The sequence below is a fragment of the Grammomys surdaster genome, unplaced genomic scaffold (genome assembly GCF_004785775.1).
Source record: "Grammomys surdaster isolate TR1022 unplaced genomic scaffold, NIH_TR_1.0 126219, whole genome shotgun sequence".
NCBI lineage: Eukaryota > Metazoa > Chordata > Mammalia > Rodentia > Muridae > Grammomys > Grammomys surdaster.
The window spans coordinates 5,964,873-6,108,699 of record NW_021621022.1 but is presented as its reverse complement, the minus strand read 5'-3'; the positions used below and the strand labels follow the sequence as shown (position 1 = coordinate 6,108,699).

Here is a 143,827-nt window from a genome sequence, read left to right as displayed (position 1 = left end):
CTTTACCTCTCCAGCCTCTATTTTGGGTTTTGTAAATAGGGTCTCATGTATCCCAGGCTGGCCTCAAACTTACAATGGAGCTAAAAATGACCTTGAACTCCTGATCCGCTTCTCCTCCCTCCTGACTGCTGTGATTATCAGCATGCACCACCATTCCCGGCTTCTGGATTTATTTTAGCCGCATGAGTTCACAGGAACAGTGTGAAGTAAAATGACATGAGTCACAAAAGCCTTTTTGGAGGAGAAATCCCAGAATACCGGCACTAACAGGGGAAATAAAAAACCTCAAAAACATGCAACTATGCCAGCTGGGGACAACTACACATGTCTGTAATCCCCAGCACACAGGATGTTGAAGCAGGAAGATCAGAAGTTCATGTCCAGCTTCGACTAAATAGTGACTCTGAGGCCATCCTGAGCTACACAAACCCCCCATCTTAAAGAGGGGGAAAAGACAAATATTAAAGGAGGTGAGGCTTTTCAGCAATATTTTCCCCAAATTTCAGTTAGTATGTATGTGAAATGAGCCTCTATAATTCCCACAAAGGAACCTCGAATTACATGTAGAATATAAAACTTTGCTTACAAAGGCTGAAATAAACATTTCTGAAGTTCTTGAAGAGGACCTGTTCTTTCCATCCACTACCCAGGATTGAATTCAAGTCATGTGGCATGGCAGCAAACACCCTCACCTACTGAGCTGTCTCACTGGCCCCTTGTTTGGCACATCACTGCCACTGGGCATTTCAGAGCATCTACTTTGCTGTTCGAACCTTTCCTCCCATGTAAATAAAATCCCCCTGGTTCGTTTACCCTTTGAACGACCTCTTCCGTTCTGGCCTTGTAGGGGCAAGACAAAAGCCTGTGGTTATACACACTGGCAATCTCAGTACCTAGGAGGCAAGGCGGCAAAGGATAGAGAGTGTGAGAGCAGCCTGGGCTACATAGTAATAGCAAGTTCAAAGGCAGCCCGAGTTATGAGGTAACATCTAAGAAATGAAAGATAAAGCCGGGCGGTGGTGGCGCACGCCTTTAATCCCAGCACTTGGGAGGCAGAGGCAGGCGGATTTCTGAGTTCGAGGCCAGCCTGGTCTACAGAGTGAGTTCCAGGACAGCCAAGGCTACACAGAGAAACCCTGTCTCAAAAAACAAAAAAAAAAAAAACAAAAAAAAAAAAAGAAAGAAATGAAAGATAAAAAAAAAAAAACCAAGAGGTCCAGAAGGATGACTCATTGAGTCAGGACACCTGTTGCCAAACCTGACAACCTGACTCTAAATGCCTGGGACCCACCTGGCAGAAGGGAGAGAGCTGCCTTCTACAAGTCACCCTCTGACCACTGTGTGCATGCATAGACGTGTGCACACACACACACACACACACACACACGTGTACACATACACACCCACACATACATGCACACACTCACACATCCAAAATAAATTGTGTGTGTGTATGTATGTATGTGTGTAATGTAACAAAAGATTAAAATAAGAACAACTGTGGTGTGTTCTAGTGGTAAAATCTTGCCTACTGTGTGTGAAACCCTGAGTTCAATCCCTAGCATGAAAAAAAAATTATTCAAAAGGCAACCAGAGCCTCAAACTAAATTTATCGAAAATCTTATTTAGTGTATAGTATGACTTTCAAAATAATTTTATGCCCATACTATTAATCTTTAGAATGACAAAGTAATCATGAGATTTTTTTCTTTTTTTTTGAAACAGGGTTTCTCTGTGTAGCCCTGGCTGTCCTGGAACTCACTCTGTAGACCAGGCTGGCCTCGAACTTAGAAATCCGCCTGCCTCTGCCTCCCAAGTGCTAGGACTAAAGGCGTGCGCCGCCACTGCCTGGCTTAGAATGACAAAGTAATCATGAGATTTTCATAATTAATCTATCAATAGGGCATTGGATTTTTAAAAATAAAATAAATAAAAGCCAAGTTTTTTAAATATTGTGAAAAATTCCAGGCACTAGCAAAATATTATAATGGACCCTTATTTTCCTTCTCATATTATTTTATCTAGTTCAAGGTACCTTGCCATACATGGAAATACACAGATTCTATTTTTGTTTTCCTTGTCTCTCTCTGTTCATTCTTGTTGTTTCTTTCAGGACTGGGGACTGAACCCTGGGCCTCATTCAAGCTAGGAGAAGCACTCTACAACTGAGGTGCGGCCTAATTGACTTTTTTTTTAGTCTTTTTAAATTTCTACCTTTCCATCTTTGTAGCAGAAGTCTGGCTCCATAGCCTCCTAAATGCAAAGGCCATTGACTGAGGAGTTTCTCCTTCCCTTATCTGAGTCACCCTCCTCCCCCCACTCCCCGCCCCACTTCCCCCCACACCCCCCACCGAGTCAGGGTCGGCTGGCAGAGCAGATGAGAAATCAATGCCAGATTGCTGTGATGCTGCTGGCCCACAAGGTACATCCTAGCATGCCAACCTCCGGGCCAGCTCTAGTCCGCTCTCAGCCAGCCCTGCCACCTCCCCCACACACGTTCACTCCTCTGAGCTGTCTCACTGGGCCATCCTAAGTGCATTACATATATTTTTTCATGTAATCCTACTAAGTGCCAGGCAGCTGCCCACACTTGGTCTCACCTGGGAGAGATCTATCCTTAAAAGGCTCCCACTTCCCTGCCTAAGCTGGGGGGAGGGGGGAATGTAAGCTTGCCTCCCATCTCGAGGCAAGCGATGAATCAGCACAAAAGGAAATTGTCCTTGCCCAAGCTCTTCTGATCCCCTGGGCTGGGTGTGTGTGGTATCGAGTGAGCGATGGGAAGGGAGTTGGTATCTTCTCTGGAACCACTCTGAGAGATGAATGCCATGCACGCTGACTAGCCTGTGAGGTTAGAACTGTTGACACACACCTTGCCAATTCGAATTGTCTCAACCTGTAGGGAAAGCTCAGGTACTTCCAGATAATCAACAGGGCAAATAAGGAAACTGCCCATGCCTAGGTGGCTTCAAATACACAAGGTCAGAGGAGTGTCTAACTGTGATACTCAGCGCACACTTGAGTGACAGACCAGCTCCTGGAAAAGCTGAAACACTGATCTCAACTGAAGTGGCGTTCAGGGAAGAGCTTTAAATACCTCAGAAGCCCTAACTACCAGGATGTACAAAGAGTTATCTGTGGCAGGACCCCAAACTATCACGCTAAACCCACTGCAGTTGTCTCAACTCTAGCAGAGGTGCTGCTCTTAAGTAGCAGGATTCTAACCTCCGCAGACCCTCTGTCTTCTCCACCCTCAAAAAAGAAGCACGAAACACGTTGGGCTCTTCCCTTTCTAAGTCCAGCCGATGAGCCACAGACCTCACTCTCCCCTTCCCTTCCATCGCTTTCTTGAGAATAATAAGAAGAAAGCTAATGGATAAATCAGTACTCTAAAATAGCCAGCCCGTGGGAATCCCAGAGGGGTGTGTGTGTGTGTGTGTGTGTGTGTGTGCATGTACACGTGCATATACACGAGTTATATTGCCATTAGGTGAGGCAAAAGACTCTGTCTTTGGTGGGTAGAGAACGGGAAAACATTCAGCCTGCTCTTGATGTTTCCCAGCTTTGCAGAAAAAAAAAAAAAAAATCCATGCAACCAAAAGTGAAGAGCGAGACTGAGGATGCGAAGGCAGTGGGGGAGGAGTGAGAGAGCCGAGCTCTCAGCACTGAATTAAAAAGGGATGAGGGCGCAGTTAAGAGGGAGGCTGAAAGGGAGCCAAGAAATAAAAATATGCTGGGGATTTTAAACTGGGTGTAGCCACAGCTGGGTAAAGCCTACTCTTCCACTCAGACTGGCTTTTCACTTTGGCCTGCTCTTCCCCTCCCCCACACCCAGACCCATTCTGAATTCTTTCGAGGCTCCCATCCCTTCCACCCCCTCTTCCTTGGCAGAGAAATTATATAGGAGCCAGGGAGGAAGTGACACATGCTCCTGCTTGAATGGAACAGGCCTCTTCAGCAGCCACTTGGCTTCCTCGGCAATACTGCCGCGGCAGCTAGGATCCTAGTACAAGACGCCTCGGGCTGAGCTCTGGTGTCCAGCAGGCCTTGGCGAGCTCCACGCTAGGCTTAGGGTACGCTGCACGGTTCAAGTTCCCCTCAAGAGCACCTTTCAGTCGGCCATCAAATTCAGAGTGTATATCACAGAAGTCTTGAGTTAGCCTGGCTTCTTCCATATGTGTATCCACTTCCTCCTTTTTTCTTTTTCTTCTTTCTTTCTTTCTTTCTTTCTTTCTTTCTTTCTTTCTTTCTTCCTTTCTCTCTTTCTGTCTCTCTCTCCCTCTCTCCCTCTCTTTCTTTCTTTCTTTCTTTCTGATGTAAGTGTATCTGGCGGTGGGGGTGGGGTGGGGGGGTCTCAGAGAGGCCAAAAGAGGGTATCAAATCTCCTGGAGCTGGAGTTACAGGCCTCTCCGAGCTGCCTGACTCAGGTTCTGGGAGCTGAACTCTAGGAAGCAGCACACACTCTTAGGTGCTGAGCCATTGTGATGGCCCACCTCAACAATTTGCATAAGACACCAAAGATACACAAATGCCAGGGCCAGCTAGAGAAGGACTGAGACACCTTTCTTAGGGTTTTTTTTTTTAACCTTTTAAGATTTACTGTTTCTATTTTACATGTATGAGTGTTTCGCCTGCATGTATATTTGTGTACCACGTGCATGCCTGGTACCTGCAGAGGTTGGAAGAGGACATTGGAACCTCTGGAACTGGAGACACAGGTGGTTTTTGGCTGCCATGTGGGTCCTGTGCAAAAGCAACAAGTGCTCTTAACCACTCTCTTCCCTGCCCCCCCCTAATTAATTTTAATGCTGTATGTTATATGTCCTTCCATGACACCAAATGCAAAAATGGTTCCAGTCTGGCTCTTCATTGGTAGCTCTCAGAGTCACTAGGTGTGATACTAACAAGGTAATGAAACAGTAAAATAAGGAGAAAGGTTCAAAACACCATACTCAGCCCCTAACAGGCCTCTAGAACTCCAGACTTCCTCAGCCGCCCTGCCCTCCCTCTAGCCTGCCTATGGCAGGTATCTGCACTGTTACGGATGAAGTTTGAATTGTAACTATGTTTCTATATGGTCTTCCACTGGAATAGAAGCATGTTGTTTTTTTTTTGTTTAGGTTTGTTGTGATTGTTTTATTTTGATATTTTTGAGGCAGTGTTTTACTCTGTAACTCAACTTGCCTGGAATTCACTATGTAGCTTAGGCCAGCCTAAAATTTATGACACTCTTCCTCTAAAATGCTGAAGTTACAGATGTGAGCCGTCATATACTTGACAACCAAAGTTCCATCCCTGATCCCACATGGTGGAAGGAGAGAGCCAATTCCTACAAGATGTCCTTTAACCTCCACATGTGTGACATGTATACACACAGGCATGTTGTGTATGTATGCATTTAAAATATTAAAATATTAGGAACAACAAGCCCAAATGTATACTTAGTAAAATTAGTAGGAAGTAGTGGTTAACATTACTTTTTTTACATTACTTCCTTCCTTCCTCACTTCCTTCCTTCCTTCTCTCTGAGACATCAGTGTCCTGTGGTCTAAGCTAGCCTCAAATTTGTTATACAGATCTGAGGCTAGCCTTGAAATCTTGATTCTTCTGGCTCTATCACCCAGGTGCTAAGATCACAGTTGTGGGTCACTACGCCTATTGTTTTTCTTGTTTTTTTTAAATATAAAGTCTTACTATATATAGCCCAAACTTTCCTTAAGCCTACAATTCTCCTGACTCAGTTTCCTTCCCCCTCCTTTTTCTTCTCCTCCTCCTCTTTGGGACAGGATTTCCCTGTGCAGCCCAAGTACTTGCTCTGTATACCAGGCTGGCCTTGAATTTCGATTATAGATTAAATACTCTCCTGTGCTGGGATGAAAGGAGTGGCTGGTACACCTTATTTTCAGTCTCTTGTTTTTTAAAATTAGTTATTAAACTGGCTTTTACATTTATTTAGTATATGAAGATGGGTGCGCAATTATTTATTTGCTTACTTACTTATTTAGCATATGACTATGGAGGTGGGGCTGCCCTGGGAGGCTAGAGGAGCAGCTGCAGGAGCCAGTTGTTTCTTTCCACCTTGTAGGCTCCAGGGATCAAGCTCAGGTTTTCAGACCTGACAGTGGGTGTCTTTTCCAGCTGACCCAGCTCACTGGGCCCGCCTTTAAATTTTGACTCACACACGTTAATCAAACATATTGATGAGACAAAAGGTGAATTTTGAAACATCCACACCTTGCATGATGATCAGATCAGAATGGCTGGCATATCAGGCAGCTTTACCGTTTATTAGTTCTTCACAACGAGAACAAAACAAGAATTTTAGCTGCTTTTAAATATGCAATATGAAGGCTGTAGAGATGGTTCGGCGGTTAAGAGCAATGACTGCTCTTCCAGAGGTATTCAATTCAATTCCCAGCATCTACAAGGTAGCTTTCAACCATCTGTAATGGGATCTGATGCCCTCTTCTGCTGTGTCTAAAGACAGCTACAGTGTACTCACATACATAAAATAAACAAATCTTTTTTAAAAATAAAATAAATATGCAATATATTATTGATAAAGCTGTTTTTTACAACTGTATTATATATAATGTACATAATACACATTATATATTAGATTTATAATATATGTGTTTATGTGTGTGTGTGTATGTGTGCGTGTGTGTGTGTGTGTGTGTGTGTGTGTGTGTGTGTTCTTGTGTTGAGAAACAAAGACTTGAGAATCTGGCAGAAAGAGAACACTGATTAGAAAAGATGCATTTCCAAGGGAGGAAGGAGGCCAGAGCAGAGAGAAAGTTAAGCATCTCCAACAGTCATGCTGCACAGATGGGGTTTTTACACCATGTGGCTGGATCTCTGGGGGTCATTTGCATAGTGCAGACCCTTTGGCTTATGCACACAGTGCTGGCTTTTCTAGGCATGCTTTATTACATTTAGTTCTACATACAATTTCATATGTACATAATGCCTCATTGGCACCTTAAATGTCCACCCAGGAAGGGATACTTTTAGAATCACAATAAGCCATAGGTCACCACCAGACACTGGGGTGCCTCTGTGTCTGTGTCTAGGGCTAGATTTAGTCAGACTCAGGCAGGGCTGGGTTTTTCAGTCTTCCTCTTCGCCATCTGTTTTATTTGTATACTAACTTTTAATTTGATTACAGATTTATTTATTTTCTTCTACTTACATATATGTGTGTGTAGTGTTTTGCTTACATATGTGTATTGAAGCACGTGCATGCCTTGTGAACTTAGAGGCACAAATGTCAGTCAGATCTGGTGGAATTGAGCTACACATGGTTGTGAGATAAGATGTGGGTACTGAAAATTGAACCCAGGTTCTCTGCAGGAACAAAACAAAACACCTCTTTTCTTTTTCTTTTTTTTTTTTTTTTTTTGGAGGAGGGTGGTTAGTTTAATACGGGATTTCTCTTGAATCCCTGGCTGTCCTAGAACTCACTCTGTAGATAAAGGTGGCAGCAAACTTAGAGGTCTGCCTGCCTCTGCTGGCATTAAAGGCTTGCGGCACCACCGGCAACTACAAATACTCTTGACCTCTAATCCATCTCTCTAGCCTCCTAATTTTTCATTTTAATTTCTTGCATATGTATGTGTGTATTGTGTACATATGCATGCACATGTATGTCTTTTTGCTCTCACATGTGAATGCAGATGCACATCTGAGTGTGTAAGGGTGGTGTGGAAAATCTTTCTCAATTGCTCTCTCTGCCTTTCTTTTTTTTTAAGATAGGCTCTTTTTGCTCAACATAGCTCAATGTTTTGGCTAGTCTGGGGATTCTGTCTCCTCCTCCTCCTGCTAGCTGGCATTACAGAAGGCCCAACATACACACACACACACACACACACACACGCCTGCACACATGCATACACACATGCTTGTGCACATGTGTATACACAGTCACATACACATGCCTGCACATATGCATACACATGCACACACATGCACACATACACACGCTGGCTTATACACAGGTTCTGGAGATCTGAACTCTGGTTCTGACACTTGTACGGTAAGCAGCTGACTTGCTGAGCCATCTCCTCAGTCCTCATGCGTTTCTCAAGTCTTACTTCTCATACTCTATTCTCCCTGAAAGTCTCCTGCTTCACCTTAGGGTCAAAATAAGAGCCTTGTTATAGTCCTGTTTAATTTCCCTCTGACTTTGTGAGCCAAGCAACTTCTTAGGAGGCAGATACCACAAATAAAAATAAGTTGTTCCAGATAATACCATGTCATCTGTAAACTCAGGCACCTTCAGCTGGCTATTCGCAACTGGGGGGACCTGAGTGACACTGCACCTGGACACCAGTGCATGTGCCGTGAAATGAAGAAGCCAGAAGGGGATGGAACTCATTTTCATTCATGGATGCTTTTTTACTTTGGTGACAAGAGTTAGCATATGTTGGAGTTCACCAGCTAAGTTAAAAAAAAAAATGTATTAACCGGTTGGGATTCTTCGACATTACTACAGTGAGATTTTAATGGTTTCGTATAGCCCAGGCTGGCCTCAAACTTGTAATATAACCAAGGCTGGCTTTTTTTTTTTTTTTTTTTTTTTTTTTCGAGACAGGGTTTCTCTGTGTAGTCCTGGCTGTCCTGGAACTCACTCTGTAGACCAGGCTGGCCTCGAACTCAGAAATCTGCCTGCCTCTGCCTCCCAAGTGCTGGGATTAAAGGCGTGTGCCACCACTGCCCAGCTAAGGCCTTTAACTATCAATCTTTCTGCTTCTGCCTCCCAAGGGCTGAGATTGCAGTCATGTGCCCCCATATCTGATGTCCCCACACCTGGCTTAATGTACCTCTTAGAGCAAGGTCTCTTTTAGCCCCTGGGGCCAGCCCATTAGTTCTCTTTGATCTTGAAACAAGCTAATTAGATGACAAGTGGTCACTTCTCTTCCGTAAATACTTACTCTATCTCTTCTAGGTCGCTGTTTTGAACTTCACCTTTTACATGACCCAGGGGTCTAGAGTGGAGGAGAGTAGCAGTTCCGTTCTGAACTGGATCAGTAGGGCCCCCTCCCTACTCAATCATTAATCAGAGCCTCCACTAATAAGCCAAAAAAAAAGAGCCAGGAAGTGCTCAATGGAGAACTTGAAGGTGGTCTAGCATTTTCTAGCAAGAGATTCAAGAAGGACTCAAAATGAGTACACAAGTGTGAAGTCTGTGAGCCTATATGTCACCAAACACATGGATGTCAGCCAAGCCCTCTACTGTCCGCGTAGAGACTGGCCAAGGATGGTGTGATCACTGAGGCTTTATACCAGTGTATTCAGCTATCCTTTGTTCTCTCTCTCTCTCTCTCTCTCTCTCTCTCTCTCTCTTTCTCTCTCTCTCTAACTCTCTCTCTCTGTGTGTGTGTGTGTGTGTGTGTGTGTGTGTGTGTGTGTGTGTGTGACAGAATCTCATGTACTCCAGAGTCTGGCCTTGAACTTGATGCCTTGGAACTTCTAAATCTTCTGCCTTCACCTCCCAGTACTGGGATTACAGACATGAGCCACCACAGTTTAGGCTGTTCTAGGGATTGAACCCAAAGCCTTAGGTGTGCTATGCTAAGCAAACACTCTACCAACTGAACTATATCTTCAGACTCTTCAATTGCCCCCCCCAACCTTTGATGGAAAATATTGTAGTTTTAACATTGTCATTGAACATCCACAAAACTGTGATGTTTCATAGCACAGCAGTTTAAATAAACTGACAGCTTTGGAACATGTCTGACATGGTCAGAAAATATCTAAGCCACTTGAGACAGTGGGGTGCTACATGTCCGTCTTTCTATCCCCTGTGCTGTATTCAGGTTATTACGTAGCTTGTGGTGCTAATACAGTCAGACAAAATGTGAAGGGTATATCCTTCCACCCTGCTCCAACAGGATCCTAGAGGGAACTCCAGTAAGTCACTAGCAAAGCAAATAGTGCCCTTCCACCGAAGAAGGTTCTGATTTAATCACTGAGTGCTGAAATGCAAAGCCACAGCTGAGCCTTCTATCTGATTTTAGGAACTTGAGTAACATGATGGCAGTATCAGTTATTGTGAATAATAGAGAATCTATTTTTCTGAAAGGGCAAGACACTTATCCCCCAAAAAACAAAGTCCTTGGAGATAAGAACTTTACAACAAGCTGGGCCTGGTAGCCCAAACTCACAGACCCAACACTCGCAAGGCAACAGAAAGAACACCACCAGTTTGAGGCCCTGCGTGGTCTACATAGAGAGTCCCAACCTAGCCAGTGATACACATATGGAGGCCCTGTTTCAAAACCCACAAAACAAAGACCAACCAAAGGAGGAAGACCATGCTTAACATGGAGCTCCTAACGCACTAGTGAGGGCCAGATAGACATATTGCCCCACAGTTCTTTCAGGCTTCTACTGAGAGACTCAGTCCAGTCACAAAGGTGACTGGCTCTTTAGACAGCCAGAGGAACCTACCTGTCACCTTCAGGGTATGAAGTGAGAGTATCGAAATGGATTATCTGGGAGTAAGTGAGCTTTTCTCTGCTCTTGGTGAACTTAAGTCAGGAGCTGGGATGCAGGATGACTGATGGCCACCAAAGCTACTCCAAGCCAGTGGCTACACTTGTCACATTGAAGCATGAAGACACTCAGATGTAAATAGAATTCTCTGAGGGGTTTTCTATGCCCCTGTCACTCCCAAATAATTGCAGAGTGTTTCTACACCCATTTTCTAGTGTTTCTAGCCCATATTCGCTCCTGAATAAAGACACCGGGATCTGTTATTTTTTATTAATAAGCTGCAAGTACTAATAGCTGGGCAGATTCTGATCTATTCTAATCCGACTAGTAGGCTGCTACTACCCAGCCAAATGTTTCATTACTTGCCATTGGAGTCTTGCCCTGGTTTTATGTGGTCCATGTGTACCCTCATGACAACTTTCTAATCATGACCTCATGGCAAATCTTCCTGGTCTCACCCTGTGATCCTTCTCCATACTCCCTCTTCTCCTCTGGGACCCCCTGACTAGGACTGGAAGCCACACCATGTCTCTTCTGCCCAGCCAATTGGCTGATCAGCTCTTATATTAACCAATTCAGAGGTAATGGAAAACAATTTTTATACAACATTTTGACTGAAGATGCTTAATCATGCCATTGTCTAGACTGCAACCAGATGTCTGGGCATAGAAATCAGCATCTGAATACACAGTGCACAAAACCATCCTTCAACACTCAGACAAAGAGTGAGCAGCAGATTTTTATTCCTAACCACCATGTTGCCCTGCCCAGTCTTCGTTTGTTTGAGACAGGGTTTCTCTGTATAGACCTGGCTGGCCTGGAAATGACTCTGTAGACCACGGTGGCCTTGAATTCAGAGATCTGCCTGCCTCTGCATCCTGAGTGCTGGGATTAAAGGTGTGCATTCCCCAAGCTTCTCACCCTTGTGAGGTTGATCTTTTTTTTTTTTTTGCTTTTGAAGTATCTGGGAGAACTGGTGAGAAATGCATGTGCCAATAATAAATGTTCTCTGTGCCCAACAAGATAGGTGATGTTAGGTTACTCATCCAGTGAGGGGGTGGTCACATGCCATGTGTATGTGACTAGTTCATGATGCACTCTTACTTCCTCCAAGGAACAAACTCCTGTCTCAGTATTGCTTCTCTTCAAAAACATGCCTGGGGGGACGGTAAGAAGATGCCTCAGTGGGTAAAGACGCCTGCTGCCAAGCCTCAGAACCTGCCTGAGTTCAATGCCAGGACACACAGGATGGAAGAAGAAAAAAATTGTCCTCTGACCTTCACATACTCAAAGTGACATGTGTACAACCATATCCCCATTAAATAAATAACCAAATGGATAAGTAAATAAAATATAATTTTAAAACCTGTCTAGGGATGTGAGGGTGAGGGAGTCCAGGAGTAGCTGTTGTTGGGTTGTAGGAATCAACATACATTATATACTTGTATAACATTCTCAAAAGATAAAGAAACATAGTATGGCTGTTCTAAGGGAGAATGTGAGATCTCAGCAACAGGTTTTAGTGAGCTGAAACCTCTATGAGAGAAAGAATAAAGGCAAAGTGGCCTTGCACCTGATCCCTGGTTCCCCCACCTTGTGACTGTCACTCTCACACATCCAGCTGTTTCTGTCGTCCTGAATTTCTGTTCTGCTGGTAACCGGCATGAGGATGAAAAATGATACTCTGTGACATTGTCTTCGAGACATTCATCACCCTTTGGCCAGCTTGCCACCTCTTCTCTGGGTGCTTAGTTGAGGATGAACCCTGGCATCGGAATGCCCGGGTTTGGACCCTAACTCTAACGCTCATTAGCTGACAGCACTTGCTTGTAACATAGGGGTACTGGTGCATCTGCCCTGAGTTGTTGAGAGGCATAAATGAGTTAATGCAAATCTAGACCACGGGAAGATTATAGCAGATGATACCTTTCCACCACCTAATGACAGTGGGGCCTCCGCAACATCCACTAACCAGTTCATTACTCAGCTGGAAGTTGTACAGTCTCATAATCCCAGCACTCAGGAGGCTGAGGCAGGAGGATCGCTGAGAGTAGAATATGAGAACAGACTGGGCTATGTAGTGAGTTCTACGCCAGCCTGCACTAAAGAGTGAGACCCTGTCCCAAACAAATGAACACAAGACATTCCTCTCTTGTTTGCAGTGATGTTGGTGCAAGATCACTTCTTTGTGTCCCGTTGTATAAAAGTATAGCTCAAGGCCAGAGACATGGCTCAGAGGGAAAATGCTTGCTGTACAAGCCTCACGACCTGAGTTTTATCCCTGGAACCTCCATACATGTGTTGTGACATATATGTGCCTGCATTCACAAACACACATTGTACTCATACTAATAAATGAAATTAAACTTCATAAAGCTCAGCAATACAGTTGTCCATAGTATGTAATATTTGATAATGTTTATAAAGCACTATGTAACTGGTCTATGCATTTGTTATATTTTTATCTGTTTCATTAAAAAAGATAGATGGGGGGCTGCAGAGATGACTCAGAGGTTAAGAGCACTTATTGTTCTCGCAGAGGCCCTGGGTTATTTCCAGCACCCATATAGCGGCTCACAGCCATATGCAACTCCAGTTCCAGAGATCAAACAGCCAAAAACATGGTGTACAATACATATGTGCAGGCAAGACAGTCATACACATAAAGTAAAATGAATAAATTTTTTAAAATGAATTATTTTAAAAAATTTAAATGACAATAAAATAGTACAACATGATCTAGCAGCCATGTTTAGTATATCATCATGTGTGTGTGCATGGGTGTGTGTATGAGAGAGAAGGAGAGAGACAGAGACAGAAACAGATAGAGAGATAGAGACAGAGAGATGCAGAGGGGATGGAAGCAAGGACTTCACACACACTAATCTTTCCCACTGAGCTGTATCGTCAGTTGCCGAGGTCAGCCCTGAACCTATTCTGTAGCCTAGGCAGCCTTTGAATTTATGATCCTCCTTATCAGTATCCCAAGTGGCTGGGATTGCAGGCCTGCACCACCATATCTGGAGGTTCAATCTCTGATTGTACCTAGTCATTTGGTTGATCAATACCCTCCAGGCTTGATTTGTGCACAGAAGCACCTAACACTGCCCTTCTCAGACAGTTTCCCATCATTAAGTCACACTCAATTGTACCTGTGTAGGGTTCAGCCCAGTGTCTGACACCATCAGTGAGCGCAAGGCAGATATGACTGCTGTTAAAGTGACTGCCATCATTGTTCCCTCCGAAAACACTTACTCATCAAGTCTCAGAACAGACACCATCGATGCTGACAGATGTCACATCTATAGACAGAAGGGCCTTCTCATCAAACCACAACAGCTCATTGCAAGTGGCACTTATTGTGATTCACCTTTCCACTCTGTGACCAAAATTTCGGACAGAAACAATCTATGGGAGGAAAGACTTACTTTGGCTCACAGTTTCACTGGGATTCCAGTCCATCGTGGTGGGTAGGCAACACCAGCACTCAGGGCACAACAGATGTTTATGTGGAACTAGAGGAAGTGGCCTACTCTCTCCAGCCAGGCCCGAGCTCCCAAAGTTTCCAAAAACTCCTAAAAGCACCACAGCTGGGTGAATTAGCATATGCCTTTAATCCCTGCAGGAGAATCTCTATGAGTTCCAAGCCAGCCAGGGCTATGCAGTAAAATATTGTCTCCGAAACAAAATAAAATAACAAAAAACAAATAGCACCATGAACTGGAGACCAGACATTTAAAACAGAAGTTTACAGGGTACATTTGTGATTCAAAAGACAAGAATACTTTTAGTTGTGAGATCTGATTTCCAGGGACGTAAAGGACCAGTACTGTAAGGATACTGAGTTGTCAAATAAGACATCTCATACCTCTCTTACCAATAAGTCAAGGATCCCCAAAACTTTGGGTTATAAACATGGACTTACCTTCAAAACTTAGATGCATACCAGTTTGCTTGGAACAGACCATAGACATATACACACACACATACAAACACACACACACACACTTTGTATGTAATATATTTCACTGACCTCGTTTTAAGATTCCCCTTCTGTAGACATGAGAAAAATTAGAAAAAGGAAGTTCTGGAACAGAGCTTCTTTCCAAAATTCTTTGAGGCTTGTCTCCATGGTGACAGTTTCAAATGCCAAGTTCCAGGGCCACGTCTTCGTTTGATGAACCTTGGGATCCAATTATTTCTCATTATTATTTTTAACTTCTCCTCTTGCAGTGCTTCTGTCTTGGCCTGTATTCTAGAATCACACGGAGATTTAAAAAAAAAAAAAACAAACTCTCAAGGCCCAAACCACACCCTGATTAAGGAAATCCAAATTGCTGGAGAGTGACAGCAAGGCACCCTTATCATCTCAAGCCAACCTTTGCATTTCAAGCTCCCCAAATGATTCACACACCCTCTGTGTGTATTCTCCTCTCATTGCTGAGGCCACTGTCTGACAAGGGAGGGAGGGTTTGCCTTTGGCTCATGGTTTGAAAGGGCACAGTCAGTGAGGAAAGTTTGGAAGGGTCCATGTGAGAGCATGGGGTGAGATTACTACTATCTCAGAAGACCAGAAACAGAGACCCCAGAAAGCAGAAACAGGGAAGGGTTACTTCTAACCTCTAACCCCATCTCTATGACCCTATACCTGCCAGCTAGGTCTCTGCATTAATTACTTGTTTCATTACTGGGGCAAAACACTTGACAAAAGCAGTTTAAGGACGAGTCTGGAGCTGGAGACAGGTGTGGCGTAGAGGTTAAGAGCACTTACTGCTTTTGCAAAGGACCTGGGTGTGGTTCTGAGCACCCACATAGCGGCTCACGACTACCAGTAACTTCAGTTCTAGGAGACCTGATGCTTCTTCTGTCCTCCACAGGTTCCTGAATGTACGTGGTATATATCTGTGCGTGTGTGTGTGTGTGTGTGTGTGTGTGTGTGTGTGTGTGTATGTGTGTGTGTGTGCACTCACACGTGTAAAATAAATATTTAAAAAAACAATGAAGAAGGAATTTATTTTTTCTCACTACAACTCATCAGAGTAAAGAAATCATGAGCTCAGGGACTTGGTGTGCCTGGTCACATTGCCTCGGTGGTGATCAGAAGAGTGAGAGGCTGATGCTGGTGCTCAGATCACCCTTCCTTTTTATTCAGTTGGGGGGCCTCAGCCCATAGAGTGGGAAAACCCACACTTAGAGTGGATCTTCCTACCTTAATAAATCTTCATAGACATCCCTGGAGACTTGTTTCCGTAGTGTTCTAAATTTCATTAAGTTGCCAATAAAGCTTAACTGTCACAATTCCATATCCAAAAGTTTCTACAATCTTCCAAAATGACCCCACTAGCCAAGGTCCAAGTGTTCAAACACATGAGCCTGTGTGGGACATTATACACTTAAATGTAATGCTCTCCATCATAAGGGAGTAATGCCGTCAGGCTGGAGAGATGGATGGTTCAGCAGCTATACACTCTCACGGAGGACCCGAGTCTGGTTCTTATTACCCATCTCTCTCAGCTCACAACTGCCTGTAACTCTAATTCCAAAGAAACGGATGTCTCTTTTGCTGACTAACTTTATGTCAACTTGACACAGGCTAGAATAATCTGAAAACCAATTAAGAACCCCAATTGAGAACCCCAATTGAGAAAATGCCTCCATAAGATCAGGCTGTAGGCAAGCCTATAGCATTTTCTTAATTAGTGACACTGATGTGGGAAGCAAAGCCTATTGTGGTTATGCGTACCCCTGGGATGGTGGTCCTGGTCTCTATGAGAAAGCAGGCTGAGCACAAGCCATGAGGAGCAAACCAGTGAGTAGCATCCCTCCATAGCCTCTACACCAGCTCCTACCTCCAGGTTCCTTCTCTGTGTGAGTTCCTGTCCTGACTTCATTCAGTGATGGACTATGATGTAGAAGCATAAGACAAATAAACCCTTTCTTCCTCAAGTTGCTTTTGGTAGTGGTGTTTCATCACAGCAATAAAAACCCTAATTAGGACAACTCTGGACTCTGTAGGCACTTGCACTCTGTGAGTTCAAGGTCAGCCTGGGCTACCTGGTGAGTTGTAGGACAGCTAGGGCTGCATAGAAAGACAGTGTGAAAAGAAACAATGAATGAATGAATGAATGAATAGTTCTTGGTTGTTTGGCTGATACTGTAGGCTCTTGGCTTATTTTCTTTCACTCTTACATGACTCAGGACCTTAGATACATTCTTCTTTCAGACACGTTGTCTTGACTTTTATGAGTCTCCCGGGGCAAAACACAGTTTCCCCTGAATATCTTGCTTGAGACCCAGAAGCCAGCAGGGACAAAGAAGGAAGGCCTATGTGGGTGGGCGCTGGGCCTGAGGGTAATCTTACGTTTGGAAAGAGTTCTGCCAGGGACTGTAAGTGGGACTTCACAGCATCCTCACGTGACTTTCCAAAGAAGTCACTTGTTACTTTGTAGGGGCTTTGAACTTTGACATAAGTGGAGGAGGTTAGTGGCGGAGGAGGTGCTTCAAATAGCGTCTGTAGGGTGTGCCTTGTCTCTTCTTGCTGAAAGCAATTTGAAGCTTCGCTTTTGTGACGATAGTTTTTTGCCTTCCAAATGAGAAGTTATTAAGCTCAATTTTTTTTTATTGCAGTGCTACCAACATAACCTACCACAGCAGAGTTTTTTGTCTTGTTTTTGTTTTTTTATTTTTACTTTTTGCTGGTCTACTAAATGTAGGCTGTATTTGCTTCCTTAAACTTTCAATTTTTCTCTAACGTCATTTTTAAATGTTCGTAGATACATTTATCATCTCCCCTCCCCAGCTCCCCACACATTGCTGAGTTTCTCCTAAAGACAAGAAGTGAGGTAAAGCCATACCAGGTCATATTTGTAGCCTATAAATGAGTTTACATGTTTTATCCATAAGGACTTTGGAGGGGGTACAGGTTGAGACAGGGCTTCTCTGTATATCTGTGGAGCCTTGGCTGTCCTGGAACTTGATCTGTAGGCCACTCTGGTCTCAAAACGGAGATTGGCCTGTGTCTACCTTCCCGGAACTGAGGTTAACGACATGAGCCACCACCACTGGCACTCAAGTTTTTTTGTTTTGTTTTGTTTTTTTATCCTGACAGTTTTTGATTGATTGCTTTCTTCTTGGCAGTCTTAGAGATTGGATTTCGGGCCTTGCGCATTGCTAGGCAAGTGTAGTACCACAGATCTCTATGCACAGTTCTTTTATTTATTAACTCACATATCTGTTTATTGTTTGTGCTTGAGATGGGGTTTCTGGGAACCCAAGTTAACCTTAAATTCTCTATGTAGCTAAAGTTGAAGATGACCTTGAACTTCTTACCCTCCTGACTCTACCTCCAGAGCACTGGGACTATGGGTGTGTGCCAGTACATGGAATGTATGTGATAGAAACGGGACCCAGGGTTTTATGAAGGCTAGGTGAGCATTCTTTCTCTTTTCTTTCCTTTTCTTTTTTTGTTTTTGTTTGTTTGTTTGTTTGTTTGTTTTCGAGACAGGGTTTCTCTGTGTAGCCCTGGCTGTCCTGGAACTCACTCTGTAGACCAGGCTAGCCTCAAACTCTCGAACTCAGAAATCCGCCTGCCTCTGCCTCCCAAGTGCTGGGATTAAAGGCGTGGCCACCACCGCCCGGCTAGGTGAGCAGTGAGCATTCTTTATCACCAGTCCTGTTTTGTTTTTTTTTTCTGTTTTGAGATAGGGTCCTGCTAAATTTCCCCGTAATCTTGTATAAATAATTTTTATTTATTGTATATGTTTATGTGTATGTGCACATAAGGGAAGATGCTCATATTTGAGGATGGTGAGTGGATAACTTGAGGGTGTTGGTTTTTCTCTTCACTGTGTAGGTTCTGGGGCGATTAGGACTCAAGCCGCCAACCTTGGCAGTTTAAGCACCCTAATCCACTGAGCCATTTTGCTGGCCCTCCCCTACCCGAGTTAGTATTTTCAAAATGTGTTTGAGCTTGTCTCTCTTATAAGTGCTCTGGATCGGAACGGAATACAGCAAAAAACACTTGAGAAGCACACACCTTGGTGGAATAGTAAAGGGAGTTTTCACTGAGTGGGCGGAGAGCATAAGCCTGTCCTTGCCCCCAGCCTTTCCTCTAACAAGCTGGCTAACCTCAGGCAAGCTATCTCCACTAAGCAAAGAATGCCTTCATCCCTTCAAAGCCTAGTGTGCCCCTTCACTTTGGGAAGATCTTTAAGATAACATTCCTGACAAAGTTAAGAAGCCGGCCAAAACAGAATCTGCTACTTGGTTTTGCTAATGCCGTCCAGAAGAATTTGATGATCCCTGGACCCTTATGGTAAACAAACACACAGAAAACAGAAGTAAGCAGACTTCACCCCCTTCAAATTCTCAGAAAGTAGAGAAAGACTCTCCCTCTCCCCTCCCCCCCATGCACCCTGAGCCAGTGCTCAGGGCTCAGTATTGGACCTGGCTTTGCCTTCAGAAGCCCTATTGTTGAGACTTGGCTTTGTGAAGTTGTAATCAGAGTCCAGGAGCTCTGGGTGCCTGTCACCACAAAGGCCAAGAAGGAGAGAGGGAGAGAGAGAGAGAGAGAGAGAGAGAGAGAGAGAGAGAGAGAGAGAGAGAGAACTGAGACTTTAAAGTTGTACTCGGAAAGCCAATGATCTCAATTAGTATCCTACAAACCCCCCAAAGTATCTTTCATCTCCTCTCCAGACAGCAAGCTTTATAGGACATGAGGGTGAGGTGGGGACAAAGAGAGTCAAACATTGTGAAACTCAGTCTTGCCCCTCTGATTAGGTGCTGGTCAACGGTGTTTCTGAGACTCTGTGATGTCTATGTCTCCCTGGTTCTCATCCCTTGAATTCTAGAACGCTGCTCTCATTCTGTGTAGATCTCAGCTTGGCTGCTTCTTAAAATGGTGAGTCAAATTTGTTTCTGCTGGTATCTGTATAAACTGACAACATGACCGCTCCATGCTATGATTAAGGGGAAGGTTTTTAGCAGAGAAAGTAGTAGACTGAGCATGGGCTGGGAGACGGTATCTGGCCATGAGAGAAGCAGGGGCAGGGTGTACTGGGGGGAAGGGGAGGGAAGGAACTAACATATCCAAAATAGTAGCGGTCTAAAGAGGGCTAGGGGTAAGCTGGAAGCAGTTTTAGGAGAGGGGAAGAGGTGAGCAAAGCAAGGACTCTGAAGTGTGTAATAGGTACACGTGATACTAAGGGAGCCCGGAGGCCAGCAGGCACTTTGTTTAGTTTGCTAACAGGCACAGCAGATAGCTATTTGTCTCTTCTAAAAGTAAGAATTTGTAAAAGCAGGGCAGTGGTGGTGCACTGCCTTTAATCCCAGCACTTGGGAGGCAGAGGCGGGCAGATTTCTGAGTTTGAGGCCAGCCTGGTCTACAGAGTGAATTCCAGGACAGCCAGGTCTTTACAGACAAACCCTGTCTAGAAAAACAAACAACAAACAAACAAGGAATTTGTAGCAATGGAATTTCCTATGGGTATGACAGTATCAACCTTGTAATACTCTGGGCCTCATGGATTGGGAAGGAGTTAATGCAGAACAGACTATTAGTAGCATGTGCATGGTAAGTTAGCATTGACATATATGTACAGATTCTGCCATATGATGTGGAGTACAGTTGTGTCTTTATAATAAAGAGTGCAAAATGTCCCCATGTATCCCTTCTATTCCCCACAAAAGTCTGAGTCAATACTAGTGGCTATTTTCTGTTTGGATAAATGAAAAATAAACTGTTTATCCCTCTAAAGGGACTAGAAGTCCCAAGGATATGGTAACCCAGGATGTAACCATCAGTGTTTGAAAGCTCTTGTTTGTTTTTCTTTTTATTTATTTATTTTTTTGTTTTTGTTTTTTTCAAGACAGGGTTTCTCTGTGTAGCCCTGGCTGTCCTGGAACTCACTCTGTAGACCAGGCTAGCCTCGAACTCTTGAACTCAGAAATCCTCCTGCCTCTGCCTCCCAAGTGCTGGGATTAAAGGCGTGCACCACCACCGCCCGGCTAGGGTCTTGTTTGTTTTTAAACATTTGGAAAACTTTGTTTTTATTTGTGTGCATTTGTATGTGCCTGCACGAGTTTGTGTGTACCCCATGTGAATAGGTACCTTCAGAGGTCAGGTGTTCTTGGATCCTTAGAACTGTGCTTACAGGTGGATGTGAGCTGCCCAATATGGGTGCTGGGAACCAAACTTGGGTCCTCTGCAAAATCAGCAAGTGCTCTTAACTACTGAGCCAGTTTTCAGCTCCTTGTTTTGTTTTGCTTTTTTGAGAAAGAGACTCATATAGCTCAGGTTGGTTTCATAGTTGCTAGGTAACCATGGATGACTTTGAACTACTGATTCTCCTGCCTCTACCTCCCAAGTCTTGCCTAAGATTCTGATATGCACCATTACACAGGCTCTTGGTTTGTTTGTTTGTTTGTTTTGGGGTTTTTGTTTTTGTTTGTTTTGTTAGACAGTTTTTCTTTTCTTTTTCTTTTCTTTTTTTTTTTGGTTTTTCAAGACAGGGTTTCTCTGTGTAGCTCTGGCTGTTCTAGAACTCAGCCTGTAGACCAGGCTGGCCTCAAACTCAGAAATCCACCTGTCCTAGACAGTTTTTCTGTATACCCCTGTTTGTCTTAGAACTCACTCTGTAGTCAGGGCTGGCCTCGAACTCAAAGAACCACTTACCTCTGCCTCCTAACCTGGTTTACTCAGGATTATATATGGTGCTGAGGATAGAACCCAGGGCTTTGTGCATGCTTGGCAAGCACTCTACCAACTGAGACGCATCTCCAGCCAGATTCCTGGGGTTTTGAGTCCTTAAGACACATGTGCCACTATAAGTCAGTTGGAAAAAAGTCAACCAAGAACATATCAGAGGCTCCAGCATTTAGATTAAATGCCCCAGGGCTCGAATTCGAGGAGATAAGATCTTAGGGCTCACGGAAGTATTGCTTTGTCAGTGCTTCTCCATCAACCTTAATGGGACTGTGAAGGATAAGACAGAATCTCCAGCCGTGGAATTTAGGAAGAGCTGATTGCTTGTATAGAAGCTATAGAATGCCCCAAGCTAGATTTGAGTGAAAACAGACCTCACACAGTGAATGTCCAAAAAGAGGTCAAACACACGAACAATAGTTAAGTAAATCCCATGATGCTTTATAAAATACCGGAGCAGAACTGCCTTCTGGGGAAGATGGAGCTGGGGAAGATGGGGAAGGACTGTCTAGCAGATGGAAGTAAGAAGCAGTGGCCTTGCCGGGCGGTGGTGGCGCACGCCTTTAATCCCAGCACTCGGGAGGCAGAGGCAGGCGGATTTCTGAGTTCGAGGCCAGCCTGGTCTACAGAGTGAGTTCCAGGACAGCCCGGGCTATACAGAGAAACCCTGTCTCGAAAAACCAAAAACCAAAAAAAAAAAAAAAAAAAAGAAGCAGTGGCCTCCAGCATGTTCAGATTGTTCCTTAAGAGATAATCTTTGCTAGGAAGCACAGCTGTCTTCATGCTAGTTAGTGAGTTTTTCCTGTGTACACATGTCCCACACTTATGTTTTGTCATCACAGTAAGAAAAAGGCTCCCAACTGAAATATAGGTCTATTTTAGTAAATATTCTACAAGAGGACTTCTGAGCTCAATATGTAGAAAGTGACCATCACAATTGGAAGGTCAACATAAATATTAGGACTACAGGAATAGGCCTTTTAAAGATGTTAAAGATAATCCTACCGTTTTAACAATATATGTTATTTTAACGAGGGAGGGAGGGAGGGAGGGAGGGAGGGAGAGAGAGAGAGAGAGAGAGAGAGAGAGAGAGAGAGAGCGAGAGCCATGCGAATGCAGGTGCCCTTGGAAGCCAGAAGTGTTCTCTGACTCTCTGAGTCCCCTGGGACAGGAGTTACAGGTGGTTGTAAGTCACGTGATGTGGGTGCTGAACTCACATGTGGGTTATAGAGCTCAAGTCCTCTGTAAGGGCTGTATACATCCTAAACCACAGAGTTATTGCTCCAGCTCTGAAATTCTCTTTTTAAGAATTGTTTTGGAACCTGGGTGATGGTAAGTTCCAGGACAGCCAGGGCCACACAGAGAAACTCTATCTCAAAAAACCAAGAGAGAGAGAGAGAGAGAGAGAGAGAGAGAGAGAGAGAGGAAGAAGGGAGAAGAAAAAGAAGAAGAAGAAGAAGAAGAAGAAGAAGAAGAAGAAGAAGAGAAGAAGAAGAAGTAGACAGACAGACAGACAGACAGACAGACAGACAGATGATAGATTTTGGAGCCAGGTGAGTGAGCCTAGCAGTTAACAGCACTTACTGCTCTTGCAGAGGACCTGTGTTTGATTCTCAGCACCCATGTGGAGGCTCACAGCCACCCAAAACTCCAGTCCTGGGGAAACCAAAATTCTCTTCTGACCTTAGCGGCACCAGGCAGGCATGTGATACACATACATACGGGCAGGAAATACACTTATAAACATACAATAATAAAATAATTTAAAAAATTTTTAAGGAAGGATAGTAATGTGACTTAACAGGTAAAGTTTCTTGGTACCAAGCTCTGAGTTTGATCCCAATGGTAGTAGAGAACTAACTCCTGAAAAATAGTCTCTGACCTTCATACTCCAGTGTTTCCACACTTGAGCAATTCAGTGCCATAGACACACAGATACACAAACACATGCCACTTCTTATCTTCCTGTCTCTACCCCCTGACCCCAAAAGTTGAGATTGCAGACACATGGCACCATGCCTGGGTATGTATGTATGTATGTATGTATGTATGTATATTTAATTATGTATTTTGAGTCAGGGTTTCTATGTGTAGCTAGCCTCAAACTCAGAGATCCACCTGCCTGTGCCTTCTAAGTTCTGGGATTTGAGGTGTATGTCACCACCATCTGATTTTTATTTATTTTTTAAATGTTTATTAAAGTCTTTGTGCATCTGTGTTGTGCACTCTTGGGCATGTGCGTGTCTATGTGTTCCTGTGTGCATGTGTGAGTATGAGTGTGTATATGTGTGTATGTATGTATATGTATGTGAGAGTATGTACATCTGTGTGTGAGTGTGTATGTGAGTATGCATTATGCATGTATGTGTGAGTGTTCACCTGTGCATGCATGTGTACACATGTGGTCATGGTATGATATATGTTTGGAGGTCAATGGTTAACTCAGAGGAGTTACTTTCTTCCCACCTTGTACATCTGAGGATAGAAGTCAGCTCACCAGTCTGGGTGGTAAAGACCTTTACCACTTGCTTGAGCCATCTTACTAGCCTAGAGTTAGCTTTAAAAAATAATTTTTTTCTTTCTCATTGATATATATTCAATATCTACTATTTAGAGAAACTCAACTGGCTAAGGAGGAAATGGCCACCCAAATGCGTCTGTGCCTGGAGACATTGTTATGAACCCTGTGGTAACTGTTCTTCCTGTAAGGATTCTACAGATTTTGAGTTGGTTGTACCTACTGGGGAGTCATACTGTATACAAATTCTGTACCCTGTTTCTGAGGCTCAGCAACTTCCTTTTTTTTCTGTTTTTTGTTTGTTTGTTTGTTTTTTGTTTTTTGTTTTGTTTTTTTGAGGGGGGGGTTGAGACAGGGTTTCTCTGTATAGCCCTGGCTGTCCTGGAACTCACTCTGTAGACCAGGCTGGCCTTGAACTCAGAAATCTGCCTGCCTCTGCCTCCCAAGTGCTGGGATTAAAGGCGTGTGCCACCACTGCCCCGCCTTCTGTTTTGTTTTGAAAAACTTTTGACTACATAATAATCTACCTGGTAGAATTACTGTTATTTTTGTTCACCTTCCAGGCCAAGTTTGTAGTGAAGATGTGAAAAGTTGACAACTGCCTATGGTGTTTCCTGTAAAGGCCTTGCAACTGTTTCAGGCCTTGAAAGAATAGCTATCTTTTGGAAGGAAGGGAGGAAGGAAGGGAGGAAGGGAGGGAGGGAAGGAAGGAGGGAGGTAGGGAGGGACAGACATTGACCACAGGTTAGCACTGGATATCTTTCTCTGTTGTCCACTACTTTATTTTTTGAGACTGGACCTGTCCTCACTAGTACAACTAGACTAGCTGGCCAGCAAGCATCAGCATGTTTCTAATCCCCCTGTGTTACAGTGTTACCTACATGCAAGCTGTTGCCACACCGACTGGCTTTTGTAAAGGCAAGATGCTGGGGACTTGGACACAGGCTCTCAGGCTTGCTCAGCAAGCACTTTGTCCACTGAGCCATGGCCCTTGCCCTGTTACTTTCTTCCCTTCCCATTTTCTTTCTTTTTACCCTTTCTCCCTCTTTCCTGTTCTTCTTTTATTCCATTTTCTCCCCCACCCTCTCTTTAAATTCATTGTTCTATTAGACAGGATCTCATGTAGCCCAGGCTGGCTTCTAACTCATTATACAGAGTCATCTTTATGACTCTGAACTTCTGATCCTCCTGTCTCCACTTCCCAAGTGTTAGGACTATGAGTATGCCCTGCAATGTTTGGCTTTAAAACAGATTAATTAATTTATTTTCTATAGTTTTTATTTTTGAGGTGGCGCTCTTCACACGTCGCTTAGGCTGGTCTGGAACTCAAGATTGTCCTGGTAGCTGTGATTACAGTTGCCATCATGCTTGTTTCAACTTTGGTGGTGGGATTTTTTGCTTTTGTCCTTACATTTAAAGTCTTACTTGAGCCGGGCGGTGGTGGCGCACGCCTTTAATCCCAGCACTTGGGAGGCAGAGGCAGGCGGATTTCTGAGTTCAAGGCCAGCCTGGTCTACAGAGTGAGTTCCAGGACAGCCAGAACTACACAGAGAAACCCTGTCTCGAAAAACCAAAAAATAAAAAAATAAAAAAATAAAAATAAAAATAAAGTCTTACTTGGAGACGCTGTATCTGAAGAGCAGAGGATGCAAAAGGATACCACTTCTCCATATTTTTTTTTTTTTAATGGATAAGGGTTTGCATTAATCCCAACTCCAAATTTGGTTCATCGGGTAAAGAATTAATCTTTGAGTAATTCTCTTCTGGTCATGTGTGCTGGATAGTTTTATGTGAACTTGACACAAACTAGAGTGATCAGAGAGGAGAGAGTCTCAACTGGAAAAATGCCTCCATGATAAGGAGGCAGGTCTGTAAGACATTTTCTAAATTAATAGTTGATGGAGGAGTGCCCAGCCCACTGTGGGTAGAGCCATCCCTGAATTGATGGTCCTGGATTCTATAAGAAAGCAGGCCGAGCAAGTCCAGGAGAGCCAGCCAGTAAGCAGCACTCCCCCGTGGCTTCTGCATCAGCTCTTGCCTCCAGGTTCCTGCTCTGCTTGAGTGCCTGTCCTGACTTCCTTTGGTGATGAACTGTAATTTGGAAGTGTAAGCTGATTAACCCCTTTCCTCCTCAATTTGCTTTTTGGTTATGGTGTTTTATCACAGCAATAGAAACCCTAAGTGAGACAAATTAGTACCAGCATAGTAGGGTATTGCTGTGACAGTCGTGACCATATTTTGGGGAGGATTGTGGAAGGACTTTAGAACTTTGGGATAGAAAATCCACTGAATGTTAAGGACACAGGAAGCTGTTCTGTAGGAGCTGGAAAATAAGACTGTTGAGAGCAATGCAGACGACAGAGGCCTGGCTTGTGAAGTTTCAGAGGAGAGCAAAGACTCTACTGGACCTTTTGTGTGAAGATTCTGTGGTCCCGGTTAGCTGGGGCTGAAGAATCAGCTGTGATTAGCAAGATAGCAGAACTACTAAAGTGAAATCTTTGTTTTATAGAGATATTCAGTGCTTGTCAACTGTAGCTGAGAAATTAGCGGGGATAAAGAAGGGACCAGCATTGTTGAGGTGAAACCTTCTGGAAAGTGTTTCCTGAGAATCACCTTGTTCCAGACAAGGCCAAGGATGTACCTTATGCTGGCAGATCAACTTGGTAGTGTAAGTGTCACCTACATGGTACTGGTTATGAAGGCTTGAGGGGTCATGGAGAGCAGCTGAGGTACTCTGTGTTACTGTGTGTGGTAGGGCTGGAGTCCCTGAAGAGAGCCTAGGAAAGGCTTTTGGTGAATGTGCATCCTAGTTGCAGCAGAAGACCCTAGCATTTTAGAGATGCCAGTACCATGTAATGCCTACCAAGAACAGCAGCAGCGGTGGAGCAGAGCTGGCAGGAGCCTAGAAGACAACTATGTGTGCTACAGAGGACAGAACTGGAGAAGTGAGCCAAGCCCCAAGTGCCCAGAAGATCTTGAGTGAATTCTGGTTAGCAATAGAACCCCCTAAGACATCATGTAATATATTTTAAAAGCCACCTTGCAGTAACGCAAGGTGAGACCTGTTCAGCTCTAATATGCTCCTGATTCTATAATTCATTCTTTGTGTCTCTTGACTCAGATTTGAAGCAGAAAAGTCCCAAGTCTTAAGTGTCACCAAAAAAACCAAGAGGAAATTTCCCTTTTCATTTACCCAAGATGAGCTCAATTCTGCAAGGCTTGGTCACCGTGCATGGTCATGTGATCAAGAGTTACATTTAGGAGTCTTCTCACATGATAAAAAGCTTGTAGTTAAATGTGGTGACTTGCCTGAAATCCTAGAATTTTGGAGGCATAGGCAGGCAGATCACTGTGAGTTCAAGGACAGCTTTATCTATGTAGCTCTAGGTCAGGGCTACAGAGCAAGACTCTATCTCAAAACAAAACTCAAAACCAATTCAAACAAAAGTTTCAAGATCATGTATAGAGAAGAGAATATTATCCTATTGGGATATCCTGTCTCCTGAGAAGTATGTAAACAGGTTTGAAGATGCCATTGGAAGTAGCTACAGCAAACGTATGCACAGACAACTATTTATCAAACGGGGTTGGTTGTTTAATAAATGTAGGTGAGGTCACCAAGATGATTTCTAAAATGCCTTTTTTTTTTCCCAACCTGGAGTTAAGAAGAATGAGGGCTGGAGAGTTGTTGGCTCAACAGTTAAGAGCACTTGTTGCTCTTGCAGAGGACTGAGGCTCAATTCCCAATATCCACATGGCAGCTCACAACTGTCTGTAACTCCAGTTCCAGGAGTGTGACACACTCTTCTGACCTCTGAGGCCACAAGGCATGCACATGGCACACATACATGCATGCAGGGAAAACACGCAGACATGTTACATACATCTTAAAAATCAAAGAAGAAGGAGTGAAAATATTTACAATTCAGCAAACGTTAAGGAGCCAACATTTAAGTGGTTTTTCTTCCCAATCCAGAAAGACTTATTTATTCATCCATTAATCCCATGAATTATGTGGCTGGTGATAGGGAGATGAATAACATACTTCTTAGCCTCAAGAATTCGATCTAATAACAGACACTGACTGAGATCATTTTAATGTGGTTTAAGAAAACAGAAAAGTGCATTTATACTTTATGAGACTATTTGTATAAACTGACAACATGACTGCTTCATAGTTTGGTTAAGGGGAGGGTTTATTGTAGATATGAGAGAGCAGCCAGAGGCATCTGGTATAGTCCAGAACACAGACTGAACATGGCCAGAGAGGGAAGAAATGCAGGGGAAAAATATAGAGGAAATAGCCAGAATAGCAGGGTCATAAGGAGTAGTAGCTGGGGAGAGGAACACCTGAGGGCAGGAGGGAGTTTAGAGTAGAGGAGAGGTAAGAAGGGCAGGATGCTAACATGTACTGAAATGTCTTACAGGTTCTTGTGATATCAGTGTGTGTTTTGATATGCAGTTAGGCAACATACGTAGCTATATCTCCTTTCTGCCAGAAGTAAGGGAAATGACTTTTTTGGTAGAGGGAAGCACACAAGTTCCTCAAGAATGCTTTTTTTTTTTTTTTAATCTAACTGCCAGAAATCCTCCTAAAGTCCAGGTTGAGTTCATTTCTGGATATTTGGACTGCCTTTTGCAGTTTGGGGAGTTTCCTTTGAACCTGACACCACTTGTTTTTGTTGTTGTTGTTCCTCCTCTTCTTCTCTTCCTCTTCCTCCTCCTCCCCCTCTTTCTCCTGTCTTTGAAGACAGGGTTTCTTTGTGTGGCCTTGCCTGTCCTGGAACTAGCTCTGTAGATCAGGCTGACCTCGAATTTCCAGTGATCTGCTTGTCTCTGCCTCCTGAGTGCTGGGATTAAAGGCGTGCACCAATCGCTAACACCTCCTCCGGCCCCCCAGGAAAGATCAACACTTTTAAGCAAGGGCATCCAACCTCGTTAAAGGTGAATCGGAAATGAGGGAAAATGTCAGAGAACCTAACTGGAAGAGGCTACATTAAATGGATTTAGTTTAATTGTGTGTGTGTGTGTGTGTGTTTGATGTGTATATGTTAGGGTCTTAAATAGATAGCCCAGGCTATCCTCAAGCTCAGCTGTCCTTGAACTCTAGAACCTCTTACATTCATCCACTTCACAATCACTGCTGAGATTATAGGCATATGTCACCATAGCCAGAAGAACATATCTTCTTCTTTTTTTTTTTTTTTTTTTTCCTTTTTGGTTTTTTCGAGACAGGGTTTCTCTGTGTAGCCCTGGCTGTCCTGGAACTCATTCTGTAGACCAGGCTAGCCTCGAACTCTTGAACTCAGAAATCTGCCTGCCTCTGCCTCCCAAGTGCTGGGATTAAAGGTGTGCGCCACCACTGCCTGGCCCAGAACATATCTTCTTAATCATCGATTTTACCACTTTTATCTGAACAGACCTGGGCTACTTGTGGCGCCATTCACAACGTTCAATTTCTGTGAAGAGCTATTATTAACTGCTTGCAGTAGCCAAGGGCTCTAGACCATGGGAAGGTAACCTAATTCACCCAGATGGAACCAGCCCAGTTGTGTCCTTCTGGGATCAGTGAACTCTCACCTTAGGCAGGCAGTGGCGAATATGCATCACTCTCCCTTTATTTTGGTGCCCCCCGGGGCTCACCCACGGGGTCACTGGAACAACAAAAGGGGTATTCTCTAGAGAGGGCCAGCTCACCATGTGGGTGAGCGGCATAAATGAACATACGAGGCCATCCCAGAGTCCCAGCCCTGGCTCAAAGTCTTGGGACAGTGCGAGGTGCAAACAGGCTGACCTTGGCCACTTGGGCACCGCGGCCAGGCACATCCAAACCATAGCCGGAGCAAACTAAAAGCAGCTCTACCTTCGTACAGCCACCTTCTTTCTCAAGGGTCCTAGCGGGCGGAGCGGGGCGAGAACGCGGCAGGAAGGAGGCGTGGCCAACAAGGCGAGACCCGCCCCAAAGACGCCCCGCCCCTCGAGTGACGTCACCGGCCAGCCAGCGGGCGCCATTTTGAAAGTGGAGTCGCCTGCCCCTGCCGCCGCGGCCGCCGTCGCTGTCCTAGCCGCCGCCGCTGTCGCCGCCGCCACTGCCGCTGCTGTCTTCACCGCGGGAGAAGGAGCACGAGACGGGACGCCCCTGAGTGAACGCCATCATCCTGCCGACCGCTCCGCCCGGGCCGCTTCCTTTCCGCCCCGGTCCCCGTCCCCTCCCCCCTCAGGTGCCATCCGCCTCCATCCGCGCCCTCGATCCCCCCATCCCCAGGTGTGGGGGCTGAGCCCCGGTCGCGGAGACCCCGACGAGCCCGGCAGGGTCACCATTTGCAGCGCGACATGGCAGGTAAAGGAGAAACGGCCCTTGGGCGGCTGACAGGGTGCCGCTTCCTCTGCGCGCTCTCCGTCACCCCCTAGCGACCGTGGTAGCGGGGCCTCGGCCTGGGGCGCTGGCCGAGTGCGGGGCGGGCAGGCGGGCCTAGCACAGAGCTGGGACTGTGGAGTCTGTGGGGCCTGGAGGCCGGGCCCGGGGCCTGGTACTACACGAGCAGGGCACGGGTGCGGTGGGGGTGGGTGACGGCGTGGGTGGGGCGGGTGCAGGCGTGCAGATGGGTCCCCTCTGCACCCTGCTCCCTCCGCTCCTCCTTACATATTCATTCCTCTTCCCGGTCCACTGCGAACCTTTCTGTAGAAATGTATTCTGGACTGATAATAAGGAAGAGTGCTTTGCAAGTTAAAATACACTGGAGGTGTATGCCCCTCACTCTCAAACCCCCACCTCCCCGGCACCACACAGACATTAATGGGCAGGTCAGGTTTTGAGGGTGTAAGCCTGAATTTCGTTTCGATTGTGCTCCCTCTCCGTGTCTTATTTTTTGCCACTCATGAATGCTAAGCCTTTAATAGAAGTTGCAAGGATTGGGGTGGGGGTGGGGGCTGGGTGGGAGAAAAAGGTAATTTAAACTTTGCATTTTGCACGGTAGCGTTTGTGCAGATGTCCTTTTCCCAGAAGGGTTTCTTGGAGTTAAAATAGTTGTGGAGTTCGGGGATATAAATAGCTAAAGGGAGAGGGATTTTGTAAAAGCTTGCAAGGGGCAGAAAGCCTGATTGGGAATAATTTAGCAAGGAATAGGTAACGGAAAAGTGACGTTTAGTGTCGTTTGAGGGTCGGTGAGCTTTGTACGTTTTAGTCTTGAAGCCCTTCATCTAGTAGAGTCATTCTAGACTGAGATTCAGTTTCTTTTCCAGAAATTCAGGGGTGCTCCCCCACCCCCCATTTCCTCTTCAGTGCTGAGCAGTGAGTGTTGGAGATTAAACCAATTTTCCTGTCTTTTCAATATTTACATAGATAATAGACCTTTAAAGAAGTTATGCTGGACTGGTTTACAGTTTGCTGTATAAACAAGCTGCCCTTTGACCTTGCTGAACAATGAAATGATAACTGGAACTGTATTGTAGGAGATGACAGATGAGTAAAGTTGCTTTTTTCTGGGTCCTTTGGATTCTCTCATTAGGTGAATGGAGGACGAAGCAGCTTCCTTTGACCATCTCTTCCCAGGCATGCATTTCCGCCCCTTTCCTCCGTCTGCAGCCAGTGATTTGCTCCTAACGAATGCAGAGAAATGGGTGTTGTATTTGCTTAGTCCACATGAATCATCCCTCCTCTCAGGCAGTAATGTTCCCGAAGTTTTCTCTTCGTTCTATATTTCATGGTAGTTTAGCCTTATAACTCTTTTGTAGGTCTTTTGGACATTTAAGGGAAAACTAACTTTAGTGGGTTTTTCCCCCCTGGTAGGTCTTACTTGAAAGGCTCCGTCTTTAAGGGGAGGGGAAAGTAGAAGTGAGGTTTTGGATATCTGTACGATGATAATTATTGGTAGGCTGTGTGCTTGTGAATATTTTGTACCTGCAGACTTGTTTTTAATACACAACCAACTATTGGAGTCTGATTTGGTTCCAAATCTGTGGGCTCAGTGGTAGTTATGTAGGGAGTATCATGCCAGCCTCAGATACCATCTCTGTGTTTATGAGCGTAAACAGAACAGAACTCAATTTTAATTGCTATGTTTTCTTCTTCCAGGAGCTGGAGGAGGGAATGATATTCAGTGGTGTTTTTCTCAGGTGAAAGGAGCAGTCGATGATGACGTAGCAGAAGGTAAGAAATTTTAACAACTTAATATTGACTTAAAAGTCTGAGTACTGAAGGAACTCAATGTTTTGTGTTTGTTGTCCAAGAGGCGGGACTGTAGTTTTAAAAATCACCTTTCTGAAAAGTCTGTGTATCATATGTCTTGTTTACCTCTTTTTTTCATTGAGTTAATGAAATAAATGGCAAGTAGTAAGTGCTCTAAGGTTTGTGTTACTAAGGTTTCCTTGTTACATAAATTCTACATATAAATGACTGGACTTCATGTCAATGTGTTGTCTTTAGATAAAAAGGAGAAATAGCCACCAACAGTACTTAGCTCAGAAATGTTCCCAATAGCACCTTTTATTCTGTGGGGAGAATTAGGTTCTTTTGAACTTAACTGCTTTGGGATTGTATATTGGTTGACATGTTTGCTGAAAAAAATGCTGGCTCAAATTATTTATTATGTTGCAAGGATTTGTGTGTGTGGTTAAGATAGATAAGATATAATAATCACTCTTTTGTGGGGCACTTGTTTTGAGACAGAAACTTACTAATTTATTTCAGAACGTATCTGAAGCTTTAGAATGTCAAGGTCTTGCATGTAGTCTGAGCTGATCTTTTGTGGTAGAGACAAATAATCTCAAAAGGGATTCTTTGCTCAGATATATTTAAAGTTTGTGGGCTTGGGGTATGTGTATGGGGGTGGGTGGGGGAGGATGTATATGTGTGTATCTATGTCTGCCTGTCTGTCCCTAACTGGCTTTAAGCTTGCTGTGTAGACCAGGCTGTCCTTGAATTAGGTGATCCATCCGCCTGCCTCTGCCTCTCCAATAAAGTTAGTGGGGTTTTTCTAAACAGAAATCAAAGAAGAATGTGTACTTGTTGTTGTCTTTGAAAATGTGTACCCCTTTCTCTAGGTGGTACCTTTCCTTGAGGTTCTCTGCTGCCGTAGAGTGCTGTGGTGAGGCTTTTTTTTTCTTCCAGGTAGGCCAAAGACTGTTGACTAAGGAGATGCTTGTGTGGTGACATTTGTCACCAGTGTGTGCATGGTGTGGTGAGTCTTGTTGAAGGTCATTGTCACACTTGTCGTGTCTTAACAGACTCTCCCACCTTTGTTTTCTGGTGGTCCTCATCCCTTTCTCACATGAGAGACCAGAAACTTGGAAAGAATTAAAGGGTTTAGGAGTGACTCAGTGATGGTCAGTCTGTGCTGCTTTTCTGTAGAACTTGTTTCAAGAAATAAATCCTGCATTGAAGGGAGGAGTCTCGAATTCCTGATTTTGTAACTCCATTACCTGTTGAGCGGTAGGCACTCAGATATTGGATCCTCAGTTCTGTGCAGTTGTGTAATACTTGCCACATTATGAAAGTGCTCTCTACTTGGAAAACATTTCTTGGTTGCACTGTTTATTCCCTTATCAAAGGTCTCCTGAATGTTGAGAACGGGGTATATGGTATCTAGAACATAAGCTGTCTACCCTTAAGAAACTTGGTTTACTTCTTGTTAATCATGGGGAGAAGACTTCATTCAATCAGGAGAAATGGATTTTCTAAGCTGAACATCCCTTACTTAACCGAAACAAGTGATAGTTTGTGATACTACACGAATACACAAGATGTGTGTGGTGGATCAGTTTTCATTCTTGTCTGTCAGTTCTTAGTAGCTTCGTTCTGCTCTCGATTGATTAAATAACTTTCTAGGGTATATGTAGTGACAGTGTGCTCTGAACATCTCACAGTGTGAATGAAGACTTAGGAGTGTGTGCTTCAGGAAGAACAGGACTTATTCTAGTACTGTGTCTTCACAAGTACATAAACAGCGTTGTTTTCATGTTACACTGCTTTGATTTGCAGATTCTTAGAAACTAGCTTGTATACCTTTGTCTATTACGTTTATTAAAGGGAAGTTTTGCTTTTCTAATGTAGAATATGATTATTATATATGACCCAGAGGTAGAGATTATAATCTTTAAATGATTACTAGCTCCACCCTTAGACTGCCTGCTTCTTGTTAATGATGCATTCTGATTTTTTTTTTTTTCTGTCATTAGCCCTTGTAGCCAGGCTGCAACCAGGACATACTGATTTATTTGTGTAATGTGTTCATCTTCTATACCTACCTGCCTTGTACCTTTTTTTGGAGATGGTTTCTCTGTAGTTCTGGCTGTCCTGGAACCATGCTGGCTTTGAACTCACAGAGATCTGACTGCTTCTGCCTCCCCAGTGCTGGAATTAAAGGTGTGGTGGCTACCATGCCCCGCTACATTAACTTCTTAAATGAGTATCACTTTCTTCCTGTGTTTTACTTCTAATTTTGAACACAATCCTAGTTTGTCTTCTTTCTTGGAAATCTTCAGTGGATCATTGGATCCACTGGATTAGAAACTAAATTTCAGCCAGCAAAGTATGGCATTTCTTCAATATGTTCCTCTTAAGCTAATGAGGCCACTGAACTGATACTGTACAAGCAAACACTATGCACTATACTTCGGATTGTCTTTGCTATTCTGAGGATCGAGCTCAGGGCTTTCTGCATGCTGGGGAAATGCTGTACCACTTAGCTACATCCCCAGTCTGTCAATCCCATTGATGTGTGTGGCGGCCTTATCGTTGTTCCCTTATCAGAGCCCTACTCACCCTCAGTCTACACCTATAACCTTTTAATTACCTTCTGTGGAAATCATTTTTAAAATCTGTTTTACATTACTTTGTTAAATAAATACTATATTTAGTACCTTGAGTCTCTGCTGTTACACTCTAAGCCTAGTGCCAAAGATCTTTGTTTCTCCGAAAATGTCATGTAAACTGCTTGGCCTAGAACAACGCCTGGCACACAGTAGGCATTGGATATCTTGAGTGTCAGTGTTCCTGTTGCTAGGGTTTTAAAGGAGGTAGAAGGTCTAGAATAGTTGAGGTGAACTGGTACGGCCTTTCTGTTTCTTGTTTGCAGCTTTATAATGCAGAGAAGGCTGTAACTAGTGCTCCAATGGTTTAGTTTGTTGCTCTGCTGTGAGTCTTTCTGGGTTCCTGTACTTAGCCATAACATTGATGGGACTGATTGAATTGATTTCTGCTGTTTCTTTTTCTGCTCTCGTTAGTTCTCAAAGATGTCAGAAGGAAGTAGCTCCATGTTATTACTGCTGATGAGTTGTTTTAAGATGTTGACCCAATAGGGGCCTTAATTAAGAATATGTCTTTTCTGGACTGACTTCTCAAGGCTTAGGAGTTTTTATTGGGTACAGAAAAGAGTTTGACAGTCAGCCACAGGCTCTTGCTGTCTTTGCCTGTTTGGGCTTCAAAGCAGGACATTTATATGCCAAGTTACTGTTCTATCTACACAGGTCTGCAGGCATACAGCTTGTGTGTTTTACCTTTGGAATAGCTTTCTGAGAGGAAGTTGAGGTACTAAATTCTGTCATTCTAGTTTTTTCATGTCATGGAGTTCTCAAAATCTGTGAGGTCACCATAACACTATGTGTTTTATCTTTTTTTTTTTTTTTGGTTTTTGGTTTTTGGTTTTTGGTTTTTTGAGACAGGGTTTCTCTGTATAGCCCTGGCTGTCCTGGAACTCACTCTGTAGACCAGGCTGGCCTTGAACTCAGAAATCTGCCTGCCTCTGCCTCCCAAGTGCTGGGACTAAAGGTGTGCGCCACCACTGCCCTGCTGGTCTTTAATTATTCTTGACTTGTAACTTTCTGTAGGCTGAAGTTTGTTAGTCATTACTCACTGTGGTGTTGGACAAATCAGATCACCTAGTGGACTCCATTATAAACGGTTTACTAAAACTAATACCCCTGACTTAATGTTATTTTGATATTTAAATGAATGTATAACTATTAAAAAGCCCCACTACCTCGTTCATAAGATTAGACAGGTTTGTTTTGTTTTTGAGACATAGTCTTACTGAGTAGCCCTTGGGTGACCTGGAACTTGCCTGCTGTTCTTGAACTCACAGAGCTCCACCTCCACCTGCCTCTTATATGCTACCAGACCTGGTCTGTTGGTTTTTTTTTTTTGAGACCTTGTGGTTTGGTAATTTTTTTTTTATGTGGTGTAGTCTTTGCTGGCATGGAACTCAGGATCTTCTTGCCTCAGTGTTGACACTACAGGTGTACATGAACATGCCTTTCTTGTGAGAGCCATAAAGATTTACTTTTATTTCAGTGCTTAGAGCAAGTAAGGGACAATTAGAGTGAAGAAACTATGGATTGTCTTATTTATTTTATGTATTGATGTTTTGCCAGCACACACATCTTTGTACTGAGTGGTGCCTTTTGCCCACAGATGTCAGACAAGGGAGTTGGATAACTCCTAGAATTGCAGTTACAGACAATTGAGAGCTGTCATGTGGGTGCTTATAATCAGACTGGGGTTCTCTGGAAGAGTAGTCAGTGTCCTTATCCTCTGAGCCGTCTCTGTAGCCCATAGAGTATTTTTAAAATATCTGCTTTGTTGGTCAAAGTGAAGGCATAGTATGTTTGTGTGTGGAACCTCAAACTCTTTACAACTGTGGATGACCTTAAACTTCTGATCCTCTTGCCTCCACCTCCCAAAGGCTAGGATTATAGGAAAATGCCACTATGCTTGGGCTTTAAAAATTCTTTTAGTGTAATGAGTTTATGACATCTTCATATATATGTAACATTGGTACTTTGCTCCTATTCCCTCCCCTCACTGTACATGTTTTTTGATTATACTAGCATAGACTAAACAAATTGAAGACTGGGTCCTAGACACATGAAGCAGTAAGGTCACAAAAAGTTACTAATTAGCATAAAAGCAGCCCCTCTAAGCAGATAGGAGGAAGTTCTGATGAGGTTAGGGTGCCTCAAACATCTTGATCTGGGGTAGTTGGTGTATAGATAAATGTTTGCCATTTTTGATTAACCTGAATATTTTTGGTTGGTTGGTTGGTTTTTTTTTTTTTTTCTTAGACAAGGTTTTTCTGTGTAGCTCTGGCTGTCCTGGAACTCACTCTGTAGACAAGGCTGGCCTCGAACTCAGTCAGATCTACTTGCTTCTGCCTCCTAAGTGCTGGAATCAAAGGTGTGTGCCACCACAGCTCTACCTTTTGTTTGTTTTTTTAAAATTGTATATTATATTTATTGGTGTTTTGCCTGTCTGTATGACTGTGAAGGTGCCAGATCCCCTGGAATTGGAGCTACAAAAATTTGTGTGCTGGGAGTTGAACCTGGCCGGGTCCTCTGGAAGAGGAGCCAGTGCTCTTAACCACTGAACCATCTTTCCAGCCTCTTGTTTTGGTTTTGTTTTTTGTTTTTTTTTTTTTGGTTTTTCGAGACAGGGTTTCTCTGTGTAGCCCGGGCTGTCCTGGAACTCACTCTGTAGACCAGGCTGGCCTCGAACTCAGAAATCCTCCTGCCTCTGCCTCCCAAGTGCTGGGATTAAAGGCGTGCGCCACCACCGCCCGGCTTGTTTTGGTTTTAATTTATGTTTAATTTATGTTTACTTGGGAAGGTGGCAGGTATATACAGGTTTGTTTGGTTTTGAATCCAGTGCCCTAGTAATGACTAGAATGAAACATGGCAAATCCCTTTACTCCCTTGTCTGTGACCTGAAGACTAATGGTAAGCTCTTGTCTTGTTCCTTCTGCTCACTTGCATTTGGGGAGGAGTAAAATGATGATGCCTCTGTATCAGTTTTACACACTTCCAATTCAGTTTTCTCTCTAGTAGATGAAGACTAAGGTTTCCATCATCTGCCAGCCCCATGTCTTTGCCACAACACATGTGTGTTTCATTTGGTAGTCTGCTTGCATTGTTAGCACTGTGTTCATGTTCACTGTTGAACCAATGGGGGGTCCATGCTATCACTTGATTCATTTTCCCTAGACTGTCGGTTTGTGTGTCGATCTGTCTAAGTCTTTTTTTGTTCCTTAAAATCTGATAGCAGAGCTTGTGATCTGTAAGGGAAGTAAGTGTATGGAGTGGTGTGATGAGCTTACACTGCCCATCAGTCACATCAACTGAGGGCCAGGCCACAAGCTGTCCATTTTATACTCCCACCACTTCATCTTTTCCTGTCTATTGCTTTTTTTTTTTTTTTTTTTTTTTTTTTTGGTTTTTCGAGACAGGGTTTCTCTGTGTAACCCTGGCTGTCCTGGAACTCACTCTGTAGACCAGGCTGGCCTCGAACTCAGAAATCCACCTGCCTCTGCCTCCCAAGTGCTGGGATTAAAGGCGTGCGCCACCACCGCCCGGCGGTCTGTCTATTGCTTTTAAAGTATGAATTCAAAGTGTAAAAAAATGAAAAGCAGGGATTTCTCTCTCCCCCCCCAACCCCCGCTTCCATTTGCTCTTTGAGATGGGATCTCATGTAGCCCAGGTTGGCCTCAAACTCCTAAACTCATTGTATAACAGAGGCTCCCTTGGAACTTGTGATCCTCGGACTCCCACCTCAGAAGCGTTAGGATTGCAGGAGTCTACCACTACACTCTGCTAATTTAATCATTTTTAAAATATAAATATTTTGCATATTTGATGGTCTTAAGCATTATTTCATAGAAATTATTTTAGGATAGGATTTTGTTACCTAAAACCTGATTTTACGAAACCTGAATCAAACTGCATTGTATCTTTGCTTCCTGTTTTGATAGAATTTAGACTTGTGGACTGGTTCATGGAAAAACATTTTTTCCCCCTTCTGTTCTTCAAGCCTTGGCTGTCCCAAAACTTGCTCTATAGACTAGGCTGGCCCCAAACTCAAAGAGATCCGCCTACATCTGCCTCCCAAGAGCTGGAATTAAAGGCATGGACCACCACCACCACCACCTGTTCTTTCTTTGTGATATTCCTTTTAGCAGCAGGTTTGCTACTGACTGACCTAGTCACCCTCACGGGGTGTGCTGCTGCTTTTTTAGTTTGCCCGGTAAATAGCTTCAATGGCGTTCTGTAGTATCAGAGTTCCTTTGTTGTATTTTAAGGTAGTAAATTTTTTTTCTTTTTCTTTTATACATTTACTGATTAAAAGCCTGTAAGAAGTAGTGGCTATTAAAAGTGAGTTAGCTGGCAGTTGTTTCAAGTTTTTTTTAAATAAATTGAAAATTAAAATTTTATAACCAATTTCAAATCAGTCAAGTTCTTGGAAATGGTGGAATTGAATGATGAAAGAGGGGAGATTGCTTAACTCAGTAGGCAGATTCCTATATTTGCAGATATGTGCTTGTCTGGTTCTTCAGGGTGAGTTGTAAGAACACAGATAATGACATTGTAAGTTAGCGCTTGTTTTTTTTTTTGTTTTTGTTTTTGTTTTTTGTTTGTTTTTAAATGTGGCCCTGGGGATTGAATACAGATTATCAGTGGGAAGAATCTTACCGCCGAGCCATCTCACTGGTCTTACTTTTTTGTATTTGGAGATACTGTTTCATTCTGTTGCCCAGACTGGCCCAGAACTCACAGCAGTCTGCCTCTTGCCTCTGCTTTCCAACGTGCCAAGGCGACTGGCTTGAGCCACCCCTCCTGGACCATTGCTGTATATGTTTTCCCTCGTTAATCTTCACAAAAGCTCTGTGACGTAAGCAGACCTTGTTGAGAAGGTTAATGTATTAGCTGTAATCTTGGGCAAGTGGAGCCACTAAGATACTTATCTTGCCTTCATTTTCCTAATGCAATTTTACTTCAAATGCTGATCTCCCAACGGCTGTACCTCTAATCACAGCGCTGTGGAAGTTGGGGCAAGAGGACTGTGAGTTTGAGGCTAGTGTGGGATACAGAGCAAGACCCTGCCAAAGAAGAGGTAGACTTTCAGAAAAGTCCATCCTTAGGCTTGCCCCTCCCGAGTACTAGGAATATAGGCCACTATGACCATGCCTGGTTTTGTGGTTTTGTTTTTTTTGTTGTTGTTGGGTTTTTGTTTGTTTGTTTTGTTTCTTTCTTTTTTTGGCTTGGTGTTTACAATATGGTTTATTTTAGGGGAAGGTAGTACCAGGAATGAAACCTAGACCTGAGGACCTTGCATGTACTATTTAACTTGGCATGGGGCAAGCATTCTACTGCTGACCCCCAGCCCATGCTTTTGTTTTGATATTATTTCAGTTTGGGAGTTTACTGAATTTTCTGCTAACGTTATTTTGACACAGATATGAGCTATAGATGGGTTAGAATTCTTTATGATGCTTTTAATGTATGTAAATTTGTATTGTGTATGTTTATACATAGGCATTTCTGGTCAGAGTTTATAACCAGTGTGAAAATAGTTAAGTCTTATTTCTCTCAATGTATGGTCTGGCAACCTCTGAACTCATTGAAAACATTTATGAATTCAAAGTATTTTCATAATGCTATATACTACAATGAATTTGCCTTTTATACTGTGTTGCTGTTTATAGCAATGATGAGAAAGCCAGATGTGTCAGGCTGCAGGCATCTTGGTTGGTGGTAGTGCAGTGGCGCCAGCATCACTAGTGGTCACAGTAATCCTCAGCAACACACATGAGCCACTGAGAGCATGCCCTTCATTATCATCATCACCGTCATCATTATTATTGTTATATTTTTTCAGACAGAGACTCTATATAGTCTTGGCTGGATTTGAACTTAAAGATCACAGTTCACCTGCCTATGCCTCCTCCCAAGTGCTAGGAGTACCACACCCAGCTAGAACTGACCAGTTTTACTTCAGAATAGCCTTGGCAAAGTAGTAAGAGGTGTTACTTTTGGCTTGGATACCTGGCAGATAAAAGTTTTATTACAAAATGGAAAACATATCAAAAGCATTTCTGTAGCATGGTAAAGTATATACTGTGTAAGAAAGAGCTTTGGTAAAGCTGTTTACAGAGCTAACTGCTCTCTTCATTTTACTTTTTTGTTGTTGTTTTTTCGACACAGGATTTCTCTGTATAGCCCTGGCTGTCCTGGAACTCACTCTGTAGACCAGGCTGGCCTCGAACTCAAAAATCCGCCTGCCTCTGCCTCCCAAGTGCTGGGATTAAAGGCGTGCGCCACCACTGCCTGGCTTTATTTTACTTTTAAGAACTGACAGCATACATTTAATCCCAGAGGCAGGCAGATCTCTGTGAATTTGAGGCTAACCTGGTCTACATAGCTAGTTTTACACCAGCCAGGGCTACATAGTAAAATCCAATCTCAAAAATAAGTAAATAAAGGAGCTGACAAATGGTGCAGGCCAGCAAGACTAAACTTGGGGAATGAGGGCTAGGAGGATAAGGAGTTTGAGGCCACCTTGGACTTCATAGTTTACAGCAGCTTGGGCTGTGGGGCTTTGTGAATGCCTATCTCAAAAAAAAAAAAAAAAAATCAAACCAAAACAGAAAAGACCTGACAGGTAGTAGTTATTCAACCATGGATATTTGGTGTTCTCAGATTAGCATTGGATCTGTGGCCATACTAGTATTTGAAAAATACCATAGTAAAAATTTGAACTTTCAAGTAAAAGTTGGGATTTTGGAAAATGTATATGCCATCATGGAGTTGACACTTGGAGATTTTCAAAGTTCTTTCAGATGAAATTAGTAGTACTAACAAGTGCTGCATTTGTGTAATAAATTGTGTCAGTGTTTTGGAAAATCTTCATGCCTAAGTAAAGTAATGTTTTAACAGGTGACCAGTGCATGGGGTGTTAGAAACTATTTGTTGGAACAAGTATAAGCAAGAGTTTTGGAACTGAAGATGCAGGCCACTGTTCTCTTCAGGTTATAGAGCTCTAAGAAACTACCACCTGTCAGGCCAGAGAGATGCTCTTCTAGGGGTTCTGAGTTCAAATTCTCAGCAACCACACGGTGGCTTACCGCCATCTGTAATGAGATCTGATGCCTTCTGCTGCTTCGAATGAAGACAGCATACTTGTATACAATCAATAAATCAATCAAATCAGAAACAAAGAAACTACCACCTGTCAAGTTTGACTGCAGTACTAGAGAGCTATCACTACCCACCTCAAGACTATTCTCCCCTTATAAGTCACGTTACTCAATGAGTTTTTTTTCTCCCATGTATGCAGCTGATTGTCATGTCATGAGAATCTTGTTCAAGCAGGCCAGGCATTGAAGAGATTTGCAGCAGTGTAAACCTCCAGCTATAATTTTGTCTCTTTTGTTCCATTTTGTTTTGAGACTGGTTGTGAACTCTTGATCCTCTTGCTTCAAACTACCAAATATTGATACTACAGGTGTTTGCTGCCACACTTTGTTTGTGACATGCTAGGGTTTCTTCATCTATGCTGGGCAAGCACTCTGCCAACTAAGCTGCCTCCCCAGCTCTATGGGTGGCGCTTCATAATGTTTTTGTTATTATGGAGTTTATTACTATGAAGACATACTTCAAAACTTTTTGGTTTCAGATACTTTAGTAAATTGTGCTGTCCATAGAATTTTCCCAGCTTTGCTTAGTCTCTTATGGTGGAATATGTGTAGTGTATGAGTCTGCAGGTACCTGTACCTGTATGCATAAAGGCCAGAGACGGATGATATCTTTTCTTCCTCAGTCACTCCACTTGATTGATTGGATGGATGGATGGATGGATGGATGGATGGATGGATGGATGGATGGATGGATGGATTGACAAGGTCTCACAATATAATCCTGACTGGCCCTTGAACTCTCTTATGTAGAGCTGGTTGACCTCCAAAAGCAAGAGATCTGCCTGTCTCTCCCTGTCTCCCAAGAGATGGCTTAAAGGTATTCCAAACAAGCCCAGCTCCACCTTTTTGAGACAGGGTCTCACTGAACTTGGAGCTTATTGATTGATTTCAGAAGAGGGAAGGAATCTCATAGGGTTTAATCAGTAATGGCTCACTAGGTCTAGAAAAACACCTCAGGGTCTAAGAGCACTTAGGTCTATCCAAATCAGGCCATTTGTGACAGAGGAGTCATAAACACCTTTTGTGCTTATGTGTATGTGTGTGTGTGTTTAAAAAAAACACACAGGGTTTCACGGTTGTACTTGATTAGTCTTGGATGTGCTGGGTAGACCCAGCTGGACTTAGGCTCAGACATCTGGATTAAAGGTGTGCTCCACTAAGTTGGGTTTTTAACTTTTGAGCCAGAGTCTTATTTGAGTTGTGAGAGCTGGCCTGGATTTCAATATTTGCTTTAGACAGCTCTATGGCAGTCCCCTGTCTTTACTTCCTGAATGATGGGATGCTGTACTTCTGATTTAAACTAGTTCTGTGTTTGCATGCATACTGTCTTAGTTTGGAAAATTGGGGATATTACTTATAGTTAAGACAGAGTTTATAGCACCTCATCCCATTTGAGATAGTCTCTCATTGTAGCCAAGGCTGACCTTGAATTACTGTGTACCTCACTCAGGCTGACCTCTAGCTTCCCCAGTACTGGGATTACAAATGAGCTTCCCCACACAGGCTAAGAGAATATTCTTTCTTACGAATATTGATTTAAGCTAGGGATGACAATACATGCCTTTAATCCCAGCAGTCAGGAAGCAGCGGCAAGTGGATCTCTGAGTTTGAAGTGAGACCAGCCTGGTCTACAGATTGAGTTCTTGGATAGCCAGGGCTATGCAAAGAAATTCTGTTTTATAAAAATAAAAAGGAAAGAATATTGGTTTTAATATTAGTGGCATGAATCTTTAGGTACTAGTCTTGATGGGTTTTGTGTCCTCTGTCCCCTTTGTTACTTGCTGTGTCTGGACAACAAAAGTATAAAAGTATTACAGGAATGTATTGAGTTGAACTACTTGCACATTGTATATTTCATTCAGAGAGATTGAGAGAGAGAGAGAGAGAGAATATTAAAACTCCAGTGTTCTGTATTAAGAAAGAAAAATATAGGGGCTGAAGAGATGATTCAGCGGTTAAGAGCATTGCTCTTCCAGAGGATCCAACTTCAATTCCCAACAATCACATGGTAGCTCACAACTATCTGTAATGGGATCTGATGCCTCTTCTGGTGTTTTTGAAGAGAGTGACAGTGTACATGAAAATAAATAAATAAATAGATCTTGGAAAAAAAGAAAAACATGGCTGACAGTATAACTCTGGGAGAACACTTGGTATATGTATGTGTGGTTCTGGGTTTATCCCTATTACTGCAAGAGAGACAGAAAAATGAGACTAAGTAAGAGATTTTTCATGTGTGTGGTAATTTTAAATTTTTCTAAAGTTGCGAGAATGTTAGCTTTGAGCAGCATTGCTTCTGAGAACCTGCCGTTGTGCAGCTGTTGTCCATCTGCAAGACTGCACAGGAAGTGCTACACATAGAAGCATGGGCTTGTGGCTTCTTTTGTTTTTAGTTTTTCTGTTTTTTTCCAGTTTACTACAAGGTAAGATATAAGTCCAAGGTGCTAAATATAGTTAAATAGATTTCTAAAGGGGGATAGAAGGATTCTTCAGTATTTTCTGTTGACTACTAGGATGATAAGGTTGTTGAAAAGAGCAGGCTATTGTAGGCAGTAGGTAAAGATAACAGCATGAAAATGGTTGTTACTGGAATCAGTAGAACAGTTGTGTATCTCCCTAGACAAATTATTTTCTAACAGCACAGTGAGTTCCTTGAGTGAAATACTTTTGTCTCTGCCTCTGTCTTTCTGTATTTGTTTCTTGTCTTGGAAGTGTGAACCTGGAAATTTAATGCTTACTAGGCACTTGTACTGAGTCTAAGGCTAACAGTGATGTCTCCAGAGTTTTTAGTTTGGTTGGTTTTTTTTTTTTGGACAGGGTTTCACTGTGCAGCTCTGGTTGTCACCTGCCTCCCAGGTTCTGGAACTAAAGGCATGCACCTGGCTCCTGAACTTTTGATCCCATAAAACTGAAACAATATGGGAGATGATGGTCCCACACCACCCTTTCCCTCAACTTGGAGGATCACCTTTTACTTTCAATTTCTGTTAATTTAACCACTTAAGACACCTCGAATAAAGGCAATCAAGCAGTCTTGGATGAGACAGGGTCTCACTGGGTAGCTTTGGCTGTTTTGGAATTTGCAATGTAGATAGATCTAGCTGGCCTCCCAAATGCTGCCATGAAGCACGTCTGCTTCAAGCAGTCTTTTGTGATTGGTTTATTAAATTTAACATAGATCAGGTTGGCCTCCAATTCATAATTCTTCTGTTTATACCTCTAAGGGACCTGGTGCAGGGAGAGCACAGACTCCTGAAGGTTGTCCTCTGACTTTCAGTCTGTGGCACACATGCACCACATATATGCACATTAAATAATTAATATTCGATAAGTGTGAACTATCTGCTAAGTGTTAAGGAAAACAGCTAACATTAGCCTGTTTTCCTGTAGCACTTTTTATCTATGAACTCACACAATCCACTTAGCCAACCTCTGAGGATAACTCAGTACTGTCATTTTATAGGTTAGAAAAACCAGAAATGTTATCTCCCTATTTTTAGACATGTCTGTTAACATCTGGATCTTTTCTGCTGTGAACATATATTTCATAAAATACATGCTTTGAGCCGGGTAGTGGTGGCGCACGCCTTTAATCCCAGCACTTGGGAGGGAGAGACAGGCGCATTTCTGAGTTTGAGGACAGCCAGGGCTGCACAGGGAAAAACCCTGTCTCGAAAAACAAAACAAAACAACAACAACAAAAAATGCTTTGTATTATGGTAATTGAATTTGAATGATAAGTGGTATATTTAGTATAGACATTTGGGTTGAGAGTTATTTATTTTAATTAAAAACTTTGAGACAGGATCTTATGTAGCTCAAGCTAACCTCAAACTTACTAGGGTAATCAAAGATAACCTTGACTTTCTGATCCTCAAGCACACTACCAAGAGTGCTGGGATTACAGGCATGTATCACACCATACCTGGTTCATACACTTCTTAATACTTTATTTAGGATATATTTATGAAGAAATACTATTGTTGAATCAGTACATCTTTTTTATGACTTCTGATGCATATTGACAATTTACCTTAGGACATTAGGGTTGGATTTCTTTGTTGGAAGGGAGGGTCGATTTTGGTTTTCATCTATCAGTTAGTGATGGTGTCTATTTCCTGACCTCTTGATAATACGTATCATGATATTAACCATATAGAAACATCTTTTCTGTTTTTTGTTGTTTTTTTTTAACACGAGTGGTTAAGTGTGAAATATTCCACACTTAACATACATTTGTGTTCTCTGTCCCTTTTCCTTTAGTACCACCTGCCTTTTCTCATTGATATGTAGGGTGTCTGTCCTTTTCTCCCTTGGGTCATGCCTTCTAACTGAGAAAGTTGCATAGCAGCTCAGAGAACAAGAATATTGAGTCTCTATTGTGTGGGAATAAGTTTCTAAATAAAATAATTTTGGATAGGCAGAAAGGAAGTCAGAGGAACAAACACTTGAGGGTGACTGTGGTCCTTACTGCTATTCAGAAGGTTAAATGCAAGGATACCTAGTATAGGCACATGATGAAAATTCAAGAAACTTAGCTGGTGTGACTCAATTAGCAATATTAACAGACTGCAATTTAGCAGAACAATCTTTTTGAGTCTCTTGAAGATTTTGCTTTTCATTTTATAGGTATGAATGTTTTATTTGCATGTTTGTCTGCATTGATGTGCCAGAAGAGGGTGTCAGGTCCCTGGAATTGGAGTTATGTGGGTGCTAGGATTCAAACCCTGATCCTCTGAAGAGTCTGCTGGGTCATATTTTCAGCCTCTTAATAGAAGAATCTTAAAAGCATATTCTAATGCTTCACTCAAGATTACTTAGTTGTTTCGAGGTTTGGAACACAGGAAATACCTGTTGCTTTAATAAGTATTGCTTGCTTTGGGTGGATTAGGAGATTGAGAAAGCCAGGCCAAGAGTATTGAGTGTATCAGAATTGAGGTTAGGCAGTGGAGTGGCACTTTGACTCTTTTGGGTAATCTAAAATTAAATGTTTAGTAACAAAAGTTGAAGCATGGTCATCTTTTTTGAGGAACAGTTGCTCTAAGCAGAGATTGGGAGTAGGAGTTGGGTGGTATTGACCCTAATTGCTGCAGCTTTTTTTTTTTTTTTCCCTGAGACAGGGTTTTTCTCTATAGCCCTGGCTGTCCTGGAACTCACTCTGTAGACCAGGCTAGCCTCGAACTCAGAAATCCACCTGCCTCTGATGCTGCAGCTTTAAAAAAAAAAAAAAAAGCCTTGCCTGAAATTTCCCTTGCTACTCAAGTGTAAATGGTACGTGGTCTCTTTTCTGTCCTCCTCAGGAAAGAAATATGTGTAATGCATATCTTTGGTCTTTGCAGAACCATGTTTAGACTGATGAATATATTCAATGTCCTTAGAAAATTCTACAGATGTTTGAGGAGCTTAGAAAACAAATTGTACTGCCAGTGAGCATTTTACATCCCTCCCCTCCCCCCCTTTTAAATTCAAAGTCTTTATGTGGATATGCTTGGGGGTAAGAATCAGCCTTTGAGTCTTCATTTGTGCAATTGGAACATTGCAGGGGCACCAGTGCTGCTGCTTGCTTCCAGAGAGACTGCTTAGGTTTGTTTTGTTTTTCCAGGGGAAGGGGTTTCAATTACAAAAATAATAGTTCTTTACTTTGTTTCTGAGTGGATCCATTGTGCTGAAAATTGTTGCAGTAATAAACATTGTCAGGGACTTCTTTTTGGGTATTAAACACAGGGGCAAACTTGGGATGGGAACTCTGTACTGGCCTTAAAAGAGCAGTGAGCCTCAGAGTATGCAGCCATTTCTAGATTAAACTCAAGTGTAGTTGAGGTTGTAGTTTGCTGTTTTAGTCAAGGTTGCTTATGCTAGATTGTGTCTCAAGGAGAGAATGAATTTAAACAAAATCTTATTCTTTATCTGTTTAATTTTAATTATCCTTTCACAATTTCATGCGGATATATTAAGTTTTGTTTGTCATTTATCCTTCCTGTCACCCCCTCATCCCTTTCTGTTAAACCCTTCCTTCCCAGGGAACCCACCCTCTTATTTTCATGTGTTTTTGTTGTTTACTTCCTTGTTTTTGTGATTCACTGAGTTTAATTAGAGTTGCTTTTATGATCAGACATTGTTTATTATAGTTAAGTCAGAATATTCCTGTAGTCCAGGGTAGCCTGGAACTAATTTTAGCCCAGGTTGTCCTGGATCTTTTGGTCTTCTTCCTCAGCCCCTTCAGTACTGGAATTACAAGTGTGAACCACAATGGCTGGCTCCCATGCCTGTTCTTCACTTGCATCTTGGTGATTTTTTGTTGCTTTGTTGAGTAGGAACTATCTCTGACCAGGGTTTCTCTCTCAAAGCAACTAATCTTGGATTTAGTTTTGGTTGGTTTTCTTTTTGTACATAGTTTGAAATGAATAATTTTTTTATATTAACCAACCTTACCTTGAAATTCTTCTCTGACTTCTAAAGTATTTGCTTCTGTTTTTATATTTGTAAACTACATGTCATACAGCTGTTTTTCACAAACCAGTCATGTATTTTATCACAGCAATAGAAACCCTAACTATGACAGCAACTATATTCATAGCAGTCCTCTTTCACTTTTAGGGTATTATATTATTTCATGCACACTCATACAGCAGATTATACAACAGGGATTACTGGTAAAAGACTCAGCAGATTCAAGTTCAAGGTCAAATTCCTTAGTTATCTCACATAATAAAAATATTTTTGTTTGAATTAGGATTTAATAACATTCACACTACTATAAAAAGCAGGAAGCAAACAGTAAAGGAATTAATAGTTCTAAGTAAAAGTTATAAGAATTCTCCTAAAAAGTAGAGCAAAAAAAGGAGACAAGGGGAAATCAGATGAGTCCAGAGTCCCAATGGCCATGTTAGAGGATCTCCAGAAAGAACAAATGTTAGAGAAAGGGAGACAACAGGAGGAATTTACAAGCTGAGAAGGTCCACGTTGTACTACCATCTCAATTACAGAGAATAACAAAAGAATACCACTAAGAAAGGAAGAAACTGAGCAAGAATAGCACCAAGATCTTCAGCTCTTCAACTGCATAGTAAGCAACAACAACAAAAGCAGTGTCTTCCAGAAGCCAGGGAAAAGTTAACCAGTCAGTCTGTACACCACCTAAACCTGTAGCTAGCCAGCTACGTCCAGTCTGCAGCACTCAGGGCTCGTAGCTCAAGAATGGGGCCTCACTGAAATCTAGGTTGTGTGGAGTTGCCAAGAGTGAACTTTATAAATGATAACAGTTATGTTCCCTTTTCCCAAATAGCTCTAGGTTTGTATTAGGTTTACAGAAATCAGTCAACCAGCAGCATAGCTGCATAGGAATTCGTTATTCTCTGGTCTTCTACCTTCTTTTCCAAGTAAATTGAAGTACCCTTCACAGAACTTTAAGAGCAGTTCATTTCAATACTTCCAGTGAGATTCAGCTCCACAGGGTTCTTTTTGGTTTTCTGAGACAGGGTTTCTCTGTGTAGCTCTGGCTGTCCTGGAACTCTGTAGACCAGGCTGGCCTCAAACTCAGAAATCCGCCTGCCTCAGCCTCCCAAGTGGTGGGATTAAAGGCATGCGCCACCACCGCCTGGCTTCCACAGGGTTCTTGCTTTACCATCCTAGTCTGTATTTTCTTTCCTACAAATGCCTAAAGTATCCCTGTGCTGTCTTTTGTTAGACTGTAAGCATAGACTCTGCATCTTTGGTAATGTGAAGCCGGTGAAGTAGCCTGCATTTACTTGTAGGGTTTTTTTTGTGTGTGTGTGTGTGTCTGTGTGTGAGATAACAAATCTTTAAAGTAAAATGCATATGAGGTTTTTATTTATTTATCTATTGTTTTTGAGGCAGGGTTTCACTGTATAATCCTGAGTATTTTGGAGCTTGCTGTAAAAGACCAAAGTAGCCTCAATTCAGAGATCTGCCTGCTTCTGCCTCCCAGAGTGTTGGGATTAAAGTCATGTACTACCACACCCAGCCCCCCTCACCTTCCCTTCTTAATCTCTAGTCTCAGAAGATAGAATGGGTATCTTTAGGAAGGTGAGGTCTAAGATAAAGGAGTTCTGTATACTCTCTGTAGGGAAGCTTTTTAGTTATTTAACCCTATCTAAATGTTTTGTGAGCTAGTATAAGACATTTGGTAATTTGAGATTTGTCTCTCATTAAATATTTGCACATTACACAGCACTAGGTGTGGTTGTCACTGAGCATGTTATTGAAGGGACCTCTGTTAGGATGATTTTTGCACCCTGCTGAGCGGTTGTGTCTCTGTCTCCTTTTATGACTGTAGATATATTGTTGAAGAGTGACTGAGCTTATTGGGTTTTGTAATTCAAAATGTTAGAATTTAGTTATGGGGGCTAGAGTAGTGGCTCAGTGGTTAAGAACACTGGACCAGTGTCGGATTTTCCAACACCAGCAGTACCAGCAGTGTAGCATGCAACAATCTAATTCCACTCCCAGGGATCTGATCCTCCCTTCTGGCCTCCAGAAGTAACTGCATGCGTGTGGCCTATAGATATGCATGTAGGCAACACACACACAACACACACACACACACACACACAGACACACACACACACACAGAAAGGGTTTCTCTGTAGCTCTGGCTCACAATTTTTTTTTTTTTTTTTGGAGACAGGGTTTCTCTGTATAGCCTTGGCTGTCCTGGAATTCACTCTGTAGACCAGGCTGGCCTCAAACTCAGAAATCCACCTGCCTCTGCCTCCCAAGTGCTGGGATTAAAGGCATGCACCACCACCGCCTGGCCACAATTTTTTTTTTTAAATTGAAAAAACAGCAATAAAACTTAGCACCTAAGAGGCAAAGACAGTAGGATTTCTGCAAAATTCAAGGCTACTGGTGGTTATATGATAAAATAGTGAATACTAGGCTAGCCAGGGCTATATAGTCTGAGAAAATAGTAATAAACTAAATTTAAGTTGTCACAGAGTTTATGTGTCTAGGTTGCTTGTGACTTGTAGTTCCCCTCCCTTAGACCATTGATACTAGGGTTATACATATATGCTACCACTCCTGCCCTAAACTTGTGTTTGAATTGAGTTTGGTGACACTAAAGTTTTAGAATTCAGCAGTTAGTTAAATTTCCATAGAAGAAAATATCCTGGGAATTATTGATGTAGGTGAAAACACTGTTGTTTTGTTCAAGAGTAGAATTAGACTAGTTAGGTAGGAAAACTAATACATACTTCCTATTACTTTTTTTTTTTTTATCAAAACAGGCTTTGAAAGAATGTGCAGAGTACCTTATTTAAGTAAATAGCGCTATTGACTTGTGGTGGTGAATGGTAATCTAAACCCATGTGTTAAAAGAACAAACACTCTGAAATGTCCAACAAGCATAGTTCAGTATCCTTGAAATGTCCAACAAGTTCAGTATCCTTGGAAACCCTGGAAGAGTGCCTTAACTAAGCTATGAGAAGCACTTGGCAGGTACAAAGTAGTAGCTGGGAAAGATGACATTGCTGGCTGCTTTAGTGTTTGTTTACAGGGTTGAGAGCCCCATGGAGAGTAAGAAGGGACCTGTATTGATTGGCTTGCGTAGAAATGACAGTGATAGAGATGATAGGATAGTTGTTGGTTAGATTAATGAGTATTTTATATTTTGAAGCATGGATTAAAAATCAAATAGCTTGAGATCTAGGGCCCTAACTAAATGGTAAAATATCTGCCTCATAGGTCTCATGAGGTCCTCTTAAATAACAGCAACGCATACAAAAGCCTGTGCACACTGCGGGTGCTGGAGGAGAGAATCTTAATTTTGAAGCTCAAAAATGAAACTGCTCTAGGCTTCCCTCTTTAGCTTGTAGCATTACTGCCTGGCCATGAAGTTCTTACTGTTTTTCTGTGCTGACCGAGGAACTATAGTAGGCATCCTCTAAGATGGCTCCAATGAATATTGCCTGTTCTGGTCTTCGTGTAAGTTTCTCCCTTGAATATATGACAAACCTAGCAACTGGCTCATATAAGCATGACAGAAGTGATGACTTACAGATGAGGCTACCATAAAGGTCTGGGCTGTTCCCTTTCATTTTCTTTCCTTTTCACGACCAGCCACCATGCTTGGGAAATTTTCTGAAATCTGTGTTACAGAGAACTGGTATCTCAGGCCAGCATTCGGGAAAACTGATGTCTGATAGCAGCCATGGGAGTGAGTCTGTAGATGATACCTACATAGTTTTCCCTCTGGAGCATCCTCTTACCTGACCAAAAAATAAGGCCATAGGAAACAATTACACAGTTACACAGAAAATCTCCATGTCACCAAGCCTAAAATTAAATTACAGCCCCCATTGCTCATATCTTTTTGTTTTTTTGAGACAGGGTTTCTCTGTATAGCCCAGGCTGTCCTGGAACTCACTCTGTAGACCAGGCTGGCCTCGAACTCTCGAACTCAGAAATCTGCCTGCCTCTGCCTCCCAAGTCCTGGGATTAAAGACGTGCGCCACCACCGCCCGGCACTCATATCTTTTTAAATTCTTTTAAATGCAGCTTATCACTATACTGCTTTCCCAAAACAGAGTCTGCTTGGCTTCTGGAAAAACATCCCACCTCCCCAGCAGCCCCCCCCCCACTCCAATCATTTCTTCATGTGGTTCCTGCTCAGCTGCCAAGGATAGGAAAGCCTCAAGGCTCTTTTCTTAGCCCACAACCCTGGTTTTCTTTGCATACCCCACAAGGAAATCACCTTGAGATGTCATATGACTTTGAGTGCCTTCTGTAAACTCCTGTCAAATCCATTTAGCTGCCTATACAACATTCTGCTCAAATGTCCAGTCAGAGATGGTGCAGATGGCTACAGCTTTTCTTGATTTTCTCCTGCTGGGTTTGTTTTTACAACTTTGTTTCTGCTCTTTGGTCCACCTGCATGTCCATCCATCCATCCATCCATCCATCCATCCATCCATCCATGTTTCTGACGGGGCTGACTTCAGAATGCATTCTTCTGCTGCCATCTAGCTCTGACTTTTCTCATCCTTGTTTAGTAAGATCACATTCACAGAGTTATCATCGATTGAAAATATAACTTCCTTCAAGAAGTGTAATGGAGACAAGGAATTGAATTTTAAATATGGCTGCAGACCAGGTCAGGAAATGATTACCTGGTGTTTTATCTACCAAAATTAAGAGGAAAAGGAATTTTTAAAAAGATATAAGGAGAAAATTCACTGAAATTGCCTTTCTCCCTTTTGTTTGGCTCTTGAGTGTCTCAGGCTAGCCTAGAACATCCTTTACAGGAAATGGTGGCATTGAACTCCTGATCCATTGCTTTCACCTATCTTAAGTGTTGGGAATGTAGGTTGCCACCCTGGTATGCTTAAATTGCTATTCCTATAAAGGTATGTGAAGTGTTCCTTTTGATTAAGGGTTTGTGAGGAAATCAGTGGTATAATCTTTTGGGTTAGTTATCTGGTGGGCTTTTTTTTTCAGTTTTATTTGCTCTTTAGATGATATTAAATGGAGCTTGTAAGGCACATATATCTACCTATTAGTGATGAGGTCTATTGAGCCAGTTGGAAGACCGACCCTCCCTCCCTCCCTCCCTCCCTCCCTTTTTTGGAGGTAGAGGTTCTCTGTGTAGCCCTGGTTCTCTTGGAACTCACTCTGTAGACGAGGTTGGCCTTAGACTCAGAGATCCACCTGCCCTTGCCTCCAAGTGCTGAGATTAAATATATGCACCACCACTGCTCAGTGGGAAAAAATATTTTATGTGTGTGCTAAATGTATGTGTGTGCATCACATGCATTCTGGTATCCATGGAAGTCAGAAGCGAGTGTTGGATCATTTGGAACTGGAGTTAATGTGTTGTTGTGGGTCCTTAGAGCTATCTCTTCAGCCTTAAAAGACCTTTCTTTTGTTTTTTAATTTCAAAATTAAAAACCTCTATAGATGCTTCTCTGTGTTTTTAGTGCAATAGAATATTTTAGTTTTCAACCATTTAAAAATATAAAAACTGTCAGATGTGGTAGCATATGGGCTTTAATTCCAGCAGAGACAGAGGCAGGTAAAATTCTTGTGTTTGATGCCAGTCTGCTCCACATAGTCAGTTTCAGGTCAGCTGGGACCACACACTTAAGACCTTATCTCAAAAGTGAAAGTAGAAACATCCTTGGTTGTTAATTTAAGATACCCGTAGATGTGGAGTGTGGTTTGTTTGCATAGACACCAAAAGAAATGTTTATATCATCATTACCAGTATTACTGGTGATTTCGGACTGGGTCTCACTCAGTAGCCCTTGCTGGCCTGGCTGCAAACTTGCAGCACCTATTTTTGGTGCTAAGATTAAGGTATGCCCATCACTCCTGGTTTGGATCAAGCAATTGGAATAATTTGAATTTTAGTGCTAGTTATGGACCAGTTAAAAGTTATTGAATATCCAGTGAAGATAGTGTCTTAACTTTGGGTTTAGAATGGTCAGTTTATAGCGCTCTCCTTGTAACTTATAAAGCAATTCCACACTGAGGTTTACCTGTTCAAATCATCATACCTTGGAGGCTAATGTATTAGAAGCTGTTTCTCTTTGTTGCAGGAGGGTATATATTTAATTGCATTGTATTTATCCAAACATGATACCAGATTATCCAGGAATAATTTAATTTATTAAGGAAGACTGGTTCCAGACCACGTCTCTGGGAAACACTTTTTAGACCCCAATTCTCTTGGGAACATTACAATGTAGGTTTTCTCTGAGCACGGACAGCCAGTGGTTTCTGTTGAGCTTATTAAAAACAAACAAACAAACATAGTTCTTTTCACTAAGTTGGGTTGAAGAAAGCCATGGACATTTTGTTCCATGCAGATTTCTCTATAATTTAGTTGGGAACTACATTAAACTTGGTGGGGGGCATATTTTAGTCACAAGACAGTTGGAATCTTGACGATAACCAGTTGTGACACGGGCCCAGGCTTTGTATGTGAAGAAGCAATAGAGCAAGGCAGTTGTGATACTGTTACTTGCTTGGGCTTTAGACTCAGACTTCAGTGAACTAAAATGGACTATCTGGAAAACAAAGCCCAAGGCTGTGTTGACCATGACACTCTAGGGACAATTAATATTTTGTTTAATCTTGCTGTTTATAAAGGGTTTTACTGTGTAACCCTGGCTAGGCCAGAACCCTCTAGGTAGAGCAGGTTGTCCTTGAACTCCTGTTTGCCTGCCTGGCTTTGTCTCCTTAGGGCTGGGGTTAAAGAGCCTCAAAGAGGCTAGGCTAAGCTTCCTCTAGGTCATAAGATAATGGACAAAAGGAATCAGACAGTCTTACTTTCTGTTTGTTTTCTGTGTCTGTTCCACACATATGTGGTCCTGAGGTATCGTAGATGAAGGATCTCAGCCCTTGAGTAGTTTCCTGAGTAGAACCTAGGAAGACAAAAACAGCTTTATCTTCAAAATGTATACTAACCATCTCATTCTGTCCCATGCCCTGACTTGAAGACAGTGGAAACACACTGGCTCATGAGTCGCCGAATGCAGCAGGGAGTCAACAGTTGGGGAGGCATTTGCTTCCAGGTGCTTATCACCACTGTCTCTCTGTCTCTCAGGTAAAAGAGGGATGAATGGTCTAGTTAGTGCCAAGTGGGAAGTCTGTGAAGTAGAGGGAAGAAATAAATCGTGTGGCCTGCTTGTCGGGTTTTTTTTTTTTTTTTTTTTTTGGTTTTTTGAGACAGGGTTTCTCTGTGTAGCCCTGGCTGTCCTGGAACTCACTCTGTAGACCAGGCTGGCCTCGAACTCAGAAATCCGCCTGCCTCTGCCTCCCAAGTGCTGGGATTAAAGGCGTTCGCCACCAACGCCCGGCTTATGTCGGGTTATTTTTGAAGGGAAGAGAATTCCAAAGGACGACATTAAGTTGAATCTGCTCTGCATGGCACAGTGGATGTGTTGCTTCAACAACCTGATCTGTGTGGGTTTAGTGGCTTGACCTTAGGGAAACTATTGAGGTCTTTGAGCTCCCTCTAGAGGACAGCAGTCTAAAAAGAGCTCCTAAAGTTCTTTATGGAAAGAACCTGAGGATAGCCTTCCCTTTTAAGTAAGAAGTTACTGTCTTATGAATGCATTATCCTCCCCTTCATGTGTAGGAGTCAAACAGGCCCTGAAGTCTCACAAGTGCTAAGTTTCACCCCATCTGAGCAATCCTTTACAGTTTGGAGAAATGAGTCTTTCTGAAAAAATTTCGGTTAGTCACGTCTAAATAGCTTTGTGGGGCCAAAGAAAAGATGGTGAAAATGGATTGTGCCTTTTAATTGGGATATAAGTATGTAACAAGCTTTGAGTCTTGAGTGGACCTTGTAAAACGAACAGAGAAACAGATAATATGTTTACCTGCTCTCTTCCCGCTCCACCTCTCCAATGTCTGGAAAGAACAAGTACTAGAAGATTAACAAGATGATGGGCCAAGGTATAGGTTTGTGCCTAATTAAACATGTGAACGAGCTGACACTGACCTGCCTCAGCCTCAGAGCCTAGCTGACTACTGAGGGGTTTGTTCCAGGCAAAAGTGTTAGCAGTGGTCAGATGGTCTGAGGTGTATTTTTTTATAGCTTTTATTGTGGTTCATCCTTTTGTTCTTTGTCTATTCCTCTTTGCAGAACTTGTATGGATTCAGTTATTTTAAAATGCAGCTATAAAACAATGTTAATTTTATGCTAGTGATTTAAATAAAACTTTGTGTGTGAGAGACACATATATATGTTTGTATATGTATGTGCAAATGTCCGTGTTTGGGGAGGCCACTGGTTGAGGACAAATATCTTCATGTTCACTTTATGTGGTGCTGGATATCAAATCCAGGATTTCATACATGTTAGGCAAGCAGTCCAGCAGCTGAGTTACAGTTCTCACTTTGATTTTTTTAAGTGCTAGCATTGCCTTTTTCATTTTTTCTTTAAAGTATGGGAAGACATGGATGATGAAAGCAGGCCAAAAAGATTCAAAAGCCAACCCTGAAGGCTTTTAATGGCTAAATGTAGTCTAATTGAAATAGATTGAAATTATATTTAAATTTTAACAAAACACATACCTATGAGGTCACAAGTGGGGGAAGGGTTTTTTGTTTGTTTTGTTTTTTTTGTTTTATTTTGTTTTGTTTTTGGATGCATAACCACTTCTTTTCAAAGAGCTTTAAGCTTCCTCCAACCTCCTTGAATTTAAGCTGCACCTTCCTAAGCACAGTGTGAGGGCCTAGGAATAACTTTCTATACTAAAAACCTTAGATGAACAGCGAATGGACTGTATCATCAGTAAATCATGGACATTTCCATTCTGACCACAAGGAGAATGTACCATAGTAATACTGTGACATAAATGGCATGCTAATGTTTGTGATTTAGTTGCAGCACGACAATTAACTATGTATTTCACAGTCTCAGATTAAGGAATTTCCTGCTGTCTACTGCCCAGGACTCTCAAGTTCATCAAAGACAAGGCAATCTGAGAAACTCTTAGGTCAAGGGAAGTAACGAGACTGTCGCAGGGTGACCTGGACGAAATTTTGGAATGGAAAAGGCACAAGGAGGAAACTGAGGAGCAGCACTATCAAGTTCCTTTAAAAGCTTCGTCCTTATCTGTGACAAATACACAATAGCAGTGTGAGGTGTGAACAGTGGTGCCACTAGGTGAGGTGTCTACAGGACTCTGTACCATCTGTGTGACCTTTCATAAATCTAAAGTTGGGGGGAAAGTTTCTGGAAGAGTCTTGGTCTCTATCAGCTTTATGGAGTTTTTGCTAAATGTTTGAAAAGTGAATCACCTCTTAGTCTGTATATTACTGTTTACAGTTAAGCAACAGCGGGCTATTCTGTAGAAAAGTGAGGGAAAGCCTGTGGTACTTTGAACGTAATTTGTCTCTCAGGGGTTCATGTTCTGGCTACATGGTCCCCAAGTGTAACCATGTGAGAAATAGTCTGTGGTGTATGGAACATTGTAGTCATGTTCTTGGAAGACCCTAGGTCAGTGTAGTTTATGAATTCCAGGTTTTCTAACAGAAAGTCATGGTCCTAGGAAAAATTGGGTTGTGTTTGCAGATTTGTGGCCCTTTCAAGCCTTTAATTAGCCATATTAGAAGTTTCCTAATAAAACAGTATTTTTCTCCAGCTATTATACTAATGTTCCTGCTAGATAGGTTGAGATATCTCTTAAATGTGTCAAAGCATATGCTCTGTGAAGGATCCAATCCTGAACACAGAAACCACTGCCTATTGGTAGAGCAGAGCTGGGACCATATCCTTAGTCTTTTTGTCATCCTCTAGTGGTTAGTGACTTGCAGGGCATTGTTGAGATTGGTAAAGGGAAGGAGGATGCTTTTTGGGACAGAGAGAGAGCCTGGCAACCTGAAGATGGGACAGGTAGCTAGCTAGTTCTCTTGTAGCCCTTTAGGGACACAGGTGATAGTGGGCGTTTGAATCCATTACTTTAAACATCAGTGATGTAAAGTTATGAAAGTGAACTTGGATGGCCGGTAATACTTGCAGAATACTATATGCCTTAGATATACCCTTGAAGGCTTTAAATCCAGAAACAATTAACAAGTAAGTGAAAATGATAACAAGTAAGTGAAGTATCAGATTAGGATTACAGAATGAATGCCTGGGATAGGATTCCAGTGGCTGGATTTTACTACTTTCTGTGACAAACTTATTTTTACATGGTAAACTTTCTTTTTTTAAAGATTTATTTAATTATTATATGTGAATACACTGTAGCTGTCTTCAGACACACCAGAAGAGGGCATCAGATCTCATTACAGATGGTTGTGAGCCACCATGTGGTTGCTGGGATTTGAACTCAGGACCTCTGAAAGTGCATTCAATGCTCTTAACCACTGAGCCATCTCTCCAGCCCCATGGTAAACTTTCGATGGTACAGTGTTATAAACTTTGAGAAAAACCAGTCACAGTCATTACCACAACTGATACGCCAAGCAGTTGAGTCACTCCAGAAGCTCCAAGCCCTCTGTAGTGTACATCTCATCCCTAACCCTAGCAATCACATAGTGGTCTCTTGTTTCATATCCACCTGTGTCATTTGCATTTAGCTTTGTTCACTTAGCCCAGGGCATCTTGAGCTGTATCCTGCTGTTGCTTATATCAGTATTTATTCCTTCTTACTGTGACATTTCATGTATGGATGTCTAGTGTTTTTTTTTTTTTTTTTTTTTTTTTGGTTTTTCGAGACAGGGTTTCTCTGTGTAGCCCTGGCTATCCTGGAACTCACTCGGTAGACCAGGCTGGCCTCGAACTCAGAAATCCGCCTGCCTCTGCCTCCTAAGTGCTGGGATTAAAGGCGTGTGCAACCACCGCCTGGCAAGATGTCTAGTTTTTTAGTTTTTGTTTTACTTGGGTAAGTACTCAGTGAGATTGCTTAGTCAACATGGTAAGAATTTTAAGTATTTGTATTAGTTTTCTTGTAACTGACCAAAAACAAAAAACAATTTACGGATGATAAAAAGCTTGTTTTGGCTTGCAGTTTGAGGCGATACAGTCTCATGCCAGGGAAGGCAATGGTGGCTTTTAATCTTGTGTCCACAGTCAGAAATCAAAGCCTGTATTGCCCCTCCCCTGGTTTTATTCAGTTTGAGACCACAGCCCCTGAGATGGTTGCCACCCATGGGTCTTCCTCCTCAGCTAAACTACTCCCAAAACAGAAGACATAAGGAGGTATGTTTCCTAGGTGCTAACAACTTTGGTCAGGTTGACACTGAAGATTCACCATCACAGTGCTGAAGTGCTGTGTTGCACACCCCATGTGCGTTTGCAGTGTTGTGTGCCTTACAGTACATTAAGTGATGATTGCTCTGTCAGCAGATGACTGCCTTTTGCTTTCTTTCTCATTTAGTTATTTGAGTAGTATATAAGAGTATTCTGGTGTTCTTCCCATGGAAGTGATACGGTAATGGCTTTCATATCTTTTACCTGTCTCCCTGTCTAAGCTCTGGTCAATTGTTTTCAGTTTTGGGGTATTGTCTTAACTTTTGTCTTTGTAACTTTTAGAAAACTGGTATGATGGCAGCTTTCTGATACATGCTTTTTGGTCCTGAGATGTTCAATCACACAATACCCTCTGCTGAGTTACTAAAATAACACTAGTTCTCAGAAGTAGGATTAAGAATTATCTCCCATTGATGTTTATGAGACTTAAGGTTACAATTAAAAATGCATAACAGCTGGGAACATGGCTCAGCATGAGCTTGACTTTTACTTTGTATTTTGAAGTACAGCTTGCAGGACCCTACAACCCAGGTGGCTAGGCACACTTTGGCAATTTATCCAAGTTCAGTCTTCTTCCCTTTATTTGTACTTACTTACCTGTTGGTTCTGGGGCTGAAATAGCCTCCTGTATGCTATTAAGAGTGTGCTTTACCAGTTGTGGGCCTGGCACACTCTGGTATGATTTACTGAAGGAGGCAGAGGCAGGGGATTATGAGTTTGAGGCCAGCGTTTGAGACAACATTTAAAAGAATGTGCTCTGCCTCTGAGCTACAGTCAGTCCTAAGTTTAATATAAGGAGGCATCTCTACATACTTATTTGGTCTATGTGCTAGGATTAATTTTTGTCTTTTATATTTCTTCTTTGGCATTACTATTATCATTTGTTTGGTTTTTGAGGCAGGATTTCTCTGTGTAGCTCTGGCTGTCCTGGTACTCACTCTGTAGAGCAGGCTGGCCTTGAATTCATAGAGATCCTTGTGCCTCTGCCTAAGTGCTGAGGTTAAAGGTTTGTGCCACCACCACCATATTTATTATTCTTAACAGGATAATTGTATAACTCTAGAGCTCCCTATGTAAACTAGGCTGACCTCAAACAGTCCTTGCTTTTGCCACTCTTATTTTTGAGATGGTATTTTTCACCTAGAGCCCATCTAGATAGGCATTTGACCCATGAACTATCTTAACTCCTTGGTAGTTTTGTGAATGTGTGTCTGTGTTTTCTTTTTCAATTTTTAAACATTTATTAAGCCCTTATGAATATATTGTTCACCTTTCTTGCAGAGATGGAATTTAGAATATGTAATCACTCAGTACCCTTGGTTCCTTTTAATGTAGTGGGTGCTATGTTAAGTGCTTAGTTATTGCTCAGTCATTACGAAGGTATAAAATTGTTTGGTTCTAGGTGCTTTGTTGAGTACAGGTACTCTGTCGGGGTGTGAGGGAAGCAGCAAATTGAATACTTAGACAGTAGTCCTTTATCTTCATTCCATGATTTACAGGTCCTATGCTACTGAAACCATGGCCTCTTGGCCTTGCCTTGTATGTAGCACCACTCCCTAACATACTTGACATCTGGAGTTCTCCATTGTTTCTCTGTATGTGGAAAACAAAAAGCAATACAGTCAGTGCTATGAATAGGAAATAGTTATATTTAATGCTCACTTGGTATGTGGTAGTTCTGTATATGTGTCCATTAATGTGTTTGGAGTCATTTTTATATATAATCTATTTATTTTATTAATGTAAGTATCCAGTTCTTAAAAGAACTAAGGTTGTCGGATCTTCTGAATTTACTAGCTAACCAGCTAGTAAATTACCTTTAGTTTTCAGTTTTTAGTACTGGGCTCCAGGAAGATGCTTATAACGAGGGTGGTGCTGTAGTTTTGAACTTGTGTCTACGAGTCCCTTTCACATCCCTTTCACATTATTGGATATTTAGCACACATTCAGTTTTCAGTTTCAGAAACCTTGCTTATTTGTACTGGTTGGTTTAAAGTCATTCTCATTTAAAATTATAAAACCAGAGAGTAACTGCATTGCCTCCCAGCTCAGAGTTGAAATACGGAGAAAATGATAGGGCTGAGGATTCGCTCCATCAACCTGCAGCATTTGTTACTAACTGTTACAGTATCTGTATGCCACAGGTGGATGTTTTTCTTTGGGTCTTAAAACAAATGTTAAAGTTTGGAATTCTTGCCTATCTGTCATCTTATCTGTTTATTATGTCACATAAAGGACTTTCAGAGAAGTAGATGACAAGAGCAGGCAAGGTAAAAATAGCCCACTAATGCTGCTGTCAATCACACCCACCAAAAGAAATGATTATTTCATCTGCAAAGGGCATGTATGGATGGTAATAGTTTAAAAAGGAGAGGTTATATTCATAGAATGAATCCATTATAAACTCCTCAATTTGAATTGATGTAAGAACTGATGAAGCCTTTAAAGACTTTTGTTGCATAATTTATAAATCTGTGTGTTTAAAATTTGCTAAGTGTTAAGGTGATGAGTGTTTGGGGGATGGGACGTGGGGGGTTCCTTTTCACTAACCATATTGGAATGTTTTAAGATTAGTAAGACAGTCTTGATTGTAAAGTAACATTTTCTAAAGATTTATTTATTTACTTATTTCATGTATGTGAGTACATTGTTGCTACCTTCAGACACACCAGAAGAGGGCGTCAGATCCCATTACAGATGATTGTGAGCCACCATGTGGTTGCTGGGAATTGAACTTAGGACCTCTGGAAGAGCAGTCAGAGCTCTTAACCACTGAGCCATCTCTCCAGCCTATAAAATAATACTTTTATTGTCCTTAGAAAGATTCCTTTTCTTTTAAAAGAATATTTTGGTCTTTGCCATTTCTTATTTATGAGAACACAATGTTCTATTCTGGACGATATGTCACATTTAGTATAATGATTCTGATCGCAGTGTCACTGCTATCACTTCTATAAAATATAGGATAGTTATTTAAATCTAAAGAGTGTTCCCATGTTAGTAGCTTTCATGACACAGTTCTGTTTTCAACTTGTTTTTTATAATGGTGTATATTAACTATTTTCTTTGTACCTAAGAGTGTAAATGTTTCTGACTTTTAAGAATACAATTTGGATTTATGATTATTTGAATTCCATCTGAAATTATTCTACATTAAAAATGTTCCCTCTCCTATAATATCTTAGAGTTTTGTTGTTGGTTTTTGAGACAGGGTCTTATGTAATAAAGGCTGGTCTTGAAGTCCTGATCCCCTTGCTCCTGCCTCCCAAAGTATTGAGTTACTGGCCTGCACCACTGCATTGGTTTCTTTCTGCCCTGATTTTGAAGCCTTTGAGTTTGTATAAACAAGCCTAGTAGCAGAGGTGGGCTCTTGCCTAGCATACTTGAGTCTTCAGAGTTGGATCTATAGTTAATGCGTCCAGCAAATAAAACCAAAAATGTCAATGTCATCATGCTCATTAAAAGTATGTAAATAAAGCCAGGTTTGGAGGCACATATCTTTAACTCTAGCACTCAAGAGGCTGATGGGGGTAGGATAGAAAGTTTGAGAACAACTTAACTACTTAGCTAGTCCTTGTCTTGGAAAACCAAACCAATAAACAGTATTGTTAGAAAGTTAATAAAATAATTATTGTTTGGTGGTGTTATCATAAAATGCTTTAGGATGTCCAGGAAGGAAAATAAGTTATGAGGAGTTTAAAACTAGACAAGGCTACAAGAGACCCCTTTTTCAAAGAACCCACCAACTGGGCTTTCAAGATGCTTCAGTGGGTAAAGTGAAGGTTCAGTGGGTAAAGTGAAGGAGAGAACCTGTTCTACAAACTGACGTCCACATGCACAGGTTGGCCTGTTCACCCGTTTACAGGTCACACATATACATGGTTATAATAAGTCTAAACAACACTAACAAATCCCACAAATAGGTGGGGGTTTTTTTCATTCACAAATTAAGTGAAATATTTACAAACCTTGCATTTATTATTACCTTCTTGATTGGTTGAATGATTTCGAGTTGGTTTATTTGGGGGATCCTTTCCCCCAAATGGAAGTATTTTGCAGAAAGACTTTAGATCTCTTTGTTTCTGATGTGCATAGACCTAGAATGTTATTAGGAACATCCTTAGTGAGTTGGGGGTCAAAAACTGATGTCTTTTTGTTTTTGTTTCAATTATACAGCAGATATAATTTCTACAGTAGAGTTTAATCATTCTGGAGAATTACTAGCCACAGGAGATAAAGGTGGGAGAGTTGTCATCTTTCAACAAGAGCAGGAGGTAAGTACTGACAGTTCAGTGTCTCCTTTTCAGTTCCATCTTGAGACTGGAGGTTGTACTGGAGAAATCTAGCTTTAACCCTGAACCCTGAGTAAATATTTGTCTGCAGATAGCTTATGGTTTCTCTTAGCTCTTTGTGTGTGTGTGTATGTATGTATGTATGCCTTTGTTGCTTTTATTTGAAAACCCATTTTAATTGTAAAAACCTTCGCTTAGAGAGGAGGGTAGGAAGTGGGTAGGAAGTAGTTGATTAATCCAAGATGTAGCCAGATTTGAAGCCTTTACCCTCAGTAATAAGTTGACCTCTCAAGGCTTAGTTGTTCTGTGTAATTGAGGGTAAGGTTGACTGGAAGAAAGTCAGCCAAATTACTTTAACGATCGGTTCATACAAAAACCATTACTAGCCCTTAAAAGTTTGTGTTGTGCTTGCACCTATGTGAATGTAATTAATGCATCAACACAGTGCTAGCTTTTAAGTTTTTTTGGATACTGTTCCTTTTCCTCTTAAGAATGAAAATTTTAAATACAAAGTCTATAGTTAAGTACAGTTCAGTTTTGCTTTTCTTACAATTTATGCACACTTGTAAATCTGATTGACAGGATTTTTCATAAGAATTTTGTATGGACACAGCTTGTCATACTAGATGTTTCCAAGTTCGCTCCAGTCATTTTATGTCGAGCTGTAGCCTTTAAGACAGTTGGGTTTGAAACATCTGTCCCTTTCTGTCTGTAACAAACTCAAAGAATTTAATGTTGATAAATTGCAGGATTTTACAAATGTCTAAATCAAAACACAGGGTAAGGTTTTAAAGGATTGTAAAATTCCTTAAATAAGCAAAGAATCTAGTAATAATACGACTACTTTGCACTTCTATAGCGCCTTTGACCTGAGGATCTCAAAGTGCTTTAGAAACACTAATGAATTAATCCTCACAACACCCCAGTGAGGTAGGTAATTTAATTTTAAAAGAAATGATTAATAGTGTCTGAATAGAAGATGCACAAACACTAAATATGTCTCCTTTCATTTAATCTTTTGGTTGGAAGAAAGTAAGAAATACAAGACTCGAGCCTGACAGGGTGATCTGTGGGAAGGGAGGCTGAGCCAGGGTTTTGTTTCTGGATTTGTTTTGAACCAGAGTGTTAGATATCTCTGACTGGCCTAGAATTTACTATGTAGCCAAGGATGAACTTCTGATGCCCTTGCCTCCACTTCTGGAGTGATGGGATTATGGATCTATAGCACTATGCTGAGTTTTATTTTTACTGGGGATGGACTTTATGCATGCTAGGCCAGCATCGTGCCAACTGAGCCACATCCCCAGACCGTTTGTTTTAGTTTCAAACAGGTAGAAACTTGACCATAATTATATTTAAAAGAAAGTGAAATTGGACTTGTTTCCTTTCTTTACAAATAAAATATTAAATTAGAAGTATATAACCAACCTCTAGAACTTGTGGCATGTCTTTTCTTTCTTTTTTTATTTATTCATTCATTTATTTTCTTGCTTACTTATTTGGAGACAGTACGTCATATAGCCTAGGCCAGGGATGAATTTGGCAGAGAATTTGAATTTGAGTCTTTTGACTCTACTTTCCAAGTCCTGGGATTATGAGTATATGCCACTACAACTGGTTAGAGAGAAAGTTCAAAAGTAATTTGAATTACTGTGCTTAATCTCGAAGGCAAAAGGCAATGCATACAGGCTTTTTTGGGGGCTAGGGGGCCCGGTTCTGGGTTCTTACTGAGGTCACTGCTATTTTAAAATGAAAGTTGTCAGCTAAAAGCTAACTTGGAAATATTTTGCATGTGGATGAAGTCATTTTCACCTTCTGTAGGTGTTAATTTGTTATTAAAGTCAAATCAGATGCAAAAAGGGTGGGAATTTAGCATAAAATGGGGCAAATGATTGCTTTGATATGAGTTTAGTAGTTATCAAAGCACTCTAGAGTCTTTGTAAAAGGACTAGTGATAGTGCTTGGTAACAAAAAACTTGACAAAGGAAGTTGTTTAAACAGTGTAAGTATGTCAGAAAATAAGCCCAAAATTCATATCAGAGAGTAGTCTTGGGATGGTGAGACACCTTGGTGGCTAAAGGTCCTTCAGGCAAGCCTGATGCCCTACAGCTTGAGCCATAGGACTCAAGGTCAAAGGAGGTGCCAGACACCTACAAGTTCATCTAGCTTCCTTATGGGGGCTGTGGCACACCTCCAACAGAAAGAAACAAATGATGTTCTTTAGAAAAGAAAGTAGTTTCTTATTTTCTGAAATCTCTCCAAAGATTTTGAAATGCTATTTTAAATAAGTATTGTTTGAGGAAGAATTAGCAGAATGGGTAACTTTTTGGTATTCATGCCATGATTTTTCATGTTTTATATGCATTATTTTGAGAATCAGTATATATACAATATACTTTTAAGATATTGGTTAAGTAACAGTGATGACTTTCCCCCAAACCTGCATGTTGTTATTAATTGATGTGTTTCTGCTAATTAATCTTGCATACTATAAGCTGCATCTTAGGGAGTAACTTTGGGTCTGTCAGTGTTTGGTTATTGAGTGTGTGTGCAAGGTCTGAAGGAGTCACATCTATATTGGTGAAAGTGTGTTCCTGGAAAAGGGAAAGGAGCTAATTTTTAGGTTAAATTTCCCAAAAAGTTCCATAACAAAGGGTATATTGTTTATTTTAATAGAGAAATTGAGGCACGAAAGTAGAGATTTTTTCTGAGGTGATCATAGCCATGATGTAGTCATTTGTAATTTTTGACTTATTTGTGATTTATTAATCACAAATAAGTCAAAAATTACAGTATATCCTAAAGTAGATTACCTGTCTTCCTAATTTGGTTTTACAATTTAAAATAGCTTTTGAGAACAAAGGAAGTATCTGAAGGTTTTGTTTTTGATGATAGCAGTACAGGTTTTAGAAGTTTTTAGGGCTGCCTTTTGGTATGTAATGGCTTTTGTGGTTTGCATGGATGTTCAGTTGGGGTGAGCAGTTGCAATGACTGGTTTGCTTTTTTTTCTATTGAGACATTCTTGTCATACTGTCACTCTAGCTGATATAACTGTAGACCAGGCTGGCCTTAAACTCACAGGGATTCTCCTGCCTCTGTATTGTGAGTCCTGGGATTAAAGGTATGCACCACTATAGTTGCTGGTTTCTTTCTTTTTAACCAATATTTTTTGTTCTTTGAGATTTTCATTCTTTTTTTGTTTTGTTTGTTTTTTGTTTTTCCGAGTCAGGGTTTCTCTGTATATCTCTGTCTGTCCTGGAACTCACTCTGTAGACCAGGCTGGCCTCGAACTCAGAAATCTGCCTGCCTCTGCTTCCCAAGTGCTGGTATTAAAGGCATGTGCCACCACTTCTTGGCTGAGATTTTCATTCTTATATACATATTTTAACATTCATTTCTACCTTGCACTCTAACCCCTCCCATCTCTGTCTCCTCTCCTTCCTTCTCTTATAAGCCCACAGTCCTGTTTCTGCTGCCCGTATGTATACATGGGTGTGAGGTCATCCAGAGGACTCTGGGCAACCTACCACAGGCCACATCCTGAAAGAAAAATGACTCCTTCCTCCCCCAGCCTTCACCAGCTGCCAGTAGATCTTCAGTTAGGGATGGAACCCCAAAAGTCCCTTCTCCATCCATGCTGAAATGCTCACTGGCTTGATCCTTGTTTAAGTCTTGTGCAGGTAACCACTTCTGCTGTGAATTTACTAGTGCTACAGCCTAATCTTTTCCGGAAAAACATTTCACAGCATCCTTCTCAACTTCCAGCTGGTACATTCTTTCCACCCTTTCTGGCATGTTTATCGAGGTGAGGGTAGGGGTGGGAAGTTAATATACTTAGGGCAGAACACTCATAGTGGCTTAATTCTTAAGCTAGCCTCTCTGTATTATTAACTACTGCCCACTGCAAAAAGAAGCTTCCCTGGCCTAAGTAGAGAGTGTAACTAATCTATGGACACAAACATAAATATTTAGAAGGCAGCTTGATAGCATGAACATTTAACAAAATAACATAGTAGGACCACCTCTTCCACCTTCAGCCTATGACCTTCTTAGCCATAGGCCTCTGGCCAAGTTTACAGCTCCACTCATGAATTACTTCCTGTGGCACAAGCCTCAAATTCAACTACTAAGTAGTTGTACCTCTGTAAGAGCCATTTCACTGTGGTTAGGTGAGCATGTCTTTCTTGTAAGGTTGGTGTAGTAGGCAAGGCCCAGTGCTGGTTAAGAACATTGATACCTCTTCTTCCACCAGCAGCCTGTGTAGCCTGTCTTTCCTCTGTGGAAGCTAGCCAGTAGCGAAGTTTCTCCATTAGTTCCGGATTCCTTTTTTTGTGCTACTATTGGTCTGGTGTTTTGGTAGTAGGGTCTTTCCATCTGGTTATGGTGGATAGCCAATTTTGGGTGCTTCTGGGGCCTCCTTGACTAATGACTTGTAGGGAGGTAACCCAGTCTGTGGACTGAAATTTTCATTTCATAACCTGTATCTTCTGGGTGCAGCATCGTCCAACCAGGTGTCCTTCAAACCCATTGTTTTTAAATTTGATATAACATTTTTATATGAAAAATTATTTTTATACAAAAATATATTTTTACAAAGTTCTGGAAAGCTTTTCCTCTTGGTATTGAGTGGGGTCGCTTCCTTGATTTATTATTTTTATCAGATGCTTGTTATTGATACGTTAATTTGCCCAAAGTGTTTATCAGGTCTGAGAGCTTTCTGGTGGTTTTTTTGGATCTCAGGTATAGAATCATATCATCTGCAAATAGAAATATTTGACGTCTTCCTGTCCTGTTTGCATTCCTTTTATTTGGCAGCAGCCGCTGCCGCCTCCTCCTCCTCCTCCTCCTCCTCCTCCTCCTCCTCCTCCTCCTCCTCCTCCTTAATGTTTATGGATGGTTTGCCTGAGTGTATGCCTGTTCACCATGTGTACACATGTTGCCTGTGAAGCCCAGAAGAGGGTGTTAGATCTCTTGGAACTAGAATGAGAGCTGGGTTCTTTAGTAGCCAGTGTTCTGACCCACTTGAGCCCCTGGTTCTCTTACTGCCCTGGCTAAGAATTACATCACTGTATTGAATAGGAGTGAAGACAGGAAACACCCTTGTCTTACTCCTGGTTTTATTGTAAATGCTTTGAGGTTTTCCCCTTTTAATGTTGGTAATAAGTTTGTCTTATATACCCTTTATTTTGTTAAAGTACATTCTTTCTATTCCAGTTATCTTCAGGACTTTAACATGAAAGGATGTTGAAATTTGTCAAAAGCCCTTTCTGCATCTATTTTGATGGCCATGTGATTTCTGTCCTTTGGTCCATTTGTGTAATTCATAACATTTATTGATTTATATATGTTGAACCATCCATCTCTGCATATCCTGAATGAAGCCAGCTTGATCTGTTTATATTCTTGGATTCAGGTGGCAAGAGTTTAGGTTTGGGTTTTGTTGTTTTGTTTGCTTTTTTCTTTAAGGATTGTTTCTGTGTTCATCAAGGTAGTTGGTCTGGGATATATTGTTCTTACATCTTTGGTGTTGTTGTTAAGGTAATACTAATAAAAAGACTTTGGTAATATGTCTTTTTTTTTCTATTTTATGGAATGCTTTTGGAAAAGCATTGGTGTTCTTTGAAGGTCTAGTAATACTCTCCAGTGAATCCATGTAGCTCTAGACTTATTTTGGTTGGGAGACTTTTTTTTTTTTAAATCATCTTAACAAGAAAAGGGTATCACTGTGTATCCTGGCCATCTTTACCTACTGAAAAGTATGTGCCACAATCCCTGGCTAGTCTTAGTCTAGTTCTATTGCTGTGAAAGGACACCATGACCATGGTAGCTTGTGTAAAGGAAAATATTTAATTGGGGCTGGTTTACAGTTTCAGGGGATTAGTTCATTATTGTCATGGCGGGAAGCATGTCAACATACAGACAGATATGGTGCTGAGAGTTCTGTATCTGGAAGGGCAGGTAGCCAGAAGAGACTGAGGCACACTTCCTCCAACAAGGTCACACCCACTCCAACATTGCCCTATGGGGGCCATTTTTACTCAAACTATCAAGTATGTTTCTGGGTGTATATATTTGTACACATGCCATGCGCACATGTGGAGTAGGTTCTTTTCCTTTAACCATGGTGATTTAGGAAGTTGAACTTCGTCAGGCTTAGTGGCAACTTGCTGCTGAGCTGTCTTTCAGTCCCCAATTGGGAGATGCTTGTTTTGAGACATTATTTCTCTTTCTAGCCCCAACTCTCCTGGAACTCAACTCTGTAGACCAGGCTAGCCTCGAACTCAGGGATCCACTTTTTTCTACCTTGAGTGCTAGGGTTAAAGGCATGTGCAACTGCACCTAGATAGTTGAAATTTTTAGTTACTGCTTAAATATCACTGCCTTGTGATAGATATGTTCAAATTGTTTCTCATCTTGATTTGGTAGACCAGTTGTCTAGAAATTCAAAATTTCTTTTCTTTTTTTAGGTAAGACCTAAAAAAAAGTTTTCTGAATTTCATTGGTATGCACTGTAATGCATTTGTTTTCATTTCTAATTTTATTAATTTGGATCTTCTCTTTCCTTTAGTTAGCTTGGCTAAGTGTTTGCCTGTTTTGTTTTTCTTTTCATAGAGTCAGCTCTTCGGCTGATTGTATTGTTGTTTTGTTTCTGTTTCATTAGTTTAGTCTCTGATCTTCACCATCTTTCCACTTGCTGACTTGTTGCTTTCCAGAGTGCGTGCATCATTGAGAGAATTCTCTACTTGTTAATACAGGAGTTAAAAACTTCCCTCCTAATGCTGCCTTAATCATAACACACGGCTTTGGATAGGTTAATGTTTTCATTTTTAGTTGACCCTAGAAGTGGTTTTCTTTCCTTCTTCATTTCTTAAGAATTGTACTCATCCTTCAGTGTGCTGTTTAATCTCCATGAGGTTGTGTATGCTCAAGTGTTCTTGCTGCTAACTTTGTGTCTCCACTATGATCAAATGGAATGCAATGAATTGTTTGTCTTCCTGTGTTTAAGACTTGCATGCTGGGCGTGGTAGTGCCCACCTTTAATCCCAGCACTCAGGAGGCAGAGGCAGCAGGTAGATCTCTTTCACTGTCCACTTGATGGATTGTCCCCTTAGTCAGTGTGAAGTGGCCTTTACATACCCCCCCCCCAAGTGATTGGAACACTTTTTTTCTGTTCTTGCAGCCTAAATTAATCTTTGGTTGTGAGTTATATTTCTTGGGGTCAGCAAATTGATGGCGCCTGCTTTTTTGATCCAATCATAATCTGTGACTTTTGAATGGAGGATTGATCATTGATATTTAGAGTAGTTATTAAAAATATGTATTGGCTTCTGCTATTCTGTTGCTTTTTGTAATGTTTGGTGTTTGGTTTCCTTTGTCTTTTTAAAAGTACTACTCTAGGGTGATTTATTCTTCCTGTGGCCTTGTAGATGAGTTTGCTTTTCTCTTCCTTTTTTTTGTTTTTGTTTTTGTTTTTGTTTTTGAGACAGGGTTTCTCTGTGTAGCCCTGGCTGTCCTGGGTGCTTTTCTCTTGCTTAGGTATTTTCTTTAAAGCTGCTGTCTTCCTGGCCATACATTGCTTTTTAGTCTTTTGTTGGTTTTGTTTTGAGACAGAGTTGTAGACCAGGCTGGCCTCTATCCGCCTGCCTCGGCCTCCGCTTCTGGAGTCCTGGGATGAAAGGTGTGTGCCACCACTGCCTAGCTTATTTAGTCCATTTTAATCATGGAAACTTTTTTTGTTCTACCATTATAAGAGATTGCTTTGCTGGACGTAGTAGTCGTGATTGGCATTCATAATTTTTCTGAATTGAGATCTTCTGGCTTTGCAAGTTTCAGTTTTGCGGTAGATGGACTTATCTCCATATGTGAGTTAGTTTTCATTCTTGTTGTTTTGAGATTACTTTCTTTGTTTTGTGTATTTGCTGTTTAAATTACATTTTGATGGGGGTGTTTCCTTTCTGGTTGTCTCTCTGCGTCCGGAATGCCTCCCTCCTGTACCTGGACTGTCAATCCATTTCTTCCTAACTGGCCATGTGGTTATTCACAGTTAAATTTATTAAAGAAGAGATAAGCCCACTGTAGTCATGGTGGTGAAATAAAGAGCAAATAACGTAGGACAGCTAGGTTTGCAGCAATGCTGCTGTTCTTCCCAAGGCCTCCACCTGCGATTCTAGTACTACACCCGCCATTCTAATGGGATGCACTCTTAGAAGTGCTGACTGACATATGTAAGGGGTAAAAATGGATGGGGCTTGGACTTTTCAGTAGTGCAGTTCATGAACATAACAAACAGACCCATTCTAAAAACTGAGAAGTGAGTGACTGAACAGAGAAGTGAGCTGTTTGCCCCACCCACTGTGGTGCACACCTGCATTCCATGTTAGCCCTGTCCATTGTGGTGCACACCTGTATTCCGTGTTAGCTCTGTCCATTGTGGTGCACACCTACATTCCAGCACAGGCAGGATGCTGTGGGAGAAGCACAGGTTTGAGGCAATCCTGGTTTATAAAGCAAAACTATGGAGTGAATGAATGAGTTGAGTGAATGAATTCCCCTTTGATTATAGTATTTTAGGTGTTCAGTTTGTGGCCAGTGGTTAACCTCTGGCGGGTAGAAAGCAGCTTTTTGACACTATTGACCTAGAATTATGGTGTGCTCACCTTTTTGTGATAGGCCCTGGCGGCCTTCCAGTGGATCTGCACAGTAGGTCAGAATCCAAGCTTGCCTCTTCCCATGAGTGGCTTTTTTGTGTCTCCTTGTCCCTGTGCAGTGTAGCTCTGCCTTACGTACTCATCTGTCAGGCTTGTTGAGACAGTCATCTGTGTTGGGGGTTCTCTTCTGTTGTTGCTTTATTGGAAATGTGTGGTTTGGGTTTTGTACTGTTTTGGGTGAATATAAATATATCTTGGAACTTCTTGGAAGCTGTTTCTGTGTTGCTAGCTATGCATTCTGCTAAGTCTTTTCTGTTCCAAGTGCTGTTCCTGAGGCAGAAATTGAAGGCTTGCGTATTCCAGACACTAATACAGGTGTTGAGGATAAGCCACTTGTAAATTTGTTAGGCAAAATTTCACACATAGAACACATGATAAAGAAAATAGATTTTTGTGGTGATCAAAAACCAAAAAAGGAAAGTAGGGATGTTAAAAGGCCAAGCAAGAAAACTCAAGCACAGAACATGTTAGAATGCATCATAATTCTCTGTGGTGTAGGAGAACTATTTTATTTCATTTTTTGTTTTAAGCGAATCCCAGAAAGTTACCTTCTGATGTTGATGTGTGTTGAAGGTAAGACACACATCTTTTTCTTCATACTTGTCACTGTCGTGGGTCTATTAGAGAGTAGAGCAGCCATGGTTGCATAGGTTCTTCTGTTGGAGGAAAAGCCCAGGGCTGGCTGCAAGCTCACCTCTCCATCTATTTATTCTATTACTTTGTCTTGGGAGTGAGTTTCTCTTCTGTAGTGTAGTGATGTGTGGCTTCCTTTAACCTCAAGATAACAATTTTCTCACGGAAATTTTTTCCTTGAGGAAAACGGTGTTTCTTGTAGTCTATAGCTGCCGGACTTCTTTTTGTTGTTTGTTTGTTTTAGATTTTTGTAATAGATTGAAATCAGGTGTGGACCTTGTGTGAGATTCTTGAGGAATCATTACGATATTCTGATTCTGTTTCTGAAAATTTTGTTTTCATAGGTTTATGGTTTTCAAGAAATAATTCAGTTTGTAGCTTCTTACTGCTGCACACTGGATACTTACTGGGTACTTGAAGTGTATACTTTTGACATATGGGATTCTGTTCCCATGTACTGTATGCCATTGTTTAAATATATTTAAAAAACTAAAACAGTATTCACAATAATAACTCAATTGTACTTTCATTTATTTCATATGAGGCTGTTTGGGGTAAATTCAGGTGTTAAGATTGAAAGCATTTGGTATATGAGTGTGGCACACCAACACATCCCAAGGTTGGATATGTTCTTGGTACATTTTGAAGACTTGAGTTCACAGTTTTGACCAGCCCATTCACTAATGATTGATGTATGAATGAACAGTCCTGACTGCACTGTTAGAAGAAACAAACCAAAAGCATGTGTTTCCAAGATAATTTAACAAGCTTCTTCTAATGTGGATGGGACGATGGCTATTTTGCTAGCTATAAACATTTCACTTAATTTGGTTTTCATTAAAGTGATTGCTTAGCCATACAGTTGTATTTTCATTCAATCTACTTTTCTAAAGATTTTCTAAAGGTAGTAAGTTTTGTTTTATTTTCTTATGAAAGTGTTTCCAATTGTGATAGGTCACAAGATGAAATTGTGTGATTATAATTTTTACTTTTGCTAGGCTACCAGTGTTAACTGAAGCACTTCACAAGTAGTGTTTATATCAAATCCCTTCAATTGAGCAAGTATATATCAGCAGACTGGCACTAAGTGAACCAAGCATCAGTGTGTAAAGTTCCTGTGATCAGAAAGAACTCAGGAGAATAAGTCATGAAGCAGAGGTTCAGGCAGGCATCGCCAGGGTTCTGTTAACATTCTTAATTGGCAGCAAAGTTATCCGTAGCAGGGATGACATGGTTTATTGGATTTATAAAAGCATCTTTCTTAAGGGCTTTTCAGTAGTGAAATACAGAAAGGAGGCTTCAGAAAGAACAAGAAGATCAAGCATCACATTAGATAACAGCAGACAAAATTGTGCTCCAGCCACCTGTTTCTGAGCAATGTCTTCCTAATTTTACATTTTAGATGGTATCTATTACTGTGGGTGTTCAGTTTTCTTCTTTAACAGTATGACCATGCTATTTAATATACAAGTTAATCAAATTAGTCTGTATTTGGTCTACTGTTTCCCTATTAAATAAAGCTCACTTAAGTGTTTCCTTCTTACTCTTTATAAAGCTTTCTTTCTCCTTTAAGGCCTTTAAATACAGAAAACAGTACAGTAGCATATATGATAGATAGAGCTGCCTAGTTGGGGTATCTACAATTGTCAGAGTCTGTTGGAGTTGATTATGGTTTGATATATTTCTCAACATAGTCCGAATATTTTTTTTCTGTTGTAGAACAAAATCCAGTCTCATAGCAGAGGAGAATACAATGTTTACAGCACCTTCCAGAGCCATGAGCCAGAATTTGACTACTTGAAAAGCTTAGAAATAGAAGAGAAGATCAACAAAATTAGGTGGTTACCCCAGAAAAATGCTGCCCAGTTTTTATTGTCTACCAACGGTAAGTGTGCGTCTTTAGTTTTCAGGCATCACATTGGGCACGTGTCCTGTAGAGGATACAGGCCCTTCCCTGTACAGAATGTAAAGTCTACTACTTTTGCTTTTTTTATTGTTAACTTGTAAATTTCAAATTTATAGGTATTAATTTTTATTTAGGCTGGTTTTATTTCTGTCTCCTTTGGATGGTCCTGAATACTGAGTTGAATAGTCCTTACCAACAGACACAGCCAGCAGTGTCTGTGGTACAGCACTGTTGTGAATGTATATTAACGTGTTAACTTGGCAGGTAGAGCCAATGCTCAGAAAATGTTTATTTCCTTTCCAAACTCTACAGAAGATGATTTCTGTGCCAGGATGATTTCTAGAGTACCCTTCTTCCTTGACTTTTGCTGGTTTATCACTTTCTTCTCTATAAGCCACATGGGTGGAAGAAGGTTCTTCTCGTTAGCTGTACTTGTGTAAGGAAAGGTGTTAGAGAAGGATTAGAGCTGTGTGAGACGTTGGCCAAATTTTGAAGTTCTGCATGACAAATTAAGAGTTGAATAAGGCCGGGTGGTGGTGGCGCACGCCTTTAATCCCAGCACTTGGGAGGCAGGGGCAGGCGTATTTCTGAGTTCGAGGCCAGCCTGGTCTACAGAGTGAGTTCCAGGACAAACAGGACTACACAGAGAAACCCTGTCTCGAAAAACCAAAAAAAAAAAAAAAAAAAAAAGAGTTGAGTTTGTTTGTTTGTTTGTATGTATGTATGTATAAAATATGACTTGGCTTATTATCAGGACCTTGAAACTGAAGAGATGGAGGCGATAGATACTTAAGAGATCTGGGTGTAATGGTCTATTAAAACTTTAAGGCTGACAGATGTTAGCAGAAATCTCACATTTTCTCATCTTAACTATTAATAGAAGCAAACCTTAGCACTTATATCTTTATATTTGCAGAGTGTGTAGACTCATGACTACTTAGGGTAACACAGTAGGATATTTAGAGTCCCCTTTCTGCGCTCTTTGTACCCTGTGGATTACTGTATTTATGGAAATGCAGTGCATAAAACGTTGCCACTTCTGATCATGCCTCCTTGGAGACCCATTTTCTCTCAATTAAATTTTTTTACCCTCTGCCTTCCTCTCTTTTTACATAAGTAATATTTTCTTTGTGTTTACGAGGCAAGGGAGGCAGTGAGACAGTCTTGCATTGTAGCTCAGGCTAGCTTTGAAGTCTTGATATCCTACTTCTGCCTCCCAAATATGGGCATGCCCACTGTATCCCATCTCTTCCCAAAAGAAAGTAACATAACCAGGCTGCAACATGTCGTCACATCCTTGGTAGAAGCACCAGATGTTAGCTTCTAGTCTTGCTTCCATTTTGACTTATGTGGTAAGCTGAGGTACTTCAAGTAACACTTAGACACTTTTTTTTGTATCAAGTAATACATGATTATACTATTTTTGCTTTTGTTTTTTTAACTTTTAGAAACAAATATCCCTGGGAAGTGTGTTGTACATTATAGAGTTTGTGGCTTGGAATGCTTATATTCACAGTCAAAGGCCTTATACATTGCAAGCTAGAAAAGTACTCTACTGCTGACCTCTGTCTCCAGAGGTAGCTCTTCTCTTCCAACCCTTCCCCCGCTCCTTTTTTTGAGACAGAGACTCACTAAGTAGCCCAGGCTTACCTGGAACTTTCAAAGCTCTGTTTCCCTCTGTTTCCTGAATATTGAGATTAAAGACATGCAGCATTATACTCAGTTACCTACCTTCCTTTTTCCCTCCCTCCTTCCCTCTCTCCTTCTCTCCCTTCCTCCTCCCCCTCCCTTTGACATAGATTCATAGTTTCATGTGCTAGTCTTGAACTATTTCCTAACTCAAGAAAATTTGAATTTGAACTTGAGATCTTTCTGCTTTAGCTTTCCCAGGTTGGAATGACAAACTTGCGCCACAAGGCCTACTTAGTGTCAGTTCATTTCATATTTTTACTTTTTCTAAAGGGGAAAGTTCAAGTACAGGCTTTCAAGAGTTTAACTAGAAACAGTAGTGAATGATGAGGCCCAGTGCATGCTCAAGTCCCGCCTCCCTTCTCACTGCAGAGCATTGGCATTCATTTGTGTATGTCCAAATGCAGTTTCCATAGACACTGTATGGTCTTCTAGCAAAAGTGTCATTAAGTAAGCATTCCTTTATTTGGTTTTGAGATTGAGATCATAGGAGTGTGTCACCATGCCCAACTCTGATGAACCTTACTTTAGCACTAAGGACTTAGAGGCTGTTTTGGGGTGAGGCTACTAGGAGTTCCTATGGCTGGGTCAGGAGGTCAGTGTTCTATATCTGTAGTCAGTGGGCAGTATCTCTAAACACACTGGGCCCCTACATTTGAAAATACTAAATAGTGTTAGAAGTTATTTAAGACCCTTGTTTTAGTCACTATTCTGTTGCTGTGAAGAAACATCAAGACCAAACCAATTCTTATAAAAAGAAAGCATTTAATTGGGGCTGCCTTACAGTTTTAGAGGTAGGTGGGTTTTTTTTGGTTTTTTGTTTTTGTTCTTTTTGTTTTTTGTTTGTTTGTTTGTTTGTTTGTTTGTTTTTGCTTTAGAAGGCTTTTGTTGGTGTTGTTTTTGTTTTTCTCTGTAACTATAAGGAAACAAACTAATTTCATACCATCTGAAAGTTTGGTACATTATAGTTTCTTATCTGGACTATTTATAAGATTGATGCATTTTCATAGGCTGAAGATATTGGGGGGGATTTGTTATCTGCATCTTCAGAAGTAGATTTTTAATCGATGTTTATGTCTTTTGAAGTTAAGAAAAAGTATGTATCTGGCTTATATGTGTGCATCTATTATTCAACCATCTGTCTGTAAGCCTAGTAGTACACAGGAAACAGAACTTTATTGCAGGAGAATCACAAATAAGATCTAGATGAGAGCTTAGGGGTAGAATGTAAGTTACTGAAGCCAGAGTTTGTGTTTGCATTTGATCTTGTATCAAGTGTTGTAAGCAGGCAATAGAAATGGCTGCACTGGTGTCTCCCTATAGCAATTGTCTTGTACCACTTTTAAAATGGCTTCCAGGCTATTTTTAAACTATGGTATTCAATCTTGCTTATGTAAGATCATTCAAAATGTCTTAGTTTTATATAAAAATATCATTTTAGAAGTATAACTACGTAAAATCATACATGAGTTCATAGTAAACAATTATATAAACAATACAAGGATAGATTTTTTTTTTTTTTTTCGAGACAGGGTTTCTCTTGTGTAGCCCTGGCTGTCCTGGAACTCAAACTGTAGACCAAGCTGGCCTCAAACTCAGAAATCCACCTGCCTCTGCCTCTGCCTCCCAAGTGCTGGGATTAAAGGTGTGTGCCACCACCTCCCGGCCAAGAATAGATTTTACTTCCAAAGAATCAAGTGAGTAGGTGTGCAAAGTGTGTGGTAGAGAAGCCTGACAACACTAGCTACCAACCACCAATTATGTTGACAGAGTCTGTACCCTTGTATGATGAGCTTGGAGGTCACTTCACCATTATGTTCTTCTAAAAACCCAATGAAGGACATTCATTGAAAGGCCACAGCCCTACTGATCACAGCTGCCCATATAAAGACAAATTATCCAAGTCCGAGAGGCAGATTTAAAGACTAAGGAGGCTTAATGGCAAAATGCTCTGGTGTTTGGATCCTGGGACAGAAAAAGGGTGTTAGTGGGAAACGTATTCAAATCTCAGGGACACCTTAGTTTCACTAGTATTACACATAGTTTTGACAAGCGTTGCCATTGTTGCATAAGATGTTGACATTAGAGACTGGGTAAAATGTATATGAGAATACATCTATTTGAAACTAATAATAAGTCTGAACATAATTCCAAGGTGATGTGTGTGTGTGCATACATATTATAGTATACTATTGTATGCATCCTTCAATTACAGTGATTTTGTCTTGAAAGAGTTGAAGATTTGCTTTTAGTCACTGTTTTCAGGCCCCTGTTTTATATTTAGGGAATCCCTGGTCAAAGAGGAGAAAAAGCAAGGAGACTGGTCTTCCATAAGATATGCTGAGATAAGATCCTAGGAGCTAGGTCTTGCCACTTGATTGAGCTCAGTAGTAGGCAGTGCTGAGTCCATTGCTTATTTTCTACCTTAATATTAAATACTGGACAAGTTTGTGCACATATGTATGTGTTTATACCTCTGAAACAGTTCTAAGTATTTTTGGGAATTAGAGACCTTACTTTCACTGTTTGTTTGTTTGTTTGTTTGTTTGTTTGTTTGAGACAGGGTTTCTCTGTGGAGCCCTGGCTGTCCTGGAACTCACTCTGTAGACCAGGCTGACCTCGAACTCAGAAATCCGCCTGCCTCTGCCTCCGACTCCCAGGTGCTGGGACTAAAGGCGTGCGCCACCATTGCCCTGCTTATTTACACTTTATAAAATAGCATATGGCTTCTTTTTGTTATTGTTGTTAAGAGTAGCTTGTTCTGGGAGTCAGGGCTCACTCTTTTAATTCAATCAACTGAGGTACATAAGAGTTCTAGAAAAGTCTGGTTTACAGAGAGGGACAGCCGCGCCCCCGCGCCCCCCCCCCCCCCCCACACACACACATACACACGGTGGGCCATGAGTGTAATCCAAGCCCTTGAGAGACAGAGATAGGGCAATCTTTCTTTGTGTTTGAAGCCTGTAGTCTATGTAGAAAGTTTAGAACAGCCAAGGTGATTCACTGAAACTTTGTCTCAAAAAGAGTTGGGGGGTGGAGCTTGGTGGTGTAAAAGTTTCTTTAGGTGAAGTATTTGATGGCATATTTAAAATGGCTTTTCTATCAGAATTATCAGAATTATTTTTTTTCTTGCTGTTTTTGAAGGCTTTCTTCATTCTTTCCCCAGATAAAACAATAAAATTATGGAAAATCAGTGAAAGAGACAAAAGACCAGAAGGCTATAACTTGAAAGAGGAAGATGGAAGATATAGAGATCCTACTACAGTCACTACACTACGAGTAAGTATGTAAATGACTCTCAGTCTCAGAACAGTGGGCAGAGGCAGGTGCGTCTCTAAATTTGAGGCCAGCCTAGTCTTCACAGTGTGTTTTCCAGGGTAGACAGAGATGTAAGAAGACCCTGCCTTCAAAGAAAGGGGAGGGGTTGGATTGGATTTTTTTGTCAATATTTGTATACCCTGATCCCAAGCTGGTGAACAGTTCTTTATGGGACATTGCATCTCTCCACTGAAACAGAAACAACTCTATAGAGGTCTTACTACTAACAGAGGCAGATCTGGGACACACATAGACTGTGTTTTATACTGTGCTGTTCACTGGTTTTGACTTTCAGAGTTGGAACCTCATTGGTTACATAGTGAGCTTTGGAGCTGAGAAAGTAGAAATGGCAGAATCTTACAGTTGGTGCTAAAGGTGTTAATAATAAGAAACTGGGCTTTCCATTTTAGTTTCATTAATTCAAACCATAAAATTTGCTAGTTTATACCAGAGCTACTACTTGTAAACTAGTACTATTTCTCCTGGAAAAGAGGGCAGGTTGTTCATTATTTTTCTTTTTCCCAGTTCAGTGCTTAACAGAGCCTACATTAGTAGCTTTAAAAAAAAAAAAAACAACAAACTCACTATTAATAATATTCTTCTGTGTCCTGTTTTTCTCAAAAGTAGAATAATGGTCTTGTGAATCTTTTTGTTTTGTTTTGTTTTATTTTGTTTGTTTTGTTTTGTTTTTCGAGACAGGGTTTCTCTGTCTGTGTAGCCCTGGCTGTCCTGGAACTCACTCTGTAGACCAGGCTAGCCTCGAACTCTCTAACTCAGAAATCCGCCTGCCTCTGCCTCCCAAGTGCTGGGATTAAAGGCGTGTGCCACCACCACCCGGTGGTCTTGTGAATCTTGAGTACTGTTGAAAAGGATTTTACTTTTGTAAAATGGGGATTTTTCTATTTTATTGACAGGTGCCGGTATTTAGGCCCATGGATCTAATGGTGGAAGCCAGTCCACGGAGAATATTTGCCAACGCTCACACCTACCACATCAACTCAATTTCTATCAATAGTGATTATGAAACCTACTTGTCAGCAGATGATTTGCGAATTAATCTCTGGCATCTGGAAATTACAGACAGGAGTTTTAGTATCCACTTGATTTGTTTAGTTTGGTGTTTGGTAATTATGTCTGTCCCTAATACCTTCTCTCAGATGTATCAGAGTCCTTGATTTATAGTGTCTTTACATCTATATGGTATCTCCTCACCCCCTCTTTTTTTAAATAATTAAAACTGGGAAAGTTGGACTATGGAACTGATTTAAAGATTTGTTCCTGCCCATGTGTGACAGTGTTGTCTCACAATCCCTCACTCAGTGGGCTAAGACTGGAGGGTCAGGAGCTTCAGGCCAGCAGTCTATGGATGGGAAGAACTGTCAGTCAGAAAGAAAAAGGTTTTTTTGTTTTTTGGTTTTTTTGTTTTGTTTTTTCGAGACAGAGTTTCTCTATGTAGCCCTGGCTGTCCTGGAACTCACTCTGTAGACCAGGCTAGCCTCGAACTCTCAGAAATCCACCTGCCTCTGCCTCCCAAGTGCTGGGACTAAAGGCGTGCACCACCACCGCCTGGCCAAAAAGAAAAAGTTACAAAACACATTTTAACACTTCCGGGGTTTGCTCATAAAAAGTAGTAGTTATTGAGAAGAAAGATGTGATCTTAGTTACTTGCCCTTTTCCAAGTGTAGATTCCTTAATGAAATGCCATCTAGATATTGTGGATATCAAGCCTGCCAATATGGAAGAGCTCACAGAGGTGATCACAGCTGCAGAATTTCATCCCAACAGCTGTAACACGTTTGTGTACAGCAGCAGTAAAGGAACTATTCGGTTATGTGACATGAGGGCATCTGCGCTCTGTGACAGACATTCTAAACGTAAGTATTTTTGCCCTTTCTTTAAAATGGTCATCTACTCAGACTTGATCTGAGCCTTTGTGTTTATTCCACTGGAAGCCAATAGGGTGGGAGTGTGTGTTGGGGGCATAGGTGTGGTTAAACTCTCTAACATGATATGAAGAGCTTCCTTCCTTTCTTCCCTTCTTATTCCTCATTTTCTCCCTAAGAAAGAGTTTTCTCATCTTTATAAAATGTTGGGAAAACATGGGCTTTAAAATGAGTGAGGCTGGGAAGCTGGTTCAGCAGTGAAGAAGACTGTGGCAGCTCAGAGCTGTTTGTATGTTACACCAGTTCCAAAGAATCCAACACCCTATTCTGGCGCCCTTAGACACTGCACATACTATTTGTACACATCAATACATACCATACACATAAAAATAAATGAAATATTTTAAAAGCAAAAAGAGGGGATTGTAAAAATATTTTCTTGGTTTTGGTTGCATTGAAAAACCCAAATATGTGCCAGTTGACAAAATCCTAGAAATTGGATGGGTGGAGTGGGTGATGGTTTCCAGAGTGATGATGTAGGGTCAGTGAGGTAGGGTGCATACTCAAAGTCCCATGGGAGTCCTCCTGTGCAGAATCAGACCCCTACCTTCTTAGCAGGGTTTTGCACTTTGTAGTGATCATTCATTTTCTCTCAAGAGTCTTTGTGACAAAACATCTTCCCAAAGCTGGCAAAATGTTTTAATTTTTCTGGATTAGCCTGTGGTTTTTATCTCACTTGAATGGTTATTTTAGAAAATGATTTATCCAAGCCCAAATATGAAACTTTTCCCCCTCTGTTTTCAGTGTTTGAAGAACCTGAAGATCCCAGCAACAGGTCGTTTTTTTCTGAAATCATCTCCTCTATTTCTGATGTAAAATTCAGCCATAGTGGTCGCTATATGATGACTAGAGACTATTTGTCAGTCAAAATTTGGGACCTAAATATGGAAAACAGGCCCGTGGAGACATACCAGGTATTTGCAGTTTGTTTCTTTTTAAGAGTGTATACCTGTGGAAAGTATATGGAGGTGCTCCTTACAGAGTTTTTGGAGGGGTATACAGTAGTTCATTAGCTTTTCCTCAGAAGTGTCATGAATGTGTTACCGTTGCCTGTGTAAAGTATATTGTCTGTTCAGGGTTGCACATAAACTTAATTTTGTTACTCATGTGGTTCAGTACTGGCAACTTAGTGTGTTCCTTTGTCAATGGAAGTGAGAAATGTGGGTAGGAGCAGGGCTGGGGGCACTCTTGGCAGAGGACACACTCCAGACACAATGTGGGTAATAGTGAGCCAGAGCTTAAATCTGACAGCCAAGTCAGGACTCCCTTTTGGCTAACTGTGTCAAGTTTAAGTCGAGTTAAAAGGACCTGAAATCTCAGCATATGGCTTTAGAAAGTTCTCTCCAGTGCAGAATGTATATTCAGGTTTCTCCCTCTGTCAGCTAGTTTCTGTTCTTAACCAGTATCTGTGAAGTCACAGGCAAGGGAAACTGAGTTGCACAGTACAGCAGCACAGTCCAGTCTAGCAGGGCCTATGGAGCAGGATGTGGAAAGCAGTGCAGTTATGCTAGCAAGGTGATGGTTGTGCCTGCCTATAATCCCAGTACTTGGGAAGCAGAGTTTGAGGCCAAACTCTCTTGAGTTTGAGGCCAGCCAGGGCTACACAGAGAAACCCTGTCTCAAAAAAATAAAAAAAGAAAAGAAATTTTTACATAATGTCATATAAATGTGGCTAGATTCACTCCCTGCTTATATATAAAGTGGACATTTGTAATGAGCCTAGGTGTGAGTGTGCAGTGCACACATGTAATACCAGAACTCAGGAACATGAAGCAAGAGGTTTCTTAGAGCCCCTAAGTTTGAGACCAACCTGGGCAACACAAATAAAAAGAAGTTACTTATTGGTGGCTGTCATTTCTTCCTTTTAAGGCAGCTTTTATATCTGTCTGGTTTACTTTCCAAAATTACTGTTTGTGAAATACTAGTAAATGTAGAATTATAATTCAAAAGGAGATACATCTTCATTGCCTTTTTATATGGAATAAATGATATGAAGTGGCACTCATGTGTTTTATTGTATATATTTGTGTATGTACTTGAATATGCTATGCACACACGTGGGAGTCAGTCAGAGGATTCTGTTCTCTCTTTCTACTATGTATCTTGGGACTCGGGTCATCAGACTTCATGGCAAGCACTCCCACTAGCCACCTGTCTCACTGCCAGCTACTGAATCTTTAATGAATGATGTGGGTACATGAAAGCCAAGAGAAGTCAGTTCATCACTAAGCCAAAGCCTTGCTGCACTGTATATGTAATAGGAAATAATAGGCCAAAGTTAAATTTGTGCAGCATTCTTACTAGCAGCAGTGGGCTGAGAAGTAGAAATGGAATTCTGCTGCAACGTTTTTTTGGTCTCCTGTTTGTCCTTTTCAAATACCTTCTGACTTAGGTATTGTCTCCCTTAGTGTTTATTGATGTGAAGAGATACCGTGACCAAGGCACCCGGGGGGCAGAGGCAGGCAGATCTCTGTGAGGCCAGCCTGGTCTTCATGGTGGGGAATGTGGGCTCCAGGCAGGCATGGTGCAGAAGCAGTAGCATTTATAAGCAGGAGGCAAGAGAGACTTGTCCTAGCTTGGGCTTTTAAAATCTCAAAGCCCATTCCTAATCTAATACCTCTTCCAAAAGGCCACACCACGATATTCTTCCTAAATAGACTATCAGCTGTGGACCCCAGACACGTGAGCCTTGGGGTTAGCAGGGTTGTACATTCTTCTGTAATTGTAGGATATTTTATTTATGCTTATCAAGGTGCACTGCAATGCCCAGAAAGGTGGTTTTTTTTCTTAGTTGTGTCACAGGAAAGTGTGCCTGCCTAAGAGTTTGTCAAGATTAAGAAAAGTACAAGTACAGAGGGATGTATAATTCCGTATAAACAACTCTAAGTATAGAGATTTTTAGTTATGTTCCTGATTTGAGAAGAGAATGATGTAAACTCAGTATATATTTTCTCTGCAGGTACATGAATACCTCAGAAGTAAACTTTGCTCACTGTATGAAAATGACTGCATATTTGACAAATTTGAATGTTGTTGGAATGGGTCTGACAGGTAAGGAAAGAAACTGGCTATTTCATCTCTCTTGTTTGTTACACTAGGTAAAAATACAGCCTCAGGTTTTTTGACACCAGTTAAAGAGTCATTTACTTTTATTCTGTAGGTATGACTAACTCTTGTAATGAGAAGAGCCATAGTTATGAAAACTAAGCATTGATTTTAAAGTAAATGTAAAGCAAAGGAGATCTATAGCAAGAAGTCATAGGTACTTAAATTACTATTCTAAAAACGTTTACCCCTTTTGTAAGCCAAATAATAACATGGCTAGCCAGGTACGATATGTGCCTATAGTCCCACCTACTTGGGCAGCTGAGGCAGGAGGATTGTTTTAACTAAGGAGTCTGAGGCCAGCCTGAGTAACACAGACAACAATTCAAGAAACATTTAAAAGTAAAGTCACAACTGCTATGCCATCAATTAGTTAAAATAGTGGATTTTCACTTGGTTGCTGTTCTACTGTTTAGAGAACTGTTGAGGCAGCAGATACTTGATGCAGTATCTTGTTACCACTCCATTCGTTTCACAGAAGCAACAATTTGTATGTTATTGCAAGCACTTCCTGCTTACTGTGTTCCAATTAAAGCATAATTTTGAAGTTACTTTAGTCCATATGTAAAGCAATTAGAGGTGCTTTATTTGGCAGTAGTTGAGTTTAAAAAGCTTGATACGATTCAGATTCCTTGGTGTTAGATGTTCCAGAGAGCCCTGGAACTTAGGTTACTTGTCTTTTCTTTCTTTTTTACTTTTTAAGTTTATTTTCCCGAGTTTTACCTGTGACCCAATAATAGGCTGGCCACACTACTCACAGGCCTACTGTGGGCTAAACACTTGTGCTAAACATGAGGCTAGGAAGGACAGATATGAAGAGAACAATACTGGTGTGTAAGTGTTAGTAGTTCTCAGTTCCTTCCATTACGAAGGAAGTCACTTTCTGAGGGCAGACAGGATGACTGATGGAGCAAAAGACTTGCAAGCCTAACAACCTGAGTTCCATTCCTGGAGCTCACAAGGGAAAGAAAACCAACTCTCAAAGGTTGCCCTCTGACCTCCATATCACACCACAGTCAGTCAACCAATGAACTGATGGATGGATAGATACATAGATACATACATAGAATTGAAAGAAAAAAGTTACCGGGCAGTGGTGGTGCACGCCTTTAATCCCAGCACTTGGGAGGCAGAGGCAGGTGGATTTCTGAGTTCGAGGCCAGCCTGATCTACAAAGTGAGTTCCAGGACAGCCAGGGCTACACAGAGAAACTCTGTCTCGAAAAACCAAAAAAAAAAAAAAAAAAAAAAAAAGATAATTGCAGAAATTAGGTCTTCTGGGATAATATAACCAGAAGGAGGAAGGCAAAGGGACCAATAGTCCAATGTCATTTACATACCGAGTTTTGGGACCATTGTTGGTTTCATGAGGATTCCAAAAATTGTTTTGTGTTACAGGTACAATAATTTCCTGTTAATGAAGATATGTTTTGGTTTTTGACCAGTTCTATTTTAAACATTCATAAAACATCTGAACTTGGCATAGTTAAGCACATGCTTTTATAGTTCTTGCACAAGGAGTGTTGAGGAAGGAGAGTTACGATTTTTAGGCCAGTCTCGGTTGCATAATGAGACCTCATCTCAAAAATGAAAACAAAAAAATTATCTGACAAGTAAGATAGGCCATAATTTGCATCATGAAACTTTGCTTTCTTAGAAATAGAAACAACCTTTTCTTTTCTTTTCTTTTTTCTTTTCGTTTTGGAGGAGAGTGGAATGTTATTGGGTACAATGAGCTCCACAGTTGGCTGCTTCTACAAACCCCTTAGTTTTGTTGGTTGTGTGGCCTGCATTTGGAAAAATTAACTCATATGAGGAAGAAAAATGTGCTTGGATGTTATCAACTTTGTTCAGTATTTTGGATTTGTGTTTTGGAAGGAGGGTTTGAATGTTTGTGGTTTAATATCAACAGGCTCTGTGTCCTAACTCAAATAAGCTTAGAGAAGTTGCCTCCTATAGAGTGCTGGGCCAGGATGGTCACTGACTTGTTACAGTAAACATAGTCTCTTGTTAACATCTTTGACTGGGTGTTCTACCTTTACAGTGTTGTCATGACTGGATCCTACAATAATTTCTTCAGAATGTTCGACAGGAACACAAAGCGGGATATAACCCTAGAAGCATCACGAGAAAACAATAAGCCTCGCACAGTTTTGAAGCCACGCAAAGTCTGTGCAAGCGGCAAGCGAAAGAAAGATGAAATAAGTGTTGACAGCCTAGACTTCAACAAGAAAATCCTTCATACAGCCTGGCATCCCAAGGAAAACATCATTGCTGTAGCAACTACAAACAATCTGTATATATTTCAAGACAAAGTGAATTAGGCTGGCATTCTCTGCAGAGGAGCCACTTCCTGCTTAGTGAGATAGTTGAATCTAGCATTCATACCTATAAGAGAGCGGTCCATTGTGGCGCCCCTTTCCAGTGTTTGACAGTGTGCCATTCAACAACACATTTGATAGCCACATGGAGAAAGCCGTGTGGGTGCATCCCGGGCTGTTTTCCATGTCTGCTAGCCATTTAGGGAAGGGAAGGGCACTTTTAATTTAATGACTTCTTGCACCATCTTGCCTGGTGGACTGGACTGGACTGTGTCAGCATTGATGTACTTCACTTTTTATGCCTTCCATTGTGATGACGTCAAACACAGTGAACGCCTTCAGTCATGCTATGGAATTTGTGTATCCTCATTACTGTATCATTTGTGGGGTACACCCCTCCCGTCTTTTTTAAATTAAATACAGCTCATTCTTACTGTGGCTTGTAGCATTCCTCCTCTCTGGCCTCCTGGACTCTTCCCCTCCATCTCTTACCCTTGCCCTTTCCACCTTGTCTCGGTGGTGGCGTATTCAAAAAAGGAAGAACGAAAGCACACAAAATGGGGTCAGTGATAATGGGGGAATATGTTGCGAACAAATGTTTTAATAACAGTTGGCTGTAATCACTCCTTGCCATGTCTGGCACTGAAAATAAGGAAAAAAAAAACTACTACTGAATAAAAGTGACAAAGAATGGAGAATCTGGTTTTCTTTTTCTTTTTCATCTACCTCTTTAAACCAATATTTTGTGTCATATCCTTGGGCGCAATGAAATGAAATGGGTTTCTATTGTTTCCTTGGTATTTTTGTGAACTATTTTTAACAAGTGTTCTTTTCCATAGATCCTCAGAGAGGATCATGGTTCTGTGCATCTATGTGTTAAATATATATCATTGTTAAGGGTTCACAGTCTAGAAATGCTAGAAGGTTCTGAGGTTTTTTTTGTTTTTGTTTTGTTTTGTTTTTGTGTGTCTGTGCTTAATTTCTCTGTTAACAAAGTTGCTGTCAATGAGAACCACAGTTGTAGAGCTTCACTCTGAAGTCTTCCAGTGCTTTATTTCTTTGCCTTAGGAAATACCAAGTAGACACGTTGACTTCTCTTGATGTTCAGGCACAGTAGACTGGAATTTCATCTAGAAGTAACTTGGTAGATGAAACCTGATGCTACACTAAAGAGCTGTTTTGTACTAATTGCTGTGGAATCAATGAATTGTACTTTGCCATAGATACATCTTTTGTTTTGGTTTTCCAAAGGTATATCTGGGACAAGCTTTTAAAGGTACAGTGCTGCATGGACTGCAACAGCTGCATAAGCACCCGATGTGTGTTGACCTACAGTGTCCCAGTGCTGAGGCCCTAGCCAAAGATGGAGAGTGTCCCAGTTAGCGTGGGATGGACCTTGGTCAGTCCTGCAGGAAGCTTTATGGAGAGAGAATGGACTTTATTTTTAAAAGATGAATGAGCAGGCATTTATATGAGAATGGTAGTATATTTTGATTGAACAGTAATATAACAATGTTGAATTTAGAGGACTCTGTGTGCTTATATATTCCCACTGCCTATTGTTCTTCGGTAATGAAAAGTGATTAAACAACACCACAATTCCCTCTACACTTACACAAATATTATGTCTTGTACATTAACATTTTTAGCACACAGGAGAAATTTTATGTAATAAAGTTACTGTATCTTTTGGAGTTAAATTTGAATTTGTATTTAAACAATATGTCTGATGATTCTTAATGGCACTTTTACTAATTTATTTGGGGGTTGTGGGTAAATTTTTAGTCTATTTATTTCTTTGGCTTGCAAGTGGATAGTTGTGCATCCAGAAGGATACTAATTTTTGATGGGATAACTTTTCATATCCTTTGGGATGGCATTCCTGTGGTTTGGCTTTGAGCCACCAAGCTCAAATAGAAGTCCTTTTTAAAAAAAAAAAAAATCAAATGATAGTTTCTATGATTCTCATCCATCACTATAAGGGTTAGTGTTGTCCAATGAAACTTCACTGTCAAACTTAAGATGCCTATTAGGAATGCTATCATAAGCTATGTAATTAAGTGTTTTTCCAATATCTTTGGTGTAGCAAACTATGCCCAGCCACTCATTTTATATAGTCAACTTTTTATTAATAAAACTTACACAATAAATGTAGTCTTGTCAACTTGATTGTATTTTTCTAATCTCTTAAGATCCGTACACATATTTTACCCTCTTGTAATGTTTTTGAAGTGCTAGAATGGGAGAGTTCTCATTCTGTTAAATGTCTGTCTTCACTTGGTGGCTGGGCAGTAAAAATTGGCAATATATAAACCTATAATAACACTTTATAATAACTTCTTGTTATCAGGTTGTATATCCATTCCTCTCAGAATTTAAAAAAGTATTCCTGAACTTTTTTCCCTTTAAGTTATTTAAACCCCTAAATCTTACACATGATACTTTGTTGTGTTATTATTATTAAATGTATGTATGGTGCCTGAGTGCATTTGGCACAGCATACACATGGAAGTCAGAGGACACCTTGCAGGAATTAGTTCGTTTTCTACCATGGAGTCCAGAGATCATACTGCAGGTCATCAGGCTTGCTCACTGCTCTCACTGATAACCTAACCATCCCACCAACCCTAGAGAAATGCAGTCACATGTAACTTACTACATTAATATGTTTATTTTTAGAGAATTTGTGTGCATGTAGACCTAAGCAGTGCTGGCAAAAGCATTTTTGGTGAAACATAAACCATTCAATTATTTAAGAATATCCCACATGATTTCAAATAGAAATAATTTGTATTGGCTCTAACCCCACCCAAAATTGTTGACTGGGCCAGTATCAAGATGGCTCAGTGGGTAAAGGCTCTTGAAACCAAACCTGATGATCTGAGATCAGCTGACAGAACCTAAAGTGACAGAAGTGAATCTCAGTAGTTATCCTCTGCCCTCCACACCTGCATGTACACTCTTTCACACAAACTAAACATTTAAAAAAATGTGTTTAAGGTCTGCTGTGGTGGGCACAACTTGAGTCCCACCACATGAGAGACAAAGGCTAAGCCTACTCTACAATGTCTTACCACATGGGAGATAAAGGCAAGCTAATCCCTTGAGTTCAAGGCCAAACTACAAAGAGGTTCCAGAGCTACCAGTAGAGACCCTGTCCCCCTCCCATCCCCAATTTAAGTGTGTCTAAATAGTGAAGAATCTTACCAATTCTCTAAACTATTTGAGAACTCTTAATGATCTGTCAAAGGATGGAGAGTGGAAGCTGTGTGACAGTTTCTTACACAACATTCTTTTTTGTGTTGTTTGTTTCCATTTTTATTTGATATTTCCAAATATAAAAAAGAAAGTCAAGATTCTTACAATTCTTACAACAGTTCGAATGCAACCATCTTAGATGAGACCATGCAAAGCAATTCTTGTATACTGAACCATTTCTCCACCTTTGCTGCTTCATACAATGTGATGGAGAAAACTGGATGGCTTGTGCTTGGTGGGAAAATGCCATTTCTTTACACTAACAGCAGGTTTTACTTTTCTGCAAGTCAATTTCTAACAAGTTACTTTGCTTTTTCTTTTAAACTTAGGAGGCACGTGCACAAACCGCAGTCTCCGCTGCAGGCGGCTGGGCTGGTTCTAGTAGATTCAATTTCCTTTATATCTTTCGAGTCCAGATTCCAGAAGAATAATGAAGAACCCTCAGGTGAAATTTAACAATGAAGCTGCATTCTGTTACATTCTGTCAATCTTTGCTATTTGCATAGACTAAAGACAGTTTGCTAAATGGCACTGAAGAAAAACCCTGACATGACTTAGTCCAAATGTTTCTGACCAAAGAAACTATACAACAATATTTATAGGCTAACTTTTAAAGAGATGGTTGACATTAATACTGAACATATTTTACATGGCAATACACAGTTCAAGAGTTTATAAAATAGGTTCATGCATTATTACCTGAGAGTATCATGTACATAGAAACTCCCAAGCACATGTGATGGTTTATTAGCTGGAAGCAGTATTCTATACAAACAGTCCAGTTTCTTTGTTGTGTTTAGTACATGGAGAAATTGCAGAGAATTGTGAGAAAACAAAAAGAAAATTATAAAAGCTCTGGGCGATCACGTTTGATTACATAATTTAGAATGAATACTACTGGCTGAGTTTCTGCTTTGGAATCTAATGTTTAGTTCTGCTGCATCTGCTTACACAGCATTCTTAATTATCATGTGTAGTGAATCCATACGACCTGAAGGTGTTCTCTTAAGATACTGGGTCATTTGGGACACACTTGCCCTATGTTTGAATTAGAGACTTTACAGATTTGAAGTTAACATAAAATGGCCCTCTATTAACACCTTGCTTGTCAGACATTCACAAAACTTTGAATTCTACAAAGAATTCTTCAAGCAGCAAGTTAAACTGGCATAAACATATTTAGAAATAGGACCAGCAACAGGTTGAGTAATTTCCCGCTAGGGGGCAGTAGTTAAATCGTAACCAGCCTCTGTGAAGTGTTTTTGGACTATATAGACAGGTATGCCATTAAAACTCAAACCAGGTCAAGTAAACGATCATTTTAAAGTGTGCTTATATCCAAGTTATCCCCTGTTCGATGAGACCCTGCAGTGAGAGGAGACCAGTGCTAGACACCATAAAGCCAACTGTTCTTTGGAATGGACCAGTTTCTCTGGGAAAGAACTCACCCTTCTTCCCTTGCAAAGGCAGATCTGATACACCTTGTTACAAGACCAGAAACTTCATGCACATTTGTGCAGAGTTAACAGCAATATGTGTAAATTCGATTCAGTCAAAAAGTACTTAAGCAGAGAGGGTGTTCACTCACATGTTAGGCTTATTTTCTATAGGAACTGGATTCATCCTATCCTATAGAAGTTTAATGTCTTCCTTTTCTCCCCGACATTTTGAGCAGATTCTCATGTTGTGGTTTGTTTTGAGACAAAGGGTAGTCTTGAACTCCTGATTTTCTTGCTTCTCTGTCTTCCAAGTGTGTGCTGGTAGGTGACTTTCAAGTATCTATTATCAGAATTTTATTGTCTACATAGCCTCACTTGTGTGCATTTTCCATGGCCAGTTCCTGTTTTTGATTTTTGTTTTTATTTTGCAAGTAGAAATTAATAACCATGCCAGTCTCAGTGTAAAAACTATTCATGCATAGTCCTACAGACAGAATTAGTGCCTTACAAGACAGGGACATTACAGATTTGAGACATGATGACAAAAATAGTTTCCAAAATATCAAACCTTTGGATCATGATTATATCAGCCATGTTTTCACATCCACTAATTGTACAAAAGCTGAGTTTTCATTTTTATCCATTTAAGAAAGTAAATGGTAACCTAGGTTGGGTGTGGTGGTGCATACCTGTAATCACAGCAGCCTTGAAACAAGGAGAGAGGATTAGGAATCCAAAGTCATCTTCAGCAATATAGGGTTCCAGGCCAGCCTGGACTACATGCAACACTAACAAAAAGGTGGGGGTGGGGCCAGAGTGACGTCTGAGCCCATTGAGAGTCTTTGTTACTCTTCCAGAGGACCGAGGTTCAGCAGCTCCTGGCACCTACATGGTGGATCATAGCTATCTGTGATCCCAGTGCCAGAGGAATCCAGTGCCCTCTTCTTGCCTTGGAGGGTGCAAATCATGCACATTGTGTACATGCATCCATCCATGCACACACACACACACAGATGCAAACAAAATACTCATACAAAATCTGAAAGAAACAAAACCATGTAACCCAGTTTGTTTGCCTGCTCCCAGTGTTTGTAGTCTGGATATAATACTCTTACAAGAGTATGCTTCAGAGAGTACATTCTCTCAATATGAGGCATGTTTCTTTTCGTTCCTAATGGGGTCTTTTGAAAAATGTCTTTTTGCTTTAATTTTTTTCTATTTATGTCCTTGAGAGAAGAGGAGGCATGACTGTGGAGGTCAGAGAATAAGATGAGGTGGTCTACTTTGCCTACTTTGAAATATATGTTAAGTCAGTCTCAGGTGCATAAAATACTTACTTAGACATAAAATGAGAAAACCCAGAGGAATGTTTTTATACCTGCATTATGCCTTTATAAATATAATACTGTATCTAGGAGGTGAAAGGCCTAAAAGATGACCTATTTTCCTTCTCTCCCTCCCTTCTTCCTTCCTTCCTTCTTTCCTTTTTTCTTTCTGTGTGTGTATGTGTGTGTATGGCACTGTGGACATGTGGCGGTCCAAGGACAACCTGTGAGGGTTGGTTCTCTCCTTATACTATGTGAGTCCCAGAGATTGAATTGAGTACATAAGTCTAGTCTTCAACCTAGCCTTTAACCCGAGTCATGTCACCAGAGAATCAGAATTTTTGTTTTTAAATGCATATGGATGTTTGCCTACATGTATGTCTGTGTACCATGCGGTTTCTCATGCCCTCAAAGGCCAGAATACAGCATTGAGTCCCCTGTGAACAAGCAGATGTCCCCTGTGTCATGTGGATGTTTTAAACCAAACCCAAGTCCTTTGCAAGAGCAGCCAGTGTGCTTAACTCCTGAGCCATCCCTCCAGCCCTTGAAAGCAGTTTTAAATTCCCATGCATTTTTTTTTTCTCTTGTGGATTGTGTTTTTGGGTGTCTTTTAAGGTTTTTGCCTAATTCAAAGTGACAAAGACTTATTGTTAAAACCTTTCAGGTTTTACATTTAGGTCTATGATCCATTTGAGATGTTTCATAAAACATGAAAGTTTGAGAAAAGTGGTCGAGGATCAATTTTCTTCACAATATTCTTGAAATTCAATTGACTATAAACTTGTGAGTCTATGTCTGATCTATTCCATTAATATACAGGTCTATGCTTTTCCCAGTACCATTGTCTTGATTACTAGTATATAAACCTTGGAATAAAGTAGTATGTGTGAAAATATTTTTAAATTATTTTGCTATTTTACCCCACCCCCTTTTCTTATTCTTTGCAGAGTTTGAGGTTGTTCAGAGATTTTACATGGAGGCTAGAGAGACTGTTCAGGAGTTAAGCACACTGGCTGCTCCTGTAGAGGATCCAAGTCCTGTTTTCAGCACCCACATAGGGTGGTTCACAACTGCCTGTAATTCCAGATCCAGGGCATCTGATGCCTTCTGGCCTCCATGTGTACTGCCCTCACATACATAACCCCATACTCAGGAAGGCATATATATTCCTAACTTTTAAAAAGTTTTTCAGTAGATTTAGGCACAGACACCAAAGAGAGGCATTCAGAAAAGTATACATCCAACTGTTTAAGCAACTTTATGTACCTTTATGTACAGCTTTTGAAAATGTGTATTAACATTACTTTGAACTTTTCTATAATGCTGAGGAACAAACCCAGGGTTGCATGCCTTAAGCACACATTTTCATTTTGTTTTGCTTTAGCCAGGGTCTTACTATGTAGCTCTGGCTGTCCTGGAACTCACTATGTAGACCAAGATGCCTTCAAACTTCACAGAGATCTACCTGCTGCCTCTGACTTCAGAGTTCTGGGGCTAGAGGTGTGTGCCACCACACCTGGTGATATTTTGCTTTCTTATCTAAATTGAATTGTTGTACACTAGTTTACTAGGTAATGGAGCTGTCTGAAATATCAGAGAACTGAGTAGCTATGGTTAGCTGGAGTGTCATATTCAGTCTTATGGTCATGTTCAGTCTTATCTATCTAGGAAGAGAGATTCTACCTCTTGTCGCCCCCTCTTATCCCTATTTCTTTCTACAAACAGCTGAGTTCTCACACAGAACACCTTTTAAAATGATAAGACATGCTTCAACAGAAAGGAAGTGATCCAAGTTATTTGTAGTAGGTATGTTCTCAGGTCAAAATACAATTTTTTTTTACACCTTAAAATCAAGGCTGGGGAAATGGGTAGGGAAAAATAAACACTTAAAAATGCCTAAAGCTTTTTGAAAAAGCACCTAAAAGTGGGTTGGAGAGATGGCTTAGTGGCTAAGAGTCCATACTACTCTTGTAGAGGACCTGAGTTGAGTTCCCAGCACAAATACAGGGTATCCTTAGAGACTTTCATAACTCCAGTTCAAGAGGGATCCAATGTCTTTGACTTCTGTAGCACCTGCACTAATGTACATATCCATACATAGAAATACTACTAAAAATAAAATAAATCTTGTTTTTGTTGTTTTCAGTGGGGTTTCTCTGTGTTGTAGCCCTGGTTGTCCTGGAACTGGCTCTGCAGACCAGGCTACTTTCTGCTAGAATTATACACATGTGATACCATACCTGGCTACAAATAAACTAAAATTTTAAAAAGAAGCATCTAAAAGAAAAACGGAGCTGGCACATAGCTACAGTAATATAGTACTTTAAAAAATCAACAAATATTAAGAAATATGAGAGGAAATCAGCTGGGGATGGGGTGTTGCACACCTTTAATGTGCATGTTAAAGTCAAAGGCAGGTGGATCTTTGAGTTGGAAGACAGCCTCATCTAAGAGCGAGTTCCAGGACAGCCAGGGTGACCCAGAGAAATGCTGTCTTGAAAAAAACCAAAACCAAAGAGGCTACATCTCAGCCCAGCATGGTGGCTCACATTTGAAATAGTGGCACTGAGGAAAAATTGTCAAGAGCTAGAGACCAGACTGGAGTATGGAGTGAGTTGAAGACCAGCATGGGTTACAGAAAAAAGGCCAGCAAATGAATAAATAGATCAGTAGATATATATCACTGGGTCAATTGGCTACAAAGTTGGGAAGAATCAAAGACAGAATTTACAATATGAAAAGTTAATTCCAGGAGAATTAAGGAAGAATCTACATGTAAAACTAATCCTAAGAGAGAATTAGTTATACAAGAAATTCATAATCTTTAAAAAAATATAATTACTGGGGCAGGAGTGGTGGCTGAGCAGTGAAGAGCATGTGCTGCTCTTGTAGAGGACCTGAATTCGATTTCCAGAACCCAAGTCAGGGGGCTCATAACTTCCAGAAAGTTCAGATTTAGAGCTATCGGATATTTCTGGCCTCGGATGGCACTCGGGCTCCAGCACACACATGCGCGGAACAAAAATTAAAATAAATCTTAAATTGTTGTGTGTGCGTGTATTTATGATTTATAGGGGCAGGGCGCATGCCGCCGTCCATTTATGGAGGCCAGAAGGCAACTTTGTCAGCTTTCCATATACCATGAGTTCTGGGGAATGAACTCAGTACTCAGTCTCCACACTCAGCAAGCACCTTTACCGGCAGAACCATCTTACTGGCTGGTCCTATATTTAATATCTTGGTGCGTGGGGTATCTAAGACCGTATTTTTTAAAAAGACAATTCCTTGAAAATTCAACATCTGCAGATTACAACAAATTCCATATTGAGAAAAAACATTCTCTATACAAAAATTAGGTCATGGAAACTTGACAAAGTTAGAATGAAGGAGTTTTTAGGAATATTAAGTAACAGAGTCAGCAGCGTACGGGAGGAAGGACATTTACAGAGATAGGTAACAATCAGGGTTTGGGTAAATCTATATCCTCCCACCCCTTTTAATTTGTTTTTGAAGGCAAGGGCTCGCTCAATAGCCTAGGCTGCAGGGAACTCCAGATCCTCCTGTCTCAGTCTCAGGAAAGGCTGAGATGACAAGTGTGCGCGCTACGCCCAGCCATTGATTTTTTTTTTTAAACCTGATTGCCTGTTACCTTTGTAATTAAAATTTTAGAAATTCCAACAAGGTGATTAGCTCCAAGGTACCTCACAAAGTATTCTGTAGGAGGATACAAATGGATGTTTCACTAAGGGGAGGAACTGGGATTTTCTTGCTTCTTTAAAGCCAGGGGTGAGCCCTTACGTGGATGCTGCAGGCGTGGGAGGGGCTCCATTCAGGCCCCGCGCTTCCGGACTGCACACTCCTCCCCATTCTCGATCCAATGCCAGCTTTCTAGCTCAGCCCTTCCGGCTATTGCGACTGACTCGCAGGAATTCGTTCCTGGCACCCCGTGTCAGCGCGACTTCCGCACCCTCAAGTCCCGAGCCGCTTGCAAATGCCCCGCCCAGCTCGGCCTGGTCACGCCCCCTCTCTCCGGCTCAGACCCCGCCGTCCAGCTGCCTGTGTTGTCATCACGTGGCCGGGAGGGTCCTGACGTCACGATGGGAGGGACTGCGCAGACGCAGAAAAGGGGGCGGGGGGACTCGACTTGTTGTGTTGCTGTCGGAGAGCCGGATACTGTCGTCCTGCGGCCGTGCCGCTTCCAGTCTCCAGATCATGTCTCACTTAGTCGAGCCGCCGCCTCCCCTGCACAACAACAACAACAACTGCGAGGAAGGCGAGCAGCCCCTGCCGCCGCCCGCTGGCCTCAACAGTGAGCGCGGGGCCGCCGGGCTCAGCGGAGGGATGGGGGAGGAGGAGCCGCTCGGCCACCGCCGCCGTTCAGGGTGTTGGGGGTGGGCGGGTGCAGACGGCAGCCCATTGGTCCAGGCCTGTGACTGACACCCAGCGCGCTCCGGTCAGGAGCAAGCGCTCGGCGCTGGCTCGCGGCCTGCGCTCTGGGCGCAGAGGTTTAGGGTCGCGGTGGGCGTCGGGAGCCGGCGGCGCACGCAGCTGGGGGCGGCAAGCTGGATCTAGCCAGCGGAAGGGGGGGCGTAGGACGTGCGGCGGGGACACCGGGGGATGGACGCGACCGGCCGGGCGTGGCGGGTGGACGTGCGGCCGCGCAGGTGTGCGTGCGGGGCTCGCCTCCTACTACAAGCCAGTCCAGGGGTCATCGGAGTTTCGTGCAGGGTGCTTGCTCCGCCCCTGACAAATACTTTTTTTTTTTTTTTGTCTGAAAAATTCTCAAGTTTCTCAAGTGAGGTTTTTGCTGCTGTTAACCTTGAGTTCATATTTTACTGCCTTTTCTTTTTTTGAGATAGTCTCATGTAGCCCAGGCTGGCCTCGCACTTGCTGTGTTGCTGAGGATGACCTGATTTCCTCCTGCTTTGCACTTTACCAAGTTCTGGGGTGACAGGCGGCTGCCACCATACTAGTGACTTCTTAAAGTCACTGTTTCTTATGTTAAGTGGATTGGGTGCCCAGCACATGCCCCCAGAGCACATCCATTTCAGCCAAATCTGCAGTGGACTTCAAGAAATACAGTAAACAACACAACAGACACAGGGCACAGGTACTGGCAGTTGAAAACTGATGGTCAGGATCGAGTTGCAGTTAAACAGACATCTTGTCCACTGTTGTGAGATCGCCCGGCCTTCTTGCCCAACCGTTCTGTTTGTATTTCATGTCTTAATGAAAGAGGTAGTGGGCGGCGGTAGTCGTCACAAGGCCAGATAAAGTTCTTTAAAAGCCATTTGCATGCTTAAAGGTCAGGCAGTGTCTTTCCTAAGAGAACTGGCTTCCAGGGTGCCAGGGTGGCCAGAACGGTTTAGTGAAGAGCTGTCACTGAGCCTGGAGGAGGATGGCAGGAGCTTTTGGATATTTTAGCTAGGTGTGGTGGCGCTTGCCTGTCATTCCGGCACTAGGGAAGTGGAGTAAGCCTGGGCCCCAAAGTAATACTGTGTGTCAGAAACAACAACAAAAAAATAAGTAACAAAGAATTCGGGTATTTTAAGACACTCTGCCACCCGACCCATATTTTGATAAGCAATATTTGATAACTTCTCTAAATGCTGGCTTTTACAAAGATATAGTCAATTGTGTCCTTAAATTTCACTCATACCATGTAATTCAGAATTTTAAATTTTTACCCATCTTTAACATACATTTTTAGCAATGAAAAGACTAAAGAAATACGTGTTCTGTGTTATTCCCAGAGAGTCCCGCTGGTGTTTTCAGGAGCCTTCTCTTGGGTTTTGGCATGCTTATGTATGTGTGTGTCTTCTGCCTGGTCCTTTCTGAGTTAGTTGTGCTCAGCATCTTCTTACTGCTTAAATGTCCGGTCAGTGTGGGGATGTGAAATACAAAGGGATTTTCATTTTCCTTGGATTCTTTATTAACAACAGAACTGAAAAGGGTTGAGCTCTGTGTGGTTCGTTACCCCAAAGTCTGACAGACCTGGGAAGGGGTTTGTCACGGGTCAGCCAGCTTCCTTTGTTTATTAAGTGGCTCTTACAGAACCTCCAGCCTATATATGATACCAGATGTTATTCTGGGAAATCTGCTAGATAGAAAGCATTGTACTTGGGCTAAGTCAGCTGCACTTTTAAAAGTTACTGAAAGCTGTTAGATAATGCCAGGTTTAATTATTGTCCTTGCCTCTTACTTTGTTTGCTTTTTAGAGCTTAGTACATAACCCTGGATTGAACAAAACAAGCCTTATTGATTCTTCCAAGTGATTTTTTTTCTGTTTTTTTTTTTCGATGAGCAAAACAATTTATTCAGATATCAAAAACTATCCTAATTGCTGATAAGCCCAAGCACTTTGCTGGCCGCAGTTCCACAACTGTGGAAAAACAGCAGCTGAAACACGTACAGATTATCTCTGGCTTGAGATTTTTATCTTTAGTTCAAGAATCACAGCAGAGGATTTGTTTGTCTATTTGTTTTTAATGTGTATGGGTTTTCCTGCATGTATGTATGTGCACCATGTGCATACCTATTGCCCGTGGGGCCAGAAGAGGGTACCAAATCCCCTGGAACTGGAGTACAGATGGTTGTCAGCCTCCATGTCATGCTGGGAATCCAACCCAGGTCCTCTGGAATCACAGATACTGCTCTTAACTGTTGAGCCATTTCTCCAGCCCCACAGCAGTTTTAATAGCAAATTATTGAAATTTCTTAAGGATTATTTTTAGGTGTGTGTGTGTGTATGTGTATACACACCTGTGTTGTGGTATGTCCACTTGAGTGCAGGTATCCATAGAGTCCAGAAGATGACTTTAGATCCTTGAGATCTGGAACATAAACAGATATGGGTATGGGTCCTGGGAATTGAACTCTGTTCCTCTGTAAGAGCAGTGCATGCTCTTAACAGCTGAGCCATCTCTCTAGCTCAAATTATTGATATGTTTGAAACAGTGAAACCATTTTCTGATTCTGTTGTTTACTACTGTATGGACTGTTGGAGGGCAAATACCCAAACTTCTTGCAGAGTTAAAAGGATGTTTCCAGTTGTTACTTTTATAATTAACAAAACTATCAAGTTTCTCACTATTTGAGTAAGACACCTAGGAGACTGCAGGAATGGCATAAGGAAGATCAGAGTGGTATCATAACTTTGTGTAATTGGAATTATAGTCTTTTCTTGCTGTCCACTCTGGGAAGGGGTTCAGGCTGTAGCACATAAGATGCCTTTGTCAGTTACTGGTGTGTAGTACCCACTGTACAGAAGAGTGCCAGGGACTGTTGCGTGGTTATCTGGGATCCCAGCATCTAGTACCCAAAACAGGCAGACTAAAAGGCTCTCAGAACCCCTAACTGTGTGCTAGTGACTTGTGAGGCCTTGAAAAGTTGGGAGAAAATGAGAAATAATGTTTCCTGTGATGTGTAAGAGGATTTACTTCTTGGTGAGACGCTTAGGGGCTGCAGGCTGCAGAGGTGTGATGATCAGAACCTGTGATGCCTTTCCCTAATAAGTCTCCACGTCTTTGTACAAACTAGCACAAAGGAACAGCTTCCCGCATGTAAACAGTCCTTAACAATAACTGCTTAGCTCTTTCTTTAAAGCTTTCTTGTTAGGAAGAGAACTGCCTCAGAGGTGGTTTCCTCTATGTATTTTTTGGATGAAATCTTTGCCTTGTTTCCTTTCCAAGCATTAGGGGAGTTTGTAGGAATTAGCAGAGGTGGCACATTAAGAGGACCTGAGACTGTAAATGAGTTAGGATCATGGCTAAGGTAACCTAGACCACATAATGAGTGAGGTCCAGGGCAGCCTAGGCTTGAAGTGAAAAACAGTAACAAAAGAAACGTCTCCCTATCTCCCAACCTGGTTTTTTTTTTAATGTCATACTCAGAAAATAAATCAAATGTTTTAAAATGTTTTTTTTTTCTGTTATCAACACTAGATTATTTAGTTTTTTTTTTTTTTTCAGACAGAGTCTCATTGTGCAGCCCAGGATGACCTTGATTGAACTTGTAGCAACCCTCCTGCCTCAGACACCCACTGGCCAAGGTTACAGGTGTGAGCCACCACACCTGTCTAATACGTTTCCTTGAAAGGAATGTATACCTAGCTTTCCCTGTGGCACTGCATGCTTCCACAGAGAACGCACACAGCTGGAGTCAGGAAGACGGCTCCCTCAGTAAAGTCATTGCAAGCATGAGGAGTTGAGTCTCCCGGAACCTATATAAAGCCAGGCACAATGGTCTACACTTGGAATCCTGGCATCGGGGAGGCAGAGATGGGTAGATCCCTGGGGCTCCTTGGCTAGCCACCCTCACCTAATTATGAGCTTCCAGGTCAAGGAGAGATCTTGTCTCAGAGAACAAGGAGGATGGCCTTGAGGAACTATATGAAAGTGACCTCTGGTCTCCATTATACACACACAGTCGCATAGATGCATATGTACACAGACTAGCTCTAAAAGACAGTTGTTGAGTTAAGGATAATCTAGCCTTTTAAGGCTCCTGTTACATATTGCCGGATGACCTTTCAGAATGTTCACTGACTCTGTCAGTGTAAAAATATCAGTAATACAGTCTTCTGGGTAATTGTCATTGGATAATAGTTAAAGTATGCTGTGTCTTTATTAAAAGTGAGATTTTAGGTAGTTGGAGAGAGGACTCAATGGTTAAGAGCATTGACTGCTCTTAAAGAGGACTCAGGTTTGATTCCTAGCACCACATAGTGACTCATAACTGTTAGCTCCAATTAAAGGGGCTCTGACACTCTCTTCTGGCCTTCACAGGCACCAGCCTTGCATATAGTACACAGACATCATGAAGGCCAAACACCCATACACATGAAATTGTAAAAGAATTTTTTTTTTGTTTTTGTTTTTCGAGACAGGGTTTCTCTGTGTAGCCCTGGCTGTCCTGGAACTCACACTGTAGATCAGGCTGGCCTCGAACTCAGAAATCCACCTGCCTCTGCCTCCCAAGTCCTGGGATTAAAGGCATGCACCACCACCGCCCAGCGTAAAAGAAATTTTTAAAATGAGATTCAAGGTATTCAAAAGAATGTACATACTAACATTGAAAGGCATTTCAGAGTTTTAGGTATCAGTACTTAGCACAGTGGCTCTCAGCCTTCCTAATGCTTGGACCCTTTAATATAGTTCCTCGTGTTATAAAACATGAGGACACCCAGCCATAAAATTATTTTGTTACTACTTCATAGTTGTAATTTTGCTACTGTCATGAATTTGATGTGCAGGGTATTTTATATGTGACTCCTAAAGGAGTCATGACCCACAGGTTGAGAACCAGTGGCTTAGAGGAATTTATATATGGTGCGATTCCATTTGTTTATTTAAAAAAATAATTTTTAAAGTCACCCTAATCCTCAGAGTGAGTTCCAGGACAGTCAGGGGTACACAGACCCTATCTTGAAAAACAAATATAAATATAAAAGAAGTTTTATGTACATTGCTGTTCTGCCTGAGTGTATGTCTGTGAAGGTGTCAGGTTTCCTGGAACTGGGATTACAGACAGCTTTAAGCTGGCATGTAGGTGCTGGGAATTGAATCCAGGTCCTTTGGAAGAGTGGCCAGTGCTCTTAACTGATGAGCCATTTCTCCAGTCCCGAAAAAATATTTCGTAAGGAAAAAAAAACTTGTAGAAATTTCTATGTGAAACCATTTAAGTGATTTCTTCTGGATGCAGGAATGGGAGCCAGATATGGTGTACCTTCCTATAATCCCAGCACTCAAGGTGTTAGCATTTGGGGTATATACTGGGTTTCATGAGACCATTTAAAGCAAATCACAAAGGTTGGGTTAAATAGGCCTATTGCATTTGGGTCCAGTCCCCCAATACCACAAACAAACAACCCCTCCCCCCCAGAACCTGGCACTAGAAATGGGAGAATTAATAGGTTTTTGTTTTTAAGATTTAAACAAAAATTATATGTTAAGTATTTTACTTGCATTGCATGTATGTGCACAGCATGTGTGCTTTGTGCCCAAGGAGTCCAGAAAGGGGGTATGGAATCCTCTGGAACTGGAATTATAGATGGCTGTGAGCCTCCTTGTAGGTGTTGAGAATTGAACCCAGGTCTTCTGCAAGAGCAGCCAATGCTCTTAACTGCTGAGCCCTCTCTCCAGCCTGAATCTTAGTTTTATATACTGACGTCTCTGAGCTTAAGGAACACCCTTGTGAAAGCCAGTGATTTTTGAAGACATACAGAATATACTTACCATAATGACTGACTTGTATGTGGCGTTTCTCTGCACTGGCTACTACAATTTTCTGTGTGCTTTATTCATACTATCCTAGTAACTCTGAAATAGATACAGCATTTATCCTTATTTACAGATAAGGAAACTGAGACACAGAGACTAAGGCGCCAGTCCAAGCATAAGCTGTTAGCATTAGCATGGGGTGTGGTTTCACTCTGCACTGTTAACTGTGGTGCTGGTGTATGCCAAGCAAAGACTTAGAATGGCAATGGGGGTATTGTGCTTCAGGCTGTTGAGGCCATGGCAGGGGTCGCTTTTAAACCTTTCTAGTGTGTCTTCTCAAGTTCCTAAGGTTAAAGGTAGTGACTGTATATGTTTAAAGCAGAAAATAGAGTTGGCATGGTGGCTTGGAAAATCCTTCAGAAAAGTGAGGAGTAGAAGCCCAGGCACTGTGGCCACCGCTTTCCTTTGATCAGGCACATGTTGATTGTCTGAGTAATCTGTCTGGAGCTCTGGGTCCTCAGTGCTCCTGCCAGAGCAGCCCTGGGCTTTGTTGGTTTTGTTTATTTTGCACAGTGGGCTGTCTACAAGAACCAATCCCATTGGTTTTAACAGATGCTTGAAATCCTAGAAGCAGTGGGAGTAGGGGAAAGATTGTTATTCTCTCTGTCCCTCCTTCTAGAATATTTTACAGAGATCTAAATTTAGATGTGCTCTGGCACATTTGTATCCACTCCACAGGCACTCTGAATATTTAAACTCTCTGTGCTAAAGATCTCTCGTAGAGATACAGGTTTTATGTGCTCATCCTTCTGTGTTCTGTGTTCTCATCCATGCCCATCCTCACGTAGGTGTAGAATGAGGCCAGGTGCTGTTGTATGCCTGTGTTGTTTGGAATTAATTGGTGATTTCAAGACTGCTGGCAAGGGGAAGAGGGCGGGGAGCTCCCTTTGATGGAGAGGACAAACTAACTCTTTAGTGACAGATACAAACTCGTTAGTATGTAAGTGAGCGTCTGCTGTTTGCCCTCAGTTTATGTTACTGTGGTTAGTTCTGGCAGCTCTGGGAAGTAGGTCCTCTGTCACAGCTCTGTATACTGGGGACACTGAGTGAGGATAGGAGGGGTAAAAGGCTGGATTGCCTTTCCAGCCAGATGAACTTCTCCTTCCCTCTAGGTCTGGTGTCATTGACTCATTTGGGTGCATTTTAGGGTTTGAGGCAGTCTTTGATGATTCTGACTGATCTGCTAAGGATTTAGAGATTTGGCCCTGCAGACCTGCTAGGTTACATTTTGGAGGTTGTTGGGTTTGGTTTGGAGGGAAATTTTGCTTGTTTTTCCATTTTATTTTGACTTAGGGCTTTGCTCTGTAGCCCAGGCCAGCCTTGATCTCACTCTTGATCATCATCCTGTCTCAGACCTCTGAGTGCAAGTGTGAGCATTGTACCTGGCTGTAGATCACACTTCCTAAAGCAAAGTATTTTACAGAGAGGACGTAGAGCATGTCTGTTTTGTGAAGTTGATTAGTTGGCTACTGTTACTGATTCCTATTAAAATTTTAAGAACCTTAATTAATTCAACTTATTGGGCCAATAAGAACTTTCAAAACGTTCAGATTATAAAGGCCCATCCCCTTTTCCTGTGGTCCCACCCCCTTCAACTATTTGTCCCAAACTTTTCTGCCTGTAGCCCATCTGCAGTGGCTTCTCTCTCCTCCATACCCTCAGGACTTAATGAAAACCCTAGAAAGTAGAGATCCTGGGAGTGAAAAAGGGAAGGAACAACTTGACAAGGTATGTTTGGTATAGAAGAGAAAGACTTGAAAGCCTGTAGCACAAAGGAGAGAGACATCTGTGGAATGGGGTCTGTGCTCCCCACCCTCAACTTTCAATTTTATCTGGCTTTATTAAGGACCAGTGGCATTATTGCATGCTCTGGGTTTGGGAACTCATTCAGGTTTCTACTCCAGGAGCTTTTTCAGTTTGTGTTAGTAGACAGTTGTTGTACTGTTCAGATGAACTGTATGATGTTGCTAAGTTATACGTTGACTTAATTTAGTGCAAGTGTACCTAAAGAGCTGAGGAATCCTGTGGCACACATGGCAAGTGCCTTTGTGTGTAACTGAAATGGTAAGGCAACACCCTGTCTAGTAAAGGAAGAGGTACGTAAGTTTTGAAGAACAGCTTGAGTTTTCACCAAAGCTTTGATTGAGTACAAATTAAGGTTTAACCAAAAAGGGAAATGGCTGGAGAGCACATCTTAAGTTTCAGATTTCTGCCTTCTGAGTGCTTTAATGCATGAGTCCCTGTGGGAGCATAACAATATGGACTCTGACTTTCTTCATGTTTATTTTCTTCAGAATACTTTGGCTTCTGTTTGAGGCGAGTCAGAATTCTTATCTGAACTCAGCATATGGACATGTGCGTGCACAGGAGGGATTTTGGCCCTGCTGTGGCTATGACTTATTATCTGACCCGTCCAACAGGTTCCTGGGTGGAGCTACCCATGAACAGCAGCAATGGCAATGATAATGGAAATGGGAAGAATGGGGGGCTGGAGCACGTTCCTTCCTCGTCTTCCATCCACAATGGAGACATGGAGAAGATCCTTCTGGATGCACAGCATGAGTCGGGACAGAGCAGCTCAAGAGGCAGTTCTCACTGTGACAGGTAAGTAAAACTCTGGGTGGTAAGTCAGTAATTGAGTGGTTATAAAGCTAACTAACTCTCATAAGGGGCAAGCTCATTTGTTTAAATATTCATTAGCAGAATAGGCCTCCAGATTTATTGTAGCATACATGTTTAAACTGGACAGCTAGGTCAGGCATGATTGTGCACACCTTTAATTTCAGTACTTGGGAGGTAGAGGCAGTGAGTTCGAGGTCAACTTGAGTTTCAGGCCAGTCAGGGCTGTATGGTGGGATCTTCTCTCAAGAAAATTAAATTAAAAACTGAACAGCTAGTGGATAGGCACCTGAGTTGCCCACCCCCATTGCCATTTTTATTCTCAGATTGAATTATTTTTAGATGTTTATCAGTTTGAGTCGAGTAGTAGGCCAGCAAGATGGTTAAGGACTTGATGTAAGCTGGGTAACCTGTGTTTCATCCTGGGTCCCATATTGTGGAAGGAGAGAACTGACTTCCTCAAATTGTCCTCTGGCTTCCACATACACACCCACATGTGTATCTACACACACAAACTACATGCAATTTAAAGTGAAAATAAAAGTTAGTGTCATTAATGTTATCTCAGAGTTCAGCTGAGTTTATCCCATTTTCCTTTGTTTTTGAGCCCATATTATGACTCATGGTAACAAGTCTCTCCCTTTCTAGGCAGCAGAAGCAGGGACCATGTGGCCTTTTTTCACCCTCCACAGTAACAGACACTCAGTAAATGCTCAGCTTACAGGACCTGCAAGTTGATGGAGGTTGCAGTCGTGTTTGTGGCTCTCTGTGTGGCTTTCAGGAAGCAGTATACTGAAGGCATGCATTTTCTTAGAGGAAGTGTTATTTATTTACATCTCTGTATGGCTCTTTGCCTCTGAAAACCTAATACAGAAAGATGTAGGAAAGGAAAACAAGTGGTTAACTAATTTTCAGTTTGAGCTTTTTTTTTTCCTTTCGGTTTCTGAGAAACTAGGTATTAAATAACATTAACAATTCTAAGCTCATATACTTAAGACATACCTATAATCTATCATTGGAGAGGCTGAGCAGGAATATTTCCACAAGGTGAAGGCCTTCCTGGACTACAGAACAATCCATAGTAATAACCTGTCTCCAAAAATGGGGAGAAATTGTTAGTGCAGTCCCTGGCACAACGTTAGCTTCATAGGTTGATGCTGGTTCACTTGCAGCTGGCTGATTATTACCACGTTGAAGATGCACATACACAGAAGGAAGATTGGGGGATGTCTAAAAAGCAGCAGGGCAGGAAGGACTGGAGGAAGACACCGTGCATATTTGTTGTAACTGTTTTGTGTTTAGTTTATAGTATATGGTTAATTTTTGTCTGAGAAAAAGAGAAAGCAGTTAAATTACACCTTACCTTCCTATATGCTTTATGACCCAGTTCTGTCTCCAAGGCATCTGGAAGACAGGTTGGTTGGCTGTTTGGCACGGTGAGCACCTTGCCAGCCTTGTGTCATCTCTGCCTTGTTGCTGAGTCTCCTGTCACAAGCAGAAGTGAGCACATGTTTCTTTCTGAGAAGTTGCCATCGATTCTGGAGGGTGTAGCACCAGTCTGTTTTTCAGTAGTTTTGTTGGTTTGTTTTTGAGACAAGATCTCTATCTACATAGCTCTGGCTGTTCTAGAATGAAATATGTAGACCAGACTGGCCTTGAACTCACAGAGATCTGCCTGTCTCTGCCTCCTTAGTGCTGAATGAAGTTTTGTATCCAGGGACTTTGTCTTAGTTAGGGTTTTACTGCTGTGAACAGACATCATGACCAAGGCAACTCTTACAAGGACAACATTTAATCGGGGCTGGCTTACAGGATCAGAGTTTCAGTCCATTATCATCAAGGAGGAAACATGGCAGTACCCAGGCACGCTGAGAGTTCAACGTCTTGTTCCAAAAGCAAGCAGGAGCAGACTGGCTAGGCAGCTAGGATGAAGGGGTGTTTGTTGTTGTTGTTGTTGTTGTTGTTTTGGATTTATTTATTTATTTATTATATGTGAGTATGCTGGAGCTGTCTTCAGACACACCAGAAAGGGGCATCAAATCCCATTACAGATGGTTGTGAGCCACCATGTGGTTGCTGGGAATTGAACTCAGGACTTCTGGAAGAGCAGTCAGTGCTCTTAACTACTGAGCCATCTCTCCAATCTCTAGGATGAAGGTCTTAAAGCCCACACCCACAGTGACACACCTACTCCAACAGGGCCACACCGTCTAATAGTGCCACTCCCTGGGCCAAGCATATCCACACCATCAGACTTGCTGAAGGATTTCTAGAGCGTTCTCTTTGGATTCCTGAAGCTTTCTGTCCTCTGTAGACTATTTTTGTATATATGCAAACATGAGACTGATCATTGGTACCATGTGTCCATGAGCCTATTCTTCACAGGGTACAAAAGAGTCACTTGCTTGTTGGACATCCTGTTTAGCTTATGATGGCAGTGATGTGTGAAATGGACTGAGTTCATTTTCCCAGGGTCAGCTTAGTTCAGGTTCCTGGATGTGACGAGGAATGGCAAAGGGGCTTCCTGGCCAGCTAGTCCTGCTGAGACAGTGGGTCTAGGTCCAGTTAGAGACACTACCCTACAAAATAAGATGGAGAACAAAGAGGAAAATAAGTAGTGAGAGCCACTTTCAGCATCTACAGATACATATACTAGAACCTGCACACATGTACACCAAACACACATAGCACAACACTGCTATAAAATAGGCACCCTCAAGACTGAGTCATCTGATTTGTAATTGGTTATAAGGAAGTGTTTCTCATGGGACCTACGATGTAGGTGGAAGGGTTCTTCGAATTGTTGGACATTAGCCCCAGCCAACATACACTTTCTCTTCTTTTCCTTTTCATTTCTATCTCATCTTCCCTACTTTTCCATTGGTGCCGAGGGGTGAACCCAATACCTCTAGCGTGCTGGACACGAGCTGCTCTGGTGAGCTGCATCTCTAGCCCTCTTGTGACTCTATGGTTTTGGAACTGCACTGCTGAGTTGCACAGGCTGGGTTTAAACTTGCTCTGTAGCCTAGGGAAGCGATGAACTTGAAAATTCCCTGCCCCAGAGTCTAGAATAGCTGGGATTTCAGGGCTCTTCCACTAGGCCTAGCCTGTTTTTCAGATGTTTTGTTTAAAAGTTATTCCATGCCAGATTGGTAGTACACATCTTTAATCCCACCACTCCAGAGACAGAGGCAGGTAGATCTCTGAGTCTTAGGACAGCTACTGCAGTGGTGGTTAGAAGATGTCTCAGCATTCCTTGCTTTCTGCTCTCTCTTGTTGTCTCAGGGCAGTTTCTAAAAGCCCAGTATAGACTCATCCTTAGAGCTCTTCCTTGGCTGTCAGTGCAGGAGAAGTATATTGCAGTGGTTTAGCAGGCTCCCCAGTTGAGTCTGAGAGGAGCTGGGCCCCAGGCTTGATGGCATTCTGAATCTTCAGGTGTAACCAGCTTACCAGTGAAGAAGGAAGTATTTCTCTGGCAAAGACTGGTGTCAGCAGTACAGCACTTCTGTGGGTGTATGGCAAAGTCCTCATAAGTAACAGATCACTTGGACTGTCAGGTCTGGTCAAGTTGTATTCAGCCGGCTTGATGCTGTGGTGTTATCATCACAAAGACGGTAAATGTGTATGATGCTGTTTGATGTGAACCTTTTCTATTTCCATTTAAGACTCCTTTAAACAAGTGTAATTGATTGTATATACTTGCCATATTTGTGCACATGTGTGCCATAGTGTATATATATGTGCAGGTCAGGGGCATTTTGGATTTGGTTTTCTCCTTATACCTTTAATAGGTTCTAGGAATCAAGCTCAGGTTCTTAGGCAAGCACCTCCACCCATGAAGCCATCTCACCTAGGCATACATATTCTTTAAAGATTTATTTTATTTATTTATTTATTTTATATATGTGAGTACACTGTCACTGTCTTCAGACACACCAGAAGAGGGCATCAGATCCCTTTACAGATGGTTGTGAGCCACCATGTGGTTGCTGGGATTTGAACTCAGGACCTCTGGAAGAGCAGTCAGTGCTCTTAACCCCTGAGCCATCTCTCCAGCCCAGGCATACATATTCTTTCTTAATGAAAAATACCTATTTCCTATAATTAAATATTGACTTGGTTTTGGATTTTTTGTTTGTTTTATGTTTGTTTGTTTGTTTGTTTGTGATGTTTTCTCTCTGGAAGGTTTGCTGTCCTGGAACACCTGTGTAGACCATGTTAGCCTCAAGTGCACAGATTCCACCTGCCTCTCAAGTACTGGGATTAAAGGTGTGTGTCACCATGCCCAGCTCTATAACCAAAAATATTATGGAGAGCAGATGTTTACAGTTTTACTCTTTAATTTCTGGCCTAACAAGGGCATCTATATTCTCACCTACTTTTGCATTCAATCTGTGGTGATATCACATATTGTTTTAAGGTTTCTGTGATGTGAGGAACATGGCCAAAAGAACCTTGAGGAAAGGGTTGATTTAAGCTTACAGTTTACAGTCCATCATCCAGGGAACTCATAGCAGAAAGTCAAGGCGTGGACCAAAGCAGAGGCCGTGAGGGGGCTGCTTACTGGCTTGCTCCTCCAGGCTTCTTCAGCCTGCTTTCTTAGATCACCCAGGACCAGTATCCTGGGATAGCACTGCTCCCAGTGAGCTGGACCCTCCCACATCATTTATTTATTTATTTATTTATTTATTTATTTATTTATTTTGGTTTTTCGAGACAGGGTTTCTCTGTGTGGCTCTGGCTGTCCTGGAACTCACTCTGTAGACCAGGCTGACCTCGAACTCAGAAATCCGCCTGCCTCTGCCTCCCAGGTGCTGGGATCAAAGGTGTGTGCCACCACTGCCCGGCCCACATCAATTATTAATCAAGAAAATTCACTACAGGCTTGTCCACAGGCCAGTCTGATGGGGGCTTTTCCTTAATTGAGATTTTCTCTTAGAGAATGACTGCAGCTGTGTCAAGTTGACATAAAACTGGCCAACACATGTATTGTGTAGCCTTTAAAAGCTGTAGTGTATATCACAAGAGGGTGGCAGTGAAAGGGCACGTCCTGACAGGACCATAAAAGCAGTTCCTGCATCACAGAAGCCGCCGAAGAGACTGAGAAATGCTGAGGAGTTGCGTGTGCACAAAAGTGTTGAAAGTGTTGTGAGGTAATTCCATCAGAGAACCCACATAAGCACTCTTAATGCCACACAGAAAGTTTGCATTGCTGGCTGGTGGCAGTGCAGAGAGCTAGCCTTGATCCTGCAGCCCTGATCATCATAATTCTTTGACTTGTATGCACAAAACCCACATCCTGGTTGTCACACTTCAGTTAGCGAGCAGTAAAACTATAGAAGCCAAAAAAGCAGAGTTAATACATTTAGAGGCTTTTCTTAGATCCTGGATTATGAGTGAGGTTTTTGATAGGTTTTGATAGGTTTCTGTTTGGGCAGGTGTTGGGACCTCTATGCTGGGTTTTAAAGTCAGAATGTGCTAAGGTCTGGGGGCTTGTTACAAAAGGACTCAGGCTGTTTGGATTGGTCAGTGATACAAAAAAGTGTGATGCTTCAACATTAGGCTGCCATATATTCTCTGGCTTTGTCGCTATAAAGGCATTCATTACCACTGACAGAGTCCAGGCATTCTGCATGATTACTCCATTACATTAACCACTTACTCTCACATCCGATTTGCTTACTTGGTGTTAGATAGACTTTCAGATTTGTTCCTCTTTCCAAACTATCTTGCTGTAGTTTTCAGTTTTCAGTTTTCCAATGAATTCTTAAGATACGACATCAAGAATTAAAACTGCTGGGAAGGCTAGCTGGATGGCTCAGTTGATAAAAGAGATTGCTGCCAAGCCTAATGACTTTTTGAGTTCTATTTCCAGGAGCCCTCATGGTGGCAGGGGACAATAGAGTCCCACTTGTTGTCCTCTGACTTTCACATGTGTGCCAGGACACATGTGCAGCCACACATAGAGACATCCATGTCCAGAAAAATAAAGTGTAAAAAACAAACAAAAACTAATGACTAAGTTTTTTCTCTTAGCCCTTCGCCACAAGAAGATGGGCAGATCATGTTTGATGTTGAGATGCACACCAGCAGGGACCACAGCTCTCAGGTAGGTGTGTGTTTTATTTTGATTTGGAAAATACATAAGAGTCTCTCAAGTTTGTTGGCTGAAAACTGGGCTGGGATCCAAACCTGATTGCATTCTGAAGTGTCAGGCCGAGTTGTTTGCCATTGTTGTGTTTACTGCACAGTGCAGAGGGAAAACATCTCTGTGAGCTCATGGAGCGATCCCACTGACTGTTGGGCTGCTCACAGTTGTCCAAGGCTGGCCCTGCTGCATTCTTACCAGCAAGCATAAAGACAGTAAGTGAGGACTTCTTGTTCTTTGTCATTTTCTCTTGTGTTGAAGTGTTTGAAAGATACTGGTAGCTATCTGAGTGAGGCCTGCAGACACCTTGTTTGCGTTGTTCTCTACTGTGTGAGCATAGGCATCTGTGCTGGAACTGTGTACCTGGTACTGGTTCTAGTCTTCTGTCAGACTACACAGATTCCCCACACCTCATTGCTGTCCCTTTTGCTGATGCTCGAAAATCCATGTGCTCACCACTGGTTTATGTAAGCTCACTTCAGCTGCTCACATGCTGGAACTTGGAACACCAGTTTACTCTGTGATGCACTTTATAAAGAAGATTGGTGGTAATTGGCTGAAATGTTTAAATCTCTGGCTAGTGTGAGTTTAGCCACATGCAGTATGGTGTAACTGGTGTGGAAAAAGCACATGAAGTTCTTGGCAAAACGCATCCCCGGGACAGAAGAGCAGAGAGCTGATGTTCTGCTCTATATGTTCTTCAGTCTGTTTGCTTTTGTTTAGACATTTTCCAAAGAGTATCCAAAGTGCTCAGTTGGGAAGCTCCATAAACATACTCTGGAGTCAGATCACCAGCAGTCTTGTGGTCCTGCTCCATGAGGAGCCACGTCAGGTTGTACAGAGCCCAAAGTAAGGACACCAGTGATCAGGCACATGTGGTTGCTGAATTTAACTGAGATTTTAGGGCTGAATGCCTGACCTAGCTGTCCAGTTTAAACATGTATGCTACAATAATTCTGGAGGCCTATTCTGCTAATGAATATTTAAACAAATTAAAAAGAAACTTGTGAAATTCCAGAGAGCTTATGAGATTCTGACAGATTGTCAGTGAGATTGACTAAAAGCAGGGGACAAACCAGCAGGGACAACATTGGTTTTGGCATAAGTAGCATAATGCCTATAAAGACAATATTGGGACTGTGGGGTAAGAATTTTAAAACGAGGGAGATATATTAGTAGATGCTTTATATTGCTTTTTTTTTTTTTTGGTTTTTCGAGACAGGGTTTCTCTGAGTAGCCCTGGCTGTCCTGGAACTCACTCTGTAGACCAGGCTAGCCTCGAACTCTCGAACTCAGAAATCCGCCTGCCTCTGCCTCCCAAGTGCTGGGATTAAAGGCGTGCGCCACCACCGCCCGGCATATTGCTTTTTTAAAATTGAAGAAACAATTGAAAAATTAGTCACCAGGGATTAGGAAAATGATATTTCATGAGTAAGAAAGTTTGATGTTAGTTAAGAACAGTTGACTGAGGCTGTCTCTTCTTTATGTGCACCTGTGAGGAATAGGTGAACTATCATGCTCCAGCTTTGACCAGAGAAGTGAGGAAAAATACCAGGTGCTTACCAGTCTGTACTGGGTGCTAAGTTTATGTAAACAAAACAAACCCAAAAACTTCACACTTTAGCACTGTAGTGTTCTTAGTCCAATTAGGGGAAATGGGGAGAGAGACACTTTGTCCTCATATGGTTATCGCCTAAGATGACAATGCAAGTCAATGTTGGAGTCAGGACTGAAAGTAAATCCAAACCCATGATCTATCTGTCCTTCCACTGAAACTAACCTCTGAAGGGAGTTAGTCCCAGAAGAGCTTGCTGGGTATACAAATAAACTGACAGGACTGCAGAGCCCTGGGGTGGGGATCCCTAAGCTGGCACAGCTAGGGCAGAATGTTGCTCTAGGATGATGGTACTCATAAGGCTCCATTGTGTAGCAAGAAACATATTCGTAGTCTCATGCAGACACTCTGTTGTTATTTAGAATGGGTCCAGTGCAGAGTTGAGATCTTTGGAAATAGCTTCTTTTTTACTTTGTAAGACTATGATTTATTTGTATATGGATACAGACATGCAATTTACTATCCCTGTTTAGAGACTTTAAAAGAACTGGAGGTGGGCTAGAAAGGGAAGAGTTAAATGAGTGTGGGATAAGGACTGAGCCTCTCCCTACCTCCTTGGACTGTGAGGTGGTCAAGATACCTGACTAGAAGCATGTGTCCAGGGAAGAGCAAAGCATGAGTTCTATGTGGTTAGATGAGGTACCCTTGTACCATAATCTTTAGTCACTGGAAGATGATTCAAAATCTCAAAATGGACCAAGCATAGTATTAAGACCTATATTGCAGTTTCTGGACCCAGGAGGCTGAGAATCATGAGATATGAAGGGCAGCCTAGGCTCTAAAGAATGTTTGAGGCCAGCCTGGAGGCTGTTTCACAGTCCCCTCTCCAAAACCCTGGGATTGACAAATTTCAGACAATAAAGGTTAGAAATGTGTCTATAGACTAAAACAACTAGATGAATTCAAAGGTAACTTTGCTTTATTCCCCTGGAGGAAATCTCATCGTATTGGAAATTTTAGAGCACAAATCTCACAGTTTGTACTATGAAAAGAATAAAATACTAACTGGTTAAAAAATACCTAAGCTAAACCAGAAAGCAGTTAGGAGTTCTGGAAGACCAATAGGAGGAACTAAGAATGAACTGCTATATGTGACTGGATTGTAGTTATTGAGGCAAAGCTCTTGCCTAACATGTGGGAGGCCCTGGGTTTAAGTATCCAGCATTGATGAAACCAAACTAAAAGAACAGGGGGACCAAGAAGACAGCTTGACCACCTGAGTGCCATCTCCACATTGAAGCCCAGCACCCGCATGGAGGAAGGAGTAACTTAGCTTCTGTAGGTTGACCTGTGGCTTCTGCACAAATAAAAAATAAAAACAAAAGAATGACCTATAGTAGGTTGAAGACTCAGAAATGGTGTACACACATGCTGCTCAGTGCTTGCAGCATGACTACTGATTGGTTTTTGCCTGAGGATGATTTCAGGGTTACTCTACAGAGCCAGCTCATGATTCTGAGTAAGCTCAGTGCCTGCTGGGAAAAGCTCCGTCTTAAATACTGCATTGTGTTAGTCAGTGGAATTTGCCAACTTCAGCAGAACTAGATAAGGACCGTGCTGACAAAGGGATGCAAACATCCCCTGAGCTTTTGGCCTGGATTTGGTAGTAAAGGGGTGTTATGTGTAGAGCCAGGCTCAGGCTCATAGACAGCTGAGTCACGAGGAGCTGGGGCTGTGGGGAAAGCATCCTGTGAACAGGCCAGGTGGTTTCAACTATCAAAATCAGAGTGTTCCATAGTTTTGAGAGTCCGATTTGGAGTCACAGCCTCACGTTTCCTTTAAAACTGAATAACTACAACCAATGTGTCATTTTTAAGAATTTGTCATCCCCTTGGTTTCTGTTAAAAGAGTTTTCCAGACATGGTAGCTGAAGTCTATAATCCCAGCACTTGGGAGATCAAAGGTGAGCCTGGCCCCATAGTGAATTCCAGGTCAGCCTAGGCTACAGAATGAGGCACTGTCTCAGAGAACAAAAACAAGAAAAAGCTTGTGGAAATGTAAGGGTTTTTTTCTGGCCTGAAAGCTTAGCTTAGGTTATCACTAGCAATAAAAAGAATATTTTTCATTTATTTGTTGCAATACATGTTAACTTCTGGCTCACTTCAAAATATTTTATTCCAGAAAAACTTATTTTCAAAATCTTGAAAAATGTTCATATTAAAAAATAATCTTTCAGAGAGTAAGAAAGGGTCCTTGGAGCAGTTTGCCTGGGTTAGAAAACAGTGGTCTCTCTCTTTAGTTGTGAGGCCCTCAGCAAGTTACACAAGCCCTGCCCTCAATCTGTAGAGTGGAGTGCAGCAGTTTCTGTTTGGAATCGACTAAGGGGAAGCTTAGTGAGTGACATCAGCTTCAGTAAATGCTGGTCTGGGGGTCAGCAGCGTCATGATTTACCACATCCCTGTGCCAACTTTCTCACAGATTTATTTTGTTTCCATCTCCTTTTTGGTATGTTTATTTTAAATGCAGTTGAAAATATATACAGCGTAGGAAGTACAGTGTTGAGAAGGACACAGTGAAACACTACGTTGCCTCCTCGGGTTCAGCAGCACCAACTCCACAGCATCGCCACATCCCTGCAAAGGGCTTTTCCAGGGTTATGGTCTGTGCTTCAGTTTTAGAAAACAGATTGTTTCCTCCATTAAAAACACCAATACACAACTTTGTATTTAGGTTGTTTTTGTATTGAAAAGAATTGTTCTTTTCTGTGTTTCTCTTGTTCCTTTTTTCTCACTGTCTAATTTTTTTTTTTTTTTTTTTTTTTTTTTAGTCAGAAGAAGAAGTTGTAGAAGGAGAAAAAGAAATTGAGGCCTTTAAGAAAAGTGCAGACTGGGTATCAGACTGGTCCAGTAGACCTGAAAACATCCCACCCAAGTAAGTTACTGCATGTGTCTTGGCGGTGTGCTTTCTGTGCTCACATGGAGGGGCTGGCTCAGACCTAGTATCTGCAGCACTTGTGGTCTAATTCCAGCCTCTGAACTTCTTCCCCAGAGAGTTCCATTTCAGACATCCTAAACGTGCTGCGTCTCTAAGCATGAGGAAGAGTGGAGCCATGAAGAAAGGAGGCATTTTCTCTGCAGAGTTCCTAAAGGTCTTCATCCCGTCTCTCTTCCTTTCGCACGTGTTGGCTTTGGGGCTGGGGTAAGTACCCTGATGGAGCCATTTGTGTGACTTAATGTAATGGGCAGCAAGGCAATCAAAAGGAAGGAGCCATGATTATCTTTTATGAGTTATTTAAAATTTGGCCAATTGTGAGTAATTTATAAATTATTAAATGTAAATATAGGAATAAATGAAAAATGATCCCCCTCCCTTCCCCAGATGGTAAAACACATCATTGTGGAGGATGATTCTGGAATACACTGGTAGGCGGCTATGGGTACCATCTTTGTCTTTTAAACTTTGTGACATTTATTCAAAAGTCAGCCTAGTATTTCTCTTAATTCATTAACTTGTGGCATGTCTTTTCAATTAATAGCTTTCCCCCTTGATTTTAATATTTAAGAAAATACTCTTCTGGAATATTTTATTTTATAAGCATTAGCTTAATTAATATTAGTCTCAAGACCTACCTGCTGTGTTCTGAGCATGCCCAGAGAGTCTTTTTCTGTGCCTGATGCATGATGGAAAGTGGATCATTCCTGATCTTGCTGTGAGTGGGTCAGCATAGCAGAGGGAAGTGCCTGCTCTGGAGCATGGGCAGGTGTACAGCTTCCACTGTCTCTCCTGTAGAGGGTCTACTCCTAAAGACAGGGCCAGTATTCACAGACAACTGAGTGAGAGCCGCTTGTGGAGAAAGCAGGGTGGGAGAGTGTGGAGCTTGGGAGGACTCTTAATACCTGCCAACTATTCAGTTCATTTACCTCAAAAGCTTGGTTTGCAGTATTTCTTGCTTTCATGAATCTTTCAGCTGTTTTTTGTTACTTTGATTAAATTTAACTCTTGCCACAGAAAATGTTTTAAAGGGGACTCCAAAATTGCTGTTATATCCTTGGGGATTGTGCTGCCTATTTTTCTTGGCCTTTTTTGCTCTTGCTGTTGAAAGGGTCATGTTCTTGTCTGGTATTCGGAAGTCATGTTAGGTCCCATCTTAGAAACACTGGCTCTGTGACCTTCTCTCTAGATTTGAAATAGCATTTTATCCAAAAAGAAACAGTTGGAGGCTGAGGAGTACTCTGCTGTGGACTTTGAAGGGGTCTCATTTTCTCAGCTTGACTTATCTTAGCATCACTGCCTTTGTGCCTTCCAGTCCTGACTTAAAGAGGAAACAGAATCTATAAAGCCATTTGCTCTGAGCTAGTCAGTGCTATAGCTCAGTTGGAGCATGCTGTTTTAACAGGTAGAGGAAGACAGTGAATGGTCGGGGAGTCCAGGAAGCATGCACTGGGGCTTTCAGAGCTGGCCCAGCTTGTCAGCAGAGATCACCCTATGGGCCAGGCTGCTGTAATTGTGGAAATAGGTAGAACATGATACACTCTGCTTCCTTACAGCATCTATATTGGAAAACGACTGAGCACACCTTCTGCCAGCACCTACTGAGGGAGACGAAAAGCCCCTGGAAATTCGTGTGGCCTGTGAAGTGGTGTATCGTAGTTTGAATTTGAGACCTATTGTAAGCATGATCCCGACCTACAACCCTATTTTTACATACCCAATTCCAGTAACTCTCAAATCCAGTATTTTACTCAAACTCTGTTGGGGCATTTTACTAACTTTGTTCCCTTTTTGGCCTGTAAGACACTTTAGAGATTCCTAACAGAGTTTACTGTTGTTTAGAAATTTGCAAGGGCTTTTTTTCAGCAATGCCACCAGCAGATTATAATCTTGTCAACAGTGCATCGTCTCCTCTTAGTATCACCGGTCACCTGCATCATTCATGCTAGAAGCTGTATTCTAGCCATGCAATTACATCTCTTTCTAAATGAGGTCAGGTTTGCAAATAATACTATAAAGGCTTTGTTTAGTCTTTGTTTTGTTTTCCAAGACAAAAACAAGCTTCCCTAAGCTTGAATTTATAGTTACAAAATGAAAACAAAACCAAAAAAAAAAAAAAACCAATACACAAGGAAAAAAAAATATCCTGGGCAATAAAAATGACTTTAAACCAGCTTTGGAGCCGCTCTTTTCCTAAGCCTCCTGTGCCGCCTTCAGTTTGTAGGAGGCAGCCTGAATGAGTGACAGACAGGAAATAGAAGAGTAGAACATACTGGCAGATTTTCACATTAGCATATTGCAGTGCTGTCTTTTCTATGATAGAGAATCTTTATTTGTAAGGAGTGTCTCAGGCCTAGATACACATGAAACTTACTTTTGAGATTTTTGTGCATTTGATATTTTCATGTGTTACCTGCATGTGAATTTCTCAATGACTTTCTTTTTTTTCTAGTTTCTTTTTTTTTCTAAGAAGAGACTTGGAATGAGTCTGATTCAGGTGTTACTAGAGGCTTCTTGTTTTAGGAAGCTTTGCTCACACTCTGGAGCCTTTACTCTCTGAAGAATAACTTCAGAGTTATTCCAAGTACTTGTGTAACTTGGAAAAGTAGACTTGGGTTGTAGGAACAGTTGATAAAGTTCTGGAAAGATGCCATTCATTCTCTTTGGTTCCTTACTTCCTGTTACTGGCTGCAGTCTTCCCAAGGTGTCCCTAGTCTCTCCCAGGCCCCTGTGACTTTCTCATGTAGGTGTCTTCTCAGTTCTGTCAAATTCCTGATGCTCTGCAATACTCAGAAAATTCTTTGAATGGCAGACTTTCTTTTGTCTGTTTGTAAAATGTGAAGCTTTAGGACCAAATTGTTAGACAGCATCAGGATTGGAAATTATCTCAAGTAGATTTTGTTAGATTTCAGAGCACAGCATCACTCTGAAGGAGTCTGTGTCTTATATATAAATAGTTACTGTTTATGATGTACACTTTGCTATAGTTTTAGAACCATTGTGAATTTCAGAGCTAGCAACCTACATGGTGCACCAGGTTGACTTGAATAAATTTGGCAAGCAGGTTTGCCAGCGTGCAGAAACTAACTCCCCTCTTAGGTAAAGGGTTAGAAAATCGATGTCATACGGAAATGGAAAGGAAGGTAGATAAGACATTTCTGTCATTTTTCAAGAACATGGCTGTTTGTCTTTAAGAAAGTTAATAATATCCAAAATAGTTTTGTGTTATTTTCTTTCTGGCATTTAATGTCTACATGATTTGTGGGCAACTGCTGCCCTTTTCCTTTTTTGCTTTTAAACCTGGTGACGCTTGATCTGCCTTCTCACCTATTACTTCAAGTGTTTATACTTGAGTTTCTTAGGAAGAAAGTCAATCTGATGGCCTGTTGTTTTGTTGTAGTTGTTGTTTTGAAAAGCCGGAATCAAATTGTGAAGGCTGCTGAGGCTAAACTCCGGCACAGTTTGCAGCGCTGACGTGTGAGCTGGCAGAGCAGCGTCACTCTCCGTGCTCGCTCTCACAGGCAGACATCGCCTTCTCTCTAAGTTCAGTAGCAGTTTCATCGGCAGTGCCATTGAACTGTGGGAACAGTGGTGATTTTTTTCAACACTAAAACTAAATTGAGTTTTGCCATTTTTCGAAAGTATCAGTAAAATCATGGAATATGTCACAGAACAACTGTCCATAAGTGAGCATGTACAGTATTGATTTGCAGCTCCAGCATACGGGATGTTCATACTCCTACACAGTGAAACAGATTGTCCTATCACAAAGCAGGAGTCAACAAAGTGGAAATTTAAGATAAGGTTTAAAAAGCTTTATTCCAGTTTACAATTTGGGATGGAAAGCAGGCTTCATTTTAAGTTTATTGAAAACTGGCTCATGTTTGTAAGTCAAGAGGAAAGCGGCACAGAGAACAGCACAGTGAGTTACTCCATTGCAGTAAAGAGTGAAATGGAAACTCGGCCTGTGAGACGAATCTCACAGTGAAGCAGCTGTTGGAACTCCTGGTATCAGTGGAGCTAGAGTGACATGCATCCTTCGTCTGTCTGTCAGCACTGGCGTCATTCCGTACAGTTTACAGAACACGTGTAACTTGTAGCTATAAACACTTTGTGCCATTAAAGCTCTCACAAACCTGCCTGTCTGTGTATCATTTTATTTTACTCTTGTTGCCTGAAAAGCCTCTCTGTGTCTACACGCAACCCTTCCCTTGGAGCGCTCACCAAGACTGGAGGATCTGACTGTTCCAGCTGGTGCTGCCCATGCCTTTCTTTTGGGAGTAGTAGTAAGCGAAATGATGTTGTTTAATCATTTGGGGTTTGTAATAGTCTTGGGGGTTGGCTGGCCTGACATTAAACTTGGTTACTGTGGAACAATGCATGTAGCTCACTAGGAGAGTGTTTGCCTGCCTTGTAAAGTCCTGCCTGGCCTCCACCCACAGCACTCCCTCATCCCCACATAAGTAGGGACTATGATTAAAATGTAACCTGATACGTTGGTGGTGGTGATACATTGGTGAGATGGTTGAGTTGCACAAATTCAGTGTACAGTGCAGTGTAGAGAATCAGACTGTGTCCGTCAGTATCCCTTCAAGTGACCTGCCCTGCCTTCTAAGAGAAATCTGCCTGCTAGGGACGCCCTTTATTGAGCACTGTGACAGGTGTTAATTAGTATCCGTGATGGGTGGCTTCACAGCTGAAGGAACTGGGGCCAGACAGGGTTGATTAATCCAAAGTCAGCAATGGCGACAGGAAAGGACTCAGGACCACACTTCCAAACTAGTCTCCAGTGATCCACTTGTCAGCAGCTTCTCCACTTACAGAGCATGCTGTCGGCTGGGGACCAAGCTCTTACCCCATGGAGCCTGTGGGCCCACTTTGTATTCAAACTGTCAAACTCCTATCATGTCATTCACAGAGTTGGAATGCCAACTCAAAGCAGAAGCAGTTTGCTGGCAGCAGCCTCTTAAGAGCAGTCATTGTGAGTGGGTTTTCCTAGAGGAACCGTGAAGTCTCATTAATGTCTAGGAGGATTACACACAACAAAATATGACTAGTAATGCAGAGTCTAAAAAGTGCTCAGCCAGCAGCCCTGGTGGCATTCGGGTCACACGGCAGTGTCTGTGTGCCTTGTTCTATTGCCTTCCAGGAAGCAGTACTGGCCACACTGGTACAAACAGGATTAGAGCTTCAAGGTGTTCACTGGGTCGTCATTAGGTTCAGCATTATGAATACAGTTGGGTGGGGGAACCCAAACATTTCAGCTGTTTCTCCAGGTTGATCTTCTATCTCCTTTGGTAAGTCCACACTGTTCCTGCCAGAAGAGACAGCCTTTAGGGGACAAAAGTCAGGGTAAGAAGTTGGAGGAAATGACTACTAGCTTCTCCTACACTGCCACTAGCTGGTAACAGTGTTAACTGTTAATGAGCTGGTTCCAATACAAGTTAGGAGAGGTCAGAGGAAGTGCAGAAACCAAGAGGAAGCACTCCCCACAAGCACGTATGATCCCGGAGGCTGAGACAGGGCATGTGTGATTTCTGTCACTCCATATATCCTTTTGGGTCAAGGTCCCCCCTTCCGGGGCCCCCCCCCCAACCATTTGCCTAGGCCAGAAGTCAGCAAGTCCCCAGAGATCCCCGTCTGTCTGCCTTTAGACATGGTGTCTGTGATTTGAACTCCGGTGCTCATGGCTATACAAACTTATTACCATTGAGCCATTTCTTTAGCCTCTTCCCATTCTTTAGTCACCACAGTACTCCAAAATCATTTTAACATTTGTAAAACTGAAACAAGTCAGCAACTCAAACAGCAATTTTAAAAGTCAAATATCCTACAAAGATAACACTACTTTGATACTAACATGGTAAAGAATGGTGGTAGATTATTGAAAGTATTTTCCACAGAGCAGAGAACTTTGTATGTGTAGTAAGATCACTGCAGTTTGTAACACACAGTAGTCTCGGAGTCTGACAAAGTGCTTCAGGCAGTTGGCATGCTTCAGGCAGTTAGTAGTGATGTGCTAGTGCAGAGGACATATGTTGTGTATTTGGAACGAAGGCTTGGGTGAAGTTGCACAAAACAATTTAGGAGCACTTCCCAAAACATCTTCACTTCCTTGTGTGATGCTTTTGAATTAAGTTTTGGTCATTGTGAGTTCAGAAATGTTAGGGTTTATCAGATCTGTAACAGCCTCCACGTTTCAGTTTATACGTCTACCTGTGGCTAAGTCTTCCCGTCTGTACACAGCCTCACTGCGATTTATGTTCATTTGGTTCAGCCAGTCTGTTAGTTTCAGCTAAACTTAATTTGCATTACTCCAGTGGTTAAGAATGTTGAACAGTTGTTGAGATATTTACTGGTCACCTATATTTCTTTGTAGAGAGAATCTCTTATAAACATCTTTCATTAAAAAAGCTGACGGCCAATGAGCTGAGGCAGGAAATAGGAGGTATGGGACACTTGCAGGAAGAGAGGGGATTCTGGGGAATAGTAACAGATAAAAAAGAGACACAGGGAGTGCCATGAGAGACGAGGTAGGAGACAGACCAAGATGATGGGCATTAACCAGGAAGGAGACACTGAGGAGCCTAAGGAAAAAGGCCAGGACTAAAGCAGAGTTCACTAACCACATGGTAGCCATAGAATAGTTTAATGAGTTAACTAAGTTATAAGCTAGTCAAGAAATGAGCCAAAGCTTATGGCCTAGGCATTTAATAATAACCAATTAGTCTTAGAGTCATTGATGGGAACTAAGGGGCCAGAAGAAAAATCAAGAGTTACAAATTAATTTCACATTTTTTTCCCTTGAAAACTGTCCAGTCAACTCATTTGTTGGGTGGGTGGTGGTATTCATGTTTTGGAGTACTTAATATATTCTAGACCTCAACTCCTGTTTTGCTGTAGGGTGGCATAGGGTTTCTCTCATTCTGTTAGCCATCTCTCTCTTCTGATCATTTCCTTTGCTGTGCAGAAGCTCTTTAATTTTATGCAGTGCCACTTTTTAGTTCTTGAGCTCTCTTCTTGTGTTCTTGGAGTCTTTTTTTGGCAAGTTCTTGCCCGTGCTTTATGTTGCTTCCTAAGCATCTCACATCTCACAGGAAGGTCTTTGGCCTGACAATATTACTGTATTAGAGTAATATTTGTGCACTGAGAGAGGTACAGATTTTAGTCTCATTACTTCACACGTGAATACCCAGCCTTCCTAGCATCATTTATTGAGTCTCCCCTCATCCCCGTTTGTTTTTGACACTTTGCTAAAGATTAGGTGGCTGAAGGTAGGTGGGTTTATGTGTTTGTTGAGACTTTAGGCTGTGGTCTGTTTTGAAACGTTCTGTGGGCTGCTTAGAGAATGTGTATCCTATATCTGTTGGATGGAACTTCTTGTGGATGTTAAGTCCATGTGGTCTATGGTGTAATTTAACTGAGGTCTTTGTTGACTTTTACTTTGGATGGCCTATACAGTGGCGAGCTTGGGATTTTGAAATAGCACAGTGACTTCTGGACTGATGGTGACCTTTTATGCCTGCTTGTGTATATTTTATGGAATTCGGAGCCTCAGCACGTGGTGTGCATATATTTATAATTGCTATATCTTGGTAGATTTTTCTTCTGATTAATTTTGGTTTGAAGTCTGCATAATAAGGGGTCAGAAGAGCTGTGCACATTCATTTTGGGGTTTCATTTGATAAGTTGACTTCCATCCTATGACTAGTAAAGGTTTGTTTGTTTGTTTGTTTGTTTTTGTTTTTGATTTTTGAGACTCCAGCAGGTGGATCTTGCTTTTCAATCTAATCAGCATCTACATCTCTTGTCAAGTTGAACCATTCACATTTAAGGTTATTGTTGAGACATGTTTACCAATTGCTTTGATTTTCTTATTTGTTTTTCTGGTTGGTTGGGCTTGGTTTTTTGGTTCCCTCCCTCTCCCCCTCCCCCTCCCCCCTTGCTATCCCCGCCCTCCTCTCCCCCTCCCCTCCTCCTCCCCCTCCCCTCCCTCTGCCTTCTCACTTTCCTTTCCCCTTCTCCCCTGTTAATATTATGTGTTTGCTGGTTCAGCATGTTAGACATGATGTATTCCTAACCTAGCTCTCCTTTGCTCTTTGTTCATTTTAAGAAACAGATTCTTTTCTTGTCTATCTTGCTCCTCTGTATGTGTTGTCCCCTTTAAGTATCTTCTGAAGAGTGGTCCTAGTGGCCATGAACTGCCATAGTTTGTATTTACCTTGACCATGTCCTTATCTTCTTGTCAGTTAAAAGGTGGCTGCCCTCTCAGCACAGCAAGCAGAGTGTCATTCTCATGGAGTTAGAAGGAATAGCTTGGCTGGGTATTACATGGGTATTATTACACCCTTGATTGAGAGTAACTTCTAAGGCTTGAACATTGTTCCATACTTTCCTGGTTTTTATAGTTGCTAATTAGAAATCTGATGTTATGTTTTCTTTTGTCAGTGACTTGATGTTTTACTCTTGTAACTTAATATTGTTGGAGCAGGTTTCTGGACCCTTGAAAATTGGAGATTGCCGGGCGGTGGTGGCGCACGCCTTTAATCCCAGCACTTGGGAGGCAGAGGCAGGTGGATTTCTGAGTTCGAGGCCAGCCTGGTCTACAGAGTGAGTTCCAGGACAGCCAGGGCTACACAGAGAAACCCTGTCTCGAAAAACCAAAAAAAAAAAAAAAAAAAAGAAAATTGGAGATTGCCACTTAGTTGCTCAGGGAGCAGAAGGAAGTTGAGCTCACCTGTTCTTACCTTTCCCGTTGTTTATAGTGGTGCTGAGCCTTTAGTGCTGGCATCTGATGGTTGTCAGAGCTGTCTTTACTTTAGTAGCTTCCCTTCTCCATAACATCCTGTCAGCAACTCTCCAGATCCTACCTTTTGGGGTTCCTAAGGTCACTGCTAAAGGGTTCTTTCAGGGTTTTAGAGCTAGGGAAGTAGTCAGAATGTTGTGATGTGTACAAGTGTAAGACCTGACTTCTATATCCAAACCTCTTAAATGGTGGTCTTCCTGCTGGAGGGGTCAGCTGCAGTTTACAGGTTCTCAGGCTCCACAGGTTGATCCTGCTGGCCTAGGGCTCAGGCCCTCAGACCCAGGTTATTCTCAGTTGATGGTGTCTGCTCCAAGCCACTAAGATCAGGGCCACCTTTTTCTCTTACTTCACTGTCTGAGCTGAACTTCCAGCCACCTGCATGTGTTGATGTGTCCATACCTAGCCCTACATTCTCCACACCTGCCTCCCAGCGCTGCCTCACCCAACAGCTCTGACAGGAGAGATTACACCTCCCTGACCCATGGTGGTTCCTTGTTCCCAGTCCCCAGGGTGACTCAGTTTTAAACAGTAGGCTCCCATAGAATGCAATTCCTCTTCACTTGTAGACCCATTGGCCAAAGAAATCACTGTCTCACCAAAACCCACCACAGGACGGTGCACTGTCAGCCTCTTTACAGGGCTCCCTGGCTTTCCTTCTCAATGAGGCTTTTGATTCTCCCCTGCTAGGGAGCCATGTCTGGAGGTGTGCTTAGCTTGCCTTACTTCCTTTTGGCTCACCCATCTCTTTCTGTTCACTGCTCAGCTCTTCTGGCACTACCTTTGTGATTTTTTTTTTCCCCCAAAGTTTCACCTTCCTTTGGAATAGTCTGTTTTTACTCATTGTAATTCTTTACTATGGAGGCAGTATCTAGTCTACTGTTTATCCAGATATTTCATATCTCTCTCTCTCTCTCTCTCTCTCTCTCTCTCTCTCTCTCTCTCTCTCTCTCTCTCTCTCTCTCTCTCTTTGTGTGTGTGTGTGTGTGTCTCCTTCCACCAGGTGAGTCTCAGATAGAACATAGAACTCAGGTTGTCGGTGTCAGGCTTGGTGACAAGTACCCTCTACCTGCTGAGCCATCTCAGAGATCCATGTGTGGGGTTTCTGAACCAGATTAAAGATATTCCATCTGTGAAGATTTCATTTATTTGTTTTTATTTTCTGTGTTTATACATGATGTGCATGTAGTACCTGTGGAGTCCAGGAGAGGGTATCAGATCCCCTGGAACTAGAATTACAGTTGTCAGCTGCCATGTGGGTACTGAGAATCAAACCCAGGTCTTCACTGGTTCTTAACCTCTGAACTGTCTCTCCAGCCCTAAGATGTTCCATCAGTGAAATCCATAAAAATATTCCTTAATCCCTAACACCCTTGAATATGAGACATTTTTTGTCTCACCGTTGTGGGTGAAGGGTGATGAGCATATTGTCTGGTAGGACCTCAGTGCCCACTTGGGTATTGTTGCCAGTATGTTGCAAAGACTGTGGGTATGCTCATAGCTCTTGGAGATCCCCTGTACAGTTCCTCTTAGTATCCACTCATATGGTATTTCTGGGTCATACAATAATTCTGTTTAACTTTCTCTTTACTGTTTTTCATAGTAGGTCCACTGCTTGACTTTTTCCTTTGTGTGTGTGTGTGTATACACAACTTGAGGGAATCAGTTTTCTCCTACCATGTGGGTTCTGGAAATTGAACTTTGGACAGCAGATTGGCAGCAGGTACCTTTACCTGCTGAGCCATCTTTCCAGCCAAGATGGGTTTTTAATTAAGCAAGTGGAAATGTAAGTGGTTCTGGTAACTCTATACAGCAGGAGCCCCATGGTGAAGCTACATGTGATTTTGTAATGTAAATCATTTATTGCTAGGTATGTTTGGTATGTTTTCAGTTTCCATGCTGTTCTTTCTGTCTCCTTCCCTGACCCCCTCCTTCATTCCCTCATCTTATTTCTTTCTCACCTTTGCAGGGTAACCTGTTGTGTTATATCAAAAATGAGTCCTGTTAGGACTCATTTTTAGGTGATAGGTGATTAGGTGATAGGATAAGAAATCCAAGTAGACAGATGTCTGAATCTGAATAGTGCCTCTCCCTGATACCTGGGATTGGGTATCTGACCCTTCTGGGCTGGATCTACAGTGAGTGGAAGCTTCAATCTGTTGATATTTCAGAATTACTTTTTTTTTTTTTTAAAGATTATTCTGGATTGAACCTAAAGCTTCCTGCTTCACTGGCAAACATTTACTTCTAGCCTTTACCCAGAAGCCCTGTCAGGGATGCTTTACCATAAAAGAGTTGGAACAAAATGTCCAGGCTCACTTGGTACTTTGTTTCAGGAAAATTAAACCACAGAATCAGTAAACTTGTATTAGCAAGTCTGGTGCATTCAGGAGGTATCTATATTTGTCTGTCTTCTGTCTGTCTGTCTATCTATCTATCTCTATCCCATCCATCCATCATCTCTGTTTCTGTATCCAGAGGATTTAACTTGGGGTCTTGCATCCTATGCAGGGACTCCTAAGCAATATTCCAGGCAAAATCGTATCCCCAGAAAGGGTCTCTCCATATAGCTCAGGTTGGTCTTAATCTTGATATGTAGCCCATGTTGACCTGAACTCTAGATCCTCCTGCCTAAATCTGAATACTGTAATTACAGGCCTGAGCCACCACACTTAGCTAGGATTCCAGCATTATTAGCCTAGTGATGCTGGGCTGCATTCAGGTAGGACCACAGTAGGAAGTGCTTGTTCTGGCCAGCCCTCATATCTGTGCACACAGCAGAGCCTCGAGGCACAGAGTTGTCTGCTTGGTTTGGTGGCGTGTTGGCCTCACTGAGTCACTGGAGTGCTAAGGATGCCTTGGTTAAGTTAGTGCCTTGACTCAGGCTTTCCACATGTAAATTAAGGGTAAGGCTGTTTATCTTTCCTTAGGGCAGGTGCAGCCTAAAATAGTCCCTCCCAAGTTGAAGCACTTAGTGGCTGGATGTGGTCATCATTTCTGAGGAGTGTAATGGATCCACTTCCCCACCCTAGCCCTGGGCACTGTGGAATGACAGGGAAGAATCAGGAAGCAGGCTGGCCGGAGACCTGGTACCTTCAAAGGGAGTGGAGAAGGAGGGCTGGGAAATCTGGCTTCCCAGAGAGACTTCCTGTCATGGATCTTCCTCAAGAGCCGTGTGTCTCATGAACTGGCAGAAACCTCAGCCAAGTGTTGCCTCACTTGGGGCTGACCTTGGAGCTGTGCACAGAAGCTAGGAAGTATCATGCTTGATGGAGCAGTCAGGATGGAGCCGCCAGTGTGGCAGTGTCTGCCTTCTAAACCAAGGGTCAGGAAAGCCCTTCTAAATCAGGTCCCACCTTGATTTCTCCTTCTCAAGGGCCCAGCTTTGGTGAAAGACACATTTCCCTGGAGAGCCTGTGTTTCCTTAAAGCTTTACCCAGTGTAGTGCCAAGCAGGCTTTGCTAGTGTTGCTTAGCTCCCCAAGAATCAGGCTGCACTGGGTAAAATAAATGACAGTGGAGCGTCCCCCAGCCCCGCCCCACACCATGTGCCCAGGCTGCTATGTTTGTACTTCTTTGTCCTAAGACCACACTAAGGGACCCCCCACCCCCACCCAGTGAATTGTTTTCATCCTGCCCTGGCCCCGCTCCCATCTCAGTTTCTCCCTATGCCCCCAGGCCTGTCTGTGAGCTCTAGAACATCTCGTCAGCCCATACATTTACACATAGTCGTGAGAGAGCCATCAGTGTTGCGCGTTTATAACTCTTTCCTGGAGACTATTCTCTGGCAGCAGAGGTATTGTACACTATTTATACTCCTGAAGTACCCCCAAACAACTCCAAACGTAGGGCAATAATGATGGTAGGTGATATTCATTCTCTAGTTCTGTTACCTCTTCCAGTTTGTCTGGCAGTCTCCTTCCTAGGGTTCAGGCCTCTGCTCTGCAGGGTTCACGTGTCATTGTAAGAGGCAAAAAAGAATCACGGTTCTAGGTGGAGGATATTAGTAACTCATTAGAGCTAGTTAGACAGAAGGGTCAGTGTTGAGGGCCTTCGGCCACAGTCCACCGGGTTCACCTGAAAGAGAGGCTGGGAAGGGACAGGAGGGCGGGAAGAGATGAAGCCAGGACAAAGGTTTCTGATCAGAGGCTCAATGCTTTAATGTTCAGCTTTCAATTTAAAGGGGATAGCCCACCCCCACCCCCAGAGTTCCTTCTTGCTTCAGCCGGCTGGGGGTGAGCAGAAACCATCCTGCTGGAGGTGAGAGGAATCCATAGGTAATTGGGGGCCAGAGATGTCTCAAAACAAGCTCGTGTACCAGGCTACAGGCAGCCAGAAAGTCGCCAAGGCCAAAGCAAGCACTGCCTCTGCCAAGGGCAGGAAATGCCCAGGCCATACCTCCAGAGTCCTATTGTTTGGTCTATTGTGGTAAACAAGGTCTCATCTCTTAGGCCTGCTCAAGGCTAGGGGAAGGGCACAGGTCAGTTTTAACAAATATTCTTGTCACGTTTTCAGTCTACTAAGTCCCACCCCCAAGTCTTGCTGCTACTCAGTCCAGATAGGACCTCTGCTGAGGAAGACCAGTGAGATCTGTCCTGGCTGTGGATACCGTCCTTAGCTGAAGCCACCAGCACTCACCACAGGACCTCCCAGATGTCAGATGTCAGATGCCTTCAGCTTCCCAGACACATGGAAAGGCCTCTCTCTTGTTGCCAAGGCTTCAGTGCCACACAAGCTCCTGGCTCCCACATCTACTAGGTTAAGCAGGCCACTAGGCCAACCAGGACTGCATCCTGAGGATGCCTAGAAGTGGGGAAAGTCATTCTGCAAGAAGGTGTGCAGATGGGATGGGATCTGGAGGTTGATGCAGAACCCAAACCACCTCATCACAGGAAATACACTTAGTTAGGGATGTCCCTGTGGGGCTGGGGGTGCAACACAGTGGTAGACCTTGTTTAGTGTGGAGGCCATGGGCTCCATCCTCAGCACTTGGGATTGGGTAATATTGATTTTTCCCCCCTGTTTACAGAGCCTATTTGGTGGAAATTTAAAAGGAAACATCATGGTTTTTGTCCTGTGTCAACTACTGTCTGCGGTTTATTTGTTTTTTGTTTGTTTGTTTTTGTTTTTTCAAGACAGAATTTCTCTGTGTATCTCTGGCTCTCCTGGAACTCACTCTATAGACCAGGCTGGCCTCGAACTCAGAAATCCACCTGCCTCTGCCTCCCAAGTGCTGGGATTAAAGGCATGCGCCACCACTGCCCGGCCCGTAGTTTATTTATGATACCACTTGGGGTGGATTTTCCCACAGTGACCCATTCTCCAGAGCCAGCTGGGCAACTTGTGTCTGAAATCAGCTCTGTACTACACTGAGGTGACACAGATCCCAGTAGTCTGCCCGCAGCTTCAAAACTTAGTGTCACCTTCTGGCTGACTGGCTGCAAATCAGAGGTTCCCAGAGAAGCCTCCACCGCTCCCCCCTCTCTGTTCTTGGGCTTAGACCCAGGGTCCTGAGCATGAAAGCATATTATTGAGGTATACTGCCAGCCTCAGATAACAATTTATTATAAAGGCTACATGACAAGGCCAATGACAAGGCCCATCATTCTAAGTACTTTAGAGGCTGAGGCAGGAGGATCACAAGTCCAAGGGCACTCTGGACTATAGAATGAGTTCAAGGCCAACCTGGAAAATGTATACCCTCTTTCAAAGAGAAAGGATGGTGGTGGTGGTGAGAGGGCTTAGACAGTGGTTCTCAGCCTGTGGGTCATGACCCCTTTGAAGTTGAATATCAGATTGCCTGCATACCAGATATTTACATTATAATTCACTACAGTGACAAAATTACAGTTGTGAAAGCAACAAAATAATTGTATGGTTGGGGGTCACCACAACACTGAGGAACTGTATTAAAGGGCTGCCGTGTTAGGAAGGGTGAGAACCACTGGTTAGAAGGAAAGATACTGTGCTGGCCAGCCTGAGTTTGGTCTGTAAGTTTGATGGAGAGAACCAACACCCACAAGTTGTCTTCTGACTGCCATTAGTGCGTTTGTTCACACACAATGGGAAATTACTTTTCAAAAGGTCCAGGGGTTATCAGTTCAGTAAATGGGTGATTGCTTAGCATTTGGGGGTGTGGCACTGCCTCCCTGGAGTTCCTCCCTGCCAGCACCCCATGTGCTCATCTGAAAGCTGAACCCCCTCCTTTAGGGAGACTCATTCCCTGGGCGTGAGTCATGGGCTTCTTGGCCCCTGGAAGTTGACTCAAACTGCCTGCCTCTACCTCCCTAGTTGCGGGTAGGGCTGGACCTTCCAGGCTTCTGGTGACACTTGGTTCCCAGGACCCAGCTCCCTACTCCCCGTAGTCACCTCATTAGCATACACTGGGCTGAAAGGGCTTCTTGTGAACGATCCAGGGAATTCCAAGCATCTTAGGAGCTCTGTACTGGGTGGGAATGGGATGATGGATGTGTCATTATAAATCACAGTATCACTAAGTGGTTCCTCAAGTTTCCTCAAGAAGAAAAGAAAATAACAGCTGTCCCGTGAAGCTTCCCTCTGGGCTCCATCGCTGCCCTGTACTTGACCTGAGGTCTGACACTTTACAAGTAGCTCTGTATTCTGTCTCTGTGCAAACATACTTTTACCCTCTTGTGGTGGTGGGGGGCTTTGGCATCCACACTAGAGTCCTCTGGATCCCTACCTCTCTAGGACTTGGCAAGTGGCTTGGATAGAGACACTTAGGCTGGGTGACAGAAGACTGCCATCATGATGGCTCCCCTGGAGTTCAGTGGCTGGAGAACCATACAAGTAAAGTGTGCTGTGCTTCCTCTGCACTCACTGTCACCATGAGTGGCATTCATATTCTTGGGGTCATTGGGCAGGAGTATGGTAAAGACATGGAAGAGACAGCAAGATGTAGCCCAGGGCTGCAGACAGGTCAGAGGCCATGTCAGTGTCTCTGTCTGTCTGTCTGTCTGTCTGTCTGTCTGTCTGTCTCTCTCTCTCTCTCTCTCTCTCTCTCTGTCTCCCTCTGTCTCCCTCTGTCTCTCTGTCTCTGTCTCTGTCTCTGTCTCTCTCTCTCTCTCTCTCTCTCTCTCTCTCTCTCTTTCTCTCTCTTTAAGGTTTCATTGCTAGAGTTAAAGGTGTGCGCCCACTTTCTTTCCTCTCCTGCCTCTCCTTTTCTCCGCCTTATTTTAGTTTTTTGGGCCACTGTCTCAATATATAGCTCAGACTAACTTGGAACTTATGATCCTCCTGCCTGAGCTTCCTGAGTCTTGAGATCATAGGATTTCTCCAGCATGCCCGTGATGGCTCTTTCTTAAGAAAATAGCCATCTGGCCAGGCATACCTTTAGTCCCAGCACTCAGGAGGCAGAGGCAGGTGAATTTCTGGTTCTAGGCCAGCCTGGTCTACAGAGTGAGATTCAGGACAGCCAGAGCCACACAGAGAAACCCTGTTTAGAAGAACAAAAACAAAGAAGACAGCCATCTGTCATCATACCAAGTTAAATACATAAGGATGGGGCGGTGACTGATGGAAACGTTCTGGTACATGACTGGTAGTCTGGCTCTTCTGCCAGGGTTGTGTGATGTGAAAAGCTTATGCTAGGTAGGCAAGCTCACCCACTGTCCTCTCAGCAATGAGGAAGCTGAAGAAGGAGGATCTGGATTTGGATCTGTCTGGGCTATGCAGTGACACCTCTGATGATGCTGTAGAGTCAACCGGCAGTCAGCAGACCGGTTGGTCGGTCGGCAGCTGATGGTGGCATTGCTGCTTCAGGGCAGTCTGGCATGCTGTGAGTGGGCCTCATGTGTCTCTGAGGAAGGAATTCCTCAGCCACACCTCCTCAGCTTGCCGTTTGTTTACTCAACCAGGGATGGCAGGGCCTGGCCTCTCAGGGTACAGCAGCTGAGGCAAAGGTGACAAACCCAAGTAGGGGAGTGTCTGATTTCCTCAGGTCCAGACAGATCAGTGTCTTCCCTGAGTCAGCAGCCTGGTATAGGAGGAGCCCGGCCTCTAGAGGACAGGTACAGTGCTGTCGAGGTTGTACCCAGGTGTGGGTTCACTCCTTCATTCATTCAGTTTAGACCACTAATTTTACATGGTATTATTGTTACTATTATTAATTAAGTGCCTAATGTATCAGGCGCAGCAGTATGCACTGGGCTTTGATCTCTAAAAGACAATTAGTAAAAATGCTGATGCAGCAGAGTATGGTGGCCCGTTCCTGTATCGTATTACAGACACAAGAAGAGTGTGATGTAATAGAATCTTAGTTTGATGGTCATTAGGGGAGGAGAAAGTTCTTGTTCTGAGTGGGTGTGCATGCAGCAATGTCCTCCCCATCCTCCTCTCCTACAGTATGTCCTCCCCATCCTCTCCTGCAGTAGTGTCCTCCCCATCCTCCTCTCCTACAGTATGTCCTCCCCATCCTCCTCTCCTACAGTATGTCCTCCCCATCCTCTCCTGCAGCAGTGCTCCTCCTACTTTCATCCTTCCCCGCCCAGATCACACATGTCAAAGAAAGCATCGCACTTCATTTCTTCTGTTTATTTTATGTGAGTGGCTCTCACTATATAATCCTGGCTGATCTGGAACTCACTATGGAACAGACCAGGCTGGCCTCGGGGTCACAGAGATCCACCTGCTTCTGCCTTCTAAATACTGGGATTAAAGGTGCGTGCCACTATACCAGGCAACATGTGTCTTTCTGAATCTGGCTAATCTTGTTTAACTTGATGATTTCCAGGTCCATCCACATTTCCTGCCATTTTCCCAAAATCAGCTGGTAAGATTTCACTCCAGGTGTGTGTGAGTTGTTTGTTTGTGTGTGTGTGTGTGTGTGTGACATTCTTAATACATTCAGTAGGCCGACTGGCTGAGGCCATTCATCTTAACGGTTATACTGCTGCAGAGATCTACATAGGTGTCTACGTCTGCATAGGAAACCACTTGGAGTCCTTTGGGTGTATTCCCAGGAGTGTCATACATGGGTCATATGATGGTTCTGTTTCTAGTTCTTTAAAGAAGAACTGGCTTCAGTGGCCAGACTAATTTATCCATCAGCATTGTGTATTTTGTCTATCCTACCCTTGAAAAATCATTATTATTATTTGTTGTTGTTTTTATCTAGAAGGTTTACTGCACAGTTGTTGAGGAGGTAATAGAAAAGTTACCAACAAATTCAGCAGAGAATCTCTTATTACTGTAGATCCAGGCACAGCAGATGGACCTGGACATAGCTTCTGAGGTGCTGGTGTCAAGACTTTGCATGCTGAGTCTCTCATCCCTGAGCCAATCATTACACAGAGTAAAAAGCTGTTCCATGATGCTCCAAGTGGGCGCTGTCTCCAGTTTCACCTTGTGTAGTGGCCTTGCTGTCCATTCCTTGGCTCTCTGGGGTCCATAGATATCTTCCTTAGGCCTCTCAGGTAGAAGGATCCCAATGAGGCTGGTGTCAGCAGCCAGGATACAAAGGATGAGAGAAGGAAGGCAAGTTAAAAGCACCAGAGTTTGGGAAGGCCGGAAGCAACCTTCCAAACACATGGACAGTCTCCAGCAGCCTCTCCATGTAGTGTCAATGACTGGGGCATGGCAGCCCCAGTCACTTTTGAAAACAGGGGCATTTTGTTTTGTGAAAGTTATTCTGACTGGGGTAAGCAGGAATCTTGTCGTTTTAGTTGCTTCTTTCTGTGAAAGCTTGGGGTTGAGAAGACCATAGACACTAAAGAAATGAGGAACAGCAAAGGATTCAGCTTATTCTGGAAGTAAAGGGTAGGGTCTTTCTTCTTAGCCATGTTCTATGGTTACAGCTTTAGTTACAAAATATACAGCAACACTGGGCAGCACTGCTGCATGCCTTTACTCCCAGCACTCAAGAGGCAGACGCAGGTGAATGAATCTCTTGAGTTAAATTCTAAGACAGCCATAACTACAGAGAGAAACCCTGTCCCGAAAACAAACAAACCATAGTGAGTAAGATTCCGATCTGTAATATTTGCTTTTTTCTTACTAGACAAAGAACAGCTTTTTAGATGTTACTAACTGAACCTTTTTTCCCCAGAAGATAATTTGAAGAACATGACAAGGAAATACTTGGAGTGTGAGGGCAACATTTTGCAAACATCCTCTTATTTTCGAGGGGTGGCATTGTCCTTGCCTGACATCAGTTCAGCAAATCTTCATTTTGCAGTTGGCTAAAAATTTTGGGCGTCCTCTCCCGTATATTTACCAGTCACCTTATGTGTCTTTTGGAAAGTCGTCAGATCATTGTCCATTTGTTGGTCAGGTTACCTGTTCTTTTACCATTTTTTTTAAACACTAAAAAAATGGTAAAAAGGGGATAGGCAAGATGTCTCAGTAATTAAGAGCCCTGGCTGCTATGCAGATGACCCAGTTGGGTTCCTAACACCCTCATGGTAGCTCACAATCAGCTGTAACTCCAGCTCTAGAGGATCTGATGCTCCCTTCTGGTGTCTTCAAGCACCAGGAATGCATGTAGTGCATAGATGTCCATGCAGACAAAACACTCATACACATAAAAAGTTTAAAAACATTTAACTAAATCATAAAGAGCTTGAGAGAGGGCTCAGTGGTTGAGAGTAAGTACTGCTCTTCTAGAGGACCGGCGTTCAGTTCACAGCAGCCTGTAACACACACATTCATACAGATAGACACCTATGCACACACTAAAACATGTTTTAAATGATAACTCTGTACTGTGGAACAAACCATAGAAATTAACTTTCTGAAAGCAGCTTTGTCACAGGCTTAGCTCTCGAATTTTTGTTGTTTTTTGTTCTGGGTTTTTGTTTGTTTGTTTTTGTTTTTGGTAAACTTCCTTTCAATGGCTATGTAGCCAAATGAGATGGGTGAGCTGTAAAGATCAGCAGCACCGTCAGTCACTAGGGAGATTCAGTGTGGCTTCACTGTGTGACTCCATTGTATACTTGGTATGGTGGCTGCAGTTAACACTGAGGACAGTGTGAGCACAAATGCAGAACAAATAAAACCCTCACACACACTACATGCCACTGGCAGGGCCATATAGGGTGCACCCACCTTAGGAAGCAGCTTGACAGTGAAACACAAGCTCATTTCACTGTATGGCATAGCCACGGTAGCCCCAGGCCTGCTACCGTGAGAAATGAAGACATGTTCACTCAGGGAGGCAGCACTGAGGCCTATCATCCAGAAACGAGGAAGGCAGACTGTAACCATAGTGCTAGAATCCTGGCCAGGGTCCTGCTTGGGCTCTGGATGTCTCACCAAGATGAGGTCTGATCACCTGCCTCAGAAGACCAAACAGAAAAGGCAGCAGCTAAAGAGGAGAGGGTTATTCTCAGGGAGGCTGCACTGGGAGACTGAGTCTAGAGACCTAGTATTGTTTTTGGGGTGTCCACCATAGCTGCGGGCTTATGGAGGTCAGAATGTGGGTAAGAGAGGGTTTAGGAGCTTGGCTTTGATTAGCACCTGGAACTGATGGTGTAGGTAATTGTTGGCACCAAAGGATATCACCACTGCTTGGTGGGTAGTTCTGATTTCTGTCACAAGTTTCTCTGTCGGACCTGTAATCCTAGAATTCAGATTAAAGCAACAGAAAGAGAAGCCTAGGAAGATAAAATAGAAAGAATGAAGCACCCAGGGTCATCCACATACAACAAATGATAACACTGGTTACGAGGAAGAAACGAGAGTTGAGCATGCCGCCATTGCACAGTATGGAACAGAGCATCTGGGAAGTAATTCCCTGGGTGGACCTTTGAAGGAGCATCCTTGGCCCTTCCTGTCCCTCTGCTCCCTGTCTCCCCTGAGGTGAGCAGTTTTCCTCTGCTGTGATGTTTCTGCCTTGCCACAGGCCTAAAAGCAATGAAGCCAGATGGCCGTGGTTTATCCAGCTCAGAATTCTTCAACAAAATTGACTCCCTGTTGAAGTTGCAGCCCTCATAACCTAATCATCTCTCAGAAGACATCAGCTGGCAAGCAGTCCCTTAACACATGAGACTTCGGAGACAAGTTTTGTACTCAAACTATAAAAGTCTCTCTGCTGGTTAATCTTGGTTGTCAACTTGTTGGGATTTAGAATCACCTAGATGAGAGATCATGATGTATCTGTGAGAGATTGTCTACATTCGGTTAACTGAGGTAGGAAAACCCACCCTAAATGTAGCTCCAATGGGCTGGGGTCCTAGACTGGATGAAAAGAAGAAACTGAGCCAAGCACCAGGATTGATCTCTCTACTTCCTGACTGTGGACACAGTGACCACTGCCCCACAGCCCTGCTGCTATGATTTCTTCACTGTGAGGATCTGTATGGGCCAACTGTGAGCCAGAATAAACCACTTCTTAAGCCGATGTGTACCAGGTATCTTGCCACAGCAATGAGGAAAGAAACTAATACAACACCCCATACACTCTATTACAATGGGCTCTAGTTCTTGTTCACTCTATCTAGGAAGATACTTGGATTGCAAACTGGGAAATGAACGGGGAAGAGGTAGAATCCACCAGAGTGAGTGTCCAGGAAAAAGCAGAGTGAGCTTGTGATGGTGGGGTTGGGGTGTGGCTGTAGGCTCCTGGAACAAGGCCCTTCCTGTACCACTTCCTCACCTCATTTCAACATGCTGATGGGTTAGGAATGCACCTTCAACCCACAGGGAAGAAAGCAACTCAGAGCTGCTCAGTGACTTGCTTCTGGGCACACAGCTGCTGAAGCCAGCTGGGTGACTTATCCTGCAGGTTCTAAGTCCCAAGTCCTTGCCCACAAGCTCCTGCTAATCTAAACAAAGTCACCTGGACACACCAGCCTTCGGTGAAATGCCTCATCCCCACTGATGTTTGTCTCATGACTGTCTTCCCTTGGGAGGAGGCTGCTCTGGGCAGTTAGGAAAGGCTTCTTTGAAGAAGGGGCATGTGGGTGGAGCCCTTTGGGGGTACATGGAACTCTCCCCTGTATTCTCTGAGGGTCTGCAGGAACCAGTAAGAAGTTGAGGAGTAAATGTATACACATTCAGGAATGTCACGGGGCGGGGTGGTGGTGGTGATATAAGGCCCTGGGTTAGGGACACAGCACCACAGAGTCACCGAGCAGAGAGAAATCACCGACACGTGTGGCAGTGCCTAACCCAGCAGGTGCCGAGACTTATGCTCAGCCTTTCCTATAGAAGAGGGAAGAGCACGGGTCAGGGAACTATGGTTTTAGGGGGACTCTGGCCTGGAAGGCATACTGTGACCTGAGTCGTGGTTTCTGGAGAACTCAGATGGGAAGTGGTTCTCCATGGAGCTAAAACACAGGACAGTGGGAGCGGGAGAGATGAGAGTCTGTCTAGGATGACTTTAGTCCTGTCTGGTTGAGATACGAATGAGAGCTGAAGGCCCTGCAGCCTCTCTTTGGCACATCTTGTCTGGGAGAAAAGGTCAAACACATATGAGCCCTTCTTGGGCCAGGAGAGGAGAGAAGTGGAGCACAGAGAAGCCAAGATTTAAAGACGCTTTGCATGTTGGTCTAGGCCAGCCTTGAAATTCACTGTGTAATTGACAATGACCTTGAATTCCTGATCCTTCTGCCTCAACCTCCCATGGGCTGTGATTACAGCATACCACTCACCCAGCTCTGTTGGTAATCTATAACCTGTTAGACTTTAAAGGGACCAATAGGGCAGGGTAGGGCAGTGTCTGCACCCCAGCAGCCCTCTGAATGTGAAGGAAGAGGAGGAGCTGGGAAAGGATGGAGGTAGGAAATGGGAGAGGGGAAGCTGCTGCAGAGTAGAGAGAAGGGCATGAGAGACTAGGAAGCCAGAGAGCATGCGCCTGAGCTTCAGAGTCACTGGACTGAGATATAGGAGTCAAAGATGGGGGCCTGGGCTTCCTCGGGGAGATAGCTTAGAGAGGAGAAGGGGAGGGTGGAAGACCATTGAGGTGACATCGATGATTTGATGATGAGATCCTGCCTGCCAGGCATCTGCCTGTTGTGGTTACCATGGAAACAGACTGCAGCCCCAGAAGCCCCAGGTTCAACCCCTCGTATTAAAGATGATTAGATATAAAGGCCTGGGATTTCTGTCTTTGCTAAGGCAGCCTGGAAACCTTTCTTTTGGAATATCGCAGTAGAATATACATAACATAATATTAGAATATACATATAATATTTCACATTCAGACTTTAAACAAGTCTTCTTTAGTTTTTTTTTGTTTTTAGATGGAATCTTGTGGCTGACCAGGTGGCTCAGGTGACAGGTGAAGGCACTTGCTGCCAAAACTGATGACCTGAGTTCAGTCACAGGGACCCACGTGGTACAAGAAGAGCAAGTTGTTCTCTGACCTTCACACGTGCGCAGGCACTAATGCAATAAGAACGTCAAGGTAGGGTGTTATTATGTAGCCTAGGCTAGGCTTCAGCTTCCTTCTTCCCAAGTCCCAGATCATAGATGAGATGACACTCAGTCATTTGAACCATTTTTTTTCACTGTAGTTTAGTCACACAGCACCCTCACATTGCTGTGTGAGCATCCTCACATCCCTTCCCATCATTCATAGGTGATGCTTGACACCGTTAACTACCCCCCCCCCCCATACACACTTTCTCCTTAGGAATCTTATTCCTCAGGAGCCTAGGGGAAATGGAATTTTTCAGCACCTGTCCATTTGCTGCTGGCTCCTTTCATTTAACATAGAGTTGTCAGGGTTCACTCAGTGGAAGGTTCGAGTCCATTCCTGGCTAAGCCCAGATAGCATTCAGGGGAAGCACATTTTGCTCATCCATTCACTGATGGAGTTGCTTCTGTCTTTTGCCCATTTTGAGTGGCATTGCTGTGAACATATGTCTGGAAATGACCTTCACAGACGACATTTGTTAGTGCCTAGTGAAGGGACGGCATTTGCTGATAACCTTTACTATTTATTTGCATGTTTGTACATGGATGTGTAAGTATACATGTACATGTGGAGGTCAGAGGAGAGCTGCCCAGCGTCAGGTCTGTCCTCCTGGCTTGTGGGATCCAGTCCTCTGTTCTGATGAGGCTGCAGCTGTGGGCCGACCCAGAATGCAGAGCGGATTCCTGGCTGAGCTTATCACTTACTTTTCTTATTGCTGTGAACCAGATTATCTGACAGGAAGTGGCTTAATGGAAGATGGGTGTACTTTGGTTCACAGTTTAAGGACGATACCGTCCATCACTGCAGGAAAGGTGTGGTAGCAGAAGGGGAGGCTGCTGGTCATACTGACTCCGCTGCTGGGGAGCAGAGAAGGAACAAGAGATGGGAGGCAGACACACACCTCAAGGCTCACCCCATCCCAGTGACCCAACACGGGGGACACAGCAGTGAGGCACAGAACGGCCCTTGGGTGCTTTTCTAGGAGTCCTCTAGCTTCTGGCACCACTGCCCAAAGGCTCTGTTGGCCACCTACAGGCTCCATGATGGTAGGAGTGTCCATCTCTGTTATCAGCTGTGTGCCACTCAGAAAACAGCTTGTCGGAGAATGAAGGAGACTGCATTGAACAGGATGTCATGTGTCCTAAGGCAGTTCTCATGTCAAGTGAAGAGTAAGCCAGCCTGAGGCGAACCACCTACTCCTGTTCCCTCACCCGGCTTTCTAGGTTACCCCACACCTGGTCTCTGGAACCTGATATTGTCCTCCAGCCTCTGTACTCTCCAGCTGCTTATCTAACCTGAGTCTGTGCCCAGCACCCTTGCCTCTGAGCCTTTGCTAGCTGCTGCCCAAAGCCACAGTCCTCACAGATACAGTCCCTTGTATCTGTAGACCTCCTCTGCCTCCTGACTCACCTTGCTCGGATGCCACACTGTTATTTCTGTACCCAACAGGAGGACTCTGCCTACTACACATCCTGCTGGAGGGAGACTGTTTGTTTGCATTCCTTCCCAGGATCCTCACCAGCCTGAGGGTGGAGACAGGGTATCTTGTTTCTACTCCCACCTTAGACAGTAGTCCAGTCGAGCATCAGTGAGCCAATGGCTGCTTTGGGGTGGGGGTGGGGGGAGCAGGTTCTGCTCTCCCTTCATTCTTAGGTCTAATGAGCTAATTTTCTTGAAGGACAAAGCCTGGGGTTTATTGTTTGCATGTTATCGGGCACCTTGCCCCATGCTGGGTATAGGGTGTGTGTGACACGCAGTCTTTGATGGTTGTAGCCACTGGCTTCTTTATTGCCTCTTCTAAGTGTAACCATCTTGGCAGAAATGAAGACATTCTAAAGAGGACTTGTGCCCCTCCCCTTTGGCTTTCAGATTATTGAACAATAGATCACAAGAAATTAGAATTTCCCCAGAAATCTCCTGTGGGGAGAGGAATGTTAGCCAGAGGATAGCTTGTTTCTTGCAAGGAGAGTTCACACAGTTCTGGCCACTTGTCAGACCTGTAGGAGGAATCAGAGCTGCATGGTTGGACCAAACCTTGACCGAGACTGTGCTTACCTTCTTAAACCTAAATCATATCAGGGTCCCAAAGATGGGCTTTTGTGGGGTGTCACTGAGCCTGATTCCTTTTGTTGATTAAAAAAAAATAGATGTATTTTTTTTAATCCATGTATGTGTGTGTATCTATGTGAGTGTGTGCTCTGTGTGTGTATGTGTTGTGTATGTGTGTATAAGCCACAAGAACTTGGATCCCCTGGAGCTTGAGTTAAGGCTGCTGTAAACCACCTGATGTGGGTGCTTGGAAATTGAACTTGACCCAAGTTCAGAACTTGTGACTACTGAGCAATCTCTCTAGCTGCCTCGTGCTGATTTATTTGATCATGTTGAATTCATCTCTTTTTCCTGCTTTTCCCTGTTAACTGTATCTTTAACTGACCTGTTGATGACAGGTGTCAGAGCCTAGCTTGTTAGAGTCCACCAGGTCCCAAGCTCTGGCCACCATAACTTTGGTAACAGGATGGGAGGTCCATAAGGCATGGCTGCCGTCCTCCTTGCTCCTGCCCTCTATGAGTTCCAGCCATCCTAGAATTCAGAATGTCTTTACTCTGAAACAAAATGCAGCTACCAAGAAGGGACAGCAGCACCTCTGGCACTTCAGAGGATGCTTCTTGTTGTCAGTGAGGTCAGATGCAGGCTCTCAGCAGCCTTGGCTTCCTGTCACTGTGAACTCTATTTAATGTCTCAGCTGGACTTGTTTGAGTGGAGGCTTCAAGGGGCTTGCTCTCTGTTGTCCTGTTTGAGTTTCTGCAGGCTGGGTAGCCTGTCTCCTGCTTCTCCTGGATGCTCGCCAGCAGGGGGAGCTGGCTCCACCAACTTCAGAACGGAAAGCAGGCATCACATGGAGGAGCAGGCCAACTGGGCTGGACTTTTCTAATTTAGGTCAGATCTTTTTGTTGTTTTGTTCATCAAAATGGGGATGAGCTTCTTCGAAGTGTGACTGTTGAATGTGATACAGTTGCCTATATTCATGAGATTTTCCATGTAAATTCACTAATTAAGAATACCCTTTGTGGCTGGGCGGTGGTGGCGCACACTTTTAATCCCAGTACTTGGGAGGCAGAGGCAGGTGGATTTCTGAGTTCGAGGCCAGCCTGGTCTACAGAGTAAGTTCCAGGACAGCCAGAACTACACAGAGAAAAGAGAAACCCTGTCTCAAAAAACCAAAAAAAAAGAATACCCTTTGTGGTGGCATTTAATCCCAGTACTCAGAGGCAAACAAATCTCTTGAGTTCAAGGCCACATTGGTATACAGATAGAGTTCCAGGCCAGCTAGAGCTGCACAGAGAAGCCCTGTTTTGAAAACCCAACCAACCAAACACAAATAAACACCAAAATAACAACAATAACAACCCTTTTGAAGCTATCTGTTCTTGTGTTACTATTCCATGTGACCTGGGGGGAGCTAAGTTTGGTCTCTTGTGGGCTGGTGTGTGTGTGTGTGTGTGTGTGTGTGTGTGTGTGTGTGTGTGTGTAGTGTCTCTGTTTGTGTAGGTGCCTGTCTACATTTCGAGGTCAGAGTTCAAGCCTGGGTCATTCCTCAAGACTTACCTATTTTGTGTTTTGACAGGGCTTCTCCCTGCTCCGAGTCTCACCGGTTAGCCGGTTAGCCGAGGTTAGCTAGCCAGTGAGCCCCAGGGAGCCACTTGTCTCTGCCTC

General features: G+C 42.4%; 2 protein-coding genes and 1 non-coding gene across 5 annotated transcripts; 2 read left to right on the top strand and 1 right to left on the bottom strand.

The window, feature by feature from the left end:
• The first annotated feature begins 29,697 nt into the window (after positions 1-29,697).
• On the top strand, positions 29,698-89,025 carry Ppp2r2a (protein phosphatase 2 regulatory subunit Balpha). Of its 2 annotated transcripts, XM_028758804.1 has the most exons (11): positions 29,698-30,057; positions 31,792-31,866; positions 63,582-63,679; positions 64,557-64,627; positions 74,758-74,923; positions 79,800-79,912; positions 80,866-81,043; positions 81,661-81,825; positions 82,639-82,808; positions 84,854-84,945; positions 87,043-89,025. In XM_028758804.1, exons 7-11 carry the CDS (start codon positions 80,884-80,886, stop codon positions 87,320-87,322), a joined length of 867 nt encoding a protein of 288 aa, XP_028614637.1. In that variant the 5' UTR covers positions 29,698-30,057; positions 31,792-31,866; positions 63,582-63,679; positions 64,557-64,627; positions 74,758-74,923; positions 79,800-79,912; positions 80,866-80,883; the 3' UTR covers positions 87,323-89,025. The 2 variants fall into 2 exon arrangements, with proteins under 2 accessions (XP_028614637.1, XP_028614636.1); XM_028758803.1 differs by lacking the exon at positions 64,557-64,627.
• Positions 89,026-97,476: 8,451 nt separating this feature from the next.
• Positions 97,477-121,073, top strand: Bnip3l (BCL2 interacting protein 3 like). Of its 2 annotated transcripts, none has more exons than XM_028758863.1 (6): positions 97,477-97,650; positions 106,042-106,225; positions 112,277-112,349; positions 116,771-116,874; positions 116,992-117,141; positions 118,491-121,073. In XM_028758863.1, the coding sequence occupies exons 1-6, from the start codon at positions 97,554-97,556 to the stop codon at positions 118,537-118,539; spliced, it is 657 nt and encodes a 218-aa protein (XP_028614696.1). In that variant the 5' UTR covers positions 97,477-97,553; the 3' UTR covers positions 118,540-121,073. The 2 variants fall into 2 exon arrangements, with proteins under 2 accessions (XP_028614696.1, XP_028614697.1); XM_028758864.1 differs by lacking the exon at positions 97,477-97,650 and adding an exon at positions 105,273-105,349.
• Positions 121,074-135,234: 14,161 nt separating this feature from the next.
• LOC114613546 lies at positions 135,235-135,361 on the bottom strand. Its single transcript, XR_003710194.1, has one exon. It is a non-coding gene; the product is annotated as a small nucleolar RNA SNORA71 (small nucleolar RNA).
• Positions 135,362-143,827: the final 8,466 nt, after the last annotated feature.

What these genes read in the sequence shown, in the direction of transcription:
- Ppp2r2a (XM_028758803.1), top strand. An exon ending in TCTTTCAACAAGAGCAGGAG is followed by an intron (nt 63,680 to 74,757) that starts GTAAGTACTGAC and finishes TTTCTGTTGTAG; the next exon opens with AACAAAATCCAGTCTCATAG. An exon ending in GTTTTTATTGTCTACCAACG is followed by an intron (nt 74,924 to 79,799) that starts GTAAGTGTGCGT and finishes TTCTTTCCCCAG; the next exon opens with ATAAAACAATAAAATTATGG.
- Bnip3l (XM_028758863.1), top strand. Translation starts at nt 97,554, where the DNA reads ATGTCTCACTTAGTCGAGCCGCCGCCTCCCCTGCACAACAACAACAAC. An exon ending in GCCGCCCGCTGGCCTCAACA is followed by an intron (nt 97,651 to 106,041) that starts GTGAGCGCGGGG and finishes CCCGTCCAACAG; the next exon opens with GTTCCTGGGTGGAGCTACCC. An exon ending in CCTGAAAACATCCCACCCAA is followed by an intron (nt 116,875 to 116,991) that starts GTAAGTTACTGC and finishes CTTCTTCCCCAG; the next exon opens with AGAGTTCCATTTCAGACATC.